General features: G+C 40.1%; 1 protein-coding gene across 2 annotated transcripts; it reads right to left on the bottom strand.

Moving 5' to 3' along the window:
- Positions 1-403: 403 nt before the first annotated feature.
- On the bottom strand, positions 404-93516 carry LOC140729291 (ALS2 C-terminal-like protein). 2 transcript variants are annotated; one of them, XM_073048900.1, is made up of 27 exons: positions 93389-93516; positions 73850-74056; positions 71512-71617; positions 70581-70767; positions 69587-69652; positions 60753-60909; positions 58706-58834; positions 43373-43483; positions 39439-39509; positions 38105-38171; positions 35024-35226; positions 33697-33762; positions 30179-30274; positions 28734-28895; positions 25276-25387; positions 21621-21698; positions 17409-17539; positions 15389-15616; positions 13758-13845; positions 12818-12975; positions 10960-11016; positions 9470-9646; positions 9041-9083; positions 6633-6694; positions 4910-5059; positions 3786-3882; positions 404-1904 (listed from the first exon to the last, which is right to left on the bottom strand). In XM_073048900.1, exons 2-27 carry the CDS (start codon positions 73988-73990, stop codon positions 1848-1850), a joined length of 3000 nt encoding a protein of 999 aa, XP_072905001.1. In that variant the 5' UTR covers positions 73991-74056; positions 93389-93516; the 3' UTR covers positions 404-1847. The 2 variants fall into 2 exon arrangements, with proteins under 2 accessions (XP_072905001.1, XP_072905009.1); XM_073048908.1 differs by lacking the exons at positions 69587-69652; positions 70581-70767; positions 71512-71617; positions 73850-74056; positions 93389-93516 and adding an exon at positions 62720-64559.
- Positions 93517-108465: the final 14949 nt, after the last annotated feature.

Here is a 108465-nt window from a genome sequence, read left to right as displayed (position 1 = left end):
AAACATAACAGCAGATTTTCAGACGTGCAACACATTTGCATACTAATTGTTCAAACAATATAAAATTAAGGTGAAAGCCAACATAACAGTGTCATGGTTTATTCAGTAAGTGCACCAAACTAGAGTAACCCTGACACTGACAGACCATGGGAGGTTCAGTTACTTTCGTAGTTGAAAATGGAACTTGAAATTTCTCAAGTTTAATAATCGTAGCTGAAATAAATGTTGAGCTAAGTTTTATAAATTATTCAGATGTCAAGGGTTGGAGAAGGGAAGAGAAAATCAACCAGAATTTCTGCTTCTGGTAACATTGTCAATGGAATTCAGATGTGGATAAGTGAGCTTAGTTCAGATTCTGCCCAGCATTGAAGTGCAAAAAATAATTTCAGGATTACATAGTTGGTAATACAAATGTTATAATATTTATTTACAAAAGCAAATATATATATATATTTATTCTGACATTCATTAATTCCCTTATCTAATTATATACTAATGAACATTCCTCACAAATGTGATGGAGTCAATGCTAATGGCCTAGAAAATTAAATGGCTTTTGGATTCGAAGTGGAATTGTAGGAATAGGAAATGTAGATTAACAGATCTTTCAGTTTTACCACACTAAAAACATTGCTTACATTACACCACAAGTTATGTACAGACTTAATGCCATAATAGTTGTAAAGGGGAGAACAGTTTATACAAAGTTCTCAGTATATACTTTTAGCCACCAGTACCACAATGATATACTGTATATATACATTTCATTTTCAATAACTAGATGGTGGTCCCTATGAACATCACATGAGAAAAAGTATTTGAAACATTCAATCTTTACCCTATTTTGTGCCTATATGTCAGCCAAGAAGTCCAACCTCAAACATTGAGTTGCAACTTCCTCCAAGATAAATTTTACAGAAATTTAAAGCATTTTCTTTCAGCTTATATGCTTTAACCGGGTCTGTTAATAAACCAGTATGTTCAATACACTCTGTACTTGCTATAAAATGGACCTTGATAAGTTATCCTTTTAATATTTTTTCTCTATTTCAATTTCTCTGTTGCATGTCTGTTTAAACAGTAACACCAATTTTCTTTCCAGGGCTTCCAAACCAAGTTTCTTAATCTCCTTTCAGTCCTATATTCTACAGCTTTTCAAAGTCCAATATTAATTAAGCTTGTCTACCTAGCCTCAATAGCTTTGAACAATTATCAAGGGTCTCCATGAATAAAGAGGACCTGTATAGGTAGCCTAGAGAGCTGTCAGTCTGAAGAAAATGGAAAATGATAGTCACTTACTATTTGTCCAGGCTGTTTGTTACAACTCCATGAATATAAATTGCTGCATTACTTTATTTATTAGGTCAGATTAGGAACTGAGGCTGAAAATTCTATACAGGAACAGAAGCTCCTTGGATTCTGTTACATATCTAAAATAAAACTCCTAGGAGAAAAAAAAACGGTGTGCGAGGTTGAATTCTGAAAATGCAGCAAGCCACGTTCCTCCAAAGATAAAAGACTTTAAAGTTGAAATCAATTGTTGCTTTGTTTTTATACTATAATGGGGTTCAACAGGAAAGTTCTACCCTATATTTTAATTATAGTTGCTGAAAGTGTTTTAAGGTGACGCCTTAATCGCCTCCTAATAAGTTGAATCTGTTTGAAGTGAAGTTTGAAGGCTCTTCCAGACTTGGGTCAAATTCTGCCTGATACTATATCCACACCAAATGACATGCTGGCAGAGAACCTGTGCTGTAGCTCCACTTTTCTACGATATTACATGTTTTTCAGGATCAGGATTCCTGTAGTGCCATCTTTGCCTTCCATTCTTTCTCATAGTTGGCCCTTCATTCAGGCAAAATACTGGTTCGGATTTCCTCTTTCTGAATATGTTGGTAGCAAGACTGTAATGAAACAAGATGTAACTAGAAGGTTACCTACGCCATCCAGGAATATTAACTAGAATTTTAAATAAAAAGGCCTTATTACAATGCTTTGATTGATTATGGAGCTGAGACATTGTTTCTCTCTCCTGAGATTTTGCCTGACCTATCTATGACCAGCATTTCATTTCATTAAGGGATAGAAATGCATACTCAGTCACATCCAATCAATTCATGATGATATCATAGTATATCTCATTGCAATTTGCTTATGAAATTTACTTATATTGCTCTCAATTGAACTAGATTTCTGAAAAAGAGTTCAACAAGCACTTAATCTTTTCAAAATTCAACAAACTCTTGTGCTGTTTAGCACATGTACCGTAGATTCCGGACTACAGAGCGCACCTGATTAAAAGCCACTGGCTCTAATTTTAGAAATAAAATCAATTTTTTAATTGTAAAGGCCGCACCGGATTTTAGGCCGCACCGCTACTTTTAAATATACATACGTATCGGTAACACAAATTACGTTGCATATACTTTTTTACTGAACAGCACGAACAACATTCCAATATCTCCTAGCGACTGGTAAAAATATATATACTGCAGCCTACCAGGAAAAGTTATTGATCGCCTTTAACTTAAAAGCAGCGTTTTCGTTCGGGTCTGATGCGCTTGCGTAACGCGATCGGGTCTAATCGGGTCTGACGCGCTTGCGTAACGCGATCGGGTCTAATCGGGTCTGACGCGCTCGGGTCTTGCTTTTCTTCGAGTATTTTCCATGTTGATGAGGGTGAGTACAAATGACTGATTTACAATAATTTAATTGTGAAAGTGCGCTTGATTTATCGTACAATTTCATTGGACCTCTGTGAACTACTCATCAATTTTATTGGTCTACTGTTACGAGGCAAAATGTTTACGAGGCGGCATGAAAAAAAACCATGTATTAGCCGCTCTGGATTAAAGGCCGCAGAGTTCAAAGCTGTTCAAAATGTGGGGAAAAAGTAGCGGCTTATAATCCGGAATCTACGGTAACTAAGGATGAATTTCTACCCCCGAGAGCCTGGTAAATATTGTTTAAGAAAGATATATGTGGTCTAGAATGCTTTCATCTTTCAGCAATAAATAACAAATTACATTGATGCTTGTGAGACAGTACATATATAAAATGATTTACATATTGCCTTTATAAAAATAAGTGCCTTTCAAAATGATGGGATCACTATTGTTTGAAAGGCAAGGCATACAAGTGAAAATTTCCATGTTTTAAATTGCTGCTTGATTTCTGAACAAATTAATATTCTCATTAGGAAGGGTTGAGTTTATTAAATTAGTTATTAACAGTATGCTACAATAGAAAATTTTGAGTGAAATTAACTTCATTGTTGAAGCTATATGTTGCCCAGCAACATTTAGCTGTAAAGATGAGGTTCTATTACATGAGCTCGATTTGGGTTTTTTTGAAAGATGAAAACAGATGTTTATCTTTCTTAAAAGACATTGATGATCTATATGTATTTTTACCAAAATCCTGACAGCTTCATTGTAAATACTGCTTATTAACAAGGTGTTCAGATTTATAAAATACCTTAAGGTAAAAGAGAAAGCTCTGGAAATACTCAGCGGTAGATAACCTTTATCAACCATAAGTGTTAACTTCCTCCCTCAGATGCTGCCTGACCTGTTAATTATTTCATGCATTTTATTTCAGATTATTAACATCTGCAGTATTTTGCATTTACTAATATTCTTTTCATCATTAGATGTTTAAAATATTTACTGAGGATAGGTTATCTCTTCGAAGAATTCTTCAACAAGAAAGCTGTCTAATTCTACAAAGCTTTGAGCTCTGAAATGGCAGGTGTTACTCAGGCTGTGCTTTCTTTAGCAACTCACATCAAGAGCAGTAAGCAGGAAGTCATTCATCCCACCCTCAGTGGAAGGATCCATCATGTCTCGAATTAGATGGAGTTCTGCACCCAGATGCTGGATTCTATTGTGTGGAGAAAAAGTCAGATCTGAATTAGTTCTGCTTTATAGTAACGATGTATTAAAGAATCCTATTTAAACACCATCTACCCAACTTCCTCATTGGACAAAACATGGATTAGACACTGATAAATCATTACACTATTGATACCCTCGTGTAGCAAGGAGCGCTGTGTCTCGCTCCCCTTGTGACCTAACCTCCAATGCTGTTTTTGCGAAGTTTGTATGTTCTTCCTGTACAGGGTATACTTCCTTCAGTTGTTCCAGTTCTCTTGCACATTTCAGAGACTTGCTGTTGGTAGGTTAATTGGCTATTATATATTACCCCTAGTGTAGACGGACAGCATGAGAATTAAGGTGGATTTGTACAGTCATATAGCACAGTAACAGGCACTTTGTCCCCAGTAGTCAAACTCACTTACACTAGTCATGTGATACTGATGGACATGAAAGAAAAATGCATAAAAAGCAGTTAAGGGGAATGGGTTTGAACAAAATACTCTGAGAGCTGACACAGACTTTAAAGGCTAAATGGCCTTACATGTCATAAGCAGAAATGGAACAGACAGAATCTGAACATGCTGCAAAGCTCCACCTACAGAGCCTGATCAAACATACGGTATAATGGACGAGACAATCACAAAGTAGCATACATAGCAAAGCAACTTCTAGATCATTATTTTGAATGAAATTGTGAAAAAAAATTTTAAAAGATTAGAAAAAGGAAAATTCCAAAATCATAGCAGCAGCAATCAACAAAACGGGCTTCTGTGTATAACACTGGAGGCAGAAGTTAAGAAAGTGTTTTACAAGTAGTTGGATACTAAGAGCAATACATTTGAGCAAAGGCAACAAAATTCCCCATCTTGACATCAACTCATTACTGATCATGTTTTCTCAAAGGATGGCATCTATATTTCCAAAGAAACTTTACGGTCTTCTGTCAATAATTTTCCAAGCTCTGATTCTTTTTCAGAGACGCCCCCTCCTACATGTTCAGCCATCACAGTAACATGCAACCTGGCACTTACTTTGCCCTGGACACCACATAAACCAGCAGTGGCAGCAAGTCATCCATGGGAAGTTTGTACTCCCTGTTCAGCACTCGAGTTACGGTTTTCTCAATCTCTTGATAGGTTTTCATGATGGTATCCAGCTTATCCTGAGGATCTGCTGTAGAACTGCAGAGACATTTTAGATTTGCTGCATCAAATTCAAAGGACCGTAAAGCAGCTCATCCACTTTTGTATTTTTAATGATGTTATGAATTTTTAGAGAGTTATAAAATTGTATAGGACAAAAAAGGGCCCTTCCAGTTAATGTCCATGTCAAACTTCTTGCCCATCTACACAAACCTATTTGCCGACATTGGATCTCTATCCTTCATGCCTTTTTTGCCTTTTTAAGTGTCACTTAAATGTAGTAATTGCATTTGACTCCACTCACTCCTCTGGCAGCATGTTCCAAATATCAGCCACTTTGTGTATGAAAGATTTTCACCTCAAATCTCCTTGGAACTCCTTCCTCACACCTTAAACACATACCTTCTTATTTTTCAGACCCCTACCATGGAAAAAAAAATTATGACTATCTACCCTACTTCTGCCTCTTAAAAAAATGTTATCCCTCTATCAGATCACCCCTCAGTGTGTAAATCAAGATGCAGGGTCTCAACCCAAATCATCAACTATTCCTTTGCCTCCAGAGTTGTTGCTTGGCCAACTGAGTTCCTTCAGCAGTTCGATTTTAGTTCACATTCTTTCATCTCTACCCATCACTCTCCTTCATTCTGGGGAAAAACAAACAAAGCCTATAACAAATTTTCCCCTAACTAAAAACCTCCATATCCTGGTGAACTCTCTATAGTACAATAAAATCGACCAAAACGGCACATAACCATCCCAGTGCAGGCTAAGTATTCTTATCTGAGGTTCTGTCATAACATCCTAATTTTTATATTCTAAGCCCCTACCAATGAGGCAAGTATGTCACATGCCTTCTTCACCACCTTATTTTCCTGTGTTGTGACTTTCAGGAACTGTGGACATGAATCCCAAAATCTCTCTTTTCATTAATGTTGCTTAGTGCCCTACCACTGACTACTCCATTTGACTTCCGAAAATGCATCAACTCGCACGGTCATAATTAAATTGTTGTGCTCTATCCCACTTTCCATCTGATGTATATTTTACTATAGCTTCAGACACCGTCCACACCATCAACTTTCATGTCATCCACAAATGTATTAAGCATATCTCTTTTATTCATATTCATGTCAAAAGTTCTTGGGCAACTGCTGATAAAGGGGTAGTGACTCCAGGAATTTAATACAAGTGTGAATTAAAGAAGATAAGAATTTTCCCAGGTTAGACCTTGGATATTGAAGGGAACACTATTAAGCAATTGACCCCTGTTCAATTAGGTGATGGCTTCAAAGGGATATTATAACGTAAAACATTTGATAAGCTTTTTAAATGCTGTCTCACTGAACAAATTGGTGCTCCACATCATGATGTCAATACTACCATTTAAATAACATGTACATTTAATAAAACCAATTAGTCCTCATCTCAAAGGTGCACAATCTATCTCGCATCTTATTGTCTGACTGCGTTGCATTCTCTCTGTAAACTATATTCTGCATTCTACATTGCTTTTTCCTTAAGCAAGAATTGTGGTGAAATGATCTGTCTGGATGGCATACAAAACAAAGTTTCTATACGTGAGACTGTAATAAATTATCTCACTGCTCACCTTATTTTTTGGAAACACAAGATGGCAGAAGTGAAGCACACATCTTTCACAATGGAAATCCTCTGCACCAAAGAACAATATTTCAAGACTTAGTATTGTACAAATCTGCAATATTGATTCACTGTGATATCTTTTCTCTAATTCATTCCCAGCTGCTGACAATAGAAAACTGTCTGTAAGGGAATTTCAATGATGGGTTAAGAATACCCCCCCCCCCCCCCCCCAGTTTAGTTACTGCACACAAGCACAGGCAGTTCAATTCAAGTCTAAAGGTTACCTCCAATATTTCACTCTCTTCCAAAATAAAAATGTAATCTTAGATGTCACATCATTGCTGAACATAAAGCTGTAGGGTCATAGGGCACAGAAGAAGGCTCTTCAACCCATTACGTTCATGCAGATTTTTTTGCCAATCTATATTAATCCCATTTAAATGCATTAAATCTGTATCCTTCTATGTCTTGCCTATTTAAGTATCTGTTTAAATACCTCTTAAATATTTTGCAAAATATTCTTAAGTGAAATAAGCAGCATAGCAGCTTGAATTGGTTTTTAAATTCCAGTGACCCAGACTCAATCCTAACTTTGGATTCTGTCTATTTGGGGTTAACATACTGTTCCTGTGATTGCAGAGTTTTTCACTGGAATATTCAATTTTCACTTAAAATGCATATATAGCAGAGGAATAAATGCAAACAAGGAATTTTTTGCACTTTTGTCTATATGATAATGAACTAATGTGAATCTGAGAGAATGGGACTGATGGAATGGCTCTGAGAACTGACAGATTCAAAAGGATACAGTTGTTTACTTACACATTTTAACCCTTTAAGGCAACTGCTAATCTTACAGTTAAATCAGGTTTTAGGCTGTTGCATTTCAATACAATTGTTACATTTCTCATGGCAGAATGCAGTCAAACTGCATTAAGGGTGTATATATATATTTTTTTTTTTACACACACGTTTACAGGGTTTTGGCAAAACTATTCTGCAAGTGTAGTTGACCGTGGTATCTGCTCCTGAAGTAAGGTTAGCTTAGAGGCAATGGTCGATCAATTCATTAGAGCAATTCCAGGAATGTTGAGCTTTGTCTCATAAAGCAAAATTAAATTAATGGTTTACATTGACTGGAGCTGAGAATAGAGGTGCTTAATTGTATTTAACTGGGTAGGTATATTTTTGGAATTACCTAGAACTAGGGAGCGGAGTTTCAGATATGGTGGTACAACAGGTACAGTACATTCATCGATGAAGTTACTGAGCCAGCATTCAGATGCCTGGACCATTGATCCAGAGGCACAAGTTTGAATTCTATCATGGGCGCCAGGGAACTTGGAGTAAAATAGTTCAGTTTATCTGGAATGATGAGCTAGTGACCACAAAATTACTGGATTCTCAACAAAAAACAACTTGAGACAAAGATTTCCTTTGGGGACCATAACTTCCCATCTTTACCTAATCTGGTGTACGTGTGACTCCAGATCAACCAAAGCAGACAGTCTAAAAAGCTACAGATGTATGAAATCTGAAATACAAACAGAAGATAAAGGAAAAATGAAGCAGGTCAGGCAGCATCTGTGTGGAAATGAAACATTTAACATTTCAGATCAAAGAGCTTTCATCAGACCTTAGAAATAAAAACTTTTATTTCATTTCTGATTTAGACTTGAAGCCTCTGTTTCTCTTCCAACAGATGCAGCCTGACCTGAAGAGTATTTCCAGCATTTTCTATTTTTATTTTATATTTCTTACATGTGCAGTTTTGTTTTTGATTTTCAGAATATCTGAATATTGCTTAATCATGCTCAATGTCAAACAATGGTCAGCAATGGTCACCAGTGATATTTCCACTTCTATCACTAATGAAATTATCTGAGGACACGGGAGCTGCAGATCTGCTGTCAACAGTACAAATCTGTGTAAGCTTGTTTAAATTGCATCCAATCCTCTCTCAAGCTCAGGACTTTGGTCTCAGAAATATAAAGGAATATATTGCAATCTTCCTGTTGCCCTCTCAGACCTTCTTTCCCCCACTTCCTTGCCCTCACGACCTGCCCATCACCTCACTCTGGTTCTGCACCTCTTTCTCTCTATTCCATGGTCTACTGTCCTTCCTTGTCAGATTCCTTCCTTTTTGGCCCTTTACCTCTTTCACATTTCACCTGCTATCTTCTTATATCATTTTATTTCATTCACCTCCCCTACACACCTATCTCCCACTCGCTTGAATTCACTTCTTCCCTGTTGGCTTGTGCGCCTCCCCTCCTCACAACCTTTTTATTCTGGCTTCTGCCCTCTCCCCTCTTCCTTTTTGGTGCTGATAAAGGCATCAGCTGTTCATTTCCTTCTGTAGATGCTGCCTATCCTGATTTTCTCCAGCACTTTTTGTGTGTAGCTTGAGCTTACCTGATTGTTTGTCAGATGTAGATCTTGAAGAGGCCACAAGTTCCTGTAAAACAAATGAGAGTACACAGTATTATTCATGATTGAATTCTGAGTGTTGCTAGCAAGGCCAACAATTATTCCCATAGATGAATGATCCTTTTCAAATACAATCTATGTGGGGTTGTTAAACTGAGAGACAAAGGGTTAGGGAAAGAAGGGGTGTTTTCCTGGTTAATACCCCTCAAACACAGGTTTAATACCCCCTAAAACAGGTTTCTGATGCCTCTTTGTGGGAGGCTCACTTAAACAAAATGGTTGACACTAGTGACCAAACAATATTCTTGGCTAGGAATTACTTTTGGGGTGTTCTGAACTCATGACAAGTGGTCTTTCTAAATGCAACTTCTTCCCATCAATAATTTCATTCAGTGTCTCATAATCTACACTTACTTTTGTACTTCTAGGAACTCCAGGAGCTTAGTGTCAGAGAGGTACTCCAGATGTAATATTCCCTTCCAGTATCTTGAGTCCTCATCTTCATGATACAGCATATAGAGCATGAAGAGATCAGGATAGAACCGTGGCAAGATTAGGGGAAGAACCACTGTGTAAGCATTTAACTCCTCACTACAGACAGAAAAAATAGACAAGTATAAAGAGAATGTCTTCTTTATTCAGGTACAACATCCATTATAGGCCTCCGTTAGTCTCAATAGACATTGGATTTGTGCCGTGGAAAGTTTCCAGGGCACAAGCCTAGGCAAGGTTTTATTTTTATGGAAGACCGGCAGTTGCCCAAGCTGCAAGTCTCCCCTCTCCACGCCAAGGGAAGGGCATTAGGACCCATACAGTTTGGCACCGGTGTCGTCGCAGAGCAATGTGTGGTTAAATGCCTTGCTCAAGGACACACACACAGCCTCAGCCAAGGCTTGAACTAGAGATGAATGCCTTAACCACTTGGCCACGCACCAACATCCATTAAACTATTAATGAAAGGAATTAACCTTCCATGGTACAGTATAAAACATCAGCATTAGTATAACAATCGTTTCAAGAATTACTACTTATTCGGACATTCATAATTCATTTCAAACTCGTGAAGTTAATGCTGCATATGAATATTATTTTTTTGATGGTTTCTTGCAGGAATAGATTTTGCCAGGTTTGCAAGAGAAATAGAATTTACATTACAGTTTCTGTTTTTGGATTTAATTGATGACAGAATATCTACCATCATCCATCATCAAAGATCCTCACCACCTTCTTGCAGCTACCATTACACATGAAGTGTAGAAACCTGAAGTCTCATACCACCATTTTCAAAAGCAGCTACTTCCCTTCAACCATTTGTTTCTTGAATGAACCAACTCAATCCTAATCACTACCTCAGCAGAGCAATGCCGTGACCACTTTGCACTAAAATATGTCATACTCTAATGCTCATCCTCCCCATCTATTAGTTGATTATTTTCACCTACTTTAGTTGCCAGTGCACCAGTGCCTTGTTTTGTTTGTCAATTTATTCATTGCTCAGTTTTGAGCCTGCCTACACTCTGTGTAACGATTTTTGAGTTCTGCCCCAGTGTTCTCTACAAATCAATCCACAAGTAATGGTCCCCGCTGCACTTGGGTCCACCTGGTCTAAGCCTCTCCTGGTAGTTCACTGGTTGAAGATATAAAACTTCACCTAACAACCACGGATCAAACCCAGTCTGGCAACCACCCCTGTTAAAAATATGGACTTTGATATGTTGTTCTTTCTTGTATAATTTTTATTTATCTTTATAGAATTTATGTTCTTCTGGTAAATGTTATGTCTAATGCTATGTGCCTGTGATACCACTACAAGTAAGTTTTTCATTACACTTGTGCATACATGTACTTGTGCCTATGACAGCACTGTCAACTTTGATTTTGATAACATTCAAGTCTGGTTTTACCTGATTTGACCTTCTGCTGAATAACATTCTTTCTCTATTGTCTTGGGCAAGAAATACCTGAAAAAAAAATTAATTGAAAGGCACACTGTTCTCCTTTGATTCTTCCAGAAGTCAGATTTATCAAGATTGTCATTTAGTATACCATAAGTTAAAAGCACAGAAATAGACTATTTAGCCTACTAATTTGCATCAGCATTTGTTCTCCAAATAACATTCCCTCTTCTACCATACTGCATCTAAACCTATAAAGCACATCCTTTTTATGTTTTCATCAAGTTTCTCCCTAAATACATCAATGCAATAGGCCTCAACTACTCCTTGGCATGGCTGCACTACATTTAGACAACTCAGTGGCTAAAAACAAAATTCTCCAGAAATACCAAAGTAGCAAAAATTACTGGGAATGACTATGATGAACTAAAACTTACAGAACTATATTAATATTAATCTCAGGCATCACCTTTATCAAGAAATGCAGATACGATGTGACACTTAATTAAAAATACTAAAGTTCTAATGACTGACCATTGATCTAGTACATTTAACTCTGCTTCTTTATTTATCTGACATTCTGACTTATTCTAGCATTTACACTATTTCAATTTTCTATCATCCGCAGTATCCGAGATAAGCAATTTAATTTTATTATTTATGAGTAATGGTCACATATCATTTTTTCCCAAGAAGATGCAATGTTTTCAGCCTTCCATAACAAACATCTTCTCAGTCTATTTTCCACATGAATACTTTTTGCAGCTTCTTTTTCCAGAGTGACCAGACCAAGGACATTAATTTAAAAATGGTTTCAAAAAGTTTCTAAGCACACTGATACAATAAATTTTCCTGAACTGTTGCATGGACTCATCCTTCACGCCATTACTGAAAATTTGCTTCTCTTTGTCTGTATGATTACTATAAAATCCTGCTTAGGTCTGCCTCCAAGTATCTGATTTATGCTCTACTTAGTAGTACAGCTAATGATTGGAGAGGCTTAAACCATTCCCACCAATGTGTTCTGTCCTTTGACTGTATTTAGTTTTAGTCAAATTGATTGTAATCCTTAAATTTCTGAGCTATGGTTCCTTACATTGTTGGCAACCCATTGTTACTACCAGAGTGGCTTCTGAACATTTTCTTTCTCCTCCCCCGCTTTTTCCAGTTTGTTTATCATTTCCAATTAGTTCTTTGAGCACTCGTCAACCACTTTAATATTAATAAATTAAATTCATTAACAATAGTAGGTGTTTTAAAGATCCAATCTGCTTGTTTCATTTATTCTATTTTGTTGCACAATCCTACCAATTACAATGGCAGAATCAATGAAAAAACTTTTCATATTTGGCTAAAGTCAAAGCAGACCTGAAATTAAACTCAAAACATTAATCAGTGATCTACTTTCCCTGAACTGAAATGACGATCCCTTTCTTCCGTGCTCAGTGGCTAGCTGAGATTTTGAGGCTCAGTAGATCTGTCGTCTGACCATTCTGTAGTTTTAAACTTTGGCAATGTTTCCAAGTGATGAAATATTAGACATTTGATTCCTGCTGCATAAACGTCAGACTTATTGCTGTTTTTTTTTCATTATGCCCTTATTCCATACATATTATCTCCTTCCAAGGCTCTCCTCTAGTGGTAACAAGATTGCCAAGAGCATTTATCGAAAGCAATTCCAAGCATCAATCCTTACCCTAATATAAGTAAATTATGTATCTATGTATTTAATCTTATCTGCCTTTTAAATACTATGACAGATTAAACAGAAATTTGGCTGGTTGAGGGATATGCCATCAAGAAAATATGCAAGTCAAAAGAGTTAGTGAAGAAAACAAGTACATTAATCCAGAGATTTAACACTGACCTGGACAGCTCAAAGAGCTTATTGGCATGGGACACCACTTCCTGCTGTGCCATTGAGAGCAACCGTTTACACATACAAATGCCAGAAAATGTGTCCTGGAAAACCAGAATCAGTGTCTGGAGTAGTTTCCCTAGAGGGTGACGGTTAGACCCAAAAGCCTAGAACAAAAATTGGAAACATTGATCATCTTTTCTTAATTTGTATTTTCCTTATTTTTGTTTTGTCCGTTCAAGGCAGTTTATGAAGATGATAGGTTACAATGATTAGACAATAATAAAGCATACAGTAACCTAGCTTTATTTTCATCACATTCTGAAATACAAGAGCAAAGTTATGGTATACCTTTATAAATTATAGATTAGGCCTTATCTGGAGTTACGTGTCCCATTTTGTGCAAGGCTGCAGAAAAAATCCACGAGAAATATATATATTAAGACTGATGAGCTGTATGTATATGGGGACTATCAAAACTGAGATCTTTCTCCTTGATAATATGGGCTTATTTTTCCTTCAGTAGACCAAACGACTTCCTGCTGGTTATATTATTCTTTGTGATATTATACCATGGCTGGGGCAACTGGTTCCTAATAATATCAATTAGCATTTCCCACTCCAGATATGTAACCATCTTATCTTGGAATGGGGGAGGGCAGATGATGTAGAAGGTATCATCTTTTGAAGGACAGGATAAATAGTTATTCAGCTCCCTCAGGTAGAGCACTATTATAAATAGCAGCATTCATGTTGTTTCATCTAGTGACCAATAATTGAGCCAACATCATGAGATCAATTTAAATTTTCATAAGCAAATAGTTTGCAGGGATGCCATTTGCAAAGGAGCTGATGCATTTTCTCCACAATATTTCAAGAAAGTGCTTAATTGTAAAAAAAAAGTTTGTTCTTTGATGATATGATTTGCTAGTTAAATCAAACGCCTTACCTTCTTCAAGTACTCCTTCAACTGGTTTAGCAGAGCCAAGTTACCCTGATTTTGTGTGATTTTCTCAGAAGAGGTGGCATCATTTGGGCTAGAAAATGGAAAAATATTTGACTTAAAGAATAGTCTTTTATATTGTAGGGAGAATCAATGTGCTGGGTTTGGACCAATTCTGCTCAGCCATGTCATAATCCAATGCAGATTGATAGGATGAAGGCTTCTTGCCATAAATTCACCCCCAGTTGGTACAATAAGTTGGCAATGCAGTGGTAATGCATGGTCTAATCTACTTCTGAAATTTGGTTCCACCAATTTCAATTTCCAAAACTTGGAAGAATGCACAGTGTTGTAGCACCTGTAACACAACTAACAGCAGAAAATTTCTAAATAACATTGCTGTATGCGAGCTTTGGTATTTATTGTGTGCTGTTTTCACTAGCATGCAGCTTCATGTAAACTTGGGAACACAAGCACACGTGTGATCCTCTTGTGTCCGTGGATTTCCTAAAGGTCTGTGCACGTAATTCATGGCAACAAAATTCCATTCCCTTTCATTTCAAAATCAGAAAATTAATAGCCACAGATTCCAGGAGTCTTGTTTCAGAAAGTAATCATACTTCTTGGAAGTATTGTTGGGAGAATAATTCGTAGAGCTTTTGATTCACAGTACATAAAATATTTTAAAATTCAAATTATACTAGAGTGGTACCATAGCTCAACTGATTATATTGATGTGATTATTTGATTATACAGATAATGGACTCATTAGCTGTAACTTGAAGTACTGCCAGGTTATCCAATTTACCTCATGGTTGCCCAGTATGTCTGCTAGCCAGCTAACACATAGCATGCTGAGCAATATCCCTGAGAATGTGAGTTGAGAATTTGAATAAAGTAAATGGCAATAGAATGCTTGCAACGGCAAAGGGGACAAGGATGCTCAAATACTCTCATTTAAACTAATGTTCTTCAGGAAAAGAAGCCTGCATTTTTTTTCTCTCATTCAAGCCTATACGTGACTCTGGTCCCTCAAATGTGGTTGGCCCCTATACTTTGAAATGACCTAGTGGAATGCTCTGCAAAATGGAGGATGGACAGTAAACGCCAGCTTTATCAGTGAAGCTCACATTCACATTATTTTCCAAACAAGGAAAGAATCAAGCCTGACTGATGTCTTTCATCATAAAATAAGCTGCTGAAACTTATATTGCTCACTGCTTATTAATGTGGTTGGAGGGTGGGTGAGTTGTTAGGTGTGGAGCCATACAAAATCATTTCCACGAAAGGAAGCGAAGAAGAGGAGCAAAATGTAGAGTTACTGCTTCAGTTTCTGGGATCTGGATTCTTGTCTTCCTGTGCTATCTGAGTCAAGTCTGTACATTCTCCCTGTACGTTCACCCAGATTCCTTCCACATCCCGAAAAAAAAACATGCAGGTTTGTCAATTAATTGGCTAATGTAAGTGTACAAGTGCGTGATAGAATCAGAGGTAAATTGATAGAAGTAGGAAGAATAAAATAGGTTTGGTGTAAATGTGTTAATGGACTCTGTGGCCAATGGGCCTGTTCTGTGCTTATGACTCTATGACTTTTGTGTGAGCAATGTACCAACAGGAAAGGAGAAACACAGTCTTACCTGTCACGAGGCAGAAATTTTTCAGGACTTTTAAAGTAAGTTGTATCCACTTCTGTAACCATCACCCTTTTCTTTAGATTTTTACGGTTTTCCTTGCCATTCTCTGAATAAAAACCAAGGAAGGACTCCATTGAACTCTCATCAGAGCCGGATTTGAGGAATTCCCAAAACTGATCATAGATCCCCTGCCATCGATCATTAGCTGGGATGAGGTGGCTGCCCAGTTGCCTAGAATGAGAATGAATTTCCTCACATATTGGCTAAGTTGCATCTCTTAATCGCCTTTCTGTCTGTAAACCAGAAAAGTTTATCAACTTTCTGGTTCATTTACAGTATATTAATCTTTGGACATTTAAATACATGGACTTCAAAGCTGAAAACAAGTCCAGTTAATATCCAAAACGTCAACTGTACTTTTTTCCATAGATGCTGCCTGGCCTGCTGAGTTCCACATTTTGTGTGTGTTGCTCGGATTTTCAGCATCTACTGACTTTCTTTGTTTCCAGTTAATTTCTGACACCTTATTGAGCATTCAGTGAAAGCACGTACTGTATATATCAACTATTGTCAGGGCATTTCTCATAATTATTTTAAAAAACACAAATAACTGTTTTAAACACTAATAAATCTGTGCTGGCTTTCATTAATGACAGTAACTTTCTAATTAAGGGAGAAAGATGAAGCTAGCACAAAAAGCCACTATTGACGTAAGATTATCCATCAGATATGTATCACTTCAGGCCAGAAAAATCCTTTAACTGTAAAGAGAAAATGCATACAATATAACCTCAGAGATTTGCAAACTCTGACAGAGTTTTGCAAACTAAAATATTACAAACCAAGTAGGTATTCTGTGTATGATAAACACTGATCATTGAAAACACAAAGAGGCTGATATAACATTAAATTAATGAGTGATCTGGAGGATAGCTTGAAAGGTACATATCCTGCCTGCAGCAATAATGGAAAAGCATAGTAATTTTAAATCCAAAGTGAAAGTTAAGGATCAATAAGGAGATATGAACTTTGTTACATCTTTTGCATGCTTAATTTTAGACATTAGTAAGCTCAGTAAAGACCCACTAGTAAAAGACATGCTGAAAATGCAAGACATACTGTATTCAGGTGAGTCTCTGAAACACTATGTCAGATGAGCTGCATGATTTGCCATGATTGCTAAAGTGAAGTTATAATTCAAATAGCCAATTACATGGACCAACACTATCATGGAAATACTGGCTCTAAGATTTAAAAGCAGTTTGCCAGAATATCATCAGTGGGACCAGTCATCATATCCACATATGCTTCCAGCACAATATTCAGCTCTGTTGAAAGGTTTGTACACCGACATTAAAGGGCACAAAGTCACATACATATTTAGCTTACAGTCAAGCTAATTTACTGAAAAAATGCATTAAAGCCTCAACAAATAGAGAAGTTGAATAAAAACAAAAGATATTGCCTATCAAAAGCTGCCACAGATTATTGCGTGGCACTCATTGTCATGTTCCCAAAGCAGATGAGATAGTTTGGTTCTGCAGAGATTAAGTCAAGTTCATTGCCTTTGCACATGTATGGTGTGGTATAGGTACACTGAAAACAATGCTTGCAGCAGCATCACCCGCTTCTCAATCTACTCTCATATATACAGTCTACTCCAATATGTACTATCCTTGGATCCCTACAAAATCACAAAAACATCCTTTTCCTGCTTCTTATTAAATCTATATCTGCAGTAATCTTGGAAGCTCTAGTTTTTAATGACCTTCTTTTCTTCCTTGTTGGAAATAGCCAATTTCTATTTAACTTTTCTTTTAAGAATCCATGAGCTAATTTCCTATTTTATCAGCTGATAGCTTAATTTAAGTTTCAGTCTGCTGAATTTGACATTTCCTCATGCATTTACTGTACATTTCCATTTTAGATGTAATGCTGTCAATGTTGAACCTTGCAATGTAATGGGAATTTCATTGTTAACTCTGTGTCTTACAGTCTTCGGATATGGATGATTCATACTTACAGTTTGCTGGTGATCAAAGATTCTAACTCATTGGGAGGTTTGGAGAATATTCCATTGGTCTTCAAGCCACTTCCCCACTTGCTACTGAACAATCCCTCAATGAAGTATCCATTGCTAAAAGTAAGCTTTCCCTGGAGCATAAAATCATAAGTTAGTGCATTTACAAATAAACTGGGAAATGCTACAAGGTGTGTCATTGAGTCTCCTGCTCTTACTTCAGTACCAGACTAATGGGGAATCCCAGAGGAAACAGTCACCATGAGATGATCATGATTTTTTTTCTCTAAAACTAGTGCATTAATTCATTACATCATGGAGGTTTATGTGTTATTCAAACCATGAAACATTTATGCAGTGGTTATCTTTCCCTTAAAGGTCGGTTGACAAAAGGCCTATTCAATTATTGTCCTTCTGTCAAAAGTCAGTGATCTAATCCAATGATCTATTAGGCCTCTTGATGATAGCAATTTATGTTTTCGGTGAGAAAAGGCCATTTAAGTCCATTTAACATACCTTTGAGTGGTCTCCAATTTAGCAAAAACTCATGGCAGTTTTTAAATAGAGTTTTTGTTCTTTATTTGTATCCACTTTATCTCCTCTGACTCAAACAACAACCTTCAAAATCAGAATCAATTAATCTCCATTGACTTCAGCAAAAATCAGTGTTCATCTTTCTATTTCTGCTTCCACCACCACACTACCCCCTTCTCAACGAAACAAACAATCATTTGCTCTTTTTCTTTCACAAACAAGAAAAAAATTCTGCAGATGCTGGAAATCCAAGCAACACACATGCTTTTTTTCCCCAGCCTGATGAAGGATCTCAGCCCCAAATGTCAACTGTACTCTTTTCCACAGATGCTACCTGGTCTGCTGAGTTCCTCCAGCATTTTGTGTGCATTGTCTTTCTTCTTTCTTCCCCTCATCCACCTTTGGCTACATTTATCTGGTCTAGCTCCCACGTGCTTCCTTATCCCTACATCGACACAGATCAATCACTTCCTTTCTCTCACCCTACTTTTGTTGCTATCGCCTCAATTTTAGAGGCAAAAATGGAAACACTCTGTTGTGCACTTAGTATTTCAGTAATATTTGAGTAATATTGTAAATATATTGATTGATTAAGCATTTTTTGTTTGTTTAAATAATTCATTACAGGTCATATGTAAAAGTACTTGGAAGGCATCCAAACCCGAGACAACTACCTGCCTATTGCAGCAAGACGTTCAATTTTTTAAAAAACACAGTGAAAGGTTCCAGTTAAAAAGAAGTTCAACATGTGGATTCATTGGAAAAGAAGACAGTATAGTTTTTAAGAAAAGGCAGAAGATGGATGAATTCATGGGATCATAAACTGGGAGTACCAGGAGATAAAAATAAAAAAATTCGAAAAATCAGAAATGACAAGTTCCATCAGAAAGATACACTAAGCACATTCGATTGCACAAGAGGAAACTGGATGTTATATACTGAGTGAACTGAGCAGTATCTTGAAGCAAATTAAATAGTCAATGAGAAAAAACTGCCAATTTTGCTGAGCCAATTAGAAGAGCAAAAAGTCTATTTGGATGTTTTCCAATCAAACTAACCAAAATGAGCTTTGCTGATATTGTGAAAGTAGTGCAGGAACATTCAGAACGGAAACCATGGTTGATTGCAGAATGCTTTAGGTTTCATAAGCAGAATCAAAAGGAAAGGGAGGACATTTCAGCACACATGGCTGAATTGAAGAGATTGTCTGGGCATCCTCAGTTTAGTGATGGGCTTAATGATGCCCTGAGAGATTGTTTGGTTTGTGTGTTACAAGAAGCCATTCAAAAATAGCTCCTAACAGAAGCACAACTCATACTTAAAAGAGTAGTTGAAATCACTGTATCAATGGAAACAGAAACCAGAGATCCAATCAGTGCAAATGGTTTGGAGGAAAGGTTTGTCCAGAGTCTAAAGAATGCACTGTGAGCAACGTCAGCAAAACACACTGCACTGACACGGATTCAAGAGCTCGCCAATTTCCTCCTTGGATATCACACTGCGGCACACTCCACAACCAACAACACACCAGCTGTGCTGTTCTTGGGTTGTCCCTGGCCCGCACACTTCAGTGTCCTGTAACCCAGTCTCAGAAGGAGTATGCGGCATTAACAGTTGAGGGCTTCTCAAACAAGGAGGTTCAATGCTCACTCTTGGACAAGCAGTCCAGATGAGGGACTACAGAGGTAATCAAAAGTGGCCACGTGGAAAGATTAAAGACAGCACATGTCCACTCTCCTACACAATGGAGTTTGTGTCTGATGTCATCAGGAGATGACACATTGATCAGTTGAGGAGAGCAGAGTCAATTCTTAGAGAAGAAAGGTGTCCAGAGCTGTCAGAACCACTTCTTGCACTCCCAGAGTCCTATAATCACCACAGAGGAGACCGAAGAACCTGAGGTTGTTTCACAGCCACAAGTCTCACCTGCCAAGCAGAGTGACCTCCCCGGTCAGGAAATACATTAGCCCACAAGAGCAAGAAATCTTCCACAGTAATTAAATCTACAGGCCTGAATGGGCCATTTGCAATGCTGTGGATGTCTATAGACTGTACTGGGTGCATTATATAGTTTACTGTTGAGATGTATTTTATATTGATCTGGAGTCTATAGTTAAGCATGGAGGAGTGTTGTGTATTTAATACTTCAGTAATATTGTAAATATATTGTTTGATTACGCATTCTTTGTTGTTTAAATAATTCGTTACAGGCTATATCTAAAAATACAGAAATAGCATACATCATTCCATCACCACATCATAAGTGTGCACCTTGGTAAAAGCAAAAACAAAATTTACCCACATCACTCAGGCCCCCTTGTTTCTCTTTCAATTAGTTTTATGTTTTGGAGTTACAAAGCATAAAACACTCTGCAAATAGAGTAGTGATTTATTCTGCTCGATTTGGACTTGATAATGTAGAAAAAGAAATTTCAATCTGAGGCCATGTGTTCCTGTATTTAGCTAAGTATAGTTATGATATAAAATACAATTCCTTCTCTTAATCTTCCTACTACTCCCAATCATTTTAACTGAAGTTTGAGGTCAGATAATCACGAATACGACCCTTGTCATTCAAAGCTGGAAGGCTACAATGTTATAGATCCTTTTTTTCTTGGGTACTTCATAAAAATACAAATATTTAGTTCTAGAAATCCGTGATGGGTTAAGCGTCAAGCTAGCCACTCGGCCTTCTGAAAAACAAGGGTCGAGTCAGGAACGTTCGTACCGTGACCAGGTTAATCTGACAGGAGACCAATCCGGACACCACGCACCAGACAAGAATGGCTGACTGTCTGGTGTGACAAGCTATGAGATGAGATGAGTTCTAGAAAGAGTTGCAGGTAGTCACTGTAAATAGCTACAGTTTTACTTCAGCAAACATGCTAACCTTTGCTTACTGCTCATGCTGCCACGTCGCCTTGACCAAAATAAATTCCAGCCTGTTAGCAACACAGAGTGATGGGGAAACTCAGGAGGTCAGGCAGCAAGTATAGACAGAAGTGAATAGATGATATTTTAGGCCAGGACAGGAGGGCAAAAATGAGAATTTAAAAGATGCATTTTCGCAAACTTAAATCATACCAAGACCTTTGTGTACATGAACGATGTTTGCTACCCTGTGTTGACTCCTGGAATATTTCATTTATCTTCTCATACCTTTAATTTTCCAAAGGCCCACTGTGCTCAGATCTGAGTAATTTTTGTTTTTGATACATTACAAGTGTTTCACAACATTTTACTAACTTAATAATGCAATCTATTGTTACCATATTGTATGCTTAAATATTCTAAACCCCTCAATTAGCTCTCAACCTATAAGTAATATCCAGACATCCTTTCTTCTATAATGAAACCTCCTGTATTTCTGTTCCATCTGGTGTATTTTACTAATTAATATTCTCTGCACTGCTTTGCTTGGCGGAAGTGATAGCTGCCACATGTGTACAGCTTTGCTGACATACATTTTAGTTAATTAATTAAATTGTGTAGAGCTCAGTGACATCTGCACCCAAGTTCCCAATGGTTGTTTCTTGCACATGGGTGAACACCAGTAGTAGTAATTTATTGAACCCAATTTCCATCAGTCATTTGAAATTTGTAATAATTTGCCAACTGGGATATCTTTACTGAACACACAAGTAAACATCCTGTTTATAATATGCAGGTTAAAATGTATACCTTTCCAGTTAGATCAAGGTCTTCTGTAAACTCTCCTTCATAGGCAGCATCATCCTCTGACAAAATTGTTCCAGGACCCTGATGAAATAGTGAACATGTGATTAGATGCTGGGAAGTTTTAAAAACAGTTAATTTGACAAAATTGAAGAAAGTGAATTAGTATTCATTGTGAAGGTCATTATATCATTTGAGTAGAGTGGAAGACCAAGGGAAAAAAGCATAATGTTGAACAGAAAGTCATGAAGAACTATTATAAAACGCGGACTTCACCAGGACAGCAGTACTTCATCCAGTCTGAAAGCCAGCCTTAGCAAAGATGTCAAAGCTGTATGAATTAAGCAAAAATAAATTCCATGGATAAACTGGAGAAGCTGAGACTACATCTTTCGAACAGAGGGAGTTGTGAGGCCATCAAAGAGATGTAGTGTAAAGATGCTTCACTTGGGTACAAGTTCCAGGAGGTTTTATAGTTATATTAGGAGTGAAAGGATGGGTAGGGAGAGAATAAGTCCGCTTAGAAATTAGCAAGTCTGTCTATGTCTAGAGTCACAAGAGATGGGTGGGATTTTTAATTAATATGTCTCATCATTGTTTACTGAGGAACATAGCATGACTGTTGAAGATTTAAGGGAAACAAGTGAAGATGTTTTGAAGGGCATTCATATTACCAGGGAGGAGGAACTTTCAGCATTATAGTGCATTAAGAATAAAGAATAGAGCTTTACAGTAGAGTACAATCTCTTCAGACCATGATGCTGTGCAAACCATTTAAAATATCTAAGGTTAAAGTGAACAATCCCCAAGGCCTAATCAAGTGCACCCTCAGATTTTAGAGGAGGCGAGAGGAAAAATTGTGGAGGACTTCTCAGAGATATTTGCTTCATTATAATCCATTGATGAGATCTCTAGAGACTGGAAGCTGGCTAATGCTGCTCCATTGTTTAAAAAGGGTAGCAAAGACAAGTCGGGGAACTACAGGCTGGTCAGTCTGACGTCAGTAATGGGAGAGGTACTGGAGGGAATTCTCAATGATAGGATCTACCAGCATTTGGATTGAATCTGATTAGATGGCGTCTGCATGGCTTTGTGTTTGGAAGATCATTTTTGATCATTTTTAAAGAGCTTTTTGAAGAGGTAATCAAAAAAGTAATTGAGTGCAGGGCAGTGAATGTTGTCTATTTGGAATTTAGCAAGGCCTATGACAAGTTTTTGTTTGCTAGGCTAGTTTGGAAGGTTTGCTCCCATGGAACATAGGGAGAGCTAATTAAGTGAATTCAAATTTAGTTCAGAGGTTGATGGTTTCTCAGAACAGAGGCAGATGACTAGTGGTGTGCTGCAGATTGGTGTTGGGTTCGTTGTTATTCACTACTTAGATAAATGACCTGGATGTGAGTGCAAAAGACTTGATCAGTAAGTTTGGAGATGACACAAATTTGGACTCTTGTTGATAGTGAAGAAGGATATCATAGATAACAAAGGGCTCTTAATCTGTATTGGAAGTGAGCCAAGGAAGAGCAAATGGATTCCAGTTCAGATAAGAGTAGGGTAATGCATTTTGAAAAGTTAAACCAGCATAGGACTTGTACTATGAATGATAGAGCATTAGAGAGTTTAATGGAACAGAGGAACTTAGGAGCACAAGTGTATAACTCATTGAAAGTGGCCTCACAGCACTTTCAGTATTTAGGCCCTGGTTCAATGGCTGTGGGTTCTAAAAGAAGAGATGACTGAATCTATTCACAACTAATCTTTCAATAATCACTAGATTCTAGAATGCTTCCAGAAGACTGGAAAATTGTAAATGTCTCTCCACTCTTCAAGAAGGGGGAGAGAGATAAAAGAAAGGGAACTATAGGCCAGTTAGTCTGACCTCAGTGACTGGGAGCCACATGATAAAATAGTCCTTAGTCAGCATGGTTTCCTCAAGGGGAAGTCTTGCCTGACAGTCTGTTGGAATTCTTTGAAGAAATAACAAGCAGGATAGACAAAGGAGAATTGGTTGATGTTGTGTACTTGGATTTTCAGAAGGCCTTTAACAAAGTGCCACACAAGAGGCTGCTTACCAAGCTATGAGCCCATGGTATTACGGGAAAGATTCTAGCATGGATATGGCAGTGCAAACAACACACACAAAATGCTGGTGGAACACAGCAGGCAAGGCAGCATCTATAAGGAGAAGCACTGTTGATGTTTCGGGCCGAGACCCTTCGTCAGGACGAAGCCTGGCCTGCTGTGTTCCACCAGCATTTTGTGTGTTGTTTGAATTTCCAGCATTTGCAGATTTCCTCATGTTTGCTGGATAAGGCAGTGGCTGATTGGCAGGAGGCAAATAGTGGGAATAAATAGAGCCTTTTCTGGTTGACTGTCAGTGAATAGTGGTGTTCCACAGTGGTCTGTGTTGGGACTGATTCTTTTCATATTATATGTCAATGATTTGGATGGTGGAATTGATGGCTTTGTTGCAAAGTTTGCAGATGAAATAAAAATATGTGGAGGGGCAGGTAGTTTTGAGGGAGTAGACAGGCTACAGAAGGACTTAGACAGATTAGGAGAATGGGCAAAGAAATGGCAGATGGAATAGTGTCGGGATGTGTATGGTCATGTACTTCGGTACAAGAAATGAAAGGGTTGACTATTTTCTAAATAGAGAGAAAATACGAAAAAAACTGAGGCGCGAAGGGACTTGGGCAGGATTCCCTAAAGATTAATTTGCAGCTTGAGCCTGTGATGAGGAAGGCAAATGAAATGTTAGATTTCATTTCAAGAAGACCATAATATAAAAGCTAGGATGTAATGTTGAGACTTTATAAATCACTGGTGAGGCTTCAATTGGAGTATTATGAGCAGTTTTGGGTCCTTTATCTTAGAAAGGATGAGCTGAAACTGGAGAGGGTTCAAAGGAGGTTCACAAAAATGATTCCAGGATTGAATGGCTTGTCATATGAAGAGCGTTTGATGGTTCTGTGCCTGTATTCACTGGAATTCAGAAGGATGAGGGGTGACCTCATTGAAACCCATCAAATGATGAAAGACCTTGATAGAGTGGATGTGGAGAGGATGTTTCCTATTCTGGGAAAGTCTAACACCAGGGGACGCAGCCTCAGAATAGAGGGATGTTCTTTTAGGATGGAGATGAGGAGAGTGGTGAATCTGTGGAGTTCTTTGCCACAGGCAGCTGTGGAGGTCAAGTCTTTATGTATAAGGCAGAGGTTAATAGTTCTTGATTGGTCAGGACATCAAGGGATACGGGAAGAAGACAAAGGATAAGGGCTGAGAGGAAAAATGAATCAGCCATGATGAAATGGCTGAGCAGACTCGATGGGCCAACTGGCCTAATTTTGCTCCTATATCTTATGGTCTTACCTTACAATAAAGTTATTAATGCCCTCATTTTTTTTAACAAACTCAATAATCAATTTGCAAACAAAATACTACTTGTGGTGAAATTATATTTTTAATTACATTGCCTTAGGAATAAATTTTAGCCAAAGTTACAGGGTACACTGTCCATTCCTCTCAAGAAAAGGCACAAATAGATAAATTACATCAACAGAGGCAACAGACTAGTTCTCCATTTAATATAATGAAGGCAGGAGAAGAGAAGGCTGATGTTCCGATCTATATTGAGTCTGTGGATAGACTATTTGTTACTCACGATGATCTTGTTGTTTTGGAAGTTGCCCTCATAGCTGACTCCTGACTGTGTGATAACAATGCCACGTCCATGTTTACAGTCCTCCAGCCATGAGCCAATGTACCTCTCTCCTCTGCACATAATCAGAGACTCAGTTTATTTTTGGCTAATGATTGAAAAGTTGAATAATTTCTTAAATAACAATAAGCAAATACATTACTTGAGAAAATAGTATTTCAAACATCTTCCCTTCTGTCCCAAATTTCTACTCCTTCTGAACAATAACATAGGTGTATGTCCGAAGTGTAAAATTCTCCTTCCATGCCCCAAAAAGGGTTTTTATTAGTATAAAGTATAGTAGGCAAGGTTAGACCTCACTTCACATTTAACTTTTTTAAAAACTTGCTTAGCTAAAGTTAGATGTGAAGCAAAACCTTTGGTAATTGGAATCCTAGGTAGTTCTCCACCGATCAAGATTGGAAGTCCTGATGGCTTTGTGACCAAGTTTGCGAACAATACGAAGACAGGTGGAGGGGGAGGTAGTATTGAAGAAGCAGGTAGTATACAGACTTAGATTAGGAGAATGGACAAAGAAGTGGCGGATGGAATACAGTATAGGGAAGTACATGCTCATACACCTTGATAGAAAGAATAAACCATATAACCATATAGCAATTACAGCATGGAAACAGTCCATCTCAGCCTTTCTAGTCCATGCCGAACACTTAGTCTCACCTAGTCTCACCTACCTGCACTCAGCCCATAACCCTCCATTCCTTTCCTGTCCATATACCTATCCAATTTTACTTTAAATGACAATACCGAACCTACCTCTACCACTTCTACTGGAAGCTCATTCCACACAGCAACCACTCTCTGAGTAAAGAAATTCTCCCTCGTGTTACCCCTAAACTTTTGTCCCCTAACTCTCAACTCATGTCCTCTTGTTTGAATCTCCCCTACTCTCAATGAAAAAAGCCTATCCACGTCAACTCTATCTATTCCCCTCATATACCTCTATCAAGTCTCCCCTCAACCTTCTACACTCCAAAGAATAAAGACCTAACTTGTCCAACCTTTCTCTGTAACTTAGGTGCTGAAACCCAGGTAACATTCTAGTAAATCTTCTCTGTACTCTCTCTATTTTGTTGATATCTTTCCTATAATTTGGTGACCAGAACTGTACATAATACTCCAAATTTGGCCTTACCAATGCCTTGTACAATTTTAACATTACATCCCAACTCCTATACTCAATGCTCTGATTTATAAAGGCCAGCATACCAAAAGCTTTCTTCACCACCCTATCCACATGAGATTCCACCTTCAGGGAACTATGCACCATTATTCCTAGATCTCTCTGTTCTAAAGGTGTAGACTATTTCCTAAATGGGGAGATAATTCAAAAATCAGAGTTTCAAAGGGTCTTGGGAGTTTTTGTGCAGGATTCCCTAAAAATTAACTTGCAGATTGAGTCAGAGGTGAGGAGGCAAATGCAATGTTAACATTCATTTCAGAGGACTAGAATATAAAAGAAAGGATGTGATGCTGAGGCTTTATAAGGCATTAGTCAGACAACACTTGGAATATTCTGAGTAGCTTTGGGCCACTTATCGAAAAAAAGACATGCTAACATTGAAGAGGGTCACTTCTTGCTGCCTTACTAAAACAACCAGCATAATCAAAGACCCCACGTACCCTGGACATTCTCACTTCTCCCCCCTCTTTGAGCAGAAGATACACATATGAGGCTCATGGATAGCTTCTATCCTGTTGTTATAAGATCATTGAAACGTCCCCTAGCACAATAAGCTGGACTCATGACCTCAATCTATCGCATTATAGCATTGAATCTTATTACCTGTCTGCATTTTTTCAGTAACACTTCATTCTGCTATTGCTTCCCTTGTTCTACCTCAATATACTGTTATAATGAAATTATCTGTATTAATGCAGATAAAAAAAAACCCTTTTCACTTTGCCTTAGCACGTGTCGAGAATATACCAGTTTATCAATTAACCAATTTTAAAATGTTCCTTCAGCGTAGCGCTCAAGTTCTAAACGTGGACAAATCAATTAGACTTGGGGTGGGATCCACAAATAACTAACTCAGAATACAGTGGATAACAATTGAACCATGCTGATATTTTATTCTGAAGGCAGTTTTATGGAAGATGTCAATGAATGTTATTGTCTTTCTGCAGAAATACTAGAAAATACTGTAAATTATCCGCATGTAAACAGCAGCACACTTCAATTTATTGGTTATAGGCACTTCCAGAAATGATGTGGTTTCATCCAGCATTATTACTTACAAGACATCAAAACATATAAAGTTGAAGGCAATCTTGTAATTAGCAGCGACTAGTTACTCTAAATAGAAAATTCTTTTTGCTGACATCAAAGACACAGGAATAAAAAGTGAGTAAGATGTAGATTTTGTCGTAACCCGTCAAAAGTGGAGAACATCTGGAGCATACTCATGAAAAGTCTATTGATACTGGTTAATTATATAGTTACCACTAAGATCAACAGATTATCGCCAGTTTGAGGTTGTAGTGAATTATGCAGAAATGCAGGTCAATGCGATTGAGATACAGAGAAGTCAAGACCTAATTAAATACCAGGAGTCTAAATAGCCAATCTTCTGCCTTGAAATATAACTCAAATACCAGTTAGAGGAGTGCATACTAATGTTCATGAAAAACTAAACATAGAAGACACAAAATCAGCTGTAAGTTGTTAATAGTCATTTTAAAATATTTTCAACCATTATTGGTGATTAAGGACAGAGACCAGCCTTGAATTCACCAGCTGGGGCAAGTGGACAATCTTGAAGATTATTGTTCCAAATCAAACTTTCAGTGAAACAGTCAATACAATGGGAGTGTCTGTTGCTACTATGAATGTGAACATGGCATGAAGGGAAGCTAATTTTGTAAAGAGATATCTGACTGTCAATTCTACCACTCAATGCATCAACTCACTCCTGGAATATGTTCTACTGACATCATTTCCGCCATTTGGTTTATTGTAACGGTTAATCGTGTGGATCCTTGATAGTCATGTGACTAGCATCATGTGAATCGTAAAGGAGAGCAGTGTCCCCCACCAAAATCAACCTCACACACATTTCTAAGATGTATGGATTGAATAACAGTACGCAATAGGCCCCAATTCTACCTAGAGCCCATCTATCACTATCCCAACTGGGTTAACTCTGGTGCATGAAGTTGAAGAGCTATCTCAGCAAATGTAAATGACAATTAGATGTCTCCTTCTGGGTGCTAGAAAACTTCTAGAAAACATGCACCTCCAGAAAAAAAATGGTGAAAATTATTCTCAAAATTGACCCAAGTTGACTTTGAGGCCATCTCCACAGACAAATGTTAACATTAGTTTTGAGGGGAAGAGGGATCAGTCTTTTCTCCTCTTTGACTGTTGATTCAATATTATAATATATTTGATGGCCTCCTACCTTTCAGGGTCATCAAGCACTCCGTATCCTGATTTTTTATCATTCTCCCAGTGCCCCATGTACTTAAAGGCTTGCTTTTTCAAACAAGGGTTGTGCAGAATTCCAAATCCATGTCTTTGGTTGTCTCGGAAGTAACCTTTATAGACCATGCCATTTCCATACCTAAGAAGAGAGTGACTGTTGAGTATTGTTTTCACATTGAGGTGCATATTATATTAAAATTTGGCCATGTTGTTCCAAGTTCAATGCACAGTCTTCAATCAAACAGCAAAATAGCAAAATGTGGGGGGGGGGGGGGGGGGGCGGGGCAGGGGGTCTGGAATCTCAACAAAAGTTATTGTTCTTATTCCTTATTTAGTGAGTCCTGTTGAAATCATGAGAAATCAGGAAACACCAGACATAGATCTGTGGAAAATTACCCCTCAGATCACATCACAGACCACTGGCAAACAAACTGGATTGATATTGAACAATACTTGCTTATGTAAGGCATCAGAGTCTACAAGCATCTGCACAACTGGAAACTCTCTGTTGAGAGAAGTAGAGTCAACAGAAGGTGGGGTTAGGGAAAACTTAGAACCCATTGTTGCCTTAGACGCTGGAGCTAAATGTCTCATTGGTTTATTTGGCACATTTTCTCACCACCCTAAACAAATATGAGAAATTCAAATGCACAAATAGGCCTGAACCTGTCTATGCAATGTTCTGTGCTAACAAATTGAATACCATAATGAAGGCGCAGATTGCAATTGTACTACAATTTCTCCCCGAAAGAGAGCATGGAATGTTCTTGGAAATAGTCCAAAGGTGATTCACTAAGATGAAACTTTGGATACGAGGACTGGTTTCTCCAAGTGTCAGCCATAAATGTGAATATAAAAGGATGTTTTCAAATGGACAGTCAACATAATTTTCTAGCTTCACTTTCCAAACACTGGACTGTGTCAGTTGTGAACACAAACTAAGAAACGTATTTCCTTGAACATTAAAATTAGAACTAAGCTAATTAAAGCATTACAGAAGATATTTTTTCACAAAACTAAAGTGGAAGTAGAATAGAAGGGCGTTCAGATAGGACTGTGCAGAATATACTAGATCTGCACAAATTGAGCAGAACCCAGGATAGCCAGCATAGAAAATAGTTCAGGCACAATTTGTCAATCTTCCTGTTTAATGTCAATGGATTCAAAAAATGTAATTCCAAGATCACTGTTTAAGGAGGAGGAGGGGAGGTGGGAATGGAAAGGCAACTATGGAGCAGATAATCTAGTTTAGTTGAGGGAATACATTTAGCATTTGGGCATAAACTTAGTACTCAATTTGAAATAAGTGAGCTAATTTAACACAGATCATAAAAGTTGCTGGGGTTTAAGTCATCCAAGCTGATCTTATACTATAGCCTGAGAGCGGACCATTTTGTCGAATCGAGAACTAGTCGTACTTACTCACAGATGCCATAACCATGCATCTTTCCCATTTTCCAGTGACACTTGTAACAGTCAAAGCTCTCTGGCCCTCCAGGAGTGACATATACACCAAACCTGGAACAAAGCACCAATAGAATTTCAATCATATCATTGAAACATTGCATCAGTGTAACAGTAGCATTCACGTGGTCATACAAGGGCTAGTTTTGTTCTCACTCAAAGTTCTGCAAAGCTAACTAAGCCAGAATTCAATGATCACAGAAACTGCTGGTGGAACGCAGCAGGCCAGGCAGCATCTATAGGAAGAAGCACAGTTGTCGTTTCGGGCAGAGACCCTTTGTCAGAACTGACAAAGGGTCTCGGCCCAAAACGTCAACTGTGCTTCTTCCTATAGATGCTGCCTGGCTTGCTACATTTCACCAGCATTTTGTGTGTGCTCCTTGAATTTCTAGCATCTGCAGATCTCCTCATGTCAGAGTTAACTGATGTTCTCTTCCCCTTTCTGACTCTGCAGCCATACCAATACTTTAAAGAGAATCAGCCAACCCATCTTGCTGACCAGCTGGTTAGGAAGGACCACACAAAATGGTGACATAAATACGGACCACTTACATTTATTCTGCAGATTCCCACTTCTTCCCACCTCCTCCATCAAATTATTAGAGCTGTTTCAAAAAGGTTTTTCATCATTCAGTTCTGAAGCAACTCATCCAAATTTTGGCACTACCATTTATACAGAAAATAGCAGTTTGTACCATTAATACAACAATAATATTCAAGGTATTCTAGGTAATCAAAGGACCTTGTCAATAAGCCACAGAGCGTGTTTTGGATGGGTGATTAAAAGCTTGATCAATTAGATATGTTTTTACAATGCTTTAAAAGGAGAAATGTACAAAATGGAGGAGGAACTCAGCAAGTCAGGAAGCATGGAGGGAAGCAGACAATCAACATTTCAGGTTGAGACCCTTCATCTAGACTTCAAAGGAGAATGTCCACATTGGCACGAACCCCAGAAATAGTGTATATAGTACATCCTATGTACCACACTGATCATATTTTTGTGCCACTGTCATTTTTTTCCACTAATTGCAACCTTAGCTAAATAAAGCAAATCTCCATTTCATTTATCAGAGCAAAATGTTTGCCTCACTCAGGAGTAAGTTGAATGTTTCATTTAATTAGTGAGCAATTTCAAGTTCCTGGGTGTCAATATCTCTGAGGATCTATCCTAGGCTCAAACATATCGATGCAGTTACAAATAAGGCACGGCAGTGGCTATATTTCATTAGGAGTTTGAGGAGATTTGGTATGTCAGCAAAGACACTTGCAAATTTCTACAGCTGTACCGAGGAGAGCATTCTAACTGACTGCATCACCATCTGGTATGGCGGGGGGGGGGGGGGGGGGGGGGCACTGAAAAGTATCGAAATAAGCAGTAGAAAGTTGTAAACTTGCTCATCTCCATCATGAATACTTGCCTCCCCAGCACCCTAGACCTAAAAAGTGATGACTCAGAAAAGCAGCATCCATCATTAAGGACCCTCATCACCCAGGACGTGGCCTCTTCTCATTGCTACCATCAGGGAGGAGGTACAGGGGCCTGAAGGCACACACTCAGTGATTCAGGAATAGTTTTTTCCCACTGAAATCAGATTTCTGAAAAGACATTGAACCCATAAACCCTACCTCGCTACTTGTTTCTTTCTCTTTTTGCATTAGTTTTTAGGTATTATATATATTTATATACATTATATATATATACACCTGTAATTACTTACTGTATTTGCCATTTTTATTATTATGTATGGCAATGTACTGCTGCTGAATAACAATTGTGATTTAACAGTTTAACAGGTGGAGCTCTGTAAGTATGGAGATATGCCAGTGGTATTAAAACTGATTCTGATTTTGATCAGTTCAACAAGCTCTCAAGTCACGATTGAAAGTAAATGTTTGGGCAAAGTTTCTGACCATGACGGCAGAACTTAGATTTATACAACAACATAAAAATTGTAAAATATTCGATGTTCTAGACAGGAGAATTGACAAATAAAAGAGTTATTTGGACAGATGCTAAGAGTTGCTCAAAATGGCTCTCATTAAGGGATATTTTCAAGGAGAAAACATGGGAGTAGAAAAACAATAGCATTACCAGGATTGTAATAACCTAAAGACACTGTCAGAAATGAAATCACTTATAAGCCAGGTGTTTCCAGTTCCTTGCAGAGAGGAATGCATGCAAAATAAGTGTTTCCATACATATCGAGCTCCACCTGTTAAACTGTTGAATCACAAATGTTGTTTTTAAGTGGCAACTAAGAAGAACAAGATTAGACAGGAACAAGTGCTGATGTGAGTGTGTGTCTTTAGGCTTTTTACAACTTACTGCAGCTTTTTCTGATCTTGTGTAATAGACGCTCCATACCAGATGGAGTTAGAATGCTTTCCATGAAACGTCTGTAGAAATTAATTTGTCTTTGGTGATATACCAAGTCTCCTCAAGCTCTGAATGAAATAAAGCCGCTGCTTTGTCTTCTTTGTAATTGCATCAAATTGTTGGGCCCAGGATAGATCTTCAGAGATGTTAATGCCCAGAAGCATGGTTTCAGGAACCGCTTCTTCCCCTCCACCAACAGATTTCTGAATAGGCAATGAACCATTGTACACTACCTTGCTTTTTCTTGTTCTCTTTTTGCACTACGTATTTAATTTAATTATCATTTATATACATTTCTTATTGTAATTTATAGTTTTTTATTATTATGAATGCAATGTACTGCTGCAGCAAAACAACAAATTTCACAACATATGCCAGTGAAATCAAACCCAATTATGATTCTGATTACTTATTAAGGTTTTGGAGTTATTTTTCTGGAGCCGAGGAGATCAAGTTAATTTCACCGACTTTGTGATTTGGGTTTTCACTGTTTGTGTTGGGTCAGATGAAGACAATCACTAGTGGTTATTTAGACTCAATAGATTGAAGAAGTAAATATACAGAAAGATGGAATAGTTTTTAATCACAATTTATATAGCAGAAGGAAAGAACATCATTCTGTTCACATCCGTGGGTGCTAAGTCATGCTAGTTACTAAAAGTCCTGCTGGGCCCACCCAAGCCCAAGGATAAGACAATTAAGGGACTGGTCTAGCTAGTCGAACAGTACAAGTGACTCATCTTAATCTCAAAACTAAAAAAACAATCAAGTTTCCACGTGAAACATGCAATGGACTTTATTGCACAATTCAGACAAATGGCTGAATATTCCTAGTATGAAATACATTTGGATGCTACATGATTAGAGTTTTTTGAACCTTGATCATTCTAGTCAAAGGAGAATGCTCAGTGAGCAGAATCCAGAAACAGCAAAAGTTTGGATCATTTTAGGTGAGGTTGAAAGACTGAAGGCATACAGAAGAAAGGAGAATAATCAAGCTGACAATACCAATGATTCTTCTTACCATAAAAGCAAGTCAAGGGCAAAGCCATCTGATAATAAGTCAGTGGAGACAGCTGGCTTAGGCATTACTTACCCTTGTTCCAGACCGCCTTCGTACTGTCCAGCATAGTTTCGCCCGCATGGCCATTTCATGATTCCACTGAAGCAATGAAAATATCAGTTAATGACCATTGCACTGACATGCTGCAATTGTTCTGGAAAATGCAAGGTTATAGCAAAGATGGAATGAAGGTGCTTAATCCACATCTGCCTTATTCAAGTTTCCATAGATCAGAAAATTGAGAATCCACAACCTGCACCTCTGGGATTGATAACCCCTCTACGAAGGGTCCAAAAACAGAATGAAGCCTTTACTTCAGCATAGAAACCATTGTTTACTTTCACTATCTGAGTATAATCTTAGAAAGAACTATCACCTTCTGTTACCACCATTGGTGGTATCTACAGGAGGCACTGCCTCAGCCCTAACATCAAAGATCGCCATGATCCGAGCCACACCATCTTTTTGCAGCTCTCAATGGGCAAGAGGTATAGAAGCCTCAGGTCCCACACCACCAGGTTCAAGAACAGCTTCTTCCCTTCAACCATTTAATTATTGAACCAACAGGAAAACCCCTAATCATTACAGTTTAGCAACACTATGACACTGAAGTGGACTTCTTTTGTATTACTATTCTGTTTTCTCGGAAAAATCCTGTATGACTTATGTTCTTTTGTGAATGTTGCTTATATGATGCTGTATGCATGTGATACTACTGTAGTAAGTTTTTCATTGCACCAATGAATACACGTACTTGTGCATATAAGGGTAAAATCAAACTAGACTTTGATCCATAGAACAGGATAGCACAACTGGTCTTTGAGCCCACAATGCTGACAAATTAAACTAATCCTATCCCTTCTACCATGCACATGATCCACATCCTTCCATTATCTGCATATTCATGTGCCCAGCTAAAAGCTCTTGAACAGCCCAAGTATCTGCTTGCTTCAGCATATGCCAGCCACCTACAAATCTCTCTGTAAAAAACCTGCCCTGGACATTCCCCTTAAACTTCCTCCTCTCACCTTTTAGTCAGACTCTCAGTAACACCCTGCAGCTTATCAATCTTTCAGTGTTGTATTGTCTAATCAATACTCTTCTCTCTCTCTACTCCTTATAGTGAATTGTATTTAATGGATACCTGCATATTTTTGCTCAATACAAAAACACAGTTTAAATAACCATGTGCAAAGGAGGTTACATTCTACATAACACAGATCAGTAAAGGTACAATAGGTAGCTTAATTTAATTTTATTCAGAACATATATTTTCATGGCAAACATCCCACTTCTGAGTATTTTTTTCCCAATCTGGTAGACTTTATATAAAAAATATTAAACTCCAAATGGCCTATACCTGCCCTGGGGTTTTCCATTGTACCAATCTCCCTCATAGGTCCCATCCTTAAATCGAGGATTGTTGACAAAATTGTAGGCAGCAAAACGACAAGCAGGCACGTTGTAGGAGTTCTCAGTTCTGTTCTCACCCCACAAGGGGAAATCTAGTTTGCCATCCAAGAACTGTCGAATAGCTTGGCTCAGCTTCCAGACCCACACCACCTGTGCACCAAAAGAGCAAAACAGACAGCATAAATATTTGTGTTCATATTGCTTCTTTCATGATTTTTCAAACGCTACATGTTGCTACTGTAAAATCAATAACTTTTTAAATACAAGTACAAAAGCTGCTGATCTTTTCCCTGTTTTGTTGCACTAATACTTTAATTGCCTTACTATTTGGACAGAGCTGTTGAATCTTTGATATTACCTCAGTGGGGAGCCAAAAACTCTTTTTCAGGTCTGATCTTGGAGAGAGCAGCTTACAATGCAGCTTGTTTTCAACCCTTTATCAAGAAACTAACTAGGATTTCATCCTAGTTAGGATTAGTTAGGATAATTAGGTCCTGACGAAGGATCGCGGCCCGAAACGTCGACAGTGCTTCTCCGTATAGATGCTGCCTGGCCTGCTGTGTTCCACCAGCATTCTGTGTGTGTTGTAGGATTTTATCAACTCTGCTCCTAAAATGGGGTTTCACTCTGGAACCTTATTACAAGAGGAGCAAGGGTGCTTCCAAAGATGACCCAGGCCTATATTAGACATGTGCCTGGACAGAAAGCCTCTGCCATCATTTTTGCACCAGTTTCAATTAAACAAATGCATAATCAACATACATAAATGAACTGAGGGATATTTGAGCGGTCTGAAGGATATTTACAGTGGATATTGAGCAGCACTTTCAATTCAGAGGCTGCATAGGATTCAAGATGAAAATAGATCACTTTACTAAGTTGAGCAGTTGAGGGCTGATCCTGATCAATCTAGAAATATCTGATCTTTCCTTGGGCTCTTTCTAATGAATTTCTTGCTGGTTCATCAACTCTGGTTGACAGTATATCGTTGGCTAAAAAAAGCTCACAAGTGGCAGCGAGTACCAGAGGTCACACTCTGGTTCCTCAGGGTGAACTAAAATAAATTTTTATTTTCACTTCTTTTTTTTTATTGCTCATTACGCCACTGGTGTTTAGGACAGCAGTTAAGGTTCTCCATCTCAGTATGTACTTGGTCTTCTTCTCTATTGTGCCCCAGGTTTGGTTCAGAGTCTTCATTTCTACCTTAACGGGACAGTGCCAAGTTGTTATTTATCTCCCATAATTCTACTGCCCTTCAGAGGCCCTGTAAGGTGCCGTCTAGTTGTAAACTCAGGAATACCATTGCATGCAAAAGTAGAAGGATTCTTTACTGCTGTTTCCATAACTTTTATCTGACCAGTCAGGGTTGTTGGTCTTGACCAGGCATTGTCTGGCCTTTACCCTTTGACCTTTCCGGCATGGGTGACCCTACCAAGAGCCAAAGCACAAGGCCCTGACTCCAGCCAGCATAGCTTTCCAGGTCATTGATACACGCAAAGAGGTTGTGGTCCTCTTGGAAGTATTTTCCCTTCAAATTCTTTTTATTCATCACCCCATGGTTACATTCAGTTGAGCAGGTCTATTTTTGATACCGGCAATACCATGTTGGACAGATAGATTGAAATCAAATTAGTTCTACTGTGTGGATACCTCCTTTCTGATTATACTCTAGAAAGAGTTCCATGGTTTGAAATTTGTTCACAGATGAAGTTTGCAAAGCCAGTGATTATTGTCCATCCCTAATTGCACAGAACGAGGAACACTTGAAAATTATCTGCACTGCTTATTCTAGAAACACACATAGACCAAACTAACAGTAGCATAGAGGTTAGCGTATCAGTTTACAGCACCAGCAACCACCAATCGGGGTTCAATTCTCCCTGCTGTCTGAAAGGAGTTTCTAAGTTCTGCCCATTACTACGTGCGTTTCCTCCAGGTGCTCCAGTTTCCTCCCACATTCCAAAATCAAATGGATAGAGTGAATGAGTTGTAGGCATGAGATGTTGGTGCTGGAAATACGGCAACACTCATGAGCTCCCCAGCATAATCCTCAGTGATTAGACGCATTTCGCTGTATGCTTCAATATTTCAATGTATGTGTGACAAAAAAAGCTAAAGCTAATCTTTCTTCCTGAATACCAGATATGCTTTTATACTAACCTAACATCTTCCTGCCTCTATATACATTCTTGCATATCTTAAAATTAATTCTGCTAGATTCAAATGTTACACAAAAAAAAAACAATTTTGAGTGTCATTAGGAACATCAAGCAAAGGGAAAAACTGACTTTGTTGTTCATCTACAAAGTATCTCAATGTTTTTCACAGCTGAAGGATTACTCCAGCTGTGGTCACTGTTTATAGGGGTCCTATTAAAGCACAGACCTCCACAAGCAACAGGAGATAAGTAAGTAGTCATCGTTCCTGTTCGGGAAAGAAGCACTAGCCAGGTGCTTTTTGAGCACCCACTAAACTAGCAAAGAGATTTGACATAAAATACCCATGAAGAACATCTAAATAAATGTGTTAGCGTTTATCACACAGTCAAATTCCTAAACCTTTAGGCCTGTTTCGGATTCATCACCTGAAGTGAAAAGCCATGTTGGATTAGAGTGTGGAATTGCTATTTTTCTTTCATTTTCCTTGTAGCTTAACTTTCCTGTGCCTGCTAGTAATCTTCGTATGATCACCTGTAAGTGTGTGAATGTTCAGTGAATTTCCAGTAAGGTGCAGCTGATTCTGTATTTTTCTATGTTTTTCTGCAATCTATGTCACACCACTGAACCTGCCTATTTCCTATCACTCAAATGAGCTGATATCTCTTCAGTCTGATTTAGTTTTTAGTATAGGATGACCACAACTTCTTGTTGCTTTGTCTTTCTTTGTTCTTGGAACACTTAGTAAACAGCTGTAATCAAAGTTTTGTGCCTCTTTCTTGATTCCTGAAGAACCTTTTGATCACAGAATCACCAGATCCAACAGTTCTCATAACTTGCTGATACAATTCAGGATATAAATCTATGCTTACCATACTCTTGGAATCCTGCATGTTGAGTACAAATTCTTCCTCTGGAACAATGATCTTCAAAAGATTCCTGGACAAAATAGAAATACATTTATGTCTAGGGATGCTTACTCTCAATCACCAAAGTAGCTGTCACCAGATGGCCATTGTGATCAGCGTACAATTCCTCTGCAGTTTTCTGTTTTTCAAATGACCTTGCACTGTGTTTGCCCTCTTTCTACACACAACAGTATCTCTTCTCGAATATGTTCAGGGAAGACAGTGGGGTGTGTAGGGTGTGAGGTGGAGAGGTGCAACATAATCTCTGTTCAAGGGATAACTGAAGAAAGTACTGTTACTCCAAGCAAACTTATCATTAGATTCTGGAGCCTGCAACTCTGCAACTGGATTGTTGACCTTCTGGCTGACAGAGCACAGTCAGTCAAGATAGGCAGCAGCACCTACACCACAATTATTCTAAATGCTCGTGCTCCACGAAGTCGCATCCTTAGCACCCTACCTACTCCCTATACACTCATGGCCAGATTCTGCTCAAACTCCATCTACAAGTTTGCAGCTGATACCACTGCCGGGGGCCTCATCTCAGCAATTAATAGGAGTGCAGGAAAGAGATAGAGAGTTTAGTGACACACTGTCATGTCAACAACCTTTCCCTTGACGTTGACGAGTTAAACTGGATATTGACTTCAGAAAGGGAGATGGTGCACATGCTCCTGACCAGACCAACAGTGGTAAGGTTCAGAGTGTTGAAAACTTCAAGCTCCTAGGTGTGAACTTCACCAATAGTAGCCCTGGTGCAAGCCTGTTGATGTCACAGGCAAGGAAACTCACCAATGCCTTCCTCAGGAGACTAAAGAAATTCAGCCTGTCCCCCTCAACTCTTACCAATGTTTATCGGTGCATTCTGTCTAGGTGCATAACAGCTCGGTATGACAACTGCTCTGCATGTGACTGCAAGAAATTGCAGAGTTGTGGACTGACAGGAACCAGTCTTCTCACTGCCTCGATACGGCAGCCAGCATAATCACCCATCCTGCACATTCCCTGTTCTTCTCTCTCCCACTGGGCAGAAGATGCAAAACTCTGGAAGTACGTATCACCAGGCTCAAGGACAGTGCACGTAATTGGAGTCTGTCATGACCACACAATTAACCATAAAGCCTGCATATGTAAGGCCCAAAAATATATGGGAAGGAATACTGTACATAAATGTCAATAATGCTGCAGCACACCAGTGTGGATACCGCCTGTAAGTTGCCCCTGGTGACCTCACACTCCTTCCCTGTGCATGTTTTGAGCTGATTCCACTTACAATCTGCTTATCCCTGTCTGCTCACCTTTCAGAGCTAGTGTCAGCCAGTCTTTCCATCCAGACTGTGTTGAGCTTGTAGCTGCTGGCTTCTGAGCCCTAGCAAAAGAGAAGAGGGTCATTGGAAAACAAATATATAAGCCACAGGTAGCTAAGAAACTATCAGAGCACATCAACGTCAGTACCCATGTGTAGTTCTCCTGGACCAACCTTGCTTCAGTTCATCTGTTGCTGAAACTCCTGTCCGCTCCTTGAGAGAATTCGTGCCCAGCTGTCCTCCCACTTTCCAAACACCCAAAAGTGTAAGGTCATCAAGTTCAAGTTATTATTATCATTCAACTGTGCACATGTATATCACCAAATGAAACAATACTCCTCCGGACCAAAATACACAACTCAGTACATATAACTAACAAACATACACATAAAGTAATATAACCACTAGTAAATCAACAAATAAAAGATACACTTCCTACACAAGTTAAAAAGTAAACTGAATAACCACTGGTGCTTTCATGCGTGATGAGACCTGGGTGGTGGAAGGGAGTTCAGTAGTCTTACGACCCGGGGGGCAAAGTTGTTTTCCATCCTAGCAGCTGTTGCCCTAATGCTACAATACCCCCTGCCTGACGGTGGGGGTCATCAAAGACATTGTTGGATGAATAGAAAGGATCATTGACGACACTAAGGGTGCCACACATGCAGCGCTCCTAATAAATAACTCTGACCCCAGTGATCATCTCAGTAGTCTTCACAATCCTTTGTAGTGACTTGTGGTCAGGTGCCTTGCAATTCCCATAGCAGAAGGTGACGCAGCTTGTCAGGGCACTCTCAATGGTGCTCTTGTCAAAATTGGTTCGAATGGGGGGGGGGGGGTGGGAGCAACCTCAGTCTCCTCAGGAAGTTTTCTTAACCAAAGAGGTGGTGTTGAGGACTAAGTGAGAGTGCCTGTAAAGTGCACTCCCAGGAACTTGGACTCTCTCCATGGAGGAGCCATGTATGTGCAGTGAGGAGTGGTCAGCCTGCACCTAAAGCCCACCATCATTATATCCATGTTGAGATTCATGTTCTGCTTGCACCATTCTACCAGCCGCTCTACTTTCTTTCCCTAAGCCGCCTCGTCATGGCTTTGAAACCTGAGGCTACAGTGGACTGTTCCACAGAGATGTTGAAGATGTCTGTAAGAACTTACAGACAAAGCGTGCAGAGAAGGTTTACAAGGATGTTGCCGGGACTTGAGAAACTGAGTTACAGGGAAAAGTTGAATAGGTTAGGACTTTATTCCCTGGAGCATAGAAGAATGAGGGGAGATTTGATAGAGGTATATAAAATTATGATGGGTATAGTTAGAGTGAATGCAAGCAGGCTTTTTCCACTGAGGCTAGGGGAGAAAAAAACCAGAGGACATGGGTTAAAGGTGAAGGAAAAAAAGTTTAAAGGGAACATTAGGGGGATCTTCTTCACACAGAGAGTGGTGGGAGTGTGGAATGAGCTGCCAGATGAAGTGGTGAATGCGGGCTCACTTTTAACATATAGGAAAAACTTGGACAGGTACATGGATGAGAGGTGTATGGAGGGATATGATCCAGGTGCAGGTCAATGGGACTAGGCAGAAAAATGGTTCAGCACAACCAAGAAGGGCTAAAAGGCCTTTTTCTGTGCTGTAATGTTCCATGGTTCTAACTTCAGTTAACTGAGCTGCACGTGACCAGGTACATTATGAGGCCCCACAACTTTACATGTGCTGACCCTGGCTAGGGTCTTCCTCATATCAACTGCAAGCAGATAGAGTGCATGCTCCGTGAGGGGAGGGGGCGGGGTCTTTCTCACTGGCACATCACTCCATATATCAAGCTGAGCGCAAAATACTATCACCCTATCAGAAAGAGAAGCATCACTATCGTCTATGTGCAGGGTGGACTCGTAGTCCATGATGGACTGAATGCCCTGCCATGTGCGCCTCGTGTCTCTGGGGTCACAGAAATGGCAGTACATTGATGACTTGAGAGCTGTCTTACTCCCTGATCTCTCAGCCACATCCAGGCCTCTGCTGTCAGCCATGGCTTCTGATTTGCCCTCCCCCCTCACACAGATATGTTTAATAACAGTGACATCCTCAACACACTTCTCATAGCTCATCACAGACCTCACATATTCATTGATGTTGACGTGATGGTCACAGGCAACCACCTCCCTGCACTTGCTCCAGTCCGTGGTTTCAAAACTGTCCCATACTGATGAGGACGCTCTTTCTGTCCCGGTCTTTATCTCCCTTTGAACTGTTTTAACTCATTTAATCAGTGCAGGAATTAACATACAGATAAGTGGTCAGAGAACCCAAGGTGAGGACAAGGAGCAGCTTTGTACACAGCAGGGATGTTAGTATAAACCTGGTCTAATATATTCTCACCTCTGGCAGAAAGTCATCATTAGGCAGAACTGTTTTTAAGTCATCATGGCTGAGGTTGCTAGCAACAATAAAGAAGTGTCACTAAAGGCACCACAGTGCTCACTCAGCACTTCCCCTCGGGTGGACGGAGGTAGATGTGGACAGCCACTATCACAATAGCAGTGAACTCCCTTGGTAAATAGAAGAGCCTGCAGTTCACCATGAAGAACCCTACCAAAGAGTCATCACTACCGAAGGTTATCAAAAAATCTGCTTCTGATGTTTTAGCTTGCACTTTTCCATTCCTTATGACCCTTCAGTTCTTGACTTAGCCAGTTATTTCAACAATGAAATGCTCTTCCATTTCAAATCCTTCCATTACACCTTCCCTTCCTTTCATTAATCTCCTCCAGAATAACAACATTACAAGATATATCTGCTCTTCCAATTCTGATCACTTGGGATCTCCATTTTTAAACAGAAGAAAGGACTCCAATTATTGGTATTTACCACCAAAATTCTTTCCTTTGAAAACTGCCTTCTAATTTATTTCCCCCAAAGCTTTTGTTCAAGTGAATATTTTCTGATGTGCCACAGTGTCAAATTGCTTGATGATGTTGGTGAAGCACTAAGAGGCATGCTATTAAACGAAAAGTGCTTGGTAAACTCAAGGGCTTAGAATTGCTATCATGGGTCTCAATCTCATGTGCAACACATAACAGTATTGTAATGGAAAATTGATTGTTGAAAGCTTAAGTATTAGCTAGTTTGCAAAATTGTTTCTGGGTTTTCATTACATGATATCAACTTTCATCCATACACTCCATTCCTTACATGATGAACTTAATCCCTGACTGTATCACAGACTGAACTAAATATTCTTAATGTTACGCGAGTGAATCTGCAGATGCTGGAAATAAATAAAAACACAAAATGCTGGCAGAACTCAGCAGGCCAGACGGCATCTATGGGAGGAGGTAGTGACAACAACTCCTGATGAAGGGTTTCAGCCCGAAACGTCGTCATTACCTCCTCCCATAGATGCTGTCTGGCCTGCTGAGTTCTGCCAGCATTTTGTGTTTTTAAATATTCTTAATGTTGTTTCCTGGGCTGAGCTTTCAACCCCACTCCTTTTCAAGGACTGTTATGCACTTTCAACTCTATGATACTGTTCATCTTTTCCTGTCTCTGTTCTTTTGTTGCTGAATGACTGAAGCATGATTTTGAAACCTCCAGAATCTACAGTCACAATGCTCTTCAGTATGAAACTATCTTCCAAATTCTTTAAACTTCTGCTCACCCAAAGCCTGTAGACAATTTCCATTATCTTGTACTTACTACTATGTCCTGGCCCATGAATGCCGCAAATTTTGAAGTTGTCTTTGTTATTTTCAAACCTCCTTCACTCATACCAGACTCCAGGAACAATGTTATTCTGGCTTTCTGCATGCATCCAATTCCTATTAAATATCTGAAACTTTGTGTTAACTTGTGGCCTATAATACACTCAGGTATTCAATGCTCTTTGTGCGTGTGAGTCAAAGATTCATTTACTGAATGCAGTAATCTTTACCTGGATAGCCACCAGACTGTCGTCAAAAAGCAAGAGCCTGACATCGCGACCTGATGCTGAGATGGTGTTGCCTTCTTCCCGCAACCGGCGTTCTGGAAGAAATAAGAGGTCCTAGAAAGAGAAGAGTCAGGCTTATAACAGCAATAGTAATACAATTATAGAGATGCAAAAGAAGATCATTTGGGTCCATGCTGGTTTCCAGGCATGTGTTTCCACTTTCCCTGCATTATTTTTTTTCACACTGGGGTGTTTCCATCATCACTGGGCTTTAGTAGAATAAAGGGGAATTTCATTGAAAACAACTGAATATTGAAAGGACTAGATAGAATGGACATGGAGAGGATGTTCCCAACAGTGGGAAAGATTAGGACCAAAGGGCACAACTTCAGAATAGAAGGACATCCCTTTAGAACAGAAATGAGGAACTCCTTTAGCAGGAGGGTGCTGAATCTCTGGAATTCGTTGCCACAGACGACTGTGGAGACAAGTCATTAGGTATATTTGAAGCCGAGATTGACACCCTTAATGATCAAGAACCCAAAGGTTACGGGGAGAAGGCAGGAGAATGGGGTTGTGAGGGAAAATAAATCTGCCCTGATCCAATAGCAGAAAAGACTTGTTGGCCAGAAAAAACTACAATCTGCAAATCAGTGAATTTGGATGAATCAAGAACAGTGGAAGCAGGCAGGCCAATTGCCTTTGTTTTTGACATGGGGAAGGAAATGGAGGCTGCCATTTTATGAAGAGACTGGGTATTCCATTTTGTGAGATGAAGTTGCTTGGCTTGATCAGTGTTTTAAAGTAGACACAATGATACCTTAGGTAATCTGCTGGACTAGGGATAACTTCCAAATAATAAGTTATTTGTGAGGTGTTCTTTGGTTGGACATTTCATGCAGGTTTGTGATTTTGGGGGTCTGTGCCTGCCCTGCGTGATTAGAGCTGGTTACTGAAGAGAACAAAGAGCCATAAATGAGAGTACTGTACAATAAATGGATGCTGGCTAGGAGCAGAGCCAATAAAAAGGTGTTAAATGTCAGATAGATGACCAGTAGTCAGTGACATTGAAATGAAATATTTGAATTGGAGAGAAATGACTACAAAGCAGAGGTTTTGATGTACAAGACAGGGATGCCTCTGACAGAGATTCACCATGGTGGATGGGAGGTAGCACGGATACACAAGGAACACGAGGCTAACTGCGGAAAATGGTAATATATTTTCTATTCTTTGACTGCTCATGGGAGGTCAGGGAAGCTTAGCAGCTGGTTGTGCAAGTTCACATGTTCTTTCGTTGAGACAATGAAGGTACTAGTTGGTAAATGCAGATTGTCTGTGCGCCTCCCTGATCACTATCACAAGGATTGATTTTTGTAATCGAAACGGCATCCCTGGGTAAGCCTTCCGTTTTGTCAGCAGGAGACTCGAATGGATCCTCGCGGGTGAGAAATGGAGAGATCTGGGACTGGGTAGCTAGTTAGTACCGACCCAGGGTGAAGAGTGCCCGGAACTCTGCAAGTCGGACTTGAATTGTTCTGATTGGAGGCGATTCCAACGGTGAAGGCGGCGAAGCTATTTTTAAAAAAGCTAAAGGGAAATAGTCAGACAAGGAATTTAAGCAGCTGCAGAAACCAGCAGCAATTGCCTGCCTCATTACGGATTTAACATGGCATCAGCAAACAACTGACGTCAAACGAGATAGGTTACAACAGGAAATCCTGGAATGTCGGTAAAAAGCAGAAGCTGTGCGAAGTTAATTACAACAGGAAATCCTGCAATGTCGGCCAAAAGCAGAAACCAAGCGAGAAAGATTACTACAGAAATCCTGCAAAGTCCGCAAAAATCTGAAACTGAGCGAGATAGATTACAACAGGAAATGGTAGAATATCAGCAAGGTGCAGCGGCATAATTTAGAAGACCAGAAGGCTCCAAAAGGTGGTAGAAACACTTAAGGGAAAAGTTAGGGATTTGCAGGAACAGAGATTATGGATTTGGTGTATATGAAATTGGTTAAAGAAAGGAATAACCAGAAGGAAGAAGCTAATTTCGCTAAAAACAAATTGGAGGGATTAAAGAAACCGTGCAGTGATTTAAAAGCAGCTCTGAATGTCTTACAGAAATCAGTACAGCACACGAAAAGAAACACAATACCAGCGATCATACAAAGTATTAAAAACAGATACAAAAGCTGAAGGACCAAATTGCTACACAGAGAGAAATAATATGTTTTTGGATCTAAAAGAGGCGTGGAGAGTGAATATGGAGATATGGATTGGCAAGATTTACCAGATAAGGTGACCACATATGGTTGTGATGAGGACCTTCTAATCGAGAGCCCACCCACCCCCTCCCCCCCACAAAAGAGGCGTTAAAGGATGTGATACTGACTATTATGGGTAATAACTGCGGGGACCCGCTAGACGAGTTAGGTAAGTGTTACCAGAGGAAAGAGCACCCTGCTGCATTTGCGTCCCGTCTGCGGATGGGGCTCCTAGGACTATATGGATCAACATTAGATCGCGATCACTTAGAGCCAGAACCTACCCATAGATGGTTAAGAACATTAGCGCCCAATAGCACGAACAAATAAATACTGTAAATGTTGGAACTGTTTTATCCCAGTCACCCTACACATACTGAGGCATGGGTAATTAAGGAAATTATTAGAGCATGGGAGAAGGAAGTGAGGGAGCTACATTTTAACTTTGGAAATACTCCAGGAGCAGCTAAAGTGTTTTCCCTTCAAGAAAATACATAGAATACAGTTTCGTGTGGGGAAATGCGGGTCAGGACAGGAGCCAGTGGAGAGATTGTAGAAGGGAAGTAATTGTAGAAGTGTTAGAATGCACCTTCACCCAATCAGGGAAACTTGTCGGGAGCAGTAACAGTGCTTAACTCTGTGGTCGTAATGCCCGAACTGTACAGCAGACAGTTCATGTAATTTAAATCCTAACAAAAATCAGAGATTGGAGCTACAGAAGGGTCAGAGTATGTTGGAATTTTGGTTAATGTGAGGATTTCATGCTTTAAACTTGTTAAATGTTGTTACTTCGAACATTTCTGTGTTTTAAATACTTTGAGTAATACATTCCTCAGTTTTGTCGGATTGTAACTGAATATTTCGGTAACAGTTTAACCCTTGGGGACAAGAGATTTTCTGAAAGGATTTAAAGTGTCAATGGTTTGCATGTTTCAAGTGTGGCTGTACTGAGTTCATTTCAGAGAGAGAATCCATGAGAGACGGAGCTAGAGACGTGTATTTTAAGAGATTGTGCCTTTAGGAGACTGTGTGTGTCAGTGTGTTAATAATGTCAAACTGTTAATGTGTCAAGGGTTCCTACCCAGCAGTTTTTTCCCCCTCTCTGGTTTTTTGAAACATGTGTGAAAGCTTTTCGAGGTCCTAAGTAACTGTTTATTTTAAATTTTGCAGTTACGTATGGAAGGTTCTAAAGGAGTGACAGCGCAAGCATGGATTTTTGTTTGTCCTGTCTGTGTTTTTGGTTTGTGTTTCTTTACTCGTTTTCCATGGAATTGAATTTGAGGAACTCGGATTCCACACTGGCCAGCTGTAACCTGGGTTGAGGAAGAAATTTGCGCATCTCTGTTCCAGATATTTCTGGGGGAATTTGCTCATTGGTGGTCAGTTAAATTTGAAATTTGAACTTAACATTTTGGGAAGATTGGAACATTTGGGGACCAATCCTAAAAATTGCTTTTACTAACAAAACTGTTTTCTTTTACAGAATATAGAATATATTGTTCAAGTCTTTTGACATATTGATTTTGAGTTTGAGATCGCTTGGAAAATAATTTTGAAGCAACCAGTGTTTTGTATGTAAAGTGCAAATGGAAGTTCAATTTAAGTATTGGACTGATTCAAACAGCATTTCAACATTTATCTAGCTACTACTGGATGTTTGAATTAAAATGTTTTGGTCAATCAGCCTTGGCACTGTAGGGCTGAGATAGAACCAGAGAAACATAGAACATTACAGCGCAGAAACAGTCCTTTTGGCCCTTCTTGGCTATGCTGAACCATTTTTCTGCCTATTCCCACTGACCTGCACCTGGACCATATCCCTCCATACCCCTCTCATCCATGTACCTGTCCAAGTTTTTCTTAAATGTTAAAAGTGAGCCTGCATTCACCACTTCAACTGGCAGCTCATTCCACACTCCCACCACTCTCTGAGTGAAGAAGCCCCCCCCCCCCAATGTTCTCTTTAAACTTTTCCCCCTTCACCCTTAACCCATGACCTCTGGTTTTTTTCTCCCCCGGCCTCAGTGGAAAAAGCCTGCTTGCATTCACTCTATCTATACCCATCATAATTTTACACACCTCTATCAAATCTCCCCTTATGCTTCTACTCTCCTGGGAATAAAGTCCTAACCTAGTCAACCTTTCCCTGTAACTCAGTTTCTCAAGTCCCGGCAACATCCTTGTGAACCTTCTCTGCACTTTTTCAGCCTTATTAATATCTTTCCTGTAATTAGGTGACCAACAAGGAGCTGTAAAGGGTATTAAAATTTCTACCTCCCTTGCAGATGGTTGGTATTGTATTGGAGAACCGCATGGGGTCAGGATATAATAGCAAATTATTCTGAGGGTCCATTTCTAACAAAGACACCTGATTAACTTTTTTTGTGGAATTCTCCTTGTCAGTACAGATGGATGAGAGGAGAACTGTGTGTGGTACATACTGTATGTAGAGAATGAATATGGCCATACTATAAAAGCAATAGTATAGCTATAAAGTTACCCTACACTATGAGTGCACAGGCAGCAGAAGTGACAGCTGGAGCATATGTGGTTAGCCACCAAAAATGTTTTCTGCCCAGACCAGTCAAACACTCTGATAGTGAGAACCTTTGTAATAGGCTTACAGAATATTTGCCTCTTTGGGAAGTAAGAATGTTTGTTTCAACTAATGGAAAGCCCCTCTGATCTGCTGCTCTGTTGCAGTATACTTTGAAGAATTGAAGTGAAAGAATACAGAATCATAAAGACGAAAGCTCGGTCTAAATTATCCCAAGGGCAATAAGAAGACTGCATTAGTGAACCAACGTGCTTTAACTTGGTGGGTATGGCAACTACTGATTAGAGAGAAGGAGCAAAAGGTTAAGGTAAACTGAGGAGCAAAAGGAAGATGCAGAATTAAAAAGAAATGTAAAGAAAGGAGCCCTCTGACATTCCAGGCCAGTAGAAGGGCCTTGGACTAACTTGCAGGTTATGTTGGACCTTTGCCACACACACCAGGAGGGTACAAATATATTCTGGTAGTTTAAGATAGATAGATAGATACTTTATTCATCCCCATGGGGAAATTCAACTTTTTTCCAATGTCCCATACACTTGCTGTAGCAAAACTAATTACATACAATACTTAACTCAGTAAAAAAATATGATATGCATCTAAAGTCCTGGAGGTAGAATTGTAAAGCCTAATGGCATTGGGGAGTATTGACCTCTTCATCCTGTCTAAGGAGCATTGCATTGATAGTAACCTGTCACTGAAACTGCTTCTCTGTCTCAGGATGGTGCTATGTAGAGGATGTTCAGAGTTATCCATAATTGACCATAGCCTACTCAGCGCCCTTCGCTCAGCTACCGATGTTAAACTCTCCAGTCCTTTGCCCACGACAGAGCCCGCCTTCCTTACCAGCTTATTAAGACGTGAGGCGTCCCTCTTCTTAATGCTTCCTCCCCAACACGCCACCACAAAGAAGAGGGCGCTCTCCACAACTGACCTATAGAACATCTTCAGCATCTCACTGCAGACATTGAATGACGCCAACCTTCTTAGGAAGTACATTCGACTCTGTGCCTTCCTGCACAAGGCATCTGTGTTGGCAGTCCAGTCAAGCTTCTCGTCTAACTGTACTCCCAGATACTTGTAGGTCTTAACCTGCTCCACACGTTCTCCATTAATGATCACTGGCTCCATATGGGGCCTAGACCTCCTAAAGTCCACCACCATCTCCTTGGTCTTGGTGATATTGAGACGCAGGTAGTTTGAGTTGCACCATATCACAAAGTCCTGTATCAGTTTCCTATACTCCTCCTCCTGTCCATTCATATCATTTATGATACTTTCACAAAGTCACAGCAAAAATCTCATTGGGAAGTGTTTTTCCTCATGAAAGATCAACTCAGAGTACTGAATCAGATCAAGGCACATATTTTACAGCCTAGATAATGTAAGATGATATGGCAACTTTAGGAATTAGGCCGAGATTTTACATGCCCTATAGACCACGGTCTAGTGGAATTCTGGAAAGGATGAATTGCACATTAAAAAATATGATGGCCAGAATGGTGCAACAACATGGAACAACAGAGCAAGTAGTTCTGCCTTATGTACTAATGATAATAAGGAATACAGTGGCTTTATCAATGTGTTACACTCCTTATAAACATGATTGAAAGGGACATGAGAGGGTTGGAGGTGTTGTTAGGATTAGACTTGTAAAAACCCAAAATAGATGGGTTGGTGTCTGAAAAGTAGGTACAATAATTGGTAGAGATGGCAATAAAGGCCAATTATATGGCAGCCCATCAACTATGAAAGAAAATGCAACAGAATAAACCCTACTTTGACTCAAAAGTCAGTCCCATAGAATTGTCCAGGATGAAGTGATGATTAGAATATACTTTTCCACCTCATTTTTAAATCCAATGTTTGGGGGGCCCCAATGAAATTACGGACAAAGCAAGTCCATCAATATACAGGGTATTGATTTCTACAGATAAAAGTGAACCATAATCACACAGTTGAAACAGGAAAATTATCACCAGCAGCACGTAACAATTGAAGTACATGATGACTTTCATTTTGGAGACTTGACAATCAATGAACATGGTAATCCTGATTTGTACGATTTGGGGTTGGAAAAACTGTTCCAAGTAGATGGTGACAAATGTGACAAGGGAAACATTTTTCTGTCCTCTCAGTCTGAGAATCAGGGGAATTTTGTTAAGAAATAAAAGAAAAGGAAAAACATGCTTATTCCAGCCTTCTCTATCCTGAATTGGAATTGGACGGAAAAGGATGGATGGCTTAAGTCCACAGACAATTGGGAGCCTGGATTGCATGAGCAAGAAAACTGTATAGAAGCTATGGACAAAGTGATTTATGATTGAAATTTGAAACTGGAAATAAGAGTGGAAATTACACTTGTGTAATTTGATATCACAGGAATAATGCAAAATCAACTACCCTACAACCTCAAGTAGCTGAAAGTACAGCAGAGTATAAATGTACTGAGACCCAACATAACACGAAGGGGTAGGATTAGTGTTAGGAGGTACAGGGGAATTTGTCACTGTGGTACCAGGGTACCAGCAAGTGCAGGTAATTTTTAATCTAACTGAAATAATGGTACCAGAATGGTACTCGTCTACAATGGGACAGTTATTCACTCATTTTCTTGGGAGACAACTAAGCAGGAGTGAGTTTAAGACAGTCCAAAATAGAAAGAAGAAAGGACTATTGGAATTATTGGAAGCATGTTATGCAAGGGGGTAGCAACAGTTGACATTTTAGATAAAGCAGAATTCGGAAATCAGATATGGACCCTTTAGCAGAAAAAGTACAATATTACTGGAGAAAATTATCAGGATACAACTTGATGTGCATCAAAGATCAAATTGGGTATCAGATGAACAACTAAAACAAGGGATTTGGGAAAGGTACCTTTGTGTCATACGAGAAGACTTGTACTAACCAACAGAGTAAAGGGTACCAGTGATTACAATAAAGCAATGTTTTATGTTGGTGCAGTATTTCATATTTCAACATGGAAATAATTTAACCTACTCTTTGAAAAGAGTTCACAAATATCATGAGAAGAGTTGGATATTCTAACACATGCTATTGGGAATGGGTAGATTTATCAAGATATCATCAAAGGAGGAGACCAGTGGGCTTGCCCAGTAGAGATTACATGACATGAACTTCTGAATTGTGGTTTTAGTAATGAGAATTAGTCATTGTCTAATCTAACTATAAATAATGAGTTTTTCTTACAATATGCATTGTTGGGAAGATGTATTATAGCAACAGTAACAACGAGTTATACCAAAGGATGGAAATAGTATCCTTGAACGTCATAATGTTGCTATTAGGAGCATGGCTTTAGATTTGACTATTGGAGGATGAACTTTGGTTCAGCCCAGCAATGGATAAGGTAGTGAAGAAGAAGCTTACAATCCTACGAACTGATACGGATTGACATTTGTGGGAGTATGTGGTTACCAAATTACCATCAATTCCTCATTTGACTGCTGACAGGACATGAGTTGTGGAGGAGACACAGGAGATAATCCATCAATGGACTAAACATACAAAAGCTATAAGACATGCTGCTAAAGCAAATGACATATTGAGTAACGCAGACTCTTGGGATAAACTTTGGAATTGGGGATCAAATAATCAAATACATCCATGGATGAGGATAATAAATCATGCTGCTGTAATATCAATTTCATGTAATCTGATAATGGTATTGTTTAATTGTATCACCTTAGAAGGTGAAAGGCTGAAGCTGTGCAAGTGGAAGAGGATAATGTTTTGTAATACGGAGAAGATGATTGTCTGTATAGAGTGTATGAATTCAATAAGTAAATGATTACCTTTATCTTTGTATCATTTAAGTGTTGCACACCTGCTGGGGGTTCATGGCAATCCTACGTGTAGTCAACAGAATGGAGGAGGATAGCGATCCTTAGATAAATGTCTTTGGATCAAGAGGAGGGGCAAGTTGGCCAGAAAGAACCACAGGCTATGGATCAGTGAATTCAGATGAATCAAGGACAGGCCTATTGTCTTTGTTCTTGCCATGAGGAAGGAGATGCAAGCTGCTATTTAATGAAAAGACTCTGTATCTTCCATTTTGTGAGATGAAGTTGCTTGGCTTGATATGCGTTTTAAAGTAGGCATGATGATGCCTTGGGTTATCTGCTGGACTAGGGATAACTTCAAAATAAGTTCTTTGCAAGGTGTTTGTTGATTGGATGTGACATGCAGCTTTGTGATTGTTGGGGTCTGTGCCTGCCCTGTGTGATTTGAGCTGGTTTTTGAAGAGAACAAAGAGCCATAAATTGCCTGTTGTCACTTGCTGGAGAGAGCCACAAATAGATGCTGGCTAGGAGCAGAGCCAATAAAAAGGTGTTAAAAGTCAGACATGTAACCTAGCCAATGGCACTGGAATGCATTATTTGAATTGGTGAGGAATGAATATAAAAGCAGAGGTTTGTATATACAAGACAGTGATGACTCTGTAGGAGATTCATCAGTGTGGATGTCAGGTGCCACACAGATGCAGAGATTCAAATTGGGACTACAAGGAACATGAGGCCAACAGCAGAAACTTCTTTTTTTAGCTGGCATTATAGTTTCCATTCTTTGACTGTTCATGGAAGGTCAAAAAAGTTCTTGGTTGGTGAGGCCATGAAGGGTTTCGGGGAGAAGGTAGAAGATTGGAGCTGAGAGGAAAATTCTGTCAGCCATGATGAAACGGTGGTGAAAACTCGATGGGCCAAATGGCCTAATTCTGCTCCTATATCTTATGGTCTCATGGAAACTTAGAAGGTGTACACACAGGTATTCAGTTGTGTAAGTTCACTTATTCTTCCATTGGGACAATAAAGGTATTTGTTCTTATTTACAGATACTCTGTGTGTCTCCCTCATCATTATTACAAGGGGTGATTCTTGTAACAGACTCGACGGGCTGAATGGCCATATTCTGTTCTTTTGTTTTATGGTCTTATCTCCCCATTGATTCTTATTGCAATCAACCTACATAAATTACAAAAACTAATTAACCAATTCAAATATCTTTGAGATCTGGAAGGAGCTGGAAGCTTTCAAGAAACCCACAAAGTCATGGGAGAATGTACAAACTTCATACTGAGAGCACCCAAAGTCAAGATGAAACTGGGAAGGCCTGATATGTGTGGCATCAACAGATGCATCACAATAAAGTGGTACAAGTAGTTATGAACTGGGGAGACACATAACAAATAAAACTTAATGTGCAGGGAAATTAATTGATTAATTTTGAAAAGAATGAAAATACACAATAAATAATATAAAGGGATACAAGAACAGATGAATCTGAAGATGCATGTACACCAATCTCTGAAGGTGTCATGACAAACTTAGATGGTTGTCAAAAATGCATACAATGCATTTCACTTACAAAGAGGTTGACTTTAAAACTATGTATGCTATATCCAATTGCAAACACAAGAAAATCTGCAGATGCCGGAAATCCAGGCCACAAACACAAAATGCTGGAGGAACTCAGCAGGTCATGTAGCATCTTTGGAAAAGAGTAAACAATTAATGTTTTGGTTCGAAAAAGGGTCTTGGCTGGAAACATCGACTGTTTGCTCTTCCATAGATGCTGCCTGGCCTGCTGAGTTCATTCAGTATTTTCTATGTGATGCATATTATATCCAAGCTTCATTATATATATATATATATATATAGGGTGTACTCCCAGCTGGAGTACACTCCCCAATTCTGAACGCAATATCCTTAGGAAGAATATCAGGGCCTTCCAAAAGCAGTTAGACAAAGGATTTAATAGAATGCAATTCATCAGGTTCGAAGAGTCTCAGCTCAAAACGTCGACTGTGCTTCTTCCTATAGATGCTGCCTGGCCTGCTGCGTTCCACCAGCATTTTGTGTGTGTCCCCCTTTGTTCTGTTATCCCAGGGTTCCATATACCATTATGCAGTTAACTTACAGACAGTTCACTAACTGTGATGTAGTGAGTGTGCGGGGTTGTGGAAAATGTGATTTGCATGCCACCGGCCATTTTGTCTTTTTTACAATCCCACTTCCCAAAACACAAAGAAATACCTCATCACAAGCATGTGTTGCCTTTTGATGAAGCAATGAGAAAATAGCTCATTTATGAAAAACAATTGATTTGCATAATTCGAAAGTTAGCGCAACAGAATTAGCTGATTGTGTAGAGAAAGGGAAGTGAAAAAGTCAGCCTTGTCTTTGCTTTTCTCCAAAAGAAGCAGTAAAATCACCTATTTGTCTCCTAGTTTGAGTGACAGGTGAAGGACAGCATGCTGTGCCTTTTCACACAAAACATTTCAAGTCAAGTCAAGTCAACTTTTATTGTCATTTCGATCATAACTGCTGGTACAGTGCATAGTAAAAATGAGACGTTTTTCAGGACCATGGTGTTACATGACACAGTACAAAAAACTAGACTGAACTACGTAATAAAAAAAAACAGAGAAAGCTACACTAAACTACAGACCTACACTGGACTGCATAAAGTGCACAAAAACAGTGCAGGCATTACAATAAATAATAAACAGGACAGTAGGGCAAGATGTCAGTCCAGGCTTCGGGTATTGAGGAGTCTGATAGCTTGGGGGAAAAAACTGTTACATAGTCTGGTCATGAGAGCCCGAATGCTTCGGAGCCTTTTCCAACAAGTATCAGGAGTTTTCTCCTTACTGTTTTAGTTCAAAAGGATCAACAAGTTAAATTTGTGAGAAAATACTTGAATTATGAAATTAGCCTGCATGATCAATTAGTACATATAAAAGACATGGGTTTAGAGGCAATGTTGGTGCATGGATTTTGTGATTGGATTAGAAAGTAGTTCACAGGTTAGAGAAAAAACAGAAGGATGCTGGAAATATGCTCTTAATAACAGGATGTGAGATGATATTCATGAGGGTATGGTAATAGTCATCAATATGCATTTCCCAAACCAGTTGTGGCAAGGTTTGCATGCTCTTATAGGCCACAGTATGAAGTCAGTATGACAGCAGTGTGGCAATGATTTCTCTCTTCCGTTACGAATGAAATTCCTGCACGTGTTGAACCGGGTAGGAATGTAGTGATGCTATCCGTCCTGATAAGCCTCCAACCACCAGTCCCCACAGTGCTATCGTAGCTGTCAGAAAGTGAACGTAAAGAATGCACTGGCCTGGATGAAATCCCTGGCTGTGCTTTCAGATTCCCTGCAGATCAGCTGGCAGGGGCATTTGCAGATATTTTTAATACTCTCCCTACTACAATCAGATGTTCACCCATTTTCAGAAGACCACTATCACTCTGGTGAAAAAAAATTCCAAACTCCTAGACCTACGCAACTCCCTCTGCAACTGGACCTTAGACATTCTAACCAACAGACGGCTATCAGTAAGCATAGGCAGGGATAGATCTGCCACAATTCTCCCCAGCAATGCTAACCTGCATGCCGCGTCCTTAGACCCCATATTATTCCCTCACTATACACTCATGACTATGCAGCCAGATTCTGCTTTCATTCTGTCTACAAGTTTGCAGATGGCAACACCATAGCTGGTTGGATCTCAAATAATCTGTCAATAAAAGACAGTACAGGAAGGAGATACAGAGCATAGTGATATAGTGTCAAGACAGCAACCTTTCCCTCAAGAGCTGCCCATTAAAGGGGGAAGAGCTTGCACCTCCTGTATGTATCAATTGTGCTGTGGTGGAGCTGCTTGAAAACTTCAAGTTCCAGCATGTAAATATCACCAATACCTTGTCCTGGTTCAACAATATAGATATTATAGCCAAAAAAAAAGCATACCGTGAAATGTCTCTGTTGATTGTTGCCATTTTTTATAGATGCACCATAGAAAGCATCCTAACCTGGTGCACCAGAACTTGGTATGGAAATTGCCCCAAGACCTCAAAACTGCCAAATATAGCTGGTATAGATGTCGTACTGGGGTCTACCGAAGACAAAAAAATCATCCTGGTGGAGCTCACAGTACAGTGAGAGGAAGGATGTGAGGAGGCTCATGAGAGGGAAGACCAGGAGTGCAGGAACAAAGGATGGCAGACATGGCTATTCCCCATAAAGATGGGCTGTAGAAGGTTCTTGGCAAGATCAGCATGGAGGCTGTTGTCTGTGTTGGGCCTTGATGAAAAGAGCAAGAACCAAGCAGCTCTCTGGAAGGGATGGAGAGGAAGCAGCAAGAGCCTCTTGCTGGATATGGAGCAGGCAGGAGGAGCAGATGGGCAGTGACTTGGCCACCACTGCTGACCTGCCAACTGGAGAGTGTAGTGGTTAAGGTTGAAACACTATGAAGGTTGGGCACCACCTAACAACATCTTCTCCTGGCCAAAGGCTACGATTACCTCATCTGGTAACTGTAGACAGCAGACTAGTGTATGATGCATCCATCGTGAAAACCAGCCTCCCATCCACTATTCCGTCTACACCTCCCACTGCCTCAAGAAAGCAGCCAAGATAATCAAAGACAGCTGCCAACCCAATCAGATCAAGTTTATTATCACTAGCATGTAACATGAAATTTGTTAACTTAGCAGCAGCAGTTCAAGGCAATACATAATCTAGCAGAGAAAAAAGAATAATAAATAAACAAATAAATCAATTATGTATGTTGAATAGGTTAAATAAGTGCAAAAAAAGAAATACCGTATATTAAAAAAAAGTGAGGTAGTGTCCAAAGATTCAATGTCCATTTAGGAATCGGATGGCAGAGGGGAAGAAGCTGTTCTTGAATCGCTGAGTGTGTGCCTTCAGGCTTCTGTACCTCCTACCTGATGGTAACAGTGAGAAAAGGGCATGCCCTGGGTGCTGGAGGTCTTTAATAATGGACGATGTCTTTCTGAGACACCGCTCCCTAAAGATGTCCTGGGTACTTTGCAGGCTTGTACCCAAGATGGAGCTGACTAGATTTACAACCTTCTGTAGCTTCTTTCGGACCTGTGCAGTAGCCCCTCCATACCAGACAGTGATGCAGCCTGTCAGAATGCTCTCCACGGTACAACTATAGAAGTTGTATTTTTGAGTGTATTTGTTGACATGCCAAATCTCTTCAAACTCCTAATAAAGTGTAGCCACTGTCTTGCCTTCTTTATAACTACATCAATATGTTTGGGACCAAGTTAGATCCTCAGAGATCTTGACACCCAGAAACTTGAAGCTGCTCACTCTCTCCACTTCTGATCCCTCTATGAGGATTGGTATGTGTTCCTTAGTCTTACACTGCCTGAAGTCCACAATCAGCTCTTTCATCTTACTGACGTTGAGTGCCAGGTTGTTGCTGCAACAGCACTCCACTAGTTGGCTTATCTCACTCCTGTACGCCCTCTCGTCACCACCTGAGATTCTACCAACAATAGTTGATTCATCAGCAAATTTATAGATAGTATTTGAGCTATGCCTAGCCACTGAGTCATGTGCATATAGTGAATAGAGCAGTGGGCTAAGCACACACCCAAGGTGCTCCAGTGTTGATAGTCAGCGAGAAGGATATCCACACAGACAATGGTCTTCCGGTTAGGAAGTCAAGGATCCAATTGCAGAGGGAGATATATAGGCCCAGGTTCTGCAACTTCTCAATCAGGATTGTGGGAATGATCATTCTCCCTCCACTTCTTTCAGGCAATATTTATCAAAGCTTGGAAACATACAACACCAATCCCAAGGCTAGCTTCTATCCTGCTCTTCAAAGACTCTTAAACAGACATCTTTCATGATGAAGATGGACTCTTGATCTCCTGACCTTCTTCATAGTGGTCCTTGCACCTTACTGTCTGTCTGCACTGCAGTTTCACTGTAAACTCTAAAACTATATTCTGTTGCTGCTCTTCTCTTTCTACTACCTCAGAGTGTTTATTTTGAAATGATCTGTATGGATAGCACTGTATCTCAGTACATGTGACAATAATGAACCCATTTCCATGGAGGAAGAAAAAATACTATAGTGTGTATCTTCAGCAGTTGCATGCCAAAAAGCAACTATTCAAATTCCGTGAAAGGGAAATTTGAAATGATAATAAAGTTTATAGATACAGGACATTTATAGGTAAAAATAATCATATTGCTTAATGGAATATTTGACTTCATTTCAAGGGGTCTAGGAAGTTTGCCTAAAGTTATACAGAGACTTGGTCAGGAACTGTCTGGAATGAGTACCACACCATATCCACCCATGTATGCATTGACTTTTTCTGATAATTCACCCACTCTATTTTGATTAAGACGTCACTCTGCTAGATTAATCTAAATTCTGATTACTGAAGTGTTTTTTAGTTCCTTATTAGTGAGTTCCTTGTTCAGTACTTCTGATCTCATCATCATATGATTGTGATCAAATTAGAAGGCACAGATTGAAGCATCACTCCGGAAGACATGACATTGATACTACTGAGCAGAAATATACTTGTGATTGAATTGTTGTTAAACACAATTAATCTCAGGTAACATGAATCAAAGATTTCTAGATTGGCAACAATAATGGAGAAGTAACTACAACATTGAAAATAATGAGAATACTGTATTCTCTACGCACCGTTAATTTGCTTCCAAGAGAGTTCCAGAGAGCTTTGGTTAAAGATGCCACATCTAGTGTCTGTTGAATCCATTTGTTAAGATCTGTGAAAGTCGCAAGAGCATCTGTGATAGGTTTTGCCTCCGGGTTCTGAAAATGAGCAAGAGGGGAAACACCAAAAAATTGAACTGGACTTACTTGTATAATTCCCTCACTCTGATCTTACTTTATGTAAAACCTCTCACTCTTAACTGATAGTTAACTGCACAAATCAATTCCATATTGCATTTCTTGATCAGATTCTAGAAAAAAATAGTTGAAGAGGAATTAGATAAACAGTAAAAGATTCAAAGTTTATAGAGAAGGCATAAAGAGGAATGGGGCATGCTGAACTTAATGATCTGCATCATAAGTTCAATCATAAGGTTTATGTTTCTTAATAAAGACAAAACTTTGCTTGGGTAAACACCAAAGCATTTTATTTACAATATGGCTTCAGCTTAACACTGAGCGCGTGCAACCAGCTCACTATCATAGCTTCCAGTTCTGGGGTGAACTGCCAGCGTAGCCCACCGGAAACTGAAGTTCTTTACTATATACAAACATAGTAATGCAATAAGGTCCAATTCCAATACTGTAGGATCACACCAAAATTTAGCTTAGGAAGGAAAGTTCATACATTCAGAAGTCAGAATTTGTAGTCAACGAGCTTGGATTTCATTGGTTGCTGGTTATTAAAGGAAGAAAAGATTGACAGGCAAGGAATCTTAAACTAGTAAAACAAAGAACATAAAACATAATTATTTCTTTCAGTTTGGTACTTAATGAAAAATCACTGGATGATACTGTTTTTTGAAAATTGTGTGTCTATTTGACATTTCTCTGTCCACTATTTAATCTGAAGCATAATTTATTTTGCTTCAACCCTAACCTTGGTAAACCCACACAGAGGAATTTAATGTATTAACTATTTATTGTGTAATATCAGATGGCAATTTCTAGTTTAGAATTATAAGGTCAGTCATTATTATTCAACTTGCTGCTAGAACCTGAAAGTCTCAGCCCAAAATGTTGCCCGCTTATTCACCTCCATTGCTGCTGCCTGACATGCAACGTTCATCTGGCATTGTGTGTATGATATTCTGGATTTCCAGCATCTACAGAATCTTTTGTGCTGTTGCAATAGATTTTCTGTCACTCAGATATGTTCAGAATCAATCATTTAAGGAATTTTAATATAAAATTGGTTATCTCTCTTTATTATTACAGGCTTTGGTCAGATTTCACTGTTGAAATCGTTAGCTCTAGATATACAAGTTATGAAAAATACTAACATATACTGGCCTATCAGTACAAATATTGATTTTGGGTTCAAATCTGATCAGATGAATCTTGCAGCAGATCCAGGTAACATTTCTTAATCCTCATCAGCAGTATGCCAGTTCTGGTTCTGAATTGCTGCATTTTTAACTCCAAAGAATAAATGAGGATAGCTGGCCATTTCTCAATATCACAAATAATTAAATAGCTGAATGTCAAAGCGTCTTCCCTACACTAATCAGAATTGTAATTTGAAACAGCAAAAGTAAAAGTGCTGTCTGCTTCCACCCAACTGGCACATATGTTTGGCTGGAAAAACTCAGCAGGTCAGGCAGCATCTATGGAGGAGTGGAGATGGTTGAGGACTGCAGAGGCTTTATTAGAACCTGGCTGGACCTCAGTATGCTGGAATAACCTGGTTAGGTGTAGCAAAACCCAAGCAATGATTAGGCAGCTCTGTCCTGATGGTCCACCTACAAAGTATCCCGGGCAGGCTTTGAAGTTCATTTAGAACAATGTTCATTAAGGCTTCAGAATTCAGAATTCAATGGGATTTCCTTCATTACTTGATAACATCAGGGATATCAACAAAATGTGGTATATCTGTACAGTATTCAGTCATCTAGCTGTAACCATTCAATTCCCATTGAATTCTAAGCCTGTGTTTATCCACAGAGATCCCAGATCTTCAGCAGAGTTTGCAAGGCTATATTACTGTTTGTAATTTGAAATTCTGCATTGCACAGACCTTTATCAAGCCCCTGCTTAGTTTCCTGACGATGTTGACATATTTCTGGATCTGTAGGCATACAGGCTCATGAAGGATTCGGTGCAGGCTCATGGGAAGGGAAGTTGAATCCAAGTGAAAATACTTCAGAGTTTGCTTGTTCTTTTTCCAATAGTCACTGTATTATTTTGAATAATTAGAAAATGATAAAATTAGAATATGTGTGAATAACAACATTTATAGGACAAATTTTACTAACAAATTCAGAGTTCTACATTAAATATGTGTTCAGTGGCCACTCTATTAAGTACACAAAAATACAACTGCAGATGCTGTGGATCAAAGAATGCGTACACAAGGCTGGAAGAACTCAGCAGGTCAGGCAGCATCCGTGAGAAAAGAGTAGCCAACGTTTCGGGCCGAGACCCTGCATGAAGTGTCTCGGCCCGAAACGTTGGCTACTCTTTTCTCACAGATGCTGCCTGACCTGCTAAGTTCTTCCAGCATTGTGTATGTATTCTATTAAGTACACCTGCTTATTAATGCAAATATCTAATCATCCAATCATGTGGCAGCAACTCGATGCATAAAAGCAGGAAGACATGGTCAAGAGGTTCAGTTGTTGTTCAGACCAAACATCAGAATGGGGAAGAAATGTGTTCTAAGTGACTTTGATTGTGGAATGATTGTTGGTGCCAGATGCAGTGGTTTGAGTATCTCAGAATCTGATGATCTCCTGGGATTTTCACACTCAACAGTCTCTAGAGTTTTATAGATAAAGGTGCAAAAAACAAAAAAGATCCAGTGAGAGGCAGGTCAATGTGCAAAAACACCTTGTTAATGAGAAAGGGCACTGGTTCAAACCCATAGAAAGGCATGTGTTACAACAATAGTGTGCAGAAAAACATTTCTGACTGCACAATATGTTGACCCTAGAAGTGGATGGGTTACAGCAGCCAGTCCTGTTGTCACTTTATTAGCTACACTCATGTAGTGGTCACTGATTGTGTATCAAATAATGAGGATTTTCTTTTTCTGCCTTCTCTATAATCTCGACTTGTAAGTGAACCTTATATGTATATGGCCCACATCAGATAAAGCTAATGATTCAGTCTTAAAAATAAAACTGCAAATCCTGGAAATTTAAGTTAAGACAAGAAATGCTCAAAATGCACAAAATGTCAACCAGCATGTGTGGAAAGAGAAACAGATGTAATGATTCATATTCAAACCCCTTTGACAGAATCACATAATGTGCTCAAGTAGCACAATCAGCTGATTCTGTTCTCTTTAGTATGTTCTCTTTCTTGTTGCTGTCAGCTCCTGTACTGTAGTGAGTTTTGTTTTAAAAGTGATTCACTGTCTGGCAATGCTAAAAATAGACAGTTCAAGTTCAAATTTATTGTCATCTGTCCGTACATGTATACAACCAAATGAAACAACGTTCCTCCAGAACACAGTGCACCCAAAAAACATACATCACACACACCACATAAACCAAAATATTACCATAATAAAATATAATTTAAAATGCATGTAGTGCACAGCACACGCAAACAGTAAACATCACAGTAATCAGAATAAACTCCCCTCAGGCTTCCAGCCAGATACACAGGTATTGATTACAACTGACATTTCAATGAAAAACGCTGCCATCTTCTTCAAGGATGATGCCTGGGCAAGTCTAGTCTGCTGGTATTTATACCCTCGTATTCCATTCCTCCTGATTGGTTAGTCCTTTTCCAATCAGGTTTCCACTCTCCCACCTTGTATACAATTGAATTCCAGTTCTTACTTCGAGTGAGACCTTCATCTTTGTTAAAATTCTTTTCCTCTAGTTTTATTTCAATGGCTTCCTTTACCAGGTGGTCCCAAAGGACATTGGCACAGCACAGTAGTTTTGTACCTATGGCCATTGGGCACGCAGTGTTCTGCTACTGCTGATTTCTCTAAGAAACTCTAACGAATACACCTCCTGTGCTTCTTACTGTGGGTTTCCACTGTACATCCCATCTGGCGGATATACGCTGCTCCACTTTCACAGGAAATCCTGTAAACACCAGCCTGTCTTCCCTATATTTCCATGGTTGCTGGAAGGATTGCCAGGACCTGAAAGAATATAAGATTAATACCATCCACAAACACATAAGGAAGCTCAACTCACAGCTTTTACGATTCAAAGATGATCTGGGACTTAGGTTGGGTGCGTTTATGGTCTCCTCAGAAAGTATAGACGCTGCTGTGAATGAGGTGGTGCTACAGGTCCAGATTAGATCGTCCATTATGTGCACATCAAGAAGTCTTGTGCTCTTCACTCTCTCCACAGCAGAGCCATTGCTGTACAATGGAGAGTGGTCGACCTGTGCCTTCCTGAAGACCACATCATCTCTTTTGTCATGTCCACATTGAGACTCAGGTTGTTATTCTCTCACCATTTGATCAGCCCCTCTGCCTCCTCTCTGTATGCCGACTCATTATTGGTGCTGATGAGGCCAAGCACTGAAGTATCATCAGTGGCTAGGTACTGCATCTTGAGCTGGATCTAGTAGTGTGGTCATGAACAGCAGCAGGCTAAGCACACAGCCCTGGGGGTGGGGGGTAGGTGTTGGGCAGGCACCAACATTTAGTGTTATCATGCTTGAGATATTGCTGCCAACTCACACTGACTGGGGACTTTCTGTCAAGAAGTCCAAGAACCATTTACAGAGAGTTGGTGAGTCCAATCACAGACAGTTAATCCACCAGCCTATGAGGGACGATTGTGTTAAATGGTGAGCTGAGGTCAGTGAACAACATCTTGGTATGTGAGGCATTGGTTTCATGGTGGGACAGGACCGAGTGGCGGGTCAAGACTACAGCATCACCAATGGACTGGTCTGAACAGTAGGCAAACTGGAAGGGGTTCAATGTGGCTGGAAGGTGGAATTTTAACATCCATTAGTGGTTGCTCAAAGCACTTCATGATTGTTGAGGGTAATTGTTCAGGGCAGTTAGCAGCACTCTCTCGGGCACTGTAATGATGGTCGCTGCCTTGACGCCTTCAGGGACAGTAGGCTGTTAAAGATGTCTGTTAAAACTTCTGCTAGCATGGCTGTACAATACCTTGGCACCTGACCTGGTATGTTGTCCAGCCCCATAGCTTTTTGTGAGTTTGCCCTGGCTAGGATCCTCCTCACTTCAGCTGTGGCCAGAGAGTGTGCATGTTCCTTGGGGTGACAGGGGGTTTTCCTCAATGTCGCATCATTCAATACATCAAATTGTGCATAGGACATTCAGTCCATCAGGAAGGGAGGCATCACTATCGTTGTTATGCAGGGTGGATATAACTAGTTATGGTTTGTATACCTTGCCACATGCATTGCAAGACCCTGGTGTCAGAAAGGTGTCTGTGAATTCTCTGCATACTCATGCTTTGCCTTCCTTTTGGCATGGGAGAGCGTGGCTCTTTCTGACCTTAGGGTCATCCTGTCCCCCGATTTGAGGTCTCCAAGTAGTGCACCATCCTCTGCAGTCAGCTATGATGTCTGGTTTGCCCTGGCAGTGCGGTGTTTAATCATGGTAACATCCTCAATACACTTTCCTTTGTAGCCAGTCACCAATCCCACGTATTCATCAATTCTAATGTGATGATCATAGGTAGATGCTGAATATGCTCTTAAGGCGTATTCTAGCCAGGTCCTGGTTTGACTTATTTAACCAATGGTTTTCATGAAGGGATTAACAAAATAGATTTGTGGTCTGAGTATCAAAGGTCATGTGGGAGGTTTCAGCCTTGCAGACTCCGTGAATGTTGATACAAACCTGGTCTGATGTATTTGCTCCTCTGGTTGTGAAGTCGACCTACTGATAGAACTTTTGTTTCTTTTTAAATCTATGTTTAAACAAAACATAGTAACAATAGAAATACAGAGAGTTTGAGAATACAAAGTTAATAGAGCAGTATATACAAGTATAAACTATTGATACACAAATGTAACAAATCTCCCAAACTCATCCTGTATTTATACAGTAAAAAAACACAAATTGAAAAAGAGAATACACAGAAAAAAAACTAACTTGCAAACTGAACTGAGAAAAAAAAGCTGTGCTATTATATTATAACAGATATAAACAGTAGTGTCAATAACTCCGCTCCTCTAACCAAGTATTTAAAGGTAATAAAAGAGGTTCAGGAAAGGTTGATTTAGCTCATATGAAAGTGTTGAATAAATGGTCTCCAGGTTTCCTCAAACTTAATCAAAGGGTCAAAAATAACACTTCTGATTTTCTCTAAACTTAAACAAGATATAGTTTGAGAAAACCATTGGAATGTAGTTGGAGGATTAATCTCTTTCCAGTTCAATAGAATGGATCTTCTAGCCATTAATGTAATAAATGCAATCATCTGATGAGCTGATGGGGATAAGTAACTATTATCCACCATTGGTAAGCCAAAAATTACAGTAATAGGGTGAGGATGTAAATTAATACTCAAAACTGTTGAAGTAATACCAAAAATATTTTTCCAATATTTCTCCAAAAGAGGACAAGACCAAAACATGTGAGTCAAAGAGGCTACTTCAGAATGGCATCTATCACAAATAGGATTAATGTGAGAGTAAAAGCGGGCAAATTTATCCTTAGACGTATGAGCCCTATGCTCCACCTTAAATCGTATCAAGACGTGTTTAGCACATATACAGGAAGAGTTAACTAAATGTAAAATTTTCTCCTATTTCTCTGTAGGTAATGAAAGTTGAAGTTCTTTTTCCCATTCATTCTTCATTTTATCTGATATATCAGGTTGTATTTTCATGATCATATCATAAATTCTTATCATTAAACCCTTCTGATAAGACTTTTCCCAACTCATACCCAACCAATATCACGGAAATTTTTTTAGGTTGAACCCCTTATCAGAAGGGTTTAATAGCAACCATTTATGATAGAACTTTTGGCAGGAGTGGTTTTAAATTGGCATGATTGAAGTCACTGGTAACAATGAGAATCCATTGGGGAGGTCACAGATGGCACCATAGGACCTCCTCTTGGGGTTATGTGGTTTTTAAGATTACTCAAACGGACAAGGGAAATGTCCCCCATCCACTTGTCTACCCATAATGTTCATGCACAGCCTTCTTTTAATATTAAGTCTGCAGTGAGAGAAGATAATGCTCAGAATTGAACATTAAACCACCAAATTTTTCATTAAGTCACTTCAACAATTCTGAACTGAGTATGAACACTATAAGGAAGCTTTACAGGGACATGGTGAAACAATGCTCAAACTGACTGGGTGTCAGCACAAGTGTTGGCTTTATCAATATGACTACTCACCACCCTAGTATAATAACTCACAGATAAAACTTGTCCACTTGTAAATCAGCGAGCATGAAGTTGCACACCACCAGCATGGCTACCAGTTTTGTCCAAAATACCACCATCCAGTTTCATTTGAGGACCTACCATGCTCCAGCAAATTTCTACTGATATATCTGAATCTCAAAGATGCGCTGCCAAGACAGTTGAAGGCCAACAGACTTTTCTAGAATGACACAGTTATGCTTCTGTACAGCTGAACAAATTTCAGCATTTGGTGACAAGAAAGCTGGATGATCTGCAACATCTGGAACAAGCACTTGATGGAATATTTCACGTTGGAATTAATTGGTTTGTCATGCAGTTTAACAAGCATTCACAAGCAACACACACGGCAAATTAAATGGGATCCCTGCACAGAACATGATAGAAGTCCAGTCCATCCAATCACGTAAATAACCATCATATTAGCACAGTTGCTGTGCGTCGAGCAGCTTCTGATGCCATTGAATAGATCACCTAACTCAATATTTGGCTCCAAGCGATGTACGAGCAGCCTTCAGGAGGGTGAGCCACAAAAAGCATTCAGCCCAGACAGAGCACCTGGTCAAATACTAAAGACCTGTGCTGATCAACTGGCTGGAGTGTTCACTGAGATCTTTAACTTCTCCCTTTGGCCGTCTGAGATACCCACTTGCTTCACACAGGTTTCAATTATACTGATGCCTAAGAAGAACGTGGTAACCTGCCTCAACGATTATTGTCCCGTAGCACCTACATCCATAGTGATGAAGTGCTTTGAGATGTTAGTGATGAAACAAATCAACCCCTGCCTGAGAAGCAAAATGTATCCACTCCAATTTGCCAACCGGAGCAATAGGTTCACAGTAAATGTCATCTGATTGGCTCTTCACTCAACCCTGGAACATCTGGACAGCAAAGCTACCTGTATCAAGATGCTCTTTATTGACCTCAGCTTGACATTCAAATCTCCTCAAAACTAATCAATGAACTTTAAGACCGTGGCTTCAATACCTCCTTATGCAATTGGATTCTCTACTTCCTCACTTGCAAACCCCAGTCAGTTCAGATTGATAACATCTCCTACATGATCTCCATTAGCACAGGGAGACCACAAGACTGTCTGCTTAGTCCCTTGCTCTACTCACTTTACATTTATAACAGTATGGCTAAGCACAGCTCCAATGCCATATTTGTTTTCTGTTGACACCACTGTCATAGGCCAAATGAAAGGTGGTGACGAATCAGCATATAGGAGGGAGATTGAAAATCTGGCTGAGTGGTGCCACAACAACAACCTCTTACTCAATGTCAGCAAGACCAAGGAGCTGATTGCTGACTTCAGTATGAGGAACCCAGATGTCCATGTGCCAGTCCTCATTGAAAGATCAGAGGTGGAGAGGGTCAGCAACTTTGAAATTCTCAGTGTTATCATTTCAGGGGATTGGTCCTGAGCCCAGCAAACAAGTGCAATTGCAAAGAAAGTACAGCAGCACCACTACATTCTCAGGAGTATGCAAAGATTTGGAATGACATCCAAAACCTTAATAAACTTCTATAGATGTGTGGTAAAGAACATAATGACTGGCTGCATCACAGCCTGGTATGGAAGCACCAATAACTTTGCATGGAAGATCCTACAAAATGTAGTGGATCCAGCCAGTCCATCACAGGTAAAGCCCTTCCCAACATTGAACACATCCACATGAAGTGTTATCGCAGGAAAGCAACATCCACCATCAGGGACACCCACACCATCCAGGGCATGCTCTCTTTTCACTGCTGTCATCAAGATGGTACAGCTGCCTCAAGACTCACACCACCAGGTTCAGGTATAGTTATTACTCCGTCAACCATCAGGCTCTTGAACTGAAGGGGAGTATTTCACTCAACTTCACTTCCCATCATTGAGATGTTCACACAACCTTTGGACTCCCTTTCAAGGACTCTTCATCTCATGTTCTTGATGTTTATTGATTATTGCTCATTTATTATTATTATTATTTATTTATTTTTGTATTTGCTTAGTTTGCTGCCTTTTGCACATCGGTTGAACAAAAGACAAACGGTCTTCCATTGATTCAACTATGGTTATTATTCTATTATGTTTTTACTGAATATGCCCACGAGTAAATGAATCTCGGGGTTGTATTTGATGACATACATGTACATTTATAATAAATTTACTTTGAACTTTAAATTATTACTTGTTTTTTTGTGTCACATGATAAAGAGAACAAAAGCATTCAACAGTGTTTAAGGAGGCGTCATTATTAACAAAGTATAAAGATTCAAGCTGGAAACTATTCAACTCAAGCTTAAAGATTTTGCTCTTTTGTTAGAGACACAATCTGCTATTGCATTTTCATCTGCCATTTCTATTGCTGACACACTATGCTGTTCCCGCCTTCACTTGTAGCAGGCTCATAAGATCAGGCAGAATTTATAAGACTGGTTCCAGATATTTTCCATCATCTGCCTACTGAAGATTGTGGCAAGCAGGAATATCAACTTATTCCAGTGGGGATTATGGAAAGAGTTACTGTTAATATCTTTAAATGCAAATCTGATGAACTCCTATTGCAACATACTTTTAGATACAGTTCTAGTCGCTGAAGTTTTTGGAAGGAAAAAGAGAGCAGTCAGAGAGGTAGATGGAATAGGTTTGAACAATGACAAATAATTATTAAACTGAGTACATTCAAAGGAGAAATGAGAAGTTTTAGAGGTGACAGTATGATTGACATTCGAGAGGAATATGGTAATATAGAATTGTTTCAGCTTGTCCATAACCGTCAAAGACAGAACCTGTGCTTGCAGGAAGTAAATTTATAACTAAACATATGGCAAGTATTGTCTAGAAACTAGGCAACACCCTTCAATCAGTTTGCTGCGTGCCCACAATTGACTTGTTTGTGGAGGTGCAGCAGGAAAGCTCAGTACACACCAATCCAGGTCACTGTACAAGACAGATGCAATAGTAGTGTGCAAAGGGCATCAGAGATTCAAGGCAAGGGGATGCAAAGGAAGAGAGGTCCAAAGGTGGCACTAGTAGTGTCAGTGGATATGGGAAGCGGGCTGAGTTCAGCAGAAAGGTGAGTAGTAACACTGATCATTAAGAGTTGGTGGCAGGACAGAGTTTAATGAGGTCACTGGATGTGATCAATATCTGAGAGGTTATATGGTTGACATTCCAAGGATTGCTTCATGTGTGAATGCTCAAGCTACAAGCTGGCTGGTGTGGAAACAGAAGAATTCACACCAGCATGAGAAGAGAGATACACTGAACTTCAAATCAATACTGCACCTGAACTGAGGAACTTCAGTCTGGCCTTTATCCCATATTGCACCTGAAGTCTTATTATTTAATTGTCTAATGATCTATATTGCTGTTCTTCAGGAACCAAAACTTCCAAAATAGGTCATTAAAACCCTACAGGGTGAAGTAGGGTTCATATCTCAAATCATAAAGCTACTCCATCTCTTTTAAAAGTTCAATATTTTTGAAATACTTCTGTTTTCCATTGCCCTCGTACCTGGTTTGTTTTGCAATGTGTTCAAATCCAGAGAGGACAACATAGTTTGTGAAAGCCATGAAGTACCTGTAAGAGAGAAAGATGAACAAATATTGAACTATTCCATTGCACAGATTTAGAGAAATATAGAGCAGAAGGAGGATGCAGTGGGAGAATTAGTTCAGTAAGGGAAGAACAGGCTGAAGATTGTGAGGAGGGACAGATAAGGGGACAATGGAGAGAGACAAGAAAAAAAGTGGGCAGAAAGGTGAGAAGTTGGATGAAGCAAGAGATCAAAGAAATTTGGATAGGTGGGGGGGGTGGTTAGAGGTGTGGAGCTGCACAAGACAAAACAGGGCAAGGCTGTAGTTTTTGGACTCAGGTCCTAGAGGTTGATAGTCTAAGACCTTTATCACTTGGCTACTCTATTCAACTTCAGGTTCATAAGAAATGGCCCCAGCACTCCACTATACCAACACTCCTCCATGCTAATATCAAATACATATCAGTGCTAATCCCATGTGCAGTGATCTGCAGCCTTCTATGCTTTGGAGATTCAAGTGCTAGTCCATGTATCCTTTAAATATTGTACGAGTCTCTTCACACTTATCAGAATTAAATTTCATCTACCAGTGTTTTACCTAATTTACCAGTTGATCAATATCTTTCTTTATCCTCAGACTATCCACCTCACTATCAAAGTACCACCAATTTTTATGTCAATCATACCTCTTATGTTAACATCTAGGTTGTTCCTACATTTAGCTAACAGCAAGGTTCCAGTACACCACTGATCATAGGCTTCCAATTCCAAAACAATCCCACCATCACCCTCCATCTCCTTCTATTGCACTTACTAATTTGTCTTAGAACCTGCAGGCTCTAACTGTTTGGACCAACTTTCCATATAGGTTCTGAACAAATGCTCATTAGTGATCTTCATACACTGACCTGTAATGAATGGCTAGTCAGACATGATTGCCAAGCATCTGAAATAATCAGCTTGGTCACTTACATAATGTACATTTCCTTAAGGTGCTGTGCATTTTTGAGCAGGTAGAGCTCCTTGTGGGTTGAAGTATCGAATCTTTCGCTAAGGTGCGAGCAATTGTCTTCTGTCTGATTGCAAAGTGCCTCCAAACTTTCCGCCAAGACAAAAAGCGATTCTTTCAGCTGTGGTTGGGATTTTGGGTCAGAAGCTTCTACAGAAATGAAACACACATAGAACAAAACTGGGAAGGTTTACTCAGGCTATAATGAAAAGTAAAAATTATTGTATCAGCAAGCCACAAGACCCCACATCATGAAATTCAGTAGAGCTGAAGTCAAAGGAACTGAGAATCAGGAAGTTTAAAAACCAGACAGATAATTCATCCTAGCAAATCAACACTTTTTAAGTGTATGTGCTACCTATTAATTTCACAGCGACTGTATTTTAGTTTCATCCACCATCTTTTTCCAATATTTTGATCCATTGGTACGTGAAGTCAGTGACTTCTTCTCTAGAAGGTACAAGGTCCATCAGGAAGAAGGTAAAAGAGCCTCAGAACTCACACCACCACATCCAGGAATGGTTATAACCCCTCAACTGTTGGGCTCTTAAATAAAAGGGATAACTACATTCATCTATTGAGATGTTCCCATGACCATGATCTCACTTTCAGGACTCTTTATCTTGTTATTTCAAGTTCTTGTTATTTATTGCTATTTATTTATATTTGCATTTGCACAGCTTGTTATCTTCTATGCTCTACTTGATCTTTCATTAATCCTGTTTACAGTTACTATTCCATAGATTTTCTGAGTATGCCCGCAGGAAAAATAATCTCAGGGTTGTATGCGGTGACATGTATGCATGTGCTCTGATAGTAAAATTTAGTTTGAACTTTGATCTTTTGACCAGTGTCAGTCTTTGTAAAAGAATGCAGCACCTAAGAGTCACTTACCAGCCTTGACAAGGGGCTGCAGAACTTTCGTTTTAATATCAGACAACAAATTCTTGAAGGACTGTTCCATCTTGAAGAGGTAGGCAGCTTCCCTTTGGCATTTTTCCTTTGGTAATACAAACAAAATAGAGTAATAATAACTACAGAGATATCTTAGTCCACAGTGAACTCTGCACCAGGTCTGAAGAATTAAGAGTGGATACTGGACATTGTATTATAGAAGGTTAATAAAAAGGGATAACCTGTAAAAAGTAAATTCAAGCAATTCTGTGCATGCTAGAAATCTAGAGCAACACACACACACAATATTGAAGGAAATCAGCAAGTCATGCAGCGACTATGGAGGGGAAACAACCAGTCAACATTTTGGGCCAAGACTCTTCATCAGGACTGTTTCAGCCTGAAACATTAACTGTTTATTCTCCTCCATTGATGCTGAGTTCTTCCAGCATTTTGTCTGTTAACCTGTAAAAAGACCTATTCTTCAGGAAAGGATAGTAACAGAAAGATGGTGAAAGGCCTTGATAGAGTGGACGTGCAGAGGATGTTTCCTTTGGCGGGAGAGTCAAAGACCCGAGGACACAGCCTCAAAATAGAGGGTCTTCCTTTTAGAACGGAGGTGAGGAGGAATTTCTTTAGCCAGACGTTGGTGAATCTGTGGAATTCTTTGCCACAGGCAGCTGTGGAGGCCAAGTCTTTATGTACATTTAAGGCAGAGGTTGACAGGTTCTTGATTGGTCAGGGCATGAAGGAATACAGGGAGATGGCAGGAGATTGGGACCGAGAAGAAAATTGGATCAGCCATGATGAAATGGTGGAGCAGATGTGATGGGCCAAATGACCTAATTCTTTTCTCATATCTTATGGTCTTATAGCACAAAGCAATTTGCCTAACAAGGTTCACTGAGAAAATGCTAGACTCCAATACTAAGGAGGCAACAGCAGAAGATGTTGAAAATCATAAAACTTCCAAGCAGAATCAATATGATTATTCTGAAAAGAAAATTGTGATTGACATTCTCACAAGAGGTCTTTAAGTAGTTAACAAGAGAGAAGGTGAAAATGAATCAGTAGATGTGATCTATTCAGATTTCCAGAGGGCATTCAGTAAGGGACCACATAAAAGTTTAATGCACAGGAATACACAAGCTTGGCAGTGATATACTGGCTTGCACAAGAGGGTGTCCAACTATAGAAGTCAGTGAGTCTAGATAAATGAAATGGTTTTTGAATTGAGAATCAGTTACTAAGGCAGTGCCACTGGAATTAGTGGCGAGACTTCAGCCGTTTATAATGTATTGGGATTACTTGAATGAGGACTTCAGCCAAATTTGTTCATGATAGACAAATAGTTGGATTGGCAAGTTCCAAGAAAGACAGAAAGAACAAGCAAAAGGCCATAGCTAAATGAATGGCATATGCAGTATAAGGTGGGGAAATGTGAGGTCATCCACTTCGTTGGATGGAAAAACTGAAAAGCAAATTAACATTCTAAAAATGAGTGAGATTACAATTTGGAGACATACGGTATATTGTGTCTGATTGTGCAATGTTTCGATCTGAAGCATTAACTGCGCATTCCCTTTCATAGGTGCTGCCTGACCCCCTGAGCTCTTCAGGTTCTTTTGTGTGTTGATTCACGTTATAATATGTTGTGATACAAAGTGATCTGTGAATTCTTGTAGATGAGTTACAAAAGATTAGCATGCAGTACACCCGTTACTTAGGAAGACTAATGGAATTTTGACTTTTCTTGCAAAAGGTCATGGATATTTTGAATGAAGTTTGCAGTGCATTAGTAACACCAAGCCTCAAGTACAGCATACAGTTTTGGTCTTCATATTTAAAGAAGGATATGCTGTATTAAAGCCCACGCAGAAAAGGTTTATAGCTTAAATCTTGGGATAATGAAATTGAGGTATGAAGAAAGGTTGAGTAAGTTATGCCTATACTCATTGGTATCTAGAGGGAAATAAACATTAAACATTCTGAAAATTTTGAAAGGATTCTTATTTCTTTCTGGTGCAGATAAACAGAACTAGAGGCAAAGTTTCAAGATAAGGAATTGCTTATTTTTCGTTGATTTTAGAAGAAAGGGATAAAGAGGATTTTCTTCTCTCAAAGAGTCATGAATTTTTGGAATTTCCTTTTCCAGAGTTATAAAGGTGAATCATTGATTAAGACAAAATCTGACAGACATTTAAACTACAAGGTACACCAGGGATTTGAGCAAACATGGGAATGTAGGAAAGTAACATTTGGGCTTAAAGTGTATCTGCTATGCTCATTGAATGGCTGACATGACTGGCCTATACTTGCTCGTTTCGAATGTTCTTACCTTAACATCTGGCCCCAAGTTAGTAGCTTGCCGGGAGTTTGACACAGATTTTGAGCAGGGTGTCATCCAGTTGACAGAAAAGCTGGACTTCTGCGGCCGTACATCTGAATCAGCCCGCTGGACTGGGCAACCCTGGTCCATTCTGTGGCTCAAGTCAGTATCAGAATTTCCATCTCGCTCAACAGATCATTTTCAGTTTAGTTATTGCTTTAATTAAAAAGGGAAAGAATGGATGTGTCAAAATAAACAAGCTCTAATTTTCTCATTTGATCCCATTTCATTTAACATTATTCAACAACTTTGCTTCCACTTGTGCTGGATTTTTTGTTTGGATTTATGAACTCCCACTGGAGATTTATATTTTCCAAAATGATTTTCTGCTCCTTATTTCACTGCTTTTTTTTTCCAGTGTTTTATCCAAATACTGAAGTGTACATACAGTCTGCATGTATTTCAAAACATTTTCCAAAATCACAACTGTCTAGCTGGTATCAAGCCAGCATGAGACGTTTCCTGTGAAAATATCTCACTGCCCTCAGAATGTTAAATAATAATTATTCACATCATTTGGCAATTCTCAATTCATTTCAATTCAAGTTTAATTTTCATTCAACCATACATGAATATCCATGACTACAGACAAACAGGTAGTGGATAGTGGCTCCATATGTCACCACTACAAGCCACATAAAGATCATCTAGAGAGATAATTCAACAACAGTAGCCAGGCAGTTTGGAGTTCCCTACAAAGTCTACCAACTTCTAACAGAAGTTGCTCCCAAGCCTTCCCACACCCCTACCTTGATCAATCAGTTTTATTGCCAGTTTGATAAGGACAATCACCATCTTATCACTCCCTCTGATCCCAATATACAGAGCCCCAAACCCCCCTCCCTTTCACAACCAAGCCAATGTCAGCATCCCCCTTTCACTCCAGCCCTATTCACCTTCAGCCTGCCGCTCCTTCCATCCCACCCTATACTTTCTGTGAAGCAAGAAGACATTCGCAAACTACTTGGAAAACAGTGCATTAGGAGAGCTGCTGGTGTCTCACCTGGTACTCTGAGGCACTGTGCTAATTAGCCAGCACCTGCTTTCACTAAAATATTTAACATCTCCCTGAAATTATGCAGGGTTCCAATCTGCTTTAAAGTTGCTACAATTGCTTCATTTCCCAAGAAAGATAAGTTCACTGAACCTAATGATGAAAAGTCAGCCATCTGACTTCAGTAGTTCTGAAAACCCTTGAACATCTGAAGCTGGCCTACCTTAAGTCCATTACTAATCCTTTCCCTGACCTGTTTCCTTATAGAGCAAATTGCTCGTTTGAGGACACAGTTAACTCATGCCTTCATTTCATTCTTCAACATTTGGACTCCACAATACCTGTGTGAGGATCTTGTTTGTGGATTTTAGCTCCGCCTTTTGTTCCGGAGTTGCTCCACAGCCAGCTCACCTAGCTAGCTGTGCCCTACAATATCTTTAAGTGGATTATGGACTTCCTGACAGGAAGGAAGGATTATGCGAGGCTGGACTTCTACTTGTCAGTCCAATGTCTGTCAGCACAGGCCCTCCCCAGGACTCTATTCTATCACCCCCTCCCCCCTTTCTCACTCTATACTAATGACTGTACCTCCACAAACAAATGCATTAAAATCCTAAAGTTTGCAGATGGCATGACAGTAGTTGGTCTCATCTCTAATAATGAGGTGGATCTGTTATCAAAGAGAGGCAGACTGTTTTGCATTATAGTGAGCTTGTAACAACTTGGAGCTAAAGACCGTGAAAGTGATATCTGCCAACAACCCTCTACCTGTCCCTCCTTGGAAATGAATGGTCAGACCATGTCTGTGGTCAAGTCATTCATATTCCAGGAGACTACCATTACCAATACATTGAAGTGTATGATGTTCATTACTAGGAAAGCCCAGCAGAGACTGTTCTTCCTAAGCCAGCTTAGGAAACTTAATATCTCAGTGTGTATCCTGGTGAATTTTTACTCAGCCGTCACTGAAAGTGTTGTGGCCACCTGTATCACCATTTGTTGTTCCAGCATCTCCTCCCTCTCCAAGTCCAGGTTGCAGTCAATGGTCCACTCAGTGGAGAAAATAACTGGCTGCTAACTATCGACATTGAAAGACCTATGCATCATCAGGGTGAAGGAAAAGATTTGAAAAAATCACTGCTGATTCTACCCTCCCTTACACCAAATTGCCATCAGGGGAACACTACAAGTCCATCATCACCAGGACTACATGTCATTTCCCAAAGCTTACAGTATCTCCTGTAGCAATGCAGTTGTTCAATGACACTCACTGAGGTGGAATATCCAAACTGTCCCTGTACAACATCCATTAAATGATCCTTCCTGCTCTCTGTTGATGGTTGTTTAGTCCATTTCACATTTACTTAGGTTTGATTTTCAACTTTTATGCTTGTGACCATTCTGCTAATTGTTGATTGCTCATGGCTATTTGCATTATTGTCTTGTAAATTGTTGATTGCTATTGTGTTGTCTGTTATAGTCCTGTATTTTATGATAGCATTTGAAATGAGTCCAGTCCCGATCTATCAATCTTCAACATTTAAAATCACAAAGCAATTTCAAATGCTGCATTCATTGGTTTGGATGCCTCCTCTGTTGACTTCAGAGGAGTCTCGAAGGAACAGAGACTGAAATAAGAGGGCGACAAGAGTGTAAACAGAAAGAGAGAGAAAGGTGAAACATTTAATGACTAGGAAACATGCTAATTAAAAAGCAAACGAGAAACATTTGATGCAAAATGAATGCGAAAATAGCAGACAGTTAGTTAATCAATAGGATTGACAGACAAAACTGTGAAAAGCTCCAAATTGGTGAAAAGTTGTCCATCTTGGATGAATCAAAACCTCATAGCTCTACCACTTCATACACCTCCTTGAGGTTGATGGCCTACACAGGATTAATCATGCGAAGGCACTAACCCAGGGAAATTCCTGCTTCAACAATCATCACCAAAAGAGCAGTGTTGTTTCATTATCCTGGATTCTATAACCTCTAAACACCATTCTTGTACCTTTCCCAGGTCGAAGATTTTTCATCTGAAGTAACAACTTTCTCTTTCTCCGGATGCTGTCTGACTGGCTGTTACTAAGATGTTTGCTTTTATTTTAGTTTTCCAACAGATGCAATTATTTCATTTTTTAAGTTGTTGTACTTGAACTTCAAATCTTACTTCCTCAATTCAGAGTATAACAAAACACTATTGGTTCACACTGTATGTTGCCTTTACTTCCTCCTTGTCAAAAAATTTCAGTGCAGATTAACCACTTTGGGAATAACTATGATGTTTTTCTTCAAATCCAAAAAAACTTGAAGTTTGTCTGGCATAACCAAACAATCTAAGTTACGGTAGTATACTGCACTCTGAGTCAGCCTTATATGGGTATGTTTGATTTTGGCAGCTATATATAACAAAGTTTTGTGTGAACTAGTCATATCCCTTAACATAATGAACACACACACAAAAGAGCTGATAGCTACAAATTAAAAAGAAAATATTTAAAACAGAAACAAGTGGGCTTTGTGGAACTGTATAGAACTTTTTTATGTAAATCAGTTTTACAGTAGTTTCATAGCAAGTGGATATAGTGTCCTTGAATTTAGATATCTCACCTTCCAGTGATCTTCTTTGCTGTTACATTGTTAGTATTATGCTGACTGAATAAATTTGGTCAAGGTCATGAGAGAGGAAAGTTTCATATTTCAGATCTACTCTTTTTCAATCCATATTATCTCTGACCTTCAAAAGAAGCTTTGTTCCAACAAAAGGCAAAAATCCAAATTGCTATTTGCTCTTTCCAATTTATGACACCTGCAATATTCTAGGCTCTTTATAGAATACTTAGGGCTCTAAGTTTACAGATAAAAAGAAAATTGACATGCAATGGGAACCAAGTCATAAAGTCCATTGTGGGTTTAATCTGTAGCTCATTAAAAAAAACAGCGATTTTTGGGTTTAGCACATATAGTAAATAACTTCCGCCATTTATTTTCAAATCTGTATGTAGATTGTAGATTAAATTTAAAATCCAGCTCCTAACAATGGTGTCTAAAAACCCTGACTCAGAGACTAGACAATGTTAATTAAAGTTAATTTCAATGACTGCGCTGTGCATGCGAATTGGGAGGTGTGAAGTTTGTATGTAGTTCAAGCAAAGCATTGTGGATATGTTGTAAGTATGGAATTGTCCTTTGATGTTTAACACATAAAATGTTGTGTAACATTGGGCCAGGCACACACACACCTCTCTCTCTCTCCCTCCCTCCCCCCTTTCTCCTTTCCTCTCCCTCTCTCTCTCCCCCTCTGCCCGCCTATCTTCCTCTTCACCCCCCTCTCTCTCTTGACTCCAAAGGCTTATTTGAGTTTATTTCTGATAGTTTGTCAAATAAAGACACTGCTTTAAATCTACTAATACTTCTTTATGATGAGTTTGTTCACACAACAACATGTGGTGTCAGGAGTGGGATACCTTCTTGTGACCTATCATGTGGCCCGCGACCTTAGCAGTCTAAGTGGGTGAGTATTTTTAAAATTAGCACTCACACTTGGACCTTTTTGGGTTAGTGGTACATTGTGTTGGAGCGAATTTTGGGTTTAGCATTTCTGCATTTAACAAGTGACTTCTCAGCCACCGATCTTCAAATCTTAATGTAAATTAATTTAAATGAACAATAGGTCCCTAAAAGGCGTGAATCACAGACCAGACAATGCTGAATAAAATTCATTTAGATGCCTGTGGGTGTGGGTGTGAATCAGGAAGTGTGAAGTTTGTGTGTAGTTTCAATGAAATCATTGTACACGGTGGTCAGCAGCACAGGAGCGCCGCAGGGGACCGTGCTCTCTCCGGTCCTGTTCACCCTGTACACATCAGACTTCCAATATAACTCGGAGTCCTGCCATGTGCAGAAGTTCACTGATGACACGTTCATAGTGGGGTGTGTCAGGAATGGACAGGAGGAGGAGTATAGGAAACTGATACAGGACTTTGTGATATGGTGCAACTCAAACTACCTGCGTCTCAATATCACCAAGACCAAGGAGATGGTGGTGGACTTTAGGAGATCTAGGCCTCATATGGAGCCAGTGATCATTAATGGAGAATGTGTGGAGCAGGTTAAGACCTACAAGTATCTGGGAGTACAGTTAGACGAGAAGCTAGACTGGACTGCCAACACAGATGCCTTGTGCAGGAAGGCACAGAGTCGACTGTACTTCCTTAGAAGGTTGGCGTCATTCAATGTCTGTAGTGAGATGCTGAAGATGTTCTATAGGTCAGTTGTGGAGAGCGCCCTCTTCTTCGTGGTGGCGTGTTGGGGAGGAAGAATTAAGAAGAGGGACGCCTCACGTCTTAATAAGCTGGTAAGGAAGGCGGGCTCTGTCGTGGGCAAAGTACTGGAGAGTTTAACATCGGTAGCTGAGCGAAGGGCGCTGAGTAGGCTACGGTCAATTATGGATAACTCTGAACATCCTCTACATAGCACCATCCAGAGACAGAGAAGCAGTTTCAGCGACAGGTTACTATCGATGCAATGCTCCTCAGACAGGATGAAGAGGTCAATACTCCCCAATGCCATTAGGCTTTACAATTCAACCGCCAGGACTTAAGAACTTTTTAAAAGCTATTATTAATGCTTTTTGAGATAGTGATTTAGATGCATATCATATTTTTTACTGAGTTAAGTATTGTATGTAATTAGTTTTGCTACAACAAGTGTATGGGACATTGGAAAAAAAGTTGAATTTCCCCATGGGGATGAATAAAGTATCTATCTATCTATCTATCTATCTATCTATAAATATGGAATTGTCCTCTGAAGTTTAGCACATAAAATATTAAGCCCTGCATTGGGCCAGCCAGACCTTTTGACCAAAAGTATTTCTATATGATGCCTGCTGTGTCTTGTTTTGTTGAATAAAGAAGCTGCTTCATATCTACCAGTACGTTTGTCCAGTGACTTCATTCAGGCAACAACACAAGGAATCACGAACATGAAGAGCTGAACTGGTAGATATAAAAGTAAAAAGTGTGCATGCATAAGATTTATGTAAGTGAAATCGCAAAGCGGCTGTAGCGAATGTAGCTGCCGTGGCGTCTCAGAGAACTTGCTGTGTGTGCTGGCAGCTGGGGCATGTGGCAGGAATCCATGGGAGGGTAAAGGAGATGATTTGTTACAGCTGTGGCTTCTCTGGCTATGGTTGGAGACAGTGTTCTGAGAAAAGTGGAAAGGGTAGAAATCATTTACTAAAGCAGGCAGAGTCCACAGCAGTGCCCTCTCTTTCTAACTTGCTTGCTGACCAGATTATAAAGTTGGTGAGGTTAGACAAAAGGGTGAAGGCTGCCTCTTTTGCCAGAGGTGGTCATCCGTGGAGGTACACAAGAGGTTTATCGGGGGGCCAGCAATGCACAATGTTAGTGGACACAGGATCATCAGTATTGGTAACTGATGTACCCTCACCCATGACTGGAGAGATGATTTACATTACCAGTGCAAGAGGTAAAACAATGAGGGAGGAGAGAAGTCAGTTCCAGGTACTGGAAACTGGCGGAGTGCAGCTTCCAGTGTATTTCTGAGTCTGTTGAAATAATGAGGGTACTCTCCTTGCAAAAGACATCCTACGGGAAGCAGGAGCCATTATAGATTCAGAAAAGGGAGAAATAACATGGACGAGACAGGGACAACGAACTGTGTGACGCACAAAGCAGCTAACGTAGCCCACAGGGAGACAGCAGCCCCAAGCAGGGAGGAGAGAAAGGGTGATATTTCAGGAGATCCCAGGGGGAGGGAGCCAAGCGCAGTCAGGAGATACCTGGGGCGTTTACAGTAAAGAATCACCAGAAAGGGGAGAGTAAGGAACAGGGAGGGAACAAGTGGGGAGACATCAGTGCGTGGACAGCCGCAGAATGACAAGAAGCAGCAGAAATTACAAATGTTCAGAAAGAAAGTACAACTGCCAGTTCAGTAAGATTACACGGAGCTGTAAAGGACCAAGCAAATCAACAGCAGCACATTGCTGATCAGAGGGACCGGAGGGAAGGGAGTGTGGTGAGTTACATATACCTGTCTGGACACGCCCCCTGATGACTGCTCCTGTGGCTCCTCCCAAAGACCCCTGTAGAAAGGTGATGGAGGTCTGAGCCCGGCCTCTCAGTCTCCAGGATGTAGTATGGCGGTCACTCACTGCTCGTTCCTTCTTCCAGTCAATAAAAGCCGATACCTCGCTTTTACGTCTCAGAGTGAGTTATTGATGGTGCATCAGGGAGATAGTCCTCCCACACCCAGGTGACCAAGTCATTGGTAAGGGTGCAGCCTGAAAAGGCAGGGTTTGCTCCCAGATGCATCATATCACAGATGGTACTCTTAAAAAATGATACTTGTCTCTGTGCGCAGACTCAATGAAAACTCTGGACTCGGGTTAAACCGTACGACTCGCCTTCTTGTTGCCCCTACAGATAGAGCAGGAGATCAAGTGTACCCAGTAACAGAGTAATTATAGAGAACCGAAGAGATGCACATCAGCTGGCCACACCCGACCTGACTGCAGTTGATGGAAACAGACCCCCAGGCAAACACGAAGGCAGAAGACACTGACAAAGCATAACAGAAACCCGTGAGTAGCATGCTGAAGTGTGATGGTAATGGTACTCTGTAAGGAAAGCTGTTTGCTGAAGGTAGAAGGTTCAATAGCATAGAATAGAAAAGATTTTGGGGGAAATAGATGGGGAGGGATTTAAGTTAAAGCTGAATTATTAGGTTTCAAAATTCGATGTCATGGCAGATAGAGGAAGATTCAATGTCATGGCTTTGGAAGGCAGTCACCCCCAGCCTGAATGAGGAGTGAATACAAATGAGCTGGGCCCTTTCGGCCATTGGACCAGCGATCGACTGGGCAGTTCAGAAGGGAGTGCCACTGGGAAGAAGTCCTTGCAGTCATTCAAATAGAAACTACCCCAACCCCTTCCTGTACATCAATGAGAGGGCCTGTGAGCCTGATGCATTTACCTTGCTGGTGCCCCTGGAAAGAGAAGAGTTTTAGCGACCAGAAAATAAAGAGGTGAAGACAAGGAAGCGATTAGGCTGCAATTAGCTAGCAGGGAAAGACCCAACAGGAGTACAAACAGAGCCGCATTTCTAAAGCCTGTTATTCAAACTTCTGGAACAATCTCTCTACCTAGCATTTTGTAGGTAGCGATTAGGGATGATAGGGTAGATATAGATGCACTTAAAATAACTGGGGGGGGGTGGGGAATTCTGAAGTTGATCATAGTTGCTGCACTATTTGAGTAGATCCTCCTTAAGGTTGGCCTTCCCTGGTACGATTTTATTTTGTCCAGGAGGCCAAGAGGAGGGACTGTCAGAGCTATTTTTGGGTTTAGCACATATCCCAAATAATTTCAGCCACCAATCTTCTCTCCCGGTATCTCCCTCTCCCTTTCCCTCTCCCTCACCTTTTCCCTCTCCTTCCCCCTCCCCTTCTCCCTATCCTTCTCCCTCTTGTGACTCCAAACTCTGTCAGCTTGTTTATGATATTTTGCTGAATGAAGAGGGCACTTCATATCAACCAGTACCTCTCCCTGGTGAGTTTGTTCACGCACCTCACTAATGAAAGGAAAAGAAGTAGGCACGTTATCCCGGGCTCTCATGTTTTTTTATTCATTTTGGGAGTTACAAAACATAACAGTGGTGATGAGTAAGTTTTAAAATGAGTGTAAGACGACTACCTACCTGTTGAAGCACAGCAAGATATTCAAGTTTAAAAAATTGTAAATATATTGTTTGATTAGTTTAATTTCCAGAGTTAAAAGACATAAGACCATACAGCACAATTAGTAGTTATGATGTAAGAGTGGTTACTGCATTTAGAACAAGGTCATCTCATGGAAACAACATTCTCAGGAGAAAAAATGAAGTGAAAATACTGCGCAATATGCCCTTTCTTTAAGAAACATTTTTTCACTGATAAAGTATTTTTGTAGGTCATAAGATAGTTCAAAGCACCTACAACAAATCACTGATTTAAATATACAGCCACTGTTGCATAGGCAAATTTGACGACAAATGAGTGGAAAATTAATTCTCAAAAACAGGAAAGAATGTGCTTTTTTTTAGTGGGGGTGCTGAGTAATAGGGTAATATTGTCAGGTCATCGAGGGAACACAGTAACCTTTAAAGAAACTTTTGCATATTTCCGCCACTTACTGCTCAAAGTGGCGTAGAAAAGTCAAGAAAATCAATCATGGATTCATCCCTTTCTTTCAAGAACTTGCATACATTTTCCACTAAGATTTTGGAGAAGGAAATATACATGCATTCATGAAGGAGCATCCCAGTGTTTGAAGTGAAGTTGATTCATGCAGGAGAAAATTGTATTTAAATAACAATGCACAGAAAACTCACATGCATTTAGTCCAGTATCATCCAGTACCATTAAATGTCATTTCTCTGTGTATCTTGTGAAATAACCTGTGCATTTAAGGATGTATAAATTGTGACATTTTGCCCACTGGCTCATGTTATGTGTAAGCTATTTCAGGAACATTGTACACCAGCTGATATTAACCTGTACAAGGCTACAGCTCTTAAGAGGGATGTGTGCACTGAATAGGAAGAAATTAATACACTATGATCAGCAGACTGTAATTTCCCTTTAAGTGATGTACTTTTGAACCATCATAATCAACTCATGATTTCATGTTCTTCCAAAAGACTTGACAGACTTAACACTTAAGAATGCAGGTACAACATCTTTAAGCAGATGAAGGTACATCGCCATGGCTGAAAGAGAGGGAGGAGGGGAGGATTCTAAGCTAGACTAAAACAACAGGGTATAAGACTTCCTCTACCTGGTACCTAGTTAGTAAATATACAGTCACTAGAGAACAGGATTGAGGACCTAACTGTTTCTTATCAAAACAGTTCTCCTCCATGACACTGACTACAATTTACAAACAATACAAGCCTAATGTTAAGCAGGTACTTGAGGTACTAATCACCACCATTGGCAAACAAGAAACAGCCTACACTGATGCCTTTCCAATCATTGTCACGGACTTTGGTCAGGCTTGTTTGAAGAAATCTTGGCCCAATTATCATGAACATATCACCTGTAGCACCTGAGATCCCAGTACACTTGGCCACTGCAATACCACCATAAGGGATGCTTGCTGTTCGATCTTAGACCACATTTTGGGAAACCTCAGGAGCTGTCCTCCTCCTACCTGCATGCAGGCAGAGGCTAAAGAGCAAGGTCACAGGAGTAGGACAATGAAGAGGTGGGCGTGGGAGGCAGGGGAGCAGCTACAGGATTGCTTTGACTTGGTAGACTGGGCTGTATTCAAGGACTCATCAGAGGATCCGAATGAATACCATAGTTATCATGGACTTTGTAAAAACAGTCATAGTTGAGTGTGTCCCCGCAACATCATTCTGAGTCTTCCCCAACCAGAAGCCCTGAATGAACCATTTGATCCGCAAACTGTTGAGGGCCAGATCAGTGGTCTTCTGGTCTTGTAATCAGGTAAAATACAAGAGGTCCACAAACAACTCCAGAAAGTGGCAATTCCAGACCAACTTGAATCTCTGAAGGATACTCGACAGCTATAACGGGCTTAAATGTTATTACTTCCTTCAAAATGAAACTAAGCAACATTGGTGACAATAAGGTTTTGCTCCCAGATGAGCTCAATGTTTTTTGATTGCATTGACCATCAAAATGCAGAGGCACCTTCACAAGTTCTACAGCCCCTGATGACCCTGTGATTTCAGTCTCTAAGGCTGACGTGAAAGCATTCTTCAGTTGGGTGAATCCACAGAGAGTATCTGGCCCATACAGGGTTCCTAGCCAAAGACCTAAGTTGATCAGCTAGCTAGAGTGTACACCATTATCTTTACCTTTTGTTTCAACAGTCTGAGGTACCCACCTGATTCAAGCAGGCTTCAATTATACCGGTGCCTGAGAAGAGTATGGTTACCTGTCACTGTGAAGAAGTGTTCTGAGAGGCTGGTTATGTAACATATAACTCCAGCTTGAGAAGTGATTTAATCTACTCCAATTTGCCTCCTGTCACAACAGGTCCACAGCAGATGCCCTTTCAGTGACTATTCACTCAACCCTAGAACATCTGGACCCCAAAGATCCATACATCAGGATGCTCTTCATTGAATACAGCTCAGCACTCAATACCATCATCCTCTCAAAACTAATTAATAAGCTTCAAGACCTCGGCCTCAGTACCTCCTTGTGCAACTGGATTCTCAATTTCCTCACTTGCAGACCCCAGTCAGTTTTGGATTGGCAACAACATCTCCTCTACAATCTCCATCAGCACAGGTACACCTCAAGGCTGCACTTAGCCTCCCGCTCTACTCACTTTACACTTATGACTGTGAGGTTAAACACAGCTCCAATGCCATATTTAAGTTTGCTGATGGTGTCGCTGTCATTGGCCAACTCAAATGTGGTTATGAATCACAGGAAAGTACCATCCATCATCAGCAACCCCCACCACCAGGTCATACTCTCTTCTCACTGCTACCATCAGGGAGCAGGTACAGGAACCTCAGGACCCACAGCACCAGTTTCAGGTACAGTTATTACCCCTCCCCATCAGGCTCTTGAACCAGAAAGGCTAACTTTAATCAACTTACTCACCCCCTCACTGAAGTGTTCCCACAACCTATGGACTCACTTTCAAGGACTCTTCATTCCATGTTCCTGATATTTATTGCTTTTTTATTATTTATTATTATTGTTTTATTTAGTTTTTTTCTTTCTTTTTGTATGTGCACAGTTTGTTGTCTTTTGCACATTACTTGTTTGCCTGTCCTTTTGGCTGGGATCTTTCATTGATTCTATAGTGTTTCTTGCATTTACTGTGAATGCCTGCAAGAAAATGAATCTTGGGTTTGTATATGGTGATGTATACGTACTTTGATAATAAATTTACTTCGAAGTTTTGAACTTTGAGAAGGAGACGGATTAAGTAATATAGGTTGTTGGACAAAGTTAGTAAGGATAATGCAGTTGATGTGGTGTACTTGGACTGTCAGATCACTTTTAATAAGGTGCCATTTAATAAGTTTAGCAGAAAAGTTGAGGCACATACTTAAAATGAACATTGTGAGCATAGATACACAGATGTTAGGTAACAGACAAAGAAGCACGATGAATGAATGTTTCTCAGACTGGGGGAAGAAGGTGTATTGATTTTTCTTTGATCTACAGTATATTAATGATTAAAGTTTGGGAGTTCAAAGCATAATTTATAGCTTTGTGGATGAGATAATATTTACAACATTGTGAATTGCAGAGGATAGTGATAGATTGTATCAAGACATAAACTGGCTGGTGCAACAGGTTGAAACATTGTAGATAAACTTTACTGTGAAGAAATGTGAGCATCTTGTAGCAAGATTGAAGAAAGGCAGCAAAGAATGAAGGATACTTTTCTAAAAGGAGTAGAAAGATCTGTGGTAATGTATACAATACATTAGAAACATCCAAATATTGACTATCCTTGATCTACATGTTCCACTTGAGTCAAGGCTGCAGGTAAATTATTAAATAGGCATACACAGTTCTGGGCTTTAATCAGCAGGGGTATGGGCTATACAAATGGGGAAATCATGGTGAATCTTTATAAATGTTGTTCCACCTCAAAATGTTCAATTCGCTACATTTCAAGAGGGATGTGGAGGCACTAGAGAAGATCCAGAAAAGATTTATGAGAATGACTCCTGGGATGAGGGTCTACACTAAGCAGGGGTGTCAAACTCATTTTAGGTCACGGGCCGGATTGAGCAAAATGCAGCTTCATGCGGGCCGGATCAGTCGGACGCGTGCGAACGCAGCTTTCGTTGCCTCCGTTTTTTCAGCCTGCTCTCGTGTGTCTCAGTCTCTGCTATAACTACAAAGTGTTTCACTTTACAAATTCCGTTTCTTATGAAGAAGACTGCCGAGCAAGACTGCCAAATAAACACTAAAAACCCTGAAAACCTGGTACCTGAATAAACTCAGCATTAGCCATATCATACGCCATAGGCGCTTCGATTACTGGGGCCAGCTTTAATAGTAATTAGATATTATCTCGCGGGCCAAAGATAATTCCACCGCGGGCCGGATTTGGCCCGCGGGCCTTGAGTTTGACATATATGCTCTACAGTCACAAGGATAGATTAGAAAAGTTGCACCTGTTTTCAAGAAGGAAAAGAAAGCTGAGGGGAGGTGGAAGTATCTAGACTGATGAGGGGTCTAGACAGAGGTGTGAGTGGTAGCTTCGTTCCAGTGACTGAGAGTTCCAGGTCACAAATAGACAGCTTGGGGAGGATTGACACCTTGGGCGTACAAAAGAGCCTTGAATTTCACTGACAGTGACTGAGATTCTGATAGAGGGGAATAATCTGCATACTGAGGGGGGCTGCAAAAAAAAACAGAAGCCAAAGAGAACCTGTTACCACAGACACGTTCAAGGAGTAGCAGATTGGGAAAGAGGTGCTGATTTGTATGAGGATTTTCAGTGGTTCAGGGAATATTTAAATGGTCTTCTGGTAAATTAAAGGTTTTGTAAAGAAAAATGTTTTAAACAAATTAATTTGTTGTTAAGTAACTAAATTAAGTAAACAGAAACACATCTAATTGAATACATAAAATGAGATTTGTATGGAATAGTAAGGCACTTGATGTGTTATAGCTGTAGTGTTTGGATTTTATGAAGACCAGTGAAACCCCAGCGATACATCTTAAATATCTGAACTTTGAGGAGGCTTGGTCTACCTGTTGTGCTGGAGGCAGAGAAGAGAGAAGTTACCTGCACGTGGGCATCCTGGATTTGGTTAGTGGCCAAAACGGAAAGATAATGTGGCACAGGGATTCAGGTGACAGAGATGGAGACGTTTTGGAATTACACCTTGCAAAAACAAGCTAAAACACTTACTACATTACTGAATGTGGACAAAGACTGCTGGGTGGACGTGCAGTCTTTGTTTACGTTCATGAATGTGACCACAGAACACATGGCCACCCTGACCATAGCACAAAGCTTTTCTAAAGGAGGGATCATTATAGTGAGGGAGAACAGGGGAAGATAAAACTCTCTGCAGCCACAACTGATAACTGCCTTGTCTGCTCACTCCTAGGATTAAGAGCATTTCCAGATCTGAAGGAGAATTTGGGAATGGTGGAGAACAGTTAATTAGGAATAAGGTTCTGCTGAGAGACTTTTCAGAGTTAGGTTTCAAAATAAGGAGAAGCAATGGTAAAATATTCAGAAATACAAGCAGAAAGTGCTGGTGATGCTCAACAGGTTAAGCAGCATCTGAGCAGAGAGGAAAACAAAGGTAATATTTCAGATTAATAACTCTGCGAGAAAATGAGGATGTCTTAAATTGCAGAGGTGTGTGTTTCTGTTGGAGGAAACAAAGCAACTGCCTATGTCTTGATGACAGACATTTTGTTGGTGACCTCAGAAAGTGTGATGAATGCTTGTTCATCGCAGCTGATCTGTGTGGAGGAGTGTAAACAGAGGGCGGTGAGTAAAGGGGAAAGAAGTCCAAAACTGCAAAATGAAGAACAGAAGAACTGCTGGAAATGTGAACTGAAGCAAAGTGCAGAGTGGAATCAGCATCTCCAGCGGCACTGATGGAGGGGAAACTAAAGCTGACTAAGTTAGTGCATGACCTGGCATCAGTAATGGCCAGTTCTGACACAATCTGGAAATGCTGCTTTACTAAAACTGTCGAAGTTGACGGCAGATGAGTTGCTGTTCGAAGAGCTTATGTTAGGTTTCTTGGAACACTGGGAGAGGCCATGGATACAGAGGTCAGAATGGAAGTTGGTTTGGAGAATTAAAGTGACAGACAGCAAAAGCAGAGTCACCCTTGCAGACAAAACGGAAGATATTTGTTTTCTCCAAATTAGATCAGGCTATGTCACAAGCACTGAATGCAATAGACTGAATCAGAAGTTGGTTGAACTATTGCATAACCTGGTGGGGCTGTTTAGATCCATAGACAGTGGAGTGATGGATATTCACTGTCCAGGAGGCTTTTATATTTTTGCCAAGCTCAGCTTTTAAACACTAGCGGCTGAGCAGATTGTGAACAACAGGTGTTAAGCTGAAGATTAAGAAGTACCTGAGGCATTAAAGGAATATCTTACCATAACTATTCTTCACTGCTGAAGGAAATCAATGGATATACTGTATGTGAAAGAGAACCATTTTTATAGGCACAGACAAGGGGAGTTGAGCATAGGAGTAAAGAGGTCCTTCTGCAGTTGTACAGGGCCCTGGTGAGACCACACCTAGAGTACTGTGTTCAGTTTTGGTCTCCAAATTTGAGGAAGGACATTCTTATTATTGAGGGAGTGCAGCGTAGGTTCATGAGGTTGATTCCTGGGATGGTGGGACTGTCATATGTTGAAAGATTGGAGCGACTGGGATTGTATACACTGGAATTTAGAAGGATGAGAGGTGATCTGATTGAAACATATAAGATTATTAAGGGATTGGAGACGCTAGAGGCAGGAAATATGTTCCTGATGTAGGGGGAGTCCAGAACCAGAGGCTACAGTTTAAGAATAAGGGGTAGGCCATTTAGAACGGAGTTCAGGAAAAATTTTTTCACCCAGAGAGTTGTGGATCTATGGAATGCTCTGCCTCAGAAGGCAGTGGAGGCCAATTCTCTGGATGCTTTCAAGAAAGAGTTAGAGCTCTTAAAGATAGTGAAGTCAAGGGATATGGGAAGAAGGTAGGAACGGGGTACTGATTGTGGATGATCAGCCATCATCACATTGAAAGGCAGTGCTGGCTCGAAGGGCTGAATGGCCTACTCCTGCACCTATTGTCTATTGTCTATTGTCTATAAAGAGAGAAGAAATGGGGCTACTGGGATTGCTGCTGGAAGCCAATAAGAGCTCAACCAATAAAATGTCCACTTGTGTCATGACAAGATAAATGCAATAAAAATGAAGCTTTGATTTTTGTAGCCAAAGCTTTCTACATTTCCTTCAGATTTAGTGCTCCTATACACTCAGAGATTTAATTTCAGTGTAGGTTCAAACTCAGATAGAAGAGTTGAAAACAAGTGGTGCAATGAAAACAAAAGTTTTAACAAGTGCAGCATCGAGGAGCCGAAAATTACAGTAGTCAATGTGAATTAAGGCTAAGCTCCATCATTAACCAATGAACACTATTATCATTGTCAAAAGACAACCATCTCACTCCTCAGGACATTATTACAGGAAATCCCAAGGGTTTTGACCCAGGTACAATCAACTTCAGTTTCATCATCAATTAAAGTAGGAAAGTTCCCTGATGACTACAGGCCATTTATATCCAATAAAAGTTCTTCAATTATGTACTGAATTAGTCCAACCCTGCAAACAGGGATGGTAAGGCCTAAGTAACATTCACGTACCTATAAATGACATGTAATGTCTATCTCCAGAAAACGTTTATATGACACAAAAACAGAAAATGCTGGAAGAATTCATCAAAGCAAATAATATCTATGGAAAGGAGAAACAGACTTCAAGACAGGGTCTCTTACCAAAATGTTAACTACCTGGCTAAGCTCTTGCAGTGTTTTTGTTGAATTTTCAAAATTTGCATTCTTACTTGTTTTAATTTTTGATGACATTAACTGGCATTTACCATAATCAACAAGGGCAGTACAGTGAAACTGCTATTATTTGACAGTCTCTGGCTTTAATGGTGCCAGACTCGGTGATTTTCTGATCCATACAATTAATGATTAGATAGTTAAAGGGACAAGCAACATAAATTATTACTTTAAAATTCACTTGCTCCCACAAAGAAATGTTAAAACATGACCCAGGTTACTAAAAGGTTCTATTAAAATTTCTGTTTTCAATTGTGACATCATTGCAACACAACAGGCACATCTCTCTCCTTAACATCTTCTTTTAGTCAACACCTACGTCAGTTCATCAAATATGCTTTGTACCTATCCTAGAAACCATCAGATTATTAATGCAAGACAAATAAAACCTGTAAGTTCGGAAAAAATGATATCATTTTGTTGGAAAATATATAAAGAAGAAAAGTGTCAATGTTACATGTTGGACTCCTCAAGGACAAAGTACCTCAGCTATAAGAGGAGAAGACTGAGTGGAGCTGAGAGCAGAGTAAAATGCTATATCTTGTCACTAGAGAGCATGAAAAAGCAATTTCCTGGCTATGCTATTTAATTAAGTGGTACACATATATTGAACTTATTTCTATTGGCCATTGAATCAGAAATAAAGGACGCAAGTTGGTAAAATATCTGGAATTTTCTTCCAGGAAAGGATGCTGGAAGAAAGCTTCTGAAATGTCAAAAAAGAAATGGTTAATTTAAAGGGAAATAGCTAAATTAAAGAAGGGAAATGAAAAGCAGCAGGGTTTAGAAAGGACAGTGGGAGTGGAACTATCCAAATAGCAATTGAAGAACTAACATGAAAACATGAACTTTGGGGGCACATGAAGTGTATAGTTAGTTGAAGTTAATAACAAAGGCAATGGCTTCTGCCAACTGAGAGAGAAAGTAATGAATAAATGATTCAGTCACTGACAAAAGAAAATAATAAAGCAGATAGAAATGATGTGAAGGTTACCTTGCTGATGCAGTGAAAAGTTAATTGAAATTGGAAAATAGCATACTAGTTCATTAAGTGGATTGGGAGAGAATGAGACTAGTAAGACAAAGAGAATTAATGTATCACCTTTAACTTAAAGTATCCCATGTGAACAAATCTACTCACATCCAAAAAAGTAAATCTGGCGAATAAATAAATATTATAACATTTCAACAAATTTCACGACATGTGCTAATGATAATAAACCTGATTCTGATATAATCACAATCTACAAAATATAAAATCCTCTTAAACAGAAATTCAAAAGCTTCTGCAGATACTGGAAACCTTGAGCAACACAAACAAAATGCTGGAGGAACTCGGCAAGTCAAGCAGAATTTATGGTGGTGGGTAGCAGGATGAGACTGTTTGGGTCTGCTTAACTCAGTCAAGTTAACTTGCATTATTCAGCTTTATCTGTGACAATAAAATTAAAATTGGGTCTTGTGCAAATAGGGAGAAAAGCAGAAGCTGTACTTTGTGATTGCAATCTGGGTGCTTGGATTATGAGGAACAGATTGTGTAACTTTTAAAACATAAAACATTATGTTCACTTAACACTTCAAATAATTATTTTTGGTGCTCCTATGTTGTTCCTCGTAACTTTTAAAAATGAGCTCTCAAAAAGAATTCAGACAATTCTGTGATCAGTTGATGCCAATGGAGCATTCTAGGTGATTTGGGAAAACTTCCAAAATGTTTCAGCAACTAAAACACTGAAATATGGTTATTTGCAATGTAATGACCACAACAATCAATTTATTATAGCATAGCCCCAAATGAGCAACGTGATAATAACTTTATGGTTGAGTGTTGATGGTCAAAATACAAGACTGGATTGTCCCTTACCTCTGAAGTACGTAGCTAGTTTAAGTGTACCTTTAAAACAGGGAGGTGTTCTTTTACCAGTGCCATATTAGCCTTGGCTTCTTGCTTCGATATCTGGAGATTGCGGTTCTTCCCCAAACTAAAGCTATGATGGCAGTTCATTCTGCCTGTTTGTGCTCCAGTAAAATTTTTCCACTCCAGGAAAAAGAGGGCCGTATTCATGCTTTGGAAAATATCAGCAAATAATTCTAATGTGGTGCAGGTGAAAAGGAAATCCCTTATTCAAGAGGAATTACTTTTCCTTCTGATTCCATTTGCTAGTCGTAGGAGCCAAACATTATGTCCATACATTTTTGAGCATAGTACACTTACACTGAGCAGTTTGCCAATTCTGGGGATTATGCCAGGAATTTCCACTGCTGCTGGTTGCAATCCAACATCTTGCCGCCATGCTAAATTATGTGCTTAATACAACTTTGCGTGTTTCTTACAAAAAAGGTCAAATGTAATTGCCGGGCACAAGCTCTTATTTCCATGGATTATGGGATAGGTAAAAATTAAGATATTTTCGAAGAGTTATTGAAGAAAGGAGAGTGTGTGGGAATTTCATCAGCACTAAGGCAAGGACGTTGGTTTCCTCCTACTCTAATTTTATCCCGTAGTCAGCAATGCTAGTTTGCATTTCTCTGTCAGTGTACAGATTTCTTTTACAAGTCTTGATTGTTTCAGTTCAACTATTAAGAAAGAGAGAGAAGCCGAACAAAACCAGAAGGCTGATTTAGCAGTAAAGTGATGTTTGTCACTGACAAGATTATCCAAGCAATTGAAAGACACAGCTCAGGAAAACAAAACAGCACTTGTTATAACACGCCAAATTGGCATGACAGAGAATTTTCTTAAATAAAACAACCGTCAAGGGATTAACTTCTTCAAAATAAAACTAATTATATCTTTGAAAAGCAAAAAGTTCTTGCAGGAAACATTTACGCTACAGCAACAACAGAACTTATAAGCAAACCAAGTGCATTTGTCTTACCTATAGTTGCAATGATGCTTAGATTGTCCTGAATGGACTGATGTTTCACATCTGCCTGCACTAACACTGCAAGCTTGTGATACCAAGAATATTCCACTGTAGTATAAACTGTCTCAATAAGGAAGTATAGTTCAGCAAACAAGCTCCTCCTTCCCATGTTGCTTTGCATAAATTCCAAGTAACCATAGAGATGACTGGCGCACCTTTCCAGACTCAATACCTCCCTCTAGCCAATTAATTTTTAAGAGTCAAATACAGAAATCCCATCAGATTTACCTTGCTTTACATATACTGAAATGTGGATTATATGCATCCACAGTCACAGGAATAAATTAGATGCAAAAGTACAAGACAAGATTACTCATAGAAACATAAAAAAAAGAAAACCGACAGTACAATACAGGCCCTTCGGCCCACAAGGCTGTGCCGAACATGTCCTTACCTTAGAAATTACCTACGTTTACCCATAGCCTTCTATTTTTCTAAGCTCCGCCACCAGTAGCCTATTCCATGCACTCACCACTCTCTGCTTAAAAAAAACTTACCCCTGACATCTCCTCTGTATTTACTTCCAAGCACCTTAAAACTATGTCCTCTCATGCTAGCCATTTCAGCCCTGGGAAAAAGCCTCTGACTATCCACACAATCAAGGCCTCTCATTATCTTATACACCTCTATCAGGTCACCTCTCATCTTCTGTCACTCCAAGGAGAAAAGGTCAAGTTCACTCAACCTATTCAGGCACATCTTTGTAAATCTCCTCTGCACCCTCTCTCCGGTTTCCATGTCCTTCCTGTAGTGAGGCGACCAGAAGTGAGCGCAGTACTCCAGGTGGGGTCTGACCAGGTTCGCATAAAGCTGCAGCATTACCTCTCAGCTCTTAAACTCAGTCCTACAATTGATGAAGGGCAATGCACCATATGCCTTCTTAGCTACAGAGTCAACCTGCATAGCTGCTTTGAGTGTCCTATGGACTTGGACCCCAAGATCTCTCTGATCCTCCACACTGCCAAGAGTCGTGGTATTAATGCTATATTCTGCCATGACAATTGACCTACTAAAATGAACCACCTCACACTTACCTGGGTTGAATTCCATCTGCCGCTTCTCAGTCCAGTTTTGTATCCTAATCAATGTGCTCCCACGGCAAATTTACACACTATCCACGCTATCCACAACACCCCCAACCTTTGTGACATCAGCAAATTTACTAACCCATCCCTCCACTTCCTCATCCAGGTCATTTATAAAAATCACATAGAGTAGGGATCCCAGGACAGATCCCTGAGGCACACCACTGGTCATCAACCTCCATGCAGAATATGACCCATCTACAATCACTCTTTGCCTTCTGTGGGCAAGCCAGTTCTGGATCCACAAAGCAATGTCCCCTTGGATCCCATGCCTCCTTACTTTCTCAGTAAGCTTTGCATGGGGTACCTTATCAAATGCCTTGCTCAAATCCACATACACTACATCTACGGCTCTACCTTCATCAATGTGTTTAGTCACATCCTCAAAACATTCAATCAGGCTCATACGGCATGACTTGCCTTTGACAAAGCCATGTTGACTATTCCTAGTCATATTATGCCTCTCCAAATGTTCATAAACCCTGTCTCTCAGGATCTTGTCCAGCAACTTAACAACCACTGAAGTAAAACTCACTGGTCGATAATTTCCTGGGCTATCTCTGCTCCCTTTCTTGAATAAGTAAACAACATCCGCAACCCTCCAATCCTCCGTAACCTCTACCATCCTCATTGACAATGCAAAGATCATCACCAGAGGGTCAGCAGTCTCCTCCCTCACCTCCTACAGTAGCCTGGGGGTACATCCCATCCAGCCCCGGTGACTTATCCAATTTGTTGCTTTCCAAAAGCTCCAGCACATCATCTTCCTTAAATCTACATGCTCAAGCTTTTCAGTCCACTATAAGTCATCCCTACATAAGCACACGGCATACAGTAGCACAAAGGGCTGGAAGGGCCTACTCCATGCTGCACCACTAAATAAATGAACAAATAGGTAAATAAACAAAGTCAAACAAATAAATAGATAAGTAACAGCAACAGCTTTCAACTGAGAATTGAAACATTGTAGGAGAAGATATTACGGCTTTTCTGCCAATAGAATGGCTCAGTGCATGAATTGCCATTGGCAGGAGTACCCACAGTTCATTGTCAATAGGCTAATGAGTTCTAGCTAAAGTGCCAAATAAATGTGAAAAAACATTTTTGTTATTGACGCATCCAATAATCTGATGTTGAGAATTCCAATTAACACAGTGTCTACAGCATTTGGGAAACTGCGTTGCAAATTTATAAAGAAGCAAAGTATTTAATGGTATTCCATCGTTCACCACGCAGGACATATCCTGTTCCATCAGGAAGGAGATACAGGAGCCTGAAGACCCACATTCAGTGTTTTAGGAATAACTTCTTCTGAATGGTCCATGGACACATGAACAACACTTTGCTATTCCTCTTTTTCACTAGTTATTTACATTTCTTATTATTTTAACATAGAATAATTTTGTTTCTGTCTTGCATTGTACAGCTGCCACAAAGCAGCGTATTTCACAACATATATCTGATAATAAACCCAATTCTGATCTGATTCTGGTTTCTTGAACACTTTTCTTTTCAACATAAGATCATAAGACCATAAGACATAGAAGCAGAATTAGGCCATTTGGCCAATTGAGTCTGCTCCGCCATTCCAATCTTCTCAACCGCACTGCCCTGTCTTCGCCACGTAATGGAAATATCCATTTCCACTAAACACAGTCACCTGCTTCCTTCAGCAGCTGTTCCTTTTGACTTATGTGTGGAGCAGACAGAAGGAAAATAGCCCACATCCATGTTCTCTGGTCTCTGCTTTTTGTAGGAACATATGCTAACAGCTACTGTTGACCAACAACACACACAAAATGCTGGTGGAACACAGCAGGGCAGGCAGCATCTATAGGGAGGAGCACTGTCGACGTTTCGGGCCGAGTCCTGATGAAGGGTCTCGGCCCGAAACGTCGACAGTGCTTCTCCCTATAGATGCTGCCTGGACTGCTGTGTTCCACCAGCATTTTGTGTGTGTTGTGTAAATTTCCAGCATCTGCAGATTTCCTCATGTTAGCTACTGTTGACCTGCGGATGACATCTTCTGGTCGAGGGGTAGTGTGAGTATCTGAATATTTTGGGGGTAGTACCATGAAGTAATTGAGCTCTGGGGCTTTAGACTCAGAGGAGGGCTGTCCTTACGTAAACATTTACCCTGCAACACTAAGGGTAACCCTATGCATGCCATGGGCTACCAGTAGTCCGAGTGGATTAACGCATCAGTACTTCTGGATTGAATAGGCTCAGCTCTCGGCCATGTGGACTACAGAATGACCTGGCAGGCAAAGTGGTGCTGCATCAAGTTAAGTTTTCTACCATGAGAGCAGGCCACTCTGCATGCAGTCTAGCTGACCACTGAAAGGATCAGCTGAGGCTGGTGTCTGCACTTCACTGAACAAGTTGCTTCTCTTCCTTTGGGTCTGCACCTCAACACAGGCCATGGGGCTGTTGTCATCTCCCAAGCTGACAGAGATTTCGGCCCTACATTGCATTCAGAAACAATACACTGGTTGATGGCCACTGTGGCTCCTGCAGCGAGTTGAACCAGTGTCACAAAGCCAGTCACTTTACCCTGAGAGGGATACTTCTGGGCACACTTGCTAAGCTCTCTTCACCCTTCCCTTGCAACTTTCAGGAGCCATTGGGCAAGGCCATGGCTTAACAACCACTCTTTACTCTTTCTATGCTCCTCACTGAAGCAGCTTACAAATACAGAAACCAGGACCTCAAAAGATGAGGAGTGGTTTTAGAGCCTGCCCAAGCCACACCTTGAAAACCACAGCTCTACAAGGTGAGTTTATTCATTAACAACCTAAACAAAGGTTTTTTTGTGCTGTGCCTTCAAGGCTGATGTCATCAGCCAACAGGAAGGCTGGTTATTCCCCGCATGCCAGTGATTCTCAAGTTGTGAGGAACCCACTTTAGGATCAATCTCCTGAATTCAGTGCACAGTTCAAAGGTCAAAGTTAACTGAGCCACATCGAGCATGGGTGAAGAATGGATATCATGTCAGATGATCTGGCCCATTAGTTGGAGTGACTGGCAGGCTGGCAGCAGGAGATGTACATTAAAGGAGGAGGAAGGATATCTACAAGCAGCATTACACAGGCTGCTTTGAGGAGAAACTGTATAAAAAGGGGGCGCTTTTTCCACAAGCAATTAGGCAGTTAATGGAGATGAGGACAGAATATTTAACCTCATACACCTCAGGTTCTGTCTGGGTAACCTCCAACCTGATGGCACGAACATCTTTAATTCCCCCTCCTCCTTCCTTCTTCTTCAAATCCCTCTTCTCTTCTCACCTGACTATCATCTCCTTCTGGTGCCCCCCTCCTTCCCTTTCTCCCATTGTCCACTCTCCTCTCCTATCAGATTCCTTCTTCTCCAGCCCATTGCCTTTTCTATCTATCACCTCCCAGCTTCTTACTTCATCCTCCCTCCTCCACCCACCTGGCTTCATCTCTCAGCTTCTAGCTTGTACTCCATCTCCTCCCCCACCTTCTTATTCCAGCTCCTTCCCCCTTCCTTTCCAATCCTATTAAGGGTCTTGGCTAGAAATATTTATTCATTTCCATAAATGTTGCCTGACCTTCTGAATTCCTCCAGCATTTTGTATGTGCTACACGACAGGGGCTGTGCCACACCTGCCCATTCACCTTCTCCCTCATCTCCATTCTGGGCTCCAAACAGCTCTTCCAGGTGAGGCAAACTCCTCCTAGCAAGGAGACATGCAGTGCTGCAAGAAAGGGAGGAGTTTCTGAAGAGATCTGTCTGGATGATTAGATCTTTAATCCAATGACAGAGACAACATTGCTACAATTAACTCATAGAATCATAGAATTATGCAGCACAAAAATAGGCTCTCGGAGAATTCCTGAAAAAGATCCAGGCCAAGTGGCTCATGTATTAGTGGGGAACATCCAGGAAATAGCATTTAAAATATCTTTAAAACAAGATTAAAGTATCTAAGATAAAGATACACTTCTCCAAGTTAAAAGCTGTCAATGTCAAAAGGATAAATGCGAAAGCCTGACAGGCAAACCTGTAATTGGTCATTGGTGACTTTTAGTCATAGGACTCAGGAAGAAGCCTTTCAACCTGCCAATTCTGCACAAACCATCAATCACCCCGTTTCCACTCATCCTACACGGTGGGCGCTACAGCAGTGCAGCGGTTAATGCAATGTTCTGGGGTTCAGAGTTCAATTCCAGCACTGCCCGTAAGGAGTACGTATGTTCTCCCTGTGACTGCATGGCTTTCCTTTGGGTGCTCTGGTTTTCCCCCCACAGTCCAAAGCTGTAGCAGTTAGTAGGCTAATTGGTCATTGTAAATTGTTCTGTGGTTAGGTTTGTGTTAAGTAGGTGGATTGGTGGCCGGTGTGGCTTGTAGGGCTGGAAGGAACTGTTCTGCATACTATCCCTAAATAAAAATAAATAAATAATAACTGCATTAACTCCATTTTTTATTCTACCCACATACGCTCTTCAACCCCACCCCTTCCACCACATTGATTCTACCACGTACCTACACAGCAGGGGCAATTTAGCCTACCGAATGATTCATTTCACTGTCTGCTTCAGTATACACATGGTAAATAAACTTGAATCTTGAATTGCATGTCTCTGGGGTGAGGGTAAAAGCCTATGTTGCCACTGGGAAATCATGCATTCTCAGAATTGAACCCAGCTCACTGGCGTTCTGTGGTAGTGGCTCTACCCACTGTGCTTGTCTGCCATCTTAAGGTGGCGGTGCCTCAGCTACTATCTAAATACAGTCTGATGAGATTAAAGGGTAGGAATATTAAAGGCAAAGTTTCACAGGTAACTAAAGTAAAACAGACGTCAGGTGTTTTAGGAAAAAAGTGAAAATCAACCTGGTAACAGAAAATTCAGAATGGAAGAAAAATGGAACATGGAGAGACAAAGGGAAAGCACATCAAACGTAAAGAGAAATCCTACAATATTCAATAACGATATGAATAGGAAAGGGGACGAAGCAAGAGGTGAGTCTAATCAGGGGAAATATGTTCCTGGAGGCAGAGAACATGGCTGAGGTATTAGATGAAATAAAAGAGGAAAATCATGGAGATAATCAACAGGTAAAGTAACATCAGTGAAGAGAGAAACAGCTAAATTTTCAGGTCAATGAACTTGCAGTAGAAGAGTGTTTTTGGGAAGATATATTGAGATTTTTGAATGGGTTAAAATTTGAGCAGGGAAGATAATAGGAAGGTTGGCTGCATTTAACACTTAATCATTTTCAGGTGGGATACCTCATAAGTTGCTGAGAGAAATAAGGGAGTAAGTTCGAAAGGCACTGGCCTCAAGAAAAGTGCAGAGAGAACAGAGGGGCACAATATTGTCAGTCATGTGGATTTGTGTATAGGTTTATTAGAGGCAAATCATGTCTAACAAACTTAATAGCTCTTGATTGTTTGTAGAATCTTGCCTAGCTTGCTAATATTATTACCTTGTAGTTTATGTTCTGTCCTGATGACTGCACAATTTTCTTACATATACTGAAAGTTCAATTTCCACAATGCAGCTCTGGATGAATATTACTCCAGTAACTTAGTAAGATGTAGCCCCGAAGCAGGTCTACAAAGACTGGTCCAGCCTAACCCTGGGTGCAAATGAAGTTTCATAGCAATTCTATAATCACAGATCAAAGATGCTAAGATGAACACACGAGTTATCATTTCAAGTGTTTGCATAAACACAAAGCATTTGACTACATATCAAGTGTACAGAGTTCATCAGTATGAAAGCAAATGCCATGAATTATGTACACTGGTCAATCATTAACTTGTGTGCAAAGTTTGTCGACAATGCAGAGCAATACCTCCTCGGACACCACTACTGTAGTTAAATTTACAGGAAAAATAATGAAAAAATTAATTCTGTACTGATTTCGTACAATTATAAAAGGTATTTGCTCTTTCCTCATCATAGAGAGGAAGTAGTGGATGACCGTGTCTTTATACATCACTTTGTAAATTGGTTATGAGATTAAAATACAATGTAGGAACCACATTTAGTGTTGTTAATTGGAATAGATATCTTTGTTCAAAGCCATGTCCTGTCCCTATTAGCAATGACCCTACTGGGAATATTGTATAGATGCCCCCGCCCCATTGCAACAGGGACATTGAGGTGCAGATCAAGAGGCAAATTTTTGAAAGATACAAAAATTTTGTTGTCATGAGTAACTTCAGCTTCCCTGATATTAATTTGGCACCTTGCCAATACAAGACTTTTAGATGGCAGATAATTTGTTCAGTGTGGACTCAGAAGTGATTTGCCCATAGAAGTCAGAGGGTAGATATAGATGGAGCATATTCTGTCTGCAGGTCGATAACCAATGGTCTGTGACTCCTGCTCTTTGTGGTGTTTATAAGTAAGTTGGATGAGGAAGTGGAAAGGTGGGTTAGTAAGTTGGCAAATGACATGAAGATCACTGGTGTTGTGGATAGCGTAGAAGATTGCCGTGGGTTACAGAAGGACAATGAAAGGACACAGAACTGGGCTGAGATGTGGTAGTTAGAGGTCAATCCGGAAAAGTGTGAAGCGATTCACTTTGGAAGTTCAAACTTAAAGGCAGAATACAGGATTAATGGCAGGATTCTTAGCAGTGTAGAATGACAGAGTGATCTTGGTATTCATGCCTATAAGTCATTCAAAGTTGCAGTGAAAGTTTATAACATTGTTAAGAAAGTGTATGGTGTGTCAGTGTTCTTTAGTTGGGGATTAAGTTCAAGAGCCACGAGGCAATGCTGCAGCTCCATATAACCCATGTTAGACCACACTTGGCCTACTGTGTTCAGCTTTGGTTGCCTCATTGTAGGAAGGATGTGGACGTTTTAAGGAGGGTGCAGAGGGGAAGATAGGTTGAGTGGCTAGAGCTTTTCTCCTTGGAGAGAAGGAGGATGAATTATTTGGTGAATATGAATTACAGGACAATGAGCAGCTTTTGGACATTGTTATTGCTATTCTTTTTTGCACTATTTATTATATTTTTATTGTAATTTATAGTATTTTTATGTCTTACACGGTGCACAATAAACTTCACAACATATGTTAGTGATAATGAATGCGATTCTGATTGTGATGGATAGCACTGCACACACTCAATGGAAGAGTGCAGGGATGCAAGCAAGTGGCTTCTGTTGTTTTTCATTGTTGTCCACACCAGTGATTAACACATTTCAAAGAAGGTGATAAGGATCTTTCATCTTGTAGAGGCCATCGTCAACTTGTGAGCACACCACCGAGGTCTGCCTCCCATTGCAGTCAGTCACCGTGGCAAATAACATACACCCAGCTACCAATTGACATAGAGATATTTAGGTGTTCCTCCCTATCTCTGTCCCAACAGCAAGCTAGGGTAAAAGTAAGTGTCCTATGGTACTGGGATGCTTACATTAACCCCAGTGCTACAGTCTCCTGGTCATATTACCACATTTCCCCATGTTCACGTTTTCCACATAGAAGTTCCAGTATAACTTCAGGCATTTGATTATATCATTCACTGCTCTCTGCGTGGCTATTATTGGAGTATAAAAGTTGCATTGTTTGCTGTATAACCAAAACTATGTAGTCAGCTTTGAACTTGCTATTTGCTATGCATGTATCCAATTTAGTAGGAGAATGAAATCTTAAGAATGTAGAAGACAATGGTGTATTAATGAGAGGTAGCTAAGAGATGTAGATTAGAACAGGATTAAGTCAATGGGTAGAAACAATAGTGGCGGATGTACTTGTGATACGCAACTGTAGACCGATTGGATATGCTAATGCAACTAAACCAGGAGATTGCTATAAAAAAATGCTATGTACAAGGATCGGTGGGCAATCAGCGACTAGCTCAATGACTGTCTCAGCTTTGATTTGCAAATTAAAGTTTAAACTCTTCTTAAAAAATCTTCTGCGTCTCCTGGTCGTTTGTGGGGCACGAGAAACCACGACACTATCTGAAAAGCCAAGTCAAATGACATCAGAATGATATGACTGTGCTTGGTACCGTGGCACAATGAGATGCAGCTTTCCTTGGGTAACTCGTCGACTTCTTTTTGGAATTCCCTGTACACAGTACAGTCAGCCCTCCTTATCTGCAGGTTCCGCATGAGCCGATTCAGTCAACCGCAGATCGGGAAAACCCGGAAGTTGAGCATTGTTTGCCTCACGTCTCGTTCGTTCGCTAATTGTGTTGTGAGGAGAATCGGGATTGGCTGATGCCGAGGCAGCATCAGCATTCCCAGAAGAGTTACGATGGTTGCGTCTGTACTGAACATGTACAGACTTTCTTGTCATTATTCCCTAAACAATACAGTATAACAACTATTTACATAGCATTTACGTTGCATTAGGTATTATAGGTAATCTAGAGATGACTTAAAGTATACGAGAGGATGGGTGTAGGTTATATGCAAATACTACACCATTTTATATAAGGGACTTGAGCATCCGCGTTGTTTGGTATCTGCGGGGGGGGGGGGGGGGGGTCCCAGAACCAATCCCCCGCCAATGAGGAGGGCCAACTGTAGTCAAACCAACTTGTACAACAGCAGGGAGCAGTTATTGATCAATGACTTGCCAGGATCAAATTGCCAATTCAAGTTAATCATGCAATATATGAAATGTCCACAAGGAGGAGATGTAGAATACCACAGTTTCTGTAGGGACCAATCATCGATAAAAGTTCAAAATAAATTATCAGGATTTAAAAGAGTATTTAATTCCATCACAAGTGGGATTTACTGCCCGTTATGCTGCTGAATCTAGAGCAGCAATGAAGCTCCTCCATCTCTTTCTGTGCATGTTTCCGTAACAATGTTTTTGGGTTGTTAGTCTTAAGCTGAACCCTCAAACCTGGAGAACTAGTGGACCTGTCTAAGTCTGGCCTCTACCCTTTGACGGGTTTGGCATGGGTGACCCAACCAAGAGCCGAAGCACAAGGTCTTGACTCTAGCCAACATAGCTCTCCGTGTCTTTGAGACACGCAAGCCTCCAAACCCCATGACAAGGTTGTGGTCCAAAGGTTGCCATAAATTCCTCATTTGATCTACCAACTTTATCTGTATGAAGAATCAAAGGGTGACTAGGGAGAGAACAGGCTCTGTTGGAGATCAGCAGGGTTGCCTAAGTCTTGAGCGCAAGGGATGTGTGGGACTTTTAACAAATTTTCTCCTCAGTGTTTACCGAAGAGAACATCGTGATTGTTCAGAGATAAGTGAAACAAATGGTGCACACGCATATTTCCAGGGAGGAGGTACTTGCACTAAGGTGGATAAATCCGCAGGGCATTCCCAAGTGCTTCATTGGATTTTGTGAGAGGCTAGAGTGGAACTTGTAGAGGCCCTTGTAGAGATATTTGATTCATTGTTAGCCACAGGTGAAGTTCCCAAAGACCGGAATATGGCTAATGTTATTCCATTGTTTAAGAACTAAAGCAAGGAGGAGTCAGGGAACTACAGGTTAGTCAGCCTGAAATTGCTGGAGGGAATTCTCAGTGACAGGATCTACCAGCACTTGGGCAGAGTCTGATTAGGAATATCAGCGTGGCTTTGTGTGGAAAGCCACGCTTGACAAACTTGTAGAGATTGCTGAAGATGTTACAGAAAATGTAAATGAGAAAAGGGCCATGAGTGTGTCCATGAAGCAAGGCTCCTCATGGTAGGCTGGTCTGGAAGGTTAGGTCCCATAAAATCCAGGGAGAACTAGTTAGACAGATTCAAAATTGGCATTGAATTGGAGATGGGAAGCAGATGTGTTGGTTGAAGGTTGTTTCTTTGAAAGGAGGTTGATGGTGTACCACAAGGGTCAGTTTTGGGACCTTTGTATTATATATATATATAAATGATTTGGATGCGAATGCCCAAGGCTTCATTGGAAAGTTTGCAGATGACATGAAATTAAGAGGTCTTGTTGATAGTGAAGAAGGTTATTGTAGATTATAGGGGGATCTTATTCAGCTAGGGAAGTCGGCTGAGAAGAGGCAGGTGGATTTCAATACAAATAAATGTGAGATGATGCATTTTAGAAAGTCAAACCAGCATAGGACTTATACCTTGAATGGTAGCTTATTAGGGATTTTAATGGAACGGAGAGATTTAGGACTACAGGTGCATAATACATTGAAAGCAAAATCACAGGTAGACAGGGTTGTGAAAAAGGCATTTAGTACTCAGGCCTTCATTGGTTAGAGCGTTGAGTATCGGAGTTTGGGTCATCATGTTGCAATTGTATAAGTCATTGGTGAGGCTGCTCTTGGTGTTTGTACAGTTTGGTCACCCACTTATTGGAAAATCTTGGTTAAACTGGAAAGAGTGTGGTAAAGATTTACAAAGATTTTGCTAGGACTAGAGAGTCTGCGTTATAGGTAAAAGCTGACCAGTTTATTTCTTGGAATGTAGGAGAATGAGGGACAACTTTACAGAGATATTTAAAATTATGAGGTGAACAGTAATAATCTTTTTCCCAGGGTAGCAACTAGATGGCATAGCTTTAGGGTGAGAGAGGAAAGACTTAAAAGGGATAGGAGGGGCAACATTTTTGCACAGAAGGTGGTGAATATACGGAACAGGCTGCCTAAAGAAGTGGTTAAGGCAGGTACAATAATATCATTTATGAAACACCTGGATGGGAACATTGAGAGACAAGCCTTCATGTTATATGAGCTGAATGCAGGAAATTGGGAATAGTTAGATGGGCACTGTGGTCAGTATGAACTCATTGGGCTCGATGGCCCGTATCCATGACTCTAGACTCTATAAATAAAACCAGCTTGATAAGCATTCAGCTAATGCTGCTGCTTTGAATCCACAATCAACCAAACACTAGAGAATGCTGGACAGGAATGACAAACACATGAAATTGTGAGCAATTATCAGGTATTTATTCATATATTAACATGTAAAATTATATCCTGTGTTTTTCATGTTGCTGACACGACTGGCCAGAAGTTGGCCTGTTCCATTTTTAGAGTACCAGTGTCTGAATTAATTCTGGATTACACCATTCACCAACAATGATCATCTGATTTCTGAGAATTGTTCTTGGCATACACCTTGGGCCTAGCACCATTGCCAGCTCTTCTGGTCTTCATGGTTACACATTTCGTTTCCCCAAACTGCCAGTCAATGTTTTTATTGCTTGTGCTTCATATTGCCACCCACCCCCAGTGTTTTCCATGGTGAGGAATTTTCTCATTCTGTATACATTTTAAAGGTTTGTAGCATTATACAGTCAGTCTCAAAACATGGCCGTCAGGGAAGAGGGAAGAGCTGAAAGGTTAAAGTTTTTGATGGTCTTTGCTGCAGTGTGAGTCACTACACCTGCATCTAACTCTCAGACAGCGCCTGCGATAATCCATGTTCCTCGTGGACAAAGAGTTGCTGGCACATCAGCTAGCAGAGAATTAAACAGTTAAACCTAATGTGAAGAAGCCTTGAGGGAAGCAATGTCACTAACTAGGAGAGAAAAACAGGATAAACGGTAGCTCAAATGCAGACCGCATTCATTGACAGCTGAGAAGTGCATAATCAAGCATTTGACTCTTATGCTCCAGACAGAATGATATGTTCTTCATGGCAGACAACACATTAGTAAAACAGGATTGTACTGAAAATTTGCAAGCATTAGGTATTATCATCTGTAGACCATAAAACATCATTCCGTCAATGGAAACTAGACCTAATGACTATAGGTACACCTTGAAGCCTTCTGTTAGTTCTCAGTTCTTTGGAAAATAATTAGAAGCTTGCCCTCACCTTTTACCCCTCCTCCAGTTCCTCTTCATTTGCTTAGTATTGGTCCACCCTGGAGCTCCTGGTGTCTTGAATGTTGGTCACTTTGCTCTTGCAAGCGATCACCAAGCTTATCAGCTGGATAGATTATGCACAGCAGACGAACACAATGTGCATAACTCTGGCTGCTGAACATTACAGAAAGCCAACCAGTGTAGGCAAATAAAATGTACTTTGAGCAGCCCTGTTGCAGTCTCTATGAAGCTCGTGGTAGTGGTGTCAACATTCATTCTCTTTGGCTGTGTTTGGAGGTCTGAGCAGAGTAAACATCCACTTCAGCCCCTTTTGCCCAAAGCACATCTTACAGGAAAAATGGGCACTGAACATGGGGCAGGGTGACTGGTGAAGAATGAGTAAAGTGTAAGCATAGCTAGAATTGAGCATTAGAGAGGACTTCAGTTGTCTAGCACCAGCTGGAGATTGTGAGATTGCATTCCCTTCTTGCTAATGTATATTTATTTGTTGTGATTGAGAACTATAATGCCTGTAGGTGGAGAACATGTGCGGCTACACTAATGGCGGTATACAACAGAAGGTCTTTTAAGAGACTTTTAGATAGGTACATGGAGCTTAATAAAATAGAGGGCTATAGGTAAGCCTAGTAATTTCTAAGGTAGGGACATGTTCGGCTCAACTTTGTGGGCCGAAGGCCTTGTATTGTGCTGTAGGTTTTTTATGTTTCTATGTTTCTAAGCAAGTGCCTGTACCTGCTCCTGTGGACTGAAGAAACAGTAAATGCTTCATTCACTATGACCTCCCTAGTGCAATGGGTTGTCTTCAAACATTGACATGTGAGTACAGTAGCCATCTAGAATGATCCTGAGATCAGGAAGATGAGAGTTATGGTAGGAGTGGTGTCTGGATGGAGCCATTGATACAATGCCACGTCATCCACGAAGAGGAAGATTTTGGTTTAGAACATGATTTTGGTTTGGAAGTTAACTGTCTGCAAGAGTGCCAGAAGGTGCAAAGAAGATTCAGTATGGAGAGTCAGCATTGTACAGGGCAAGCACGGTTAAGGGAGAATATTGTCTCTCCATGCATTGTTAATGGAGGATATCATCTCTATGCACAGTTAAGGGAGGATATTGTCTCTCCATGCACTGTTAATGGAGGATATTGTCTCTCCATGCACGATTAAGGGAGGATATTGTCTCTCCATGCACAGTTAAGGGAGGATATTGTCTCTCCATGCATTGTTAATGGAGGATATCGTCTCTATGCACAGTTAAGGGAGGATATTGTCTCTCCATGCACAGATAAGGGAGGATATTGTCTCTCCATGCACAGTTAATGGAGGATATTGTCTCTCTATGCACAGTTAAGGGAGGATATTGTCTCTCCATGCACAGTTAAGGGAGGATATTGTCTCTCCATGCACAGTTAAGGGAGGCAACCCAGTCAGTATCAATTGAGAACATAGCTGAAATAGCTTTGCTACTCTTCTAACTGTTCCACTGTAATGCATCACCCTTTTGAGCTATCCAGAGAACAGAGCAAGTGAATGGGGATGTTTTGGGAACTGAGATCTTGTTGAAAAGGTAATCTGATAAATTACAAAAGCTCAGTCCAACACTGGTAGTTAAGGGAGACAAATAGTTGAAATAACTGTGGAATGGTGCCAGCAGGAATCTGAAGAAGTTTGAGAAAACCATACACTGACTAAGGATTAGAATTACAGCTGCACAAGTAGCAATGAGTAATGAACCGATGTTTGGAAGGTATGCAGCGAAATGTACAAAAAACTGCCTTACAGACAGACAGACAGACATATATATTTTATTGATCCCGAGGGAAATTGGGTTTCATTACAGTTGCACCAACCAAGAATAGAGTAGAAATATAGCAAAATAAAACCAGAAATAATTAAATAATAGTAAGTAAATTATGCCAAGTGGAAATTAGTCCAGGACCAGCCTATTGGCTCAGAGTGTCTGACACGCTGAGGGAGGAGTTGTAAAGTTTGATGGCCACAGGCAGGAATGACTTCCTATGATGCTCAGTGTTGCATCTCGGTGGAATGAGTCTCTGGCTGAATGTACTCCTGTGCCTAACCAGTACATTATGGAGTGGATGGGAGTCATTGTCCAAGATGGCATGCAACTTGGACAGCATCCTCTTTTCAGACACCACCGTCAAGAGAGTCCAGTTCCACCCCC

The sequence above is a fragment of the Hemitrygon akajei genome, chromosome 1 (assembly GCF_048418815.1).
Source record: "Hemitrygon akajei chromosome 1, sHemAka1.3, whole genome shotgun sequence".
Taxonomy (NCBI): Eukaryota; Metazoa; Chordata; class Chondrichthyes; order Myliobatiformes; family Dasyatidae; genus Hemitrygon; species Hemitrygon akajei.
This window is presented reverse-complemented; position numbering and strand designations above follow the sequence as displayed.

Excerpts from the sequence above, each read along its gene's own strand:
- LOC140729291 (XM_073048900.1), bottom strand. The coding sequence starts at position 73,990 with ATGGACCAGGGTTGCCCAGTCCAGCGGGCTGATTCAGATGTACGGCCG. Across the intron at positions 71,618-73,849 it reads ACTTGGGGCCAGATGTTAAG|GAAAAATGCCAAAGGGAAGC; the intron begins GTAAGAACATTC and ends GTATTACCAAAG. Across the intron at positions 17,540-21,620 it reads ACCTTGATCTAACTGGAAAG|GGAAAGCTTACTTTTAGCAA; the intron begins GTATACATTTTA and ends TTTATGCTCCAG.